Source organism: Rhea pennata, unplaced genomic scaffold, assembly GCF_028389875.1.
Source record: "Rhea pennata isolate bPtePen1 unplaced genomic scaffold, bPtePen1.pri scaffold_40, whole genome shotgun sequence".
NCBI classification, from domain to species: domain Eukaryota; kingdom Metazoa; phylum Chordata; class Aves; order Rheiformes; family Rheidae; genus Rhea; species Rhea pennata.
Window position 1 is genome coordinate 1314175 of NW_026907681.1, and position 138917 is coordinate 1453091.

The 138917-nt window shown below is 54.9% G+C and overlaps 4 protein-coding genes and 3 pseudogenes across 4 annotated transcripts; 5 read left to right on the top strand and 2 right to left on the bottom strand.

Annotated features, from left to right (window-relative positions):
• The first annotated feature begins 4096 nt into the window (after window positions 1-4096).
• On the top strand, window positions 4097-8019 carry LOC134154737 (adenylate cyclase type 10-like). The gene is made up of 6 exons (XM_062601413.1): window positions 4097-4257; window positions 5645-5867; window positions 6250-6357; window positions 6623-6801; window positions 7367-7523; window positions 7892-8019. The coding sequence occupies exons 1-6, from the start codon at window positions 4097-4099 to the stop codon at window positions 7988-7990; spliced, it is 927 nt and encodes a 308-aa protein (XP_062457397.1). The 3' UTR covers window positions 7991-8019.
• A 379-nt stretch (window positions 8020-8398) lies between these two features.
• On the top strand, window positions 8399-15609 carry LOC134154738 (kinetochore protein Nuf2-like; annotated as a pseudogene).
• Window positions 15610-17090: 1481 nt separating this feature from the next.
• LOC134154785 (leucine-rich repeat-containing protein 52-like) lies at window positions 17091-20804 on the bottom strand. The gene is made up of 2 exons (XM_062601442.1): window positions 20180-20804; window positions 17091-17395 (listed from the first exon to the last, which is right to left on the bottom strand). The coding sequence occupies exons 1-2, from the start codon at window positions 20802-20804 to the stop codon at window positions 17145-17147; spliced, it is 876 nt and encodes a 291-aa protein (XP_062457426.1). The 3' UTR covers window positions 17091-17144.
• Window positions 20805-23036: 2232 nt separating this feature from the next.
• On the top strand, window positions 23037-37568 carry LOC134154739 (adenylate cyclase type 10-like). The gene is made up of 27 exons (XM_062601414.1): window positions 23037-23469; window positions 24091-24195; window positions 24322-24360; window positions 24893-25036; window positions 25491-25699; window positions 25978-26074; window positions 26402-26490; window positions 26777-26968; window positions 27205-27326; window positions 27782-27858; window positions 28182-28371; window positions 28667-28719; window positions 29113-29266; window positions 29603-29795; window positions 30358-30444; window positions 30837-31120; window positions 31670-31806; window positions 32335-32460; window positions 32953-33207; window positions 33400-33750; window positions 34274-34325; window positions 34934-35156; window positions 35538-35645; window positions 35911-36058; window positions 36549-36811; window positions 37180-37257; window positions 37488-37568. The coding sequence occupies exons 1-27, from the start codon at window positions 23037-23039 to the stop codon at window positions 37566-37568; spliced, it is 4290 nt and encodes a 1429-aa protein (XP_062457398.1).
• A 555-nt stretch (window positions 37569-38123) lies between these two features.
• LOC134154740 (kinetochore protein Nuf2-like) lies at window positions 38124-44890 on the top strand (annotated as a pseudogene).
• A 1535-nt stretch (window positions 44891-46425) lies between these two features.
• LOC134154741 (leucine-rich repeat-containing protein 52-like) lies at window positions 46426-50633 on the bottom strand. The gene is made up of 2 exons (XM_062601416.1): window positions 50009-50633; window positions 46426-46676 (listed from the first exon to the last, which is right to left on the bottom strand). The coding sequence occupies exons 1-2, from the start codon at window positions 50631-50633 to the stop codon at window positions 46426-46428; spliced, it is 876 nt and encodes a 291-aa protein (XP_062457400.1).
• A 15956-nt stretch (window positions 50634-66589) lies between these two features.
• On the top strand, window positions 66590-70146 carry LOC134154784 (DNA polymerase epsilon catalytic subunit A-like; annotated as a pseudogene).
• The last annotated feature ends 68771 nt before the right edge of the window (window positions 70147-138917 follow it).

The following is a 138917-nucleotide window of genomic DNA, read 5'->3' on the forward strand; positions in this document are numbered from 1 at the left end:
GATGTAAACAGGTTCCCAAACTGGCTGGATAGTCTGCGTAGATAAGAACGCATGTGGCCGCTATGTGACCTCCAGAAAAAGGACATACAGGCTGGTACCCAATCTCACCTCATGGCCTAGACAACATTTCCTTTTAGAAACCAGGTTAGTTTTCATTCCTGATCTTACCAGTCAAAGAAGTCTCCATCGTATGTGACAATGATAGTAGCTTTGGTCTCCTGGACATGTTCAAACCGCCTCTGCATTAAATGAGCCTAGTATGCAACAGAGGATTAAAAAAAAAAAAACTCAAAACAAAAAACATCTCCCCCACAAACACAAACACTCAGCAAATTCACCTCCTGCAGGCAGGCACTGGATATAATACAATTGATGCAGTCCTTCCCCTCTGCTCTTGACCTAGCTAGAACCCGATCTGCCTCATCATCACACCATGAAATGAAAGCATCACCAGCACCGTGACTGTCCGCTGTGCTCCCCAAAGATACACTCTATTGGGTGATAAGCTCTCTTTGGCCTACAAGAGACCAAGGCAGATAAAAAGCAGCCTGATTTCCCAAGTAGAACCTACTTACCTCATCTGGTTCATTAGACACAGGATGGACGCTCATACTCCGGCTTGGGAGTAAATTCAAAGCCTTCAATATCCTCACAGACAATCTCCTTGTTTGTGATCAGATAGCCCTAGAGAGTTGACAAAGGAAGAGTTACTGAGGACTCAGATCCCTGCTACACCAGGGACAGGTTCCTGAACAACCGGAACACACTGCCTAAAGGATGAAATAGTCTTCCATCGATGCGATAATCCTTGCACAGCTTGATAGCTAGAGCTTTTGTCAAGTGGGAACGGCTCTTTGGAGGTCACCTTCTGAACAATTGCTTACAATCAACTAAGGGTGCCAAAAGGGAGACAACTTAAGGACTATACTCTCCAAATTACTACTGCCCCTCAAAGGGGCACCAGTAGCCTTAGCTGGGTTCTCCAACATACAAAACGAGGAAATCCTTATGCATCATTCAGACTAGACTTCAATTTTATTTCCACAGCCATTACATATAGACCAAGCAACTAGCAACAAAGCAAGCCAGGGACCAGACCGCCAAAGGTGACATGCTCGTTTGCTGTCTAGCATTTTGCTCCAAAGCATGAAGAAAAGAACTGTTGTTCCATTACCTGCCCATCAACCACGTAGGAGATCATCGTGATCCGGTCTGCCTCTGCATCAGGAAACTTCAAAGGGAGTTTGGTAGTTTCAATGTCAAAGGCGAGAACAACTGGATCCTGAATATGACCAAATACATTAAACTCAAATCAGCTTTAGAGTATGATTTAACGAGCAGTTCTCATTAGATTAACAACTAATTTACCTAAGTAGGTTTATGCACATCTCAGACCCAGCAGGCTTGACTGTAGGAGACAAGGTAGCAACAGTGGTACCCACTGATAACCAAACAGCAAAATTCATTAACAGGAGAAAACGGAATAACAAAAGCTTCTCTTTAATGCAACAACCCCCTTCGAGAAAGAGAGTCATCAGGATTGACAGCACGTGAGGAAACATTGCGCAGGCAAAAAATACTTATTACCTCTATGCCTTTATAATAAAGGTTTCTTATGGCATTGGGTTTATAAAGCATAACAACGAGTTTAAGAATAGTTGGGCACCCCAGGAATCACCTGGAACAAATGATGTACACCTCTCAGTTGGGCAGGAAGTGCTCACTTCACTAGATTCCTCTTCCTTTGAAATGGTTCAACTGAAATCAGACATCAGGTGTAGGAAACCAAAGAGAAGATTGGAATTCTCATTTGTACTTTTTAGTCTGTGTGACTAGGGGAATCCTAAGAAGCCCATGGGCCAACCGTCCTAAGGAGACCTCTTTCCTTGACAGCATAGACGTATAGACATCGCTCGCCTGGTCTCGCTCTCTGTTTTTCCTCACAGCAGGAGAGATCTCCTTCCGCACCTTCACCAAGTCCTCCACCACGTGGAAGGATAACTTAATGTAGTTCTGCTTAAGACCCACCAAGTGATTTGGCTACAAAGCAACAAGACAGTGCCAGCTAAGGGTGGAAAAGAGTAATGAGGGAAAGGGGAAGACTGCTAACAGTAAGAAAGCGTTGGGAAGGCAAATTATACTGGCACACATGGAAGAACTGGCCAAAGAAGAGGTAGTAATTGGATGGAAAGACTCGGAGTGAGAAGCGATGCTAGCAAGCACGTAAGACAGCGAAGAACATGTGAGCTATGCCAGTTCACACCAAGGGCCATCTTGTCTTGTTGTCTGTTTCCAAGCGCAATCACCAGTACACACCCAAGAAAGAGTAAATGTATAGTATCTCCCTCTGCCACAACACTCTTAATCTCCAACCATTTCTAGCTCAGGAAGTTTCTTGAGCATCCTGTGAAAAAGACTATGTGCTGGAGCAGAACATATATTTTATTTACTATTACTATAATAAGCAATTACTATCAATAAGCAATAATTAGCCTATTCATGACATGCCATGCAAACAGTGCTTGAAGATTAAAGGTAAGCATACTGCTTCCCTTTACTGCTTAGCCCCTTTCTACTCCACTTGAGCTCGAAAGAAAGAAAGAAAGAAAGAAAGAAAGAAAGATTAGTTATTCAATAGTACAGCAGGCAGAGGAATACTGACCAGATCCAAATCTTCTTTGGGGACAGTTTCCAGCTTTGAAATGTTCCCTTGAAACTTCTTGGAGAGGAAGGATGACACTTCTCGTTCACAGCCCTGCAAAGAAACTGGAGAATGAGCAACAAAGCCAGACACTTCTCCAGAGGAGAAGACAAGCTCACAAGAGGTTCTGGCACTAGTGTCCTCAATTGTGAGGGGAGGACACGAGGCTGTCCTGAAATCCTGGCCATCTGGAAATCTGTTCCTTCACACTGGGGCTCTCTTTGATCGTCAATTCACAGCACCGTCAGAACAAACCCAGTTTTGCAGCACGAGCAGGATCAAGACGAGATGAGAGGGGAAATTTACCCCTGTTTGGGCTTAGAAGAAGTGAAATAGGCTCCAGAGATCAATTTTAGGACAAAAAAAGAACAGGAAAAATATGACAGCTCCTTGAAGGGATAATTCATCACATAACAAACCAACCTCCCTCTAAGAAACCTTAGTGCAGCCACCATACTGATACAGCTGCTTCCCATCTCAGGTCTTCTCTATCAGCTCTGACAAAACCACCAACAGAAGCACTGGAGCTGTATTTTTCTCCTACCAACCCAAGAAGATGGTCGGTCACAAGGCCTCTCAGCTGACTGGGGGACCCTTCAAGTCAAACCTGCCCTTGTCTCTGGGACCTCGGCCACTAGTTTACTCAAGACCCCACTTGCCAGTGCGCAGCTTCCAAGTCCATACTCGCCTTCTGGGTAGCGATGTAGAAATATGGCTTATAGGGCAGGGCCACCCAGGAGAAATCAAAACCGGTGAACATTGCGCGACCCCGCAGCCAAGGTGAGAAACCAACCCAACGGTTCCCAACGGAAGCAACGGGCACCGCGCTGCACTTGCTGCGCGTTGCTGGCATTTGTGCACCACATACACATCCCTGCATCTCTGCAGCACCCACATTGGCCCCCAAGGGTCCCAGGTGGACCCAGCGTAGGGCAGACAGCGCTGCTGCCTTGTGGGTGATGCCTGGGGCCCAGAACAGCCAAACCGGCGCCCAGCCCGGGCACCAGCGCTGCGCTGGAGGAACGGGATGCACCTCGAAGCAGCTCCCATCCTCCGGGATGAAGTAGTCCACAGCGCTCACCAGCCGCCGGTCCTCACCCAGCACCTCCGTCTGCACATGCACATGGCCTGTTATGACACACAACCCCCCCCGCCCCCTCCCACCCCAGTCCTACCGGGTGCCTGTCGGTGACACCTCCCCCCCCTCCCGCCCAGGTCCTACCAGGTGCCTGTCGGTGACATCTCCCCCTCTCGTCAGTGACATTCGCCCCCCGTCCTACAAGGTGCATGTCGGTGACCCCCCCCATCGTTGTCCCCCCTAGTCCTACCAGGTGCCTGTGGGTGACACCCCCCGCCGGTGACATCCCCCCCCCCCGGCCCAGTCCTACCGGGTGCATGTTGATGAGCCAGCCCGTGCGCTCGCCAGGCTCCGTGGGCCGCTCGAAGCCGAACAGTGTGTCCAGCCGCTCCGTGCGCTGCGAGCGCTCCAGGCGCTTGAGGGAGGACAGCGAGAAGCCATCGTCCCTGCAGGACGCCGCGCTGCCAGCCGCTGCCCAGTCCCCGCCGCGACCCACCACTCCCCCCCCACCTCCCGCTGCCGCCTGGCCCCAGTGCTCACTGCCCCCCCAGCCGCCGCCGCCGCCCGGCTCCGCGCCGCCCCGCAGCACCATCCCGCCACGGCCGGAGCAGCCCCGCGCGCTGCCCCCACCTCCCGCGAGCGGGAAGCCTGCCAGCCCCGCCTCCCCAGGGAGAGCACCAATCAGAGAGCGGCACCGCAGCCAATGGTCGCTCTCTTCCTCGACCTCTGCCCCGCAGCAGGGCGGCTGCGCTGGCCACGCCCCTCGCGGCACCTTCCCGGGCAGGCCCCGCCCCCGCCCCAGCTGCCGCTGCTGCGCACGCGCATGCGCGGCGGCGCCGGGCGCGGCCCGACCCGACCCGGCCTGGCCCGGCGCGGCGCGGCCTGTCGTGGGGCGGCGGCGCTGCGCGGGAAGCGGCTGCTGCTCCTGAAGCGGCGCCGTCGCAGGGGCAGTTGCGTGTCATAAGTTACTCTCTTGAAGGTCAATTCATACAGAGAGTTTGTTAAATCATGTGAACAATTTATTTAATTAAGTAAGCAGCCACAAGCAAAACAGCGCTGGGCGGCCGGGGAGTCTCAGCTCCGCCAACGGCGCGCGCCTCCCTCACACACAGTCCCCCCTTATAGTCTGCGTTGTAATCTCCCGGTGCGTCCCGCGCATGTGTGAGTTGCTGGGGGGGTCGTCTGAAGCTCTGGTGGTCGTGGAGAGGAAGGCCGTGGTCTTCTTCTGTCTCTTTATTTTGGTTTGTCTCCTTGTGAGTGATCACAGGGGTTTGCTTATCTGTTGTGTTGACTCCCTTTTGGGATGCTGTTCTGTGAGAAAATTACAGGCGCCTGCTTATCTTTTCTTTATCCTTTTACCTTCAAAACCTCTGAGCAGCTTGTTACTTACTTCAGCTCTTTATAGTCCTGCAAGATAGCTAGGGCCCCGACACCGGTTCCACAAGGGGTCATATAAGCTTTTGTGCTTACCATAATTTATTTGTCTAACACCATGTCTCAACCCTGGTTTTTGTAAAACCTCCTCCTCCCCCTCCATCGGCTTATTCCTCCTTCTAAACAATGAACAAATAGTTACAATTTATTACACAGAGGAAGAAGAGGCGCCGTGCCCCAAAGCCCTGTGTTAGGAGTAGCACAGGCTTTGCTTGGAGCCGGGCGAGAGCGCGGCTGCTGCCGCGTGGGGCAGCGAGAATAACTGGGCAGCGCTCTCCACGCCTGGGGAGGCTGTGAAACGCAGCGCAGCCGCACGAGGCAGCCGTGCACGCGGCCGTGTGCCGCGCTGAAGCGCGGTGTTAGTGCGGGCGGCCAGGGCAGTGCGGGGGTGCTAGCGTCTCTTCTTTCTCCATGCCCTCGTCTCGGCGTAGGGAGGCAGAGCGGTTTCCAGCGCAGGCGGAGCAGGTGCCTGAGGTGCCCGGCCAGAGCAGAGGGCCGCCCGGGGCCGCGCGCTCCTGCGAGTGCAAGGCCGTCGTGGAGCTGGTGCTCGTGCCCCTGGCTCACCACCACACGGCAATGGGCAACGATGCCAGAGCCCTCTACTACCTGCTGGAGAGCGCGGCTGCCTGCTTGCACGTCTCCGACAACTACCTGGTGAGTTGTCCTGCGTGCCAGAGGCCGCTGCACGTGGAGGCCTCTCGGTGGCCTTGCCCAGGGCAAGCCCATTTCCCCCCTGCACTAGGACCGGCCTCTGTGGGTCCTTGGGGGCGAAGGGCTGGGGTCGGAGCCGGGGTTTTCCTCCCGCTTGCCTGTCCCGGGGCAAGAGCCGCGGGGCAGGGGAGCGGGACCTTCGCGCGAGGCGCCCCAGCAGGAAGGCGGTGCGGAGGAGCGCTCGTGCCCGCGGCGTGCGCTGGGGTGGCATCGGCAGGGGCAGGGGCACGGCCTCCGCGGGGAGCTGTGCAGGCGGGTGGGAGTGCTGGGGCTGGAGGCGGGCTCCGCAGCGCCGCTCACCCGCTCTCCGTGCGCTTGCTCCAAGGCCTTCACGAGCCTGCGCAAAGCAGAGGCCCTGAGGAGCTCGGCGGCTCAGAAAGCCCCGGTGCCGGCCTGCTTTGAAGAAGCCACCTTCCTGAGCCTGCAAGGGGAGGTAAAGCGGCAGGGCGGCCGCGAGGGCTCTCGGGGCGGGAGGAGCGGGATGCCGCGGTGGCGCGGGGCAGCCGGCGGGGGCGGCGGGGGGGACACCTCTGGCACTTTGAGGCCCGGCCGCAGTGAGCAGCCCTGCCTGCGACCGCCGCGTCCTCCGGCCCCAGCCGGTCGAGGCCCTCGGCCTCGCGTCGGGCAGGGGCGGGAAATGTGGTGGGAGCTCAGTCGGAGCCCTCGGGCACCGCCTGAAGAAGCCTTCTCCTGGGCAGGTGTGCTACAACGTGGGACGCGTGGAGCTGGCCAAGACGACCCTCAGGAAGGCGCTGAGCCTGCTGGGCCGGAAATTCCCGGGCACCTCGGCTGGCGCCTTCTTTCAGCTCCTGCTGGAGCAGTCGGCGCACGCCTCTCACCAGAAGAGCAGAGGCTCCTGCCCTCCCGCAGAGGCGGGGTAAGGAGCTCAGGGAGAAGAGAAGGGCAGAAAGAGCCCTTTCCTTGCTGGTGCTGAGCCCCTCGGCCGCCAGCTGCCTAGGCTTAGGGCTAGAGTCAGGTCCTGGCGAGGGCGACGCTGCGCAGGGCGCTGGGGGCTGCTGTCGGGGGAGGCGGGCTGTGTCGTCTCGAGGGGGACGGCGCGGGTGAGAGCAGAGGGGTGTTAGCGGGGAGCACAGGCTGCAGAGGGAAAGGGAGTGCGCAGGAGGGAGCAGGCGGTGGGCCCGGGGGGAAGCGGAGGCGAGGGGCGAGGAGGAGGGAGCTCAGGGCTCGCAGCTGGGTGCCAGCCTGCCGCACAGCACCCCTTCTGCTGCCGGTGCCCGGCTTTGCTGGGCGGCGCGCGCTATAGTGCCGTCGCGTCCTTGCGAGCAGTCACCTTTCCCCGTGGTGCTTCTCGGTGCTCCTGCGTCCGCCCCTGCAGCCCTGCCCGCCCCAGCCGCCTCGTGGGCCCCGCGCCTCCCCGGCCCTGCCGGACTCGGCCCCGCGCGTCTCATGGCTGCGGCTCAGCAGTTTCTCTTGCGTGGCAGGACGGAGAGGCTGCCCTGGCTGTTCCAGCAGAGCCGCTGCCTTTCCTTGCTGCGGCAGCTCTTCAGCCTGGAGAACACTTCCAGCGGCCGGAGGCTCTCGCTCCTCGCAGCGCTCATGAGGGTCAACGCGGCCGAGGAGTCCGAGGACGCGAGTCACGTGAGTGCCTTCTCCGCACCGCAGCAGCCGCAGCAGGCGGCCGCGCGTCCGACACGGCTCCTTTCCCCCGGCCCGGCAAGAGCAGCCGCAGGGTCTGCCCCGGCAAGGAGAGGCCAAACAGGATGGGGATGTCCCCGTCCCGGGACTTCTCTCTGCGAGCTCCCAGGAGACGGGGCTTGCTGTTCTTCTGGGCTGCTCCTCTCATTGGATTTGTGTCGTGACTGTCACCCTTGGGCAGGCTGTGGCTGTGGGAGGCGTGCGAGTGAAAGAGAAGGGCGAAAGTGGCAGTGGGGTTTGTGGCCCTCTAGGCCCAAGAGTCACCCTGGCGAGATCCAGTCTTGTGCATTCTGCTGTCTGGACCTTTCTAGATCCTCGCGTCCTACCTGGAATACGTGCAGTGCTGCCAGGAGCTGGGCCGCCAGGAAGAGCGGCTGGAGAGCGGGCGGGCGGGCGGCCGTCCAGCTTAGCTCCGGCGTCGAGCCCTTTGGAGGAGGAGGGGCGTTAACCGTGGCAGAACTGGCCCAGGCCCTGTCCTGTCTGCACCTCAGCCTGGGAAATCTGCCCCTCTCTGTCGACGTCGGTAGGTGCTGCCCCGGCTCCCTGGGAGAGGAGATCTCTGCGGAGAGAGCCTCTGCGAGTCGGCTTTATTCACTCATTCATTTATTTCCCTCTGCAGTGCACGGAGCTGGAGAAGCCCGACCTGGACCGGGAGCTTCCAGGCACGCTCTTCACGGCGCTCTTTCTCCAGATGAGGTAATGCTGCCGCTGGGCACGGTGCGGTGTCGGGGGGCCACCGGAGATCCTTTTGGCCAGGGTCACGGGAGCCTTTCCCCGGAGACTTGTTGCCAAAAGATGAGTGGGTGAAAAGAAGAGCGATGGGAACTCCCCTGGAGGTTCTCCAGGAGGAGCACAGAAGGGGGAGAGACGGGTGAGGAGAAGCGGGGTGGGACGCGTGCCAGGGTGCGGAGTTGAATCCCACCGCGCGGAGCTGCTCCCTGGGGCTCACTGCGTGCCTCCCCAGGTGCCCGGAGCGTGCAGGAGCGCTCTCCAGGCTGGAGAAGCAGCTGGCTGGAGAGCCCGGGATCGCCGGGCAGGCGTGCTGCTCCTCCTGCTGCCGGGACCTCGCAGCGCGTGGAGGGGGCCGGGGCCGGGGGGCGGTCCCGCCGCGCACAGCTGCCGCTGATTGGCTGCGGGGGCGGGGCGGAGCGCGGGGATTGGTCCGGGCGTGGAGGAAGTGACGACTGGGCGGGGCGGGGCCGGCGCCGGGTTCAAAGGGCGGCGGCGGTTGGCGGCGGCGGTTGGCGGTTCCGCTGTGGAGGTGCTGACGTTCCGGCGCTGCAGCCCCGCCGACATCGCTACCTGCCTCCGCGGCCACGTCCGGGCCGGCTCCGAAGCCGGCAGCCTGGCCAAGGGCGACCTGTTCCCCAGCCCGAAGGTGCGGCGCGGCGGGCGCTGAGGCGACGCGCGGGCTTTGGCCCCCCGCGGTGCGGGCGGGCGGGCGGGGGGGGGCCGGTGCCCCGCAGCTGTCAGAGCGCGCGGTGCCGCCGCTCGTGTTGCGGAGCGCGGCGGAGCGGTGCCGCGCGGCTCCCTCGCCTCAGGGCGGTAGCGGCGGGGCTGCTTTTCCGGGCGGCCCGGGAGCCCTGCGCGGTGCGGGTGACACGCTGGTTTGTGTCTTTGCTTTCGCAGCCTGAAGTCTTGCACGTGATTTTCATGAGAATCCTGCAGAAGGTGTACGGGATCTGCCTGGAGCATTTCTACATGGTTTGTGTGCAATGCGGTGGCTCACGTACAGTGGAACGTGTGGGGCAGATAATAAATGTTGGCTGTAGAGAAGAAATGTTGAAGCGTTGCTCTCCTTTGCGTGTCGTGAGGTCAGGAGGATGCCGCCAGGAAGGTACGGTTTTCCACGTGCTGACAGAGTGAGGAGGAGCTTGGAAATCCTGCCTGTGCTGCAGAAAGCCCAGAGCGTTGGAGGCACTGTGTAGCGTGGGGATTTGCTGTGTGCGTGTCCAGGGAAGCGGCTGCTGTGTGTGTGTAGGCAGGGATGCGAGTGCAGTATTGCGGCATAGTCCTTGCAGTAGGTCCTTTGCTAGAGACCTCTTTGAAGCAGGAGTATGATGTGTGTGCGGACTGTTGCTGTGGCACGGCTGACTGCACCTGAGAATCAAAGAAGATTCTGCCTGTTTTCTGGGAGTTTGGTTCAGGTCAAGGCGCTTCTCAAAAGAGTGGGGTTTGGGTGTGCTGCATCCGAGTTGCTCTTTTTTCTTAAATAAAAAAATCTTTGTTTTGATGGGTTTGTTTTTTGGGGCTGGTTTCTTCTAGGGGGTGGGGTGGGGTGGGGTGAGGGTTCCTCCTCGCTTCCTGCCCTGTCCGGGCCTCTGCCTTTGGCCCTGGTGGGAGGAGGGTGCCAGCTCCGAGGGGCCGTGGGCGCCGTGGAGAAGGGCAGTGAACGCTGCCTGCGGAGCTCGGCCCGCTGCAGCCGTGCGTTTGCCGCGCAGCGTCCGAGGGCGGCTGTGGCTGGTGGCCTCGGCAAACGGATGCCGTGCTGAGGTGAGGCCAAGCGCGTCTTGTGCCTCCGCCACGTGGGAAGTTATTCCTGGAAGCCCGTGGGAAATGGTAGTCTCGGGGCATTTGTGGATAGCACGTGCTCGTGGCAGCTCAACTGTTCGTGCGCTGTCACGTTGATTGTCGTCGTCCTCTTACGGCGCGACCAGCCCAGAGCGGTGCTCGAGGCAGTCTGCTGGCAGAAGCGAGGGCAGCCTTTGGCGTCCGTTGAGCAGAGCTGTGAGTCAGCTCGCGGGCCAAAACGTAGCAGAGGAAGAGCTGGGACTCGTGGTGTTGTGGGGGGAGCCGAGCAGCTCCTCTTGCCAAGGGGTTCGTGTTTGTGCGACTTGGGCCTGAGCTCCGCCGCGAGAGGGGGCCTGCGTGCGGGGCGCCTGACGTGGCCGCAGCGTGCTGTCTCCTTAGGGTCGGCTGCGTTTCCTTGCCCTGAGAGGGAGAGGTTTTTAAGCTGAAATGTGCAGGCTTAGGGAGCAGTTCTGGCTTCTGGGTGGCACTGTCTGGGGAGCATTTTTCCAACGGCCTTGTTTTGCAGCCTCTGGACAAATCCTAGGACGTGTCTCTCCAGGGTGAGTTTCTGTTACTTGGCAGTGACTATGTGGAGGTTTTCTTTCCTTCCTTCCTCCCTCTGTCCTCCTCCCTCGCTCCCTCCCTTTTTGTGTGTGTTTCTGGAGGGGAGGGTGTTTCATGCTTGGAGTTTACTAGAGAGAAGATGCATGTCCCACAGATGGAGCCTTAGCAGCTTGTGTTCCCCAGGGGTGCAGAGACCATCAGGTGTGTCTTCAGTCTGTCTGAGTGATGTTCTGTTGTGGAGAAAACTTGCCTGTTTTCCTGGAAGTCTGCTGTGCCTGCGTATTCACTCTGCTCTCTTTCCTCTTTAGATGCCCGTCAACATTGACATCCTGTATCCCCAAATATTTGAAGGCTTTCTCCCTGTTTGTAACTTGTTTATTCACATGTAAGTACACAAGTTTGTATCCGTTTGGTTGTTACTTCTTCCAAGGCTTCAGTTCAGAGGGAATGGGGGGTGGGGTTGGGGGCGGGTTTTTTTTTTTTTTTTTTTAGCACCTGTGAGCTGGTGGTGGCTGCAGCGCTCTCTGTGCTCTCTGGTTTGGAGCAAAATGAAATTTGCAGGCGAGCAAGAGGCAGCAAGGTTGTAATAGAAAAGAAAAACCTTGGCAGCTGTCTTTTGTCTAAATCGATGCGTTACCTTTACTGTGAGGACTAGGAGGCTGCGTTAGTGACTTGATTTAGAGGGTGGGGGAGTGAAAGGGCGGGTTGGAGCGCCTGGGGGTACCGCGAATGGCCAGAAGTTCATCATCATACCCAAAAGGGGGTTTGAAGCCCTTGTTAGGTGAACTTGCCCCCCGAATTCGAGATACCTTTGCTGCAGCGATGGGAGAGTTAAACACTAATCTGTGCAGGCGATCGTACTGTGTTAGTCTCCTGAGAAGACTTGTTGTTGTTGCGTGCTTACTGCACCTGGGCTCTGGGGTAAGAGGAGAAAATCTCTTTTGAGTGAGCGTCTATAGCACAAAAACTGCAATGGTCGCTGCAGATAGATCTATGTTTTGCTTCCTTGCAGGGAGCGCTTTCTCCCGGTGTGCCGTGTTAATGACTTTGAGATTGCTGATGTTCTAAGTCCAAGTAAGCAAGTGCTTGTGATGCTGTCTGTCCTGTGTGGGAGTGTAGGGGGATTGGGGTGGTGGCACTTGACAGGCAGGCTGCTTTCCTGCCCGCTTGGCACTCGACTGCTAGTAGTTTGTCCATCAAGCTGTGGCACTCTTGAAATGGTGTGGGAATACGTGGCCGTGGAAAGTAGCCTGAACTCTGTGGAGTTCTCTCTGGAGTCCTTAGGCAAATACCTCCGCAGGGAGCGGTTAGATGGTGAAAGCTGCTCTTCCGTCTCCGCGGTTCCCAGCTGCGGCGATTCTGCTGCGCCGCACAGCTTAGAACAGGCTGTTGTGAAGAACGCTTTCACTTCTGGGTCTGTCTTAGCTTGTGAGAGTGTTGCCCGTTACTGATGTTCCTGCTGGGGGGGCAGAGGAAGACAAGCCCTGTTTCTGCGATCCCTTGCCTCCTCTGTGAATTATGCTTGGCCCACCTTTTCCTAAGTGATTGCAATATGCATGGAGACCAAAACAGTGGTGACTTGCAATTCTAATTTCAGAAGCAAAGAGGACAGCTCGCTTCTTGAGTGGCATTCTCAACTTTATACATTTCCGAGAATCACGCCGTGGAGTCTACTTGGATTTACAGGCGAACTATGTAAGATTCGGGGCTGTGTTACTCCTGATGCTTGCTAAAACATAAGGAATGTTAACCTCAGTTTGAGAACATAGAGGTTGTACTTCTTAATTGCATGTTTTAGAAACACGCTGGGGTTTTCCTGTGGGTTTAGAGATGGTGCGTTTCAAGTGAAATACGTGATTAGTAGAGCTCAGAGAGAACCCAAAATGTAAACGGTGTTCCCCTAGAATAAAAACATCTCCACGTAATTAACTTGCAGAAATGAGCTATGGAGAAACTGCAACAGCTGGAGACAGCAAATCAAGAGGCAGCAGTGAAGCTGGAGAAGCTGAAGTGAGTATAAGGAGTAGGAGCTGAGTTGCACTAACCTTCTTGGCTAGCTCTCCTGTTCCCAGTGCATGTGTGGGGTGTGCAACTGGGAACTTACTAGTTGAGCTTTGTGGTTTGATAGAGCAGACCGAGAACAACAGGCTTCTCTGCACCTGGTGTAGATAGTGGACAGCCCAACCAGTGCTCAGAAGTTTGGCCCCTCTACCTCCCTTCTGCTTGTCTGTGACAGCTGAGGTGGTAGTTCCTCTTGGACTAGAAGAAAAGTACTTGCTTTGAGTAATGGGTGTGGGCTTTGGTGTGTGTGGGACTAGCTTGCTGTGAAGGGCAGACGGTGTAGAGGCAGTAAGCTGAGACAGTAGTTAGCTTTGTTTCCTGGCAGTGAAACATATCTTGCTTTCCTAGGAGAGTTTTCTTTCAAACTGTCCACCTTCTCTCCCTTACCCCATCACATGTTCTCAGCATGTGCACCTCCATGCTTTGTAGCTTGGTTCTCAAAGCGAAGTAATATTTTTGAGCTTTCCTCCATGCCTGTTTAGCTTAGTCTGGGCAGACTCAGCTTCTCCACTGGCACTTGACTTTGCTGTTTAGCCTCTTTGGGAAGCAAGCCCAGAAGCATAAAGCAGTTTCTGTTGGGTTGTGCCCTGTTAGAGGAGGGGCTTGTCTGGTGAGAGGCCAGAAGAGCTGTTGTGAGCAAAGAATAAGACTTTGGGAGTGCCTGGTTGCTGTGAGAGGAAAACTGTATTTTGTAGCTCAGGGACTGTGATGGATCTTTAATTTGAAACCATCATTTTGATCGTCTAAGCTCTTAAGGATGAATTCTTTCTGGAGTGGTTGTTCTAGCCTCACTAATCTATCGATTTCACTAATAATGCTGAAACTGTCAATATCTCAGTGTGTGGTTGTGTTATTTATTTATTTACATTTGCTTAGCACTGTTCCTGTAGAAGAGGAAGCAGAGTTCAGGCAGCTGTCTGATGACATTCAGGAATTGCAGCAACTGCTAAACCACGACTATCGTCGGAAAACGGTATGATCTCTCTACTCCTTTCTCTGGAATGCTGCTGTAGCTTCTGATCACAGGTGTTCCTTATTTTTGTGTTGGTTTTGTTTGTTTTGTCCCCTTCCCCTACTTTTGTGAAGGATAAAGAGGACTTTTCTGATTTAAAACAAAAAAGGTATTACAACACCACATTCTTTTTAATCCCTCCCCTTACCTCTTTGTTTACCCATAAGTGATGTGAAACATGCTTGGAATCAGAGCTAGGGTCTTTTCTTTTGAAATACATTGTTGTGGTGAATGGAGAGGCACCTCTTTTCTTGTTAAAAGGAACAGAATATGAAGGGTTTACTCAGAACTGAGGGTGAACTATGTTGGGAAATAGACTGAGGCCTAAGAAGGGTTACCTAAGGAAAGACTCTTAAAAAAAAAAAAAAAAAAAAAAAAAAAAAAAAAAAAGCCAAGGTGGTGTTGGTAGGGAAGAGTGCTACTTTCCAGCAAGGGCAGCTTTCTTCTAGGTCTCGCAGGTAACCTTTTCTGTCACTTCAGAGAAATGAAAATCTGGTTAGTATTTTTTTTTTTTTTTTTGGAGGTGCTACTGTAAGCCGTCTGTCTGCTTTTAATATTAACCATGTTTCACCTTCTTATTACTGGAGAGCTGGTGTATTAATGTAGGCCTTCTCAAAGTAAAAACATGACCTCTGGCAAGGAAGATTGGGTGTGTAACAAACCACAAGGGCTGATGAGAACAGAGGAAGTAAAATGGCACCAGTATTTGCTGGTTGGGATGGAGCTGGGATGGCGAGTGAGACATGCAAGCATGCCGAAAAGGCTTTGGCGTGGTAGTACAGAGAAGGGTGCTGATAGCACTGCGTAGTACAGAGGTAGCTGTTTTGGCTCTTGGGAGCTATGGGCTGTGTTCTTGTTTTCTGCGCTGTCTGCCCACTCTGATGGAGAGAACCTTCCGAAGTTAGTGCCATCTGTCACCCCTACTCCAAGTCACCTACGGCTGCCTGCCTCCTCGATGCTCCCAGTGGCTTTTCAACAATGTTTTCCTTCCCTATATTTTAAGTTTCTACAGACTGCTATTTTATCTGCTAGTTGTGGCATTCCAAAGAAACTATCAGTGAGATTTAAATAGCAGTGAGGTGTACGACCTTAACTGTGGCTTGCATCTGGGAGGTTAGCTTAGTATAAGGTAGCTCTTCCCCTGAAAGAGTCTTAACCCACACTAGGGCAATTGTCTGTTCTGTTGACAGGTCTAAGCTGGAAGAGTAAAGGAGGTAGCAGTTGAAAAGATGTTCCTGTTGTTTGTTGCTTTGTTTCTTTTTTTGTTAGACAGCTTTGCAAGAAGTGATCTCACAAAAAAAGTCAGATATTGCGGAGAGGACCCGAAAATTGGTGAGTGTACCTTGATATAGGCTATAGTTTAAATTCCAGTTCAGCTAATTGATCATCTTTCTGCCTTTAAGATCAGGTTAGTCTTGGAGCTCGGTAACGTGATAGTTCAGGAGATGATTTTTAGCTTTTTAAAAACTGTTTCAGCTTTGCTTTTCCCACAGAAACTTTACTGCAACTAACTGGTGATTTTTTTTTTTTTTTTTTTTTTTTTTAGCCTTTACAGACTTCTCTGGTATACGCGTGCACAAACACACATCTGTCGCCTGTTAGACTGCGCCTCTGCGTCCACTCTTGCCTATTTGGGGCCTATGGATTAGAGGCAAGATCACTTCTTGGTAATTTCACTTTTGATTCACACTCCACAGACAGGTCACACTGTAATGGTTATAAGATAGCCTGTTTAGCATGCTTAATGGAATTTTATCATGCTTTTCCCTTTTATTTCACCAGATCCAGCTGTTGTCGGACGAAGAAGCCAGCGTCTGGCACGTGGAGTTGCTGTGTGTTTTCATGCAAGCAGATACCTCCCTAGGCAAATGGCAGTGTTAGGCAAATGACAGGATTTTATTTGCACCTCCCTTTATTCTGGTCTGTATATACACTTTGGTATCAAAACACAAGTCATTTCCAAGAATACTTTGATAATGTGTAGGCAATACGTTTTATGTTAAAAGATTCCAGCTTCAGCGATATATGATACAAACCTTAAAATTCAGGAGGATTTTCTAGGTCTGTAAGGGGACAAACATGCAAAATGTTCCTAAACCAGTGGCGGTGTAGTGGGGTCCCACTGCAGGAGGACAGATGGAATCTTTTCACCGTTGCTGGTGTAAGAAAGGAAGAAAACAAGACCCGGTGGGATCCCAGGTTCCTGAAAGCCCTAAATGAGCAAAACGCTTCAGCCCGTGCTAATCCAGCGTGATTGAGGCCCGCTCCGCGCAGTCCTTAGGGTCGGGACCAAACCTACCTGCTGATGCCAGTTGTGGCGCATGAAGGATCCGGGTGCTCGTCTGCGAAGGGCAGGTGTTGGCATTGCCCCCCGCTGGCCTGCAAGGGGCTCGTGGGGCGCTCAGGAGAATCCGAGAAGTACCTGCTACAGGAATTAGACGCCTCTGGAATTTTAGCGACTGGTCAAAATCCTCATTTAGGCAATTAAATCGATTTTTGGATCCAACCGAGGGGCGTCTTTTTTTCAACAGTTACAAAAATGCCAGATTATTTTTCCCCCAAAGTGTCAGTCTCTGCATTTAACTGCGACATGTGGATGCTTCTTCTTTATAGTTTCTCTGGGGGGGAAATTTGTTTCTTTCTTATTGAGCTGCCCAGGTTTAAGGGTGGGGGGGGGGCACATGCAAGCTTTTCAGAAACTCAAAGCTTAAACTTGAACTCTTGTGCTTTCATTAAGGCTTGGAAACAGGTGACCTGGTTTCCAGCAGCCTTTGGCCCCCACTACTGCTCACCAACTGGAGCCCTGGGCTTCTGGTGACAGGAGCACCCTGCTTTAGAGCCTAGATGTAAATATAAGATCCTGACTTGACAACCCTGTTATTAATCTCTTTGCTCATATACCTGCCTTTGCACAGCAGAAGATTCTCAGATTCTTTGGGGCACCAGTGAGCTCTCGGGGCTGGTCCCAGCAAGCTCTGCTGGGTTTTGTGGCCCAAAGACCTTGGTAAAGGTAAACTCCCTGGCTACAGCACAGTTCTGGGGCCTTTCCTGTGCATGGGACATAATTGCTCAAGCCTGTTTGTGGGACGTGGTAGGCCCCATGCTGATCCTGCTTTTCAGCGGGTGTCATGTGGTACAGGAGGAGTGCTAATGCTCCTGGTTGGCAGATAGGCACTGTCCACAGTTCTAGTGGCCACTCGCTATTTTGCCAATGATGTCCTGTGCCCCGGTGGAAGAATAAATGTGGAGGCAGCAGAGTGAGCAAAACTGTAACACAGGGACTTTGTTCTCCTGTAGTTTTATTTTGGTTCACAAAAATCACTTCTGGAGTGGGACGCTCAATTTGCAAAATTGGACAGGAAGGACCTGGTTTCAGGTCTCGGGACAGGCATTCAGAAGCTTCTCTAGGGCCCGTTCTAAGTGGTTGTGTCTTCCTCTTCATCCTCCTCCCCTTTTGCAGTGTGGAGTTCATCTATCACTGCACAGATGCCAGCCAGCCAGGCTGCCACAGTGCCAGCTGAGAATATACAGAAGCCAACGAGACACAGAAAGATGTAGTCCTGCTTGTGCAGTTGGATCAGGCAGTCCAGCTGGAGCTGTGCCTCCACTGCGGGCATTTTCAAGACGCGTAGACCTTCTGGCATGTAGCAGGTGATGTTCTCGGCACCTGCAGAGGGAAAAGCAGAAGCAAGACTAACTTGTCCGTGCCCTGAGCAATAGTGGGTAGGAGTCCTGCTAGAAAAGCAGTGGAGGAGTTTCCTAAAGCCTTTGAAAAATGTCTCCGCACTTCACACTCTTTTCCCTGAACAACCTGGGTGAAAATACGTAGTCCGTCCCTTGCCAAACCAGGTTGCCAGAATGATCAGAACGATTTCTGTGTTATTGTCGCGATAGGAAAATACTGCCGGTTGGATTATACCGCAGTGGCAAGCTGCTGTACCTGCACTGTTGAGTTCTGCTAACTGAGCACCTTCATTTTAATATAAAAGCTCTTGTGATTTTTTTGAAAAAACCTTAAACATCTTCTGACATGCCATAGGCTAAGCTGAAAGAGGTTGTTTTATGCTGGCATAGTGAGGTCTGCATCCACAGAGTCAAGCTGTGAAACTTGGGTTGTTTGCAGTTAGGGGTCACCGAGCTTGTTGTGTGAAAGAAAAAGAGGAAAGTCCTCAGTAATTCAGTTCCGCCGAAATAATGACTGTGCTCTGCCGTATTGTAGTCTAGGCTGTAAGAAAACAGATGCTGGCTTTTCCCTCTGGAGCTAGTGAAGGCTGGGCGTAGTAGGAAGCAATGTCTCTTCCTGGTGTTTGTAGAAGGCCAGTGTGGCCTCCAGCACAGCCGCCTCCTTCCCCTGGGGGTTTTGAAATCAGTGCGACAGACTCGGTTACTGCGACAGAACCGTGTCGGTCGCTGCTGGAAGTGCTGGATGGGTGGTCCTTAGGGAAAGGGAGCAGGGGAGAGGGACGAGCAACAACTTATACTGTATTATGTTATGTTGTATTTTGTTATCCGTTGACGAGTGGATACAGCTGCAGAGACCGTTGGTGCTGTTATCGCTCGCTGTCAGGAGCGTAACTGCGGGGCTCGTTCACCCTTACCCCAAGCCGTCGAGCTGTGGGAACTTCCCGCCTGCGCCTCGACCGTGCGCAGCTCCAGCTGAGCGTAAAACACTGGCACAAAGTGGTCTGTGAAGCTGCAGTGGCTCTCTAAAGGCCGGGACAGGGCCAGTCCTTGCTGCCACTTGCTTTTCTGCTCGTAGCCTTCCAAACCGCCTGCAGTGAGCTTTACTCTCCTGTTCAGGGCTTCCACGTGTTATCTCCAAACTACCTGGCGGCTGCTAGGGGTAGGACTTCTCTACACTGTTCCATAACTGTCTGTAATCTGTATGAGGACAATAACTACCTTTACAGGCATTTACTACGCCTATTAAGACACTCAGACATCCCTAATTCTGTTCTGTCCTAACACCAGCTTCCTTTGCCCTTTCTTACTGTTCTTTTGTGCCTTTTTCTTACTTAATGTACAGGTTTTCTCAAATTTCTTTTTTTTTTCCCCAGCTCTCCTTCATTATTTTATTGTGAATTACTGAGGATCAAGCTTTTTTCATTGGTGCAGTGATGTGTTCCTTTTCAATTTGGAAAATCAAATACAAATTTCATAGCTGCATAACAATTTTTTACCCTCGGCACTAGTGTTTCTCTGGAAAAGGGAACAAGTGATTACTTTGCCTCATGAATATTCAGTATCTGTGGTCCAGCTGTAGACTCTCTCAATAAGATGGAAAAGAGCTGGATTTTGGTGAGCTAGATGATGTAAGGAAAGAAGGCTCCTGCCTTCAGTAAACTGCTCTTACTCGGGAGTAAGTGCCTTTCTGCTGCAGAAGTCAGGGGAACTCAAGCGAACGCTCATCTGCAATGCATGTACATTGATTATTTTGGATAACTTAAAACAAAAGTGAGCCAATTTGCTCTGGGATGCTGGCGGAAGAGTGGGAACATATGAAGCCTGTCAGTCATAAGGATACAGAGACACTTTTCTGACCACAGTCTTAACTTGCATTCTGTTTTACCCTGTCAATCGCATTTCACCGGTACCCAAACCAGAACCCGCCATGGGAACAGCAAAAGTCTTTTGCTGAGTTCGGAGCATTTGGATCACGGCGTGATCCTGAGAACCTGTCAAATGTACCTGCTTTGCCAGCTAGAAGCACTGTGATAGCTGGAGATTATAGGAACTGTCGTTTCGATCTGCTTTAGCACAACAGCTGCCATATTTTTTTCGGAAAAAGGCATTGCAGGAGGCGTTTGAGGTGAAGGGGGCACTGGCAGAACGGTGGGCAGCTCAGGGCTGGAGAGGCTGAGCAGAGCACTTCCCGCATCTCCACGGAGAGAGGGGTTTTTAACGGACTGTTATGGACGCAGCGATACTGCAGCAGCAACAAAAAGATACAGTCTATCGAGCAGCGGAAGAAAAGGCAGGAAAATCAGAGCAGTAGCCTTCTCTGCAGCTCTCCCCAGAGCCTCCTCGGGCTCCTCACTCTTGGCACTGCAGCTGTAAGGTGCTTGTGACTCGCAGTGACAAAAATGATAACAAGCTCGCAGTGATACCGCCTGCAGCTGGGGCAGGCACTTTATAGAAGTAGCAATAGCCTAGCTACTGGTTACGCTTCCTGATGCTTCCCTCTCTGTCCTGAGGGTGTGAGCAAGTGTGATTCTCTGTGGGACGGAGTGCACGGAGCTGCTCTGATCCGTGTTCAGTGGTAAAAGTAAAAGATTGGACTTGCAGTTGACATGCAGTGGCACAGCCCCATGAGCTAAAAGGAGCTTGTGCTGTCTGACCTCTCCAGTCCTTAATGTGCCAAACTTTTGGGGCAGAGACCAGAATACCCTCTCTCTTCCGCCCAGATCTGCAGGCGCAGGGAGGAGAGGGGTCCTGCTTACACAGCCCTCACCTGGAAAATGAACGTTGCTCTTTGTCATCCACGCAGTGAAGTCCAAGAAGGAGCAGTTGCAGTGCCAAAGGTTGTCACTGAGCCACAGAACCCTCAGGTTGGGCAGGTCACGGACAGTGCTGGTGTCCAGGAATAGTAAGCCAGTCTGGCTCACGTCCAGATACCTCAGCCAGGTGTTGTTGGCAAAGGCATCCTTCTCAATCTCCACAAGGTTGGGGTTGTCTGACATCTTCAGCACTACCAGGCTGATGAGCTGTGAGAAGGTGCTGAAGGTGACCTGTGTGAGGTTATTGAAGCTGAGGTCCAGGCAGACGAGCTTGGCCCCACCAGTGAAAGTGAAATCCAGACCATCTCCCAAGAGGTTCTCCCGGCAGTCCAGATAGACCAGGTCAGCGAGGAAGCTCAGTTCCACTGCAGGCAGGTATGAGATCTTGCTTGCTGCCAGAATCAGCTGCCTGGTATCCAGTGGGATGGTCACAGGGAGCTCTTGCAACTGTTGCCCTGTGCAGTTCACTTCCAGGTACTGACAACTGCACCTGCTTGGGCAGTTGATAGTTTCTGATGCCAGCCCCAGCCCCAAAAGAAACATGAGGCTCAGGGGCTGGTGTCCACCTGGAAGAGACATGATCTAACACCTCCCAGAGTGCACGGCCCCTTAGGGAGTACAGACAGACAGGCACGGAGGAGCTGCAAAGGAGGGGACCTAGGGAAGTGGTTTTGTCATTACAGCCATGCCGACAAGATGTCCAGCGGCAAGGCTGTTGGGAAGCGCTCTGCTTCTGTGGCTCACCTGGCTCCTTGGCAGCCTGCCTGGCTGGAAGCGGAGCCGCGTTTCACCCACTTTCTGGATCTGCAAGTGCAGGGCGGTGGCTAGAGTGTCTCCATGTCACGCTCATTGCCAGCTGACACCTCTGTGATGTCAGCAGCTTGCAAAAGCCACCTAGTTTGGGGGACACTGACATGACCGGCCTTGCTGAGCCCGTGCTGCTTTCGTCGGAGTGAAAGCGCACGCCTGTAGGCCTACGAGGCAGGTGCGCCCTGGATGAGGACACCAAGTGTGTGCAGGGCGGGTGTGAGCAAATGCAGTTGCTGTCACAAATAATGTCAAAAGCCGAGGCGTGGTCATCTGCACTGAATAAACTGAATAAGTGAGCTCTGCACAATGCTACACAGCGTGTATTGGCTTTATCTCCTTTGGGGAGAAGACAACTAAGGAAGTTCTTTCAGAGGTGGTTTTACCCAGGTGTTGGCTCTGTGCCAGGCAGAGCTTAGCATAATGAGCCAATCTGTTGATGGCCTTTAAAATACCTGGGGATGCAGGTGTAAAGCAACATTGGGGGCAGTTAAGTGAGGAATCTCAGGACTCCAAAACCAAGTGCTCACAAGGTAGCAAGCACTTGAGCTTAGGCAGATGGTGCAACCTCCTCTCCCCCTGGCTGTCCAGATCCTGCTGGAGCCCAGTGAGGAGCATGCATGCCTGGGGAGCTGCAGCACAGTGCTCTGAGCCCTCTTGCAGTGTGGGAAGGGACAGACTGTGCTGGGCTGAGCAATGACTTCCTGGGGGGCAGGAGCTTGGAAAGATCACTGCTGTGATCCTGACTTGGTTCTTTTGCAGTGTCTTTTCCCAGTTTTCTGTCCCTGCCCTGGATCTGTGATGCTTTGCAATAGCTAAATGACAACCCACAACTCTGAGATCAGGACTTTCCACAGCAAACCCCCTCTGAAACCAGATTTCTTGAAGGTATGAAGATACTTTTACTGGGAGAGGAAGCTGCTTTTAGGGCCTTGAGGGCCTAATGGCCCTGACAAGGCTCACCTGAAGGCACAGATCCACCCAGCTGCCCCCCCTGCCCATTGCAGCCCCATTTCAGCCCAGGCCTGGGTTTTCAGTCCCTGTCTGAGCTACACTGCAGATGTACCTGGCGCTTTTTCTGCCTCCTGAACGAACCTCAGGCTGACAGCGTAAGTAATTGATTTCCTGGACAGACCTGCTGTAAGTACGTTGCAGCTTGTCTCCAGTTCTGTCTCTGGCCCCGTTTTGGTTTGGTCCTGAGGGGCCCATCCAAGTCTCCCTGGAGGGACCCTGGTGCTGGCTTACGACTTGCCTTGTCTGGACTGTTGCTGGGCCCTGTTACCAGCACCCGGCTGCAGGTGCCGCGTTCGGCCCCCGCAGGACCGTGCCGTGTGGGCAAGAGCACTGCCTGCGCAGAGGTTGCCCTCGGCTCCTAGTTCACCTTCCCTTGGGGAACAGGCAGCTGCAGACTGTGTGTGCGCCGGGGTGCCTAGTGTGGATACGGTTCCCTACAGCACGAAAGCTTAACACGGCCCTGGCAACTACAGCAGGGAACTGGGGCTGCCTCCTGCCAAGGCTTCCAACTTTTCCTGACTCTCTCTGATGTGCCTGGGATGGACCCAGTGGTTTCCTTTGCTGCCCTGCAGTGCTGCGAAAGCCCCCCGCCTTCTCCTGTATTTGCACGAAGGCTCTGTCCTGTTTGAGCCGTGCTGTCTGGGCGCAGCATGCGTGCACAAATTAGGAAGCGGCCTTGCAGCTCCGTCGGGTGTATTGCTGCGGAGCTGCGTGTTCGCTGTTTGCTGTGCCCTGCGGCTGTCGTGAGGCTGCCTGCGCAGTGTGCCCCGAGCGCCCTTCTCACGACGAAGCCCGCGCGGCTGCTAGGCCGCTTGTGCCGGGCAGCGTGGGAGGCAGCTGCTGCTTCGGGCCCCGGGGGAGCGCAGTCCCCGCGCGCGCCTCCCCGCAGCCCTGCCCGGGAGGGAGCTGCGCCGCGCTGGCCCCGTCTGGGCAGCAGGCGCGGGGCAAGGAGGGAGCTTGGGCAGCTCCCCGGCGCGCGCTGGGGCAGCGATGCCTCGCAGAGGCCGTCGGCCGGGCCTGGAGCTGGGTGGCAGCGTGCGGGTCACCGCCGACGGGCGGGTGACGGCGCTGGGAGCCGCCTGTCACAGCCGACGGGCGGGTGACGGCGCTGGAGCCGGTTGTGACGCCCCGCTGGCGGCAGAAGGTCACCCGTGCCTCACAAAGGCTGGGGCTCAGTGCGCGAGTCTGCGCGGTGCTGGCTTGTCCTCCTCCCTGCTGGGCATGGGCGTCTTCTGCCGGGGCACCATGGGGAGCCCAGGGCGCGTGACGACGCCTCGTGCTTGGGAGCCGAGGTCGAAGCAGTGCTCGGAGCTGGGGGAATTAGCGGCTTACGTCCCCGACCTGCTTTTGTCTGAGGACTTGAAGCAGGAGAGCCGCTGCGTGGAGAACTTCCACGGCGTGCTCCTCTTCGCGGATGTGTCCGGTGGGTCAGCGAGCCAAGCCGCGGGGACGTGGCGGGCCTCCCGGGGTGCTGCTCATCCCGCCTGTGCTGGAGAAGGGCTCGGGGGAGACCTCCTGGCTGCTGAGGGCTTCCGCCTCGGGCGAGCGGCGCTGAGACGGAGCGGCGGCCGCGGCACGGGCATCTCGCCCGCCGGCAGCGGCACCGTGGCGTGCTTGCGGCCGCCCGCCCGCCGAGAGCGGTGCGCGTAGGACGCCGTGAGGCCCCGGGGCAGCAGCCTGGGGCTGAGCCGCTGCGCGCAGAGCTCTCCCTGGAGCTTTGGTGCCGTGCGAGCGGGGCCGGGCCTCCTCCCGCCTCCCTGGCCCCGCGGGCGGCCTGGCCGCGGGCAGGAGGCGAGGCGGCGGCGGGATGTGCCGGAGGGCCCCAGCCGGCTGCAGCCGCCGGGCGTAACGTGCCGGCGTGGGAAGGGGCGAGCGGGCGCTGCGCGAGCGCGAGGAGGCGCGGGAGGGTTCAGGCGGCCGCGCTCGCTGCCGGAGGCCGTCCTGCGTCCTCCCGGCCGCGCGTCTCTCGGCCGGGGAAGCTGCCGGGGCCGCCGGCCGTGTCGACGCTGCCTGATGCCTTTGCGCCCGCGTGTCCCCGTCGCAGGTTTCACTGCTCTGACGGAGAAGTTCAGTCAGAGCATCAACCTGGACCAGGGCGCGGATGAGGTGGCGCAGACCCTCAACCGGTACATGGGGGACATCCTGGAGGGTAAGTGCCGCCCCGCAGGGGCGCGTGGCGCCGGGCCGCGAGAGCGGAGCGCGGCCGGGCAGCCTGCCGCTGCCTCCTTGCGCCAGGCCCAGGTGCAGCGCTGCTTCTGCTTTCTTTTGTGCGCAGAGCTGCTGGCTTTTGGAGGGGACGTCCTCAAGTTCGCAGGTCTGTCCGCGAGGGAGAGCCGCGGCCTGGGGCGCTGCAGCTGCCGGGGAGCGCTGGAGACAGGGGAGATGGAGGCGGGAGGCGGCCGAGCGCGGAGGGGGGGCGGCGTGCTCAGCCCGGTGCTCGGGGGAGCCGCCGTGCGGGGCGCCAAGCCGGGAGCTGCAGCGGGGCGGCGATGTGGCGCGGGGGTCGGGCAGCGCGGGAGCTCGGGGCGTGGGGCAGCACGGGGGGAAGGAAGGGGCTTGAGAGAGGCCACGCGTCCGTGTGCCGGGTGGGACGGGCGGGGGGTGTCCGGGTTCCTGCAGCCCCCTGAGCCCCTTCTGCGCTGCCAGCGTGGCCGCTGTGGCGGCCGGCCCGCGCGCGGGGAAGGTGGCCCTGTACCCAGGGTGTGGCAGGCGGGGAGGGGAGGGCGCCTCCGCGCCGAGGCGTTTCCCGCGGCACGCCTGCCGGTTCCCGCCGCCCCCGCGGGCGGGCGCGGGTCCGGGGGCGCCCGGTCTCACGGGAGCCGTCCTCACGCCCCCGCTTTCCCCAGGGGACGCCGTGCTGGTGCTGTGGCGCGTTCGGCAGACGCAGCTGCGGGACACCGTCGGCCTGGTGCTGCAGTGCAGCCAGCAAATCCAGGCCAAGCACGGCACCCGCGACACGGACGTGGGCCTGAAGCTCCGCCTGAAGATAGGTACGGGCCGTGCCGCGCTCGCCGCGCCGCGGGCGGCCGCAGCTGCAGCCGCGGGGCCCCGGGCAGGGCCGGGGGGCTCTGCAGCCCCGGGCGGAGGGCGCGATCCGCGCGGGGCCCCGCGAGGCTCTTCTGCGCGGAAGGTGGCTGCGCGGTCGCACGCAGGCGGTTGCGCGCGGGGGAGGCGGCCGCCGGAGGGGGCTGCCCTGCGAGCACGCGGGCAGCAGCAGCCCTGCCGGCCCCTCAGCAGACAGCCCGGGCAGGGCCCTGTGTCCGCAGGGCCCCGCTTAGGCCCCGCGGCCCGTCCCTGGTCGGTCTCGAACGCCTCGAGACAGAGGCCTCCGCTCGCCGCGGTCGGACGAGGAGCCCGTGCGCAGGGCCGAGCTCCGGGCTCGGAGCTGCGGGGGCTGCGCGGGCAGCAGCGCGCTCTGCCGCAGCCGTGCTTGTGTCTCGCCAGGCATCTCTGCAGGGCACATGTCCTTTCTGATGGTCGGAGACAAACAGGAGCAGCGCTTCCTGATCGTCGGCCAGGCCGTGGGGGACGTTTGGCAGGCCCAAAACCTCGCCAGCGCCGGCGACGTCATCCTGTCCGCCGGCTGCTGGGAGCTCTGCAACCAGAGCAGGGTCAAGGCCAAGTGCCTCAAAGGCCAGAAGGCTGCTGTGAAGGTGAGCAGGACGGCGTCTGGAGCGCCGCTGAGGAGCCGGCCGTGGGCGTGAGGGGGAAGGAGGGAGAGGGCTGCGGAGGTGAACGTGGAGGGAGCTGCAGGGGTTGGCGCAGGTGGGGAGCTGCAGCTGCGGGCCTGCCGTGCGAGGGCTGGCTCTGGAGTCCGCTTGCTGGCTTGGAGGAGGGGGCGGTGGGCCGTGGGAGGGTTTGGCTCGGCGGGCGACGGCTTCCGTGGGCCGTGGAGCTGTTGCGGAGCCCCGTTTGTTCGGGGGGCCTCTAGGTTACAGGCGTGGAACAGATGTCTCTCTCCGAGCGGGAAGACATCTCCTCCAAGGTCGCCCGAGCCCGGCTGAGCTCCTGCTCCCCTCAGCAGCCAGGTGAGCCCCACGCTCCTGCCGCTCTGCGGCTGCCCAGGCGGGTCGGGGCTTCGGCAGGGCGCAGCGGGGAGCAACGCCCTGCGCCCTCTCCCGCTCGCGCTGCAGCGTCCGTGGCCGCGCTGAGCTCCGGCGCGGGGGCTCGCTGCCTCCTCCTCCCCCTTCGAGGGGGCTGCTCTGGCCGAGCGCGTGCAAGAGGAACCGGCGTGCGGGTGGAGGAGCGCCCTTCTCGCGGAGCGCCAGCGGCAGCCCCTGCCGTGCGGTGCCCCCGGGGCAGCTCGGCCGTGCCCTGCCGTGCCGCCAGCGAGCGCCTGGCTCTTCCTTCCTTAGGCGTCCTGAGGACTGCCGTTACCCTGGCCCCTCGTCGTGCCCTGGGGAAGCTGCTGCGCAAGTACCTGCCAGCAACGGTGCTGAGGAAGGTATGGCCACGGCTGCCGGCGGCCGCGTCCTTGGCGGGCGGGAGGAGCCGCGCGCGGCCGAGCGGGAGCTCGCGAGAGAGCGGACGTGCCGAGACGGGGCAGCCTCGGGCGAGGAGCTGGGGCAGCCGGCAAGGCGCGCTGCCCGCGTCAGGAGCCTGCCCGCCGTGTGCTCGTGCGGGGAGAGGGGCGGGCGGTGGGGGGCGGGTTTCCCTCTGCCCTTTGCAGGGGGTTGTTCGGGCGTGGGGGATGAGAGAGCCCCCCGCAGAGTCGTGCTCCTGTCTGCCAGCTCGACGACGGACAGCCCCTGGAGTACTTGTCTGAGCTGCGGCCGGTCACCTGCCTCTTCGTCAAGCTGCAGTTTGCTGCCCGCGTCAACCTGACGCACATCTTCAAGGCCATCCAGGACAGCAGCGTGCTGATGTCGGAGATCCTCCGTCCGCACAAGGGCGAGATCAACAAAATCTCCATGTTCGACAAAGTGAGCGTGGGGGCGCGGGGCACCGCGCAACGGGTGGGCAGCAAGGGAGAGGGGAGCGTGTCCGTGCGCTGGGCAGTGGGGAAAGGAGACGCAGCCCTGGCTCGGCGGAGGGACGAGCGGCCTGCGGCCTGGGGCTGCCGCGCAGCTCTGCCGGCCTCGCGGGAGGCCGGGGTGTCCCGGCGCGAGCCGTGTGCCGCCGGCGTTGTAACGGGGCATGCTGCCTGTGTCCTCTGCAGGGCTGCACGTTCCTGTGTGTGTTCGGACTGCCCGGACAGAAGGTGCCCTGCGAAAGCGTTCACGCCTTGGAAAGCGCCGTTAAAATCTCCAGGGCGTGCTTGTCGAGGCCGCGGAAAATCGAGTGAGTGGGGAGGCATGCTGCGCGGGCCGTCGCCGGGGTGGCGGGGGTGGTTTGCCAGAGAGAGGTGCCCTCTCGCTCGGCCCGCTCGGTGGCGGGGAGGAAGGAGGCAGAGCCCTGAGCGGCGGCAGCTGCCCGCGGGGCTTCACCGGCCACGGCCGGGGCGGTTTCTCCAGCGCGCCCAGGCCAGCGGGGGCCCCGGCAGGAGCCCTCGGAGGGCGGCATCAGGAGGGCACGAGGCCCGGGAGCTGCCGGGCCCGAGGGGGAGGGTTGGGCCCTGCCTGGCTGCTCCGCGCAGCCCGTTCCCGCTGCGGGCTCACGCTCGCGAGCTCCGCACGCCCGCAGGGTTTGGGCTGCCGGGGGGCTGGCGGGGCGAGGGGCGAGGGGGTGGCGGCGGGCGGGCAGGCGGGGCTGCGCGCGGGCGCTGCTGACCGCCCGCCGCTCTCCGTGCGCGGCAGGGCGGTCTCCGTCGGGGTCACCAGTGGCACCGTGTTCTGCGGAGTCGTCGGCCATCGCATGAGGCACGAATACACAGGTACGGCACGGGTGTGCGAGGAGCGGGCGTCTGGGCCGGGTCTCTCTGACCAGAGCCGTGCGCCGAGGGCAGAGGCGGGGCGGCGGGGAACAGGCCGCTGCCCGTGCGCGCCGGGCTCGGCCGAGGGCTCGGCCCGCGGCCCGCGGGGAACGGCCGGGGCGGAGCGGGTGCCGCCGCGGGGCAGGGCCAGGGGCTCCGAGCCGTGTTGGCTCGCGAGGGTCTGGGGCTCGCCCGAGCTGCAGGCGACGCAGCCGTCGGCCTCGGAGGGTGCGGCGGGCCGCTCGCAGAGGCGCGTGAGCGTGTGCTCTCTCTGTCTGCGGCAGTCATGGGCCAGAAGGTGAATTTGGCAGCTCGGCTGATGGAGCACTACCCCGGGGTAGTGTCGTGTGACGCCGCAACCTACGCCGCCTCCCGGCTGCCCCGCTCCTACTTCAGGGAGCTGCCGGAGGCCAAGATGAAAGGGGTTGTCGATCCTGGCACCGTCTACCAGTACCTGGGGATCTCGGAGAAGCCGTGAGTGTGCTCGTTGAGCAGGGTTGCTTGGCTGGGGCCCTGCGGCCTGGTGGCCGCACTCGGGGTCCGGTCAGGGTCGGCAGAGAGCAGCCGCTGCCCTGGCCGGGCTTTGGCGGTCTCCCGGGACGGCCTTTGCAAGGCCGACTTTGCCGTCCCCCGGGAACTTCGGGAGAGGTTCCGTTGCAGGGCTCAGCCTCCGCAAACTGCTCCCCGGGAGCAAAGCCCGGGAGCGCGACTCTGCGTCCTCCAGCTTCTGCCTCCCTGCCTGACTCTCGTGTTTCTCTCCCCCTGCTAGGGTACTTGGCATGGGTGTCCCGAAGGCGAGGTCCGAGTATTCCCCGTTGCTCGGTAGGTGGAGACCGCCTTGGTCTCCTGGAAGCCCGTTTCTTGCCCTCGGTACCTGTTAGCGCTGCGCCGGGAACGGAGCAGCTTCGTGCTCTGGGGCGGCGCTGCCTGCAGTGGCCGTAAGGGGTTGGTGCAGAGCTCGGCTCCTGGCTGGTGCCGGCATTTGGGGCTGGGCCACAGCTGGGGCCGGGAATCGGGATGAAGCGGCGGCTGCTTGCTGCCGTGCTCTGTGGGTTGCACGGAGGGAGCTTCCAAGTGGGAGGGAGGAGCGCTGGGTGGGGGCGGGCTTGTCGATGGGGTGGAGGGAAGGCGACTTGGCGGCGAGAGGGAAGGGTGCGCAGGGTTCTTTGCTTTTCGGCTCGCTGCAAGAGCTTGCTTTCTGGTTTGCCTTCCCAGGTCGGGAGAAGGAGCTCGCCCTCTTTGAAAGCCACCTGAACGCCTATGTGGCTAGGAAAGAAAGCCACATCCTGGCGTTTGAGGGCGCGATAGGCTCCGGGAAGAGCCACCTCCTTAGCGAGCTGGCCTGCTTAGGGCAGGCCGCTGGGCACAGGTGAGCGTTGCGGAGCAGTACCCGTGGGTGCCTTCCCCCGGCCAGCCCCTGATGTTCGTGGGGTGCTGGAGCCCCTCTGCCAGCGCGCCCGGCCCTCGCGCTGCAGCAGCCCCGAAAAGCCTTGTGGAGACGCTGCTCAGGGGCAGCAGCGCGCTGTTGTCCGAGGTGCCGAGGGCGGGAGAGCCGTCTTTGGGGCCGGGCACAAAGCAAAGTAGAGCCCATGCTGAGGGCTCGTTGTGCCGCTCCAGAGCAAAGAGAGAAAGCCAGGTGGCCTGCCGGGCAAATGGTGTTTGGGCGGCTCTCTGGATCTCACTGCCTTTTGCTTTTGCCTGGCAGGGTAGTGGCTGTGGAGCTGACGGAGCTAAACCAGCGGCAGGTCTTCTCGGCCGTGCACATGGTGCTGGCCATGGCCATGGGCCTCCAGGCCTGTAAATCCTGCAGTGCCAGACAGCTCGTCCTGCAGGAAAAGCTCCGAGGGCTCATGGAAGAGAGCAGCTACTGCCTGCTCAATGTGCCCTTCCTGGTTAAGGTGAGAGGGGGAGCCGTGCCTGGCGCCGGCGAAGACTCACTTGTGCGCTGCCCTGTGGCCGCTCTGGTGGGGAGTGGGCTTAGCTGGCTGGTGGGGAGAGCAGGGGGGCAGCACAGGCTTCTGTTTGTGGGCACAGCGGGGGGCTGCCTGTTGGGGGTGAGTCCCGGTGGCAGGCTGCTGCAGGCAGCTCCTGGGGTCTTGCACAGTGGCCTGGAAAGGGCATCGCGGAGAGGCTTTGAGCACCAGCTCGTGGGCCCCGTCTGAGCTTGCTGCTGCGTGAGCGGTCTGCTCCGTGGCGAGGGAACAAGCTCTTCCCCCTCCCCACCCCAAACGCCTCCCTCCCATACCCCAACAGCTCTGCCGCAGACCCCCAGCAGAGGAGCCCTGTTCGAGGCTCAGGGTGACATCCACGCTGTCTCCCCCGCCCGCGGCACTGTGTGGGGGAGAGGCGTAAGGTGCTGAGGGCAGCTGAGGCGTTTGGCTCAGTTGGACTTGTGTGGTGGGCAGGTGTGCTGAAACGCCCTAAAACGCTCTTTCTCTGTGCCTGTGCTTTTCTGGCCAGTTCCCACTGTCGGAGCAGGTGTCCAAGATGAGCGGTGCTCAGAGGACAGTGGAGTTGGAGTCGATCTTCAAGAAAGTGCTGCAGAAGGTGAGCAGTTCTCTGCGTCCTGGGTCGGAGGAGGAAAGCAGGCTGAGGGCTGTGCAGGAGAGCGGTGGGAGGTGTCGAGAGGACAGCGTACCGGAGCCCTTGCCCTTCAGAGGCTGGACTGCCCGTGCCGTGCCCCCTGGTTGCCGTCCCCCTGCCAAGTTGGAGGGCACGTGCGCCGGAGGAGGCGGAGGGATTGGTGTCTTTGTGCACCAGCTTGCGCGAGAGACCTTGAAGTCTCGGAGACAGGAAGAGCCGGGGAGATTCTGAGCGGGGGAGAGGAGAGGGACTTTGGAGCGCGCCGTGTCTGGAGAGAGGCCGGCCAAAGCTGCTGCCGCGCAAGGTGCTAGAGAACGGCTCCGACTCCCCCAGCCCAAACAAGCTGTTTGTTTCAGACCGTTGAAGAAGACGTTGCCCTGTTCATCATCGACAACGCGCAGTACATCGATCCTACCTCCTGGGCTGCGATGTCGCACGTGCTCAGGGACGTCCCGATCTTCCTGGTCGTGGGCTTTGCTCCCGGGCGCTGTGGAAGGGAGAGGCTTTGCAAAGCAGCTGCTGACATTGTGAAGCTGCAGCAAACGACTAATGTCCAGCTGGAAGAGCTGCAGCCTGCAGCTGTCGTGCAGAAAGCCTGCCACGACCTGGGAGTGGTCAGTGTGCCCCGGGACCTGGAGATGTAAGTGCCGGGCAGGGCCTCTGAGCTCTCCCCGACGGGTGGAGCCTCTGCCGAGGGCGGAAGGGAGCGGACGCCCAGGAAAGGATGCGGGCGGCTGCTCGGAGCACCGCCGCGTCTGTGACCATTGGCTAGCGGTTGTGAGCCGGGAGCGGGCAGCCGCCTGTGCTGGCGGACACGGAGCGTAGGTGGTGTCGGCCCGTCCGCGTCGCGCTGCCAGGCAGGGAGGCGGTGGTGCTGGGCCCTGGGGTGGCTGAGGTGTGGCAAGGCGCGGGGGGTGATTTGGAGGGGCCCAGGTTCTCGCTGGTGCCGGCGAGGACGGAGGCTGCTGGGGACAGGAAAGGAGGAGGCGGCTTGCTGCCGTGTGCCTTGGGCACTGTCCGCGAGCGCTTTCCTGCAGGTTGCAGCAACTGCTGCGTCTTCAGGGCAGCTCGGCTGGCAAAGGCCGTGGGAGTCGCGGCCCCTCGAAAAGGGAGGTGCAGCTGTGGCGAAGACGCTGGCCTCCGGCGCGTCCGTCCTGCGCCAGTCCCTGCTGGATCTGCTCCTTTGCAGGTTCCTGATGCAGAGAAGCTATGGGATCCCGTATTACTGCGAGGAGCTGCTGAGCTACCTTCGTCGGCACGACCTGCTCCTCTTCCAGCAGCAGCGGAAGCAGGAGAAAGCTGAAGCCAAGTGGGAGAATCTCTTCAGTAAGCACCTTTGTGGCTGGCTGCCTCGGTGCTGTGGTGCCTCTCCCACGGCCCTTTCTTGCCCTGGAGTTGCCCCGCGCCTTTGGCACGGTCGTGTGTTGCAGCAGCGCAGAGCGAGGTCTGGCCCGGGCGTGGGTTCCCGTGCCGCTGGCCGCTGGGACGGGCGGAGCAGAGGCTGGGGGTTTTGTTGGCTTTGAGAGGAGCAGCGGTGCTGCTGTGGCGGGAAGTGGTGGTCGAGGAGAAGAGGCGCTCCCTGGCGCTGAGCTAAGCCCCGGTGCGGCTGGGAAGGAGCATGGAGTGGGGGGTTACTGCGGAGCTGTGCCGGGAGTCGCATGGCCGCAGCGTTCCTCGTCCGCGGCTGGATTTGTGCTGCCGCCAGGTCCAGGAGCCGCCGGACGTGCTGGGGGGTGACTGCTCGAGGGTGGAGGACGGAGGGAGGGGAGGAGCAGCGACGTTTGCGAGTGGGAATTCGGGGCTCGCACGGTCTCTGCGGCTAATCGCTTCCTGCTGCTCTCTTGCTGCGCTCAGCTTCTGGGACGGAGGCTTCAGCAGCGGCCGCGTGCTGGCGTGCCGGGGCGGGGAAGGAGCGCAGGGTCTGCGCCGTGAGACCTGGCGTGGACCTGCAGAACACTGTGCTTCCCCCGACCCTGAAAGGTGAGGGGCCGAGCCCCGCCTGGGCGGCTGCTGGCCGCACCGGCCGTCTTTCCGGGGCCTCGCCTAGAGGGAGGCGGCGTGTCCGGCTGCTGCAGCTTCCCCTGCCAGCTCTGGGGCTCCGCTGGGAAGGGGGCCGTGGTCCCGCTGGAGCTCTCTGTTTCCAGGGGTGCTGCCTGGGAGGGTGTGAACGAGCGTCCCTGCCCTCTAGCCGTGTCCTTGCAGAGTGAAGCTGGTGATGCAGCCCTGCCCACGCCTTGGAGGAAGGGGGGTGGTGGGTCGTTCCCTGGAGCGTTTCTGCTTTTCCCGCTCCTTGCTTCCCGTGATTGCCGGAGGAGCAGGGCCACCTTGGAGACGTGTGCCCTGCCCAGCAGCTTTGGTGCCTGGGAAGCAAGGCTAAGGCCTGCCGCCTTGAGCGTTGCAGCTAACGCAGCCTCTGCAGCCTCGGCCTTGGCCGGGGCCGAGAGAGAGACCTGTGCCTTGTTTTTTCGGCAGGGATTGCGCTGGCTGAGCTGGACAGCATGAAGCCCTCCGAGCGGATGGTGTTGAAGTGCGCAGCCATCATCGGGCGGACGTTCACCCCCGAGCTGCTCTTCCACATCCTTCCCAGGTGGACCAGGACCAAGATGTACAAGACCTTGGATGTCCTGGTGAAGGGCAACTGCCTGAAGTGGCTGAGTGCTGACGAGGTGGCAGAGGACGGCAGCGTTGCCACCAAGGGATCCTCCAGCTCTCTGCAGGAAGCGAGCGGTAAGTGTTGCTAAGGCGTCCCCGGGAGCGTGGTGGGAGGCTGGGCGCGTCTCGCCGAGCGGGAGGAAGGAGCTGCCCGTGGCTTGCTCCTGCTGCCGGCAGCACGGGCGGCTTCTTCGCGTGCGGGCTGTGGCGGCCCTGAGGTGCGCCCGGCGCCAGCTCCGGCTGCTGCAAAGCCCCGTTGCCTTTCAGATGCCCCGAAGGGGTCCGCGGGCGAGAGCGAGACCGCGAGGCTGCGGCGCGGCATCCTGGCCTTCTGCGCCCCGCTGCTGCGGGAGGCTGCCTACGAGCTGTGGCCCAAGGCGCAGAGGGTGGCCATGCACGGCCAGTGCGCGGCCTTCCTGGAGAGGCGGGCGCACAAGTGCCGGTGCTGCGGCGGGGGGGACTTTGTGCCCTTCCACCGCTTGGCCGTCAGCAGCAGCAGCAGCAGCCAGGAGGGAGAGAGCTGCGACGGCACCGCCAGCGAGCGCTGCTCGCCCCGCCGGGAGGCCTCCTTGGCGGCAGAGGAGGAGCTGAAGAGGGCCGCGCTCCGCACCGCTCCAGGTATGCTCTGTGCTGTGCTCCGGGGCCCGGGCCCTGCCCGCCGCGGTGGCCCAGCGAGCAGACGCGCTCCTCCGTGCGAAGCCCCGTCCGCAGAAGCGTTTCCCCGAAGCCTCGGGATGCTTCTGGCGCAGGGCGGACGCTTCCCCAAGACTAGCTTAGCCCTGCGCCGAGCGCAGCGGCCCACCCAGAGCCGCGCTGCAGACACAGCGTGGAGCCTCTGTCCCCTCGAGCGCCCTCCTGCCTCTGCCTGGAGCTCCGGGAGCCGGGGGCGCAGCTCCCAGCCCCGCAGGCCGAGGGGCGTCTCCGCGTGGGTCTGCTCCACCTGCCCAAACCTAGCAGCCCTGCAGTGAGGGCAGGTCTCAGGGGAAGGGGCCAGCAAGAGAGCTGCTGCCAGTGCCTTGACCCCCCTCCCCTCCCCTCCTCATCCCTCCGCTCCCGTGCTCTTACTGATGCAGCCTGCCCGCAAGGTGCAGCTCTTCCCCCTGGTGAGGTGAGCGGGGGTTAACTTGTGCTTTGTTTGCAGATGCCGCAAAAGGTGCGGAGGAAGAGGAGAGCTGCACGGAGGAGACCTCTGGGTGAGGAGAGGGGGTTTTGAGTATTGTGGGGAGTCTGCGGGCTGAGGGTGCGCAGAGGGGGCGAGCGGAGTTGCCAGCATGGCCTGGCGGCTGTGAGCGTACCCGGGGAAGAGCCGGCCTGTTGGGTGGGAGGTGGTCTGCGCTGGCCCCGGAGAGGAGCATCCTTGCGGAAGCCAGAGGGATCACCGTGGTGATGGTGGCGCTCGGGTGGAGCCGTTGTGGTCGTGTAGCTGTGAGAGAGCAGTGCTGCGAGCTGGGCAGGGGCAGAGCAGCTGCTGGGAGCAGGGTGGCTGGTGGAAGGTGCGCGGTGCAGGGCCGGACGTTGCTGCAGAGGAAGAAGAGGCGCCGTGCCCCAAAGCCCTGTGTTAGGAGTAGCACAGGCTTTGCTTGGAGCCGGGCGAGAGCGCGGCTGCTGCCGCGTGGGGCAGCGAGAATAACTGGGCAGCGCTCTCCACGCCTGGGGAGGCTGTGAAACGCAGCGCAGCCGCACGAGGCAGCCGTGCACGCGGCCGTGTGCCGCGCTGGAGCGCGGTGTTAGTGCGGGCGGCCAGGGCAGTGCGGGGGTGCTAGCGTGTCTCTTCTTTCTCCGTGCCCTCGTCTCGGCGTAGGGAGGCAGAGCGGTTTCTGGCGCAGGCGGAACGGGTGCCTGCGGTGCCCGGCCAGAGCAGAGGGCCGCCCGGGGCCGCGCGCTCCTGCGAGTGCAAGGCCGTCGTGGAGCTGGTGCTCGTGCCCCTGGCTCACCACCACACGGCAATGGGCAACGATGCCAGAGCCCTCTACTACCTGCTGGAGAGCGCGGCTGCCTGCTTGCACGTCTCCGACAACTACCTGGTGAGTTGTCCTGCGTGCCAGAGGCCACTGCACGTGGAGGCCTCTCGGTGGCCTTGCCCAGGGCAAGCCCATTTCCCCCCTGCACTAGGACCGGCCTCTGTGGGCCCTTGGGGGCAAAGGGCTGGGGTCGGAGCCGGGGTTTTCCTCCTGCTTGCCTGTCCCGGGGCAAGAGCCGCGGGGCAGGGGAGTGGGACCTTCGCGCGAGGTGCCCAGCAGGGAGGCGGTGCGGAGGAGCGCTCGTGCCCGCGGCGTGCGCTGGGGTGGCATCGGCAGGGGCAGGGGCACGGCCTCCGCGGGGAGCTGTGCAGGCGGGTGGGAGTGCTGGGGCTGGAGGCGGGCTCCGCAGCGCCGCTCACCCGCTCTCCGTGCGCTTGCTCCAAGGCCTTCACGAGCCTGCGCAAAGCAGAGGCCCTGAGGAGCTCGGCGGCTCAGAAAGCCTCAGTGCCGGCCTGCTTTGAAGAAGCCACCTTCCTGAGCCTGCAAGGGGAGGTAAAGCGGCAGGGCGGCCGCGAGGGCTCTCGAGGCGGGAGGAGCGGGATGCCGCGGTGGCGCGGGGCAGCCGGCGGGGGTGGCAGGGGGGACACCTCTGGCACTTTGAGGCCCGGCCGCAGTGAGCAGCCCTGCCTGCGACCGCCGTGTCCTCCGGCCCCAGCCGGTCGAGGCCCTCGGCCTCGCGTCGGGCAGGGGTGGGAAATGTGGTGGGAGCTCAGTCGGAGCCCTCGGGCACCGCCTGAAGAAGCCTTCTCCTGGGCAGGTGTGCTACAACGTGGGATGCGTGGAGCTGGCCAAGACGACCCTCAGGAAGGCGCTGAGCCTGCTGGGCCGGAAATTCCCGGGCATTTCAGCTGGAGCCTTCTTTCAGCTCCTGCTGGAGCAGTCGGCGCACGCCTCTCACCAGAAGAGCAGAGGCTCCTGCCCTCCCGCAGAGGCAGGGTAAGGAGCTGAGGGGGAAGAGAAGGGCAGAAAGAGCCCTTTCCTTGCTGGTGCTGAGCCCCTCGGCCACCAGCTGCCTAGGCTTAGGGCTAGAGTCAGGTCCTGGCGAGGGCGACGCTGCGCAGGGCGCTGGGGGCTGCTGTCGGGGGAGGCGGGCTGTGTCATCTCGAGGGGGACGGCGTGGGTGAGAGCAGAGGGGTGTTAGCGGGGAGCACAGGCTGCAGAGGGAAAGGGAGTGTGCAGGAGGGAGCAGGCGGTGGGCCCGGGGGGAAGCGGAGGCGAGGGGCGGGGAGGAGGGAGCTCAGGGCTCACAGCTGGGTGCCAGCCTGCCGCACAGCACCCCTTCTGCTGCCGGTGCCCGGCTTTGCTGGGCGGCGCGGGCTGTAGTGCCGTCGCGTCCTTGTGAGCAGTCACCTTTCCCCGTGGTGCTTCTCGGTGCTCCTGCATCCGCCCCTGCAGCCCTGCCCGCCCCAGCCGCCTCGTGGGCCCCGCGCCTCCCCGGCCCTGCTGGACTCGGCCCCGCGCGGCTCGCGGCTGCGGCTCAGCAGTTTCTCTTGCGTGGCAGGACGGAGAGGCTGCCCTGGCTGTTCCAGCAGAGCCGCTGCCTTTCCTTGCTGCGGCAGCTCTTCAGCCTGGAGAACACTTCCAGCGGCCGGAGGCTCTCGCTCCTCGCAGCGCTCATGAGGGTCAACGCGGCCGAGGAGTCCGAGGACGCGAGTCACGTGAGTGCCTTCTCCGCGCCGCAGCAGCCGCAGCAGGCGGCCGCGCGTCCGACACGGCTCCTTTCCCCCGGCCCGGCAAGAGCAGCCGCAGGGTCTGCCCCGGCAAGGAGAGGCCAAACAGGATGGGGATGTCCCCGTCCCGGGACTTCTCTCTGCGAGCTCCCAGGAGACGGGGCTTGCTGTTCTTCTGGGCTGCTCCTCTCATTGGATTTGTGTCGTGACTGTCACCCTTGGGCAGGCTGTGGCTGTGGGAGGCGTGCGAGTGAAAGAGAAGAGCGAAAGTGGCGGTGGGGTTTGTGGCCCTCTAGGCCCGAGAGTCACCCTGGCGAGATCCAGTCTTGTGCATTCTGCTGTCTGGACCTTTCTAGATCCTCGCGTCCTACCTGGAATATGTGCAGTGCTGCCAGGAGCTGGGCCGCCAGGAGGAGCGGCTGGAGAGCGGGCGGGCGGGCGGCCGTCCAGCTTAGCTCCGGCGTCGAGCCCTTTGGAGGAGGAGGGGCGTTAACCGCAGCAGAACTGGCCCAGGCCCTGTCCCGTCTGCACCTCAGCCTGGGAAATCTGCCCCTCTCTGTCGACGTTGGTAGGTGCTGCCCCGGCTCCCTGGGAGAGGAGATCTCTGCGGAGAGAGCCTCTGCGAGTCGGCTTTATTCACTCATTCATTTATTTCCCTCTGCAGTGCACGGAGCTGGAGAAGCCTGACCTGGACCGGGAGCTTCCAGGCACGCTCTTCACGGCGCTCTTTCTCCAGATGAGGTAATGCTGCCGCTGGGCACGGTGCGGTGTCGGGGGGCCACCGGAGATCCTTTGGGCCAGGGTCACGGGAGCCTTTCCCCGGAGACTTGTTGCCAAAAGATGAGTGGGTGAAAAGAAGAGCGATGGGAACTCCCCTGGAGGTTCTCCAGGAGGAGCACAGAAGGGGGAGAGACGGGTGAGGAGAAGCGGGGTGGGACGCGTGCCAGGGTGCGGAGTTGAATCCCACCGCGCGGAGCTGCTCCCTGGGGCTCACTGCGTGCCTCCCCAGGTGCCCGGAGCGTGCAGGAGCGCTCTCCAGGCTGGAGAAGCAGCTGGCTGGAGAGCCCGGGATCGCCGGGCAGGCGTGCTGCTCCTCCTGCTGCCGGGACCTCGCAGCGCGTGGAGGGGGCCGGGGCCGGGGGGCGGTCCCGCCGCGCACAGCTGCCGCTGATTGGCTGCGGGGGCGGGGCGGAGCGCGGGGATTGGTCCGGGCGTGGAGGAAGTGACGACTGGGCGGGGCGGGGCCGGCGCCGGGTTCAAAGGGCGGCGGCGGTTGGCGGCGGCGGTTTGCGGCGCCGCCATGGAGGTGCTGACGTTCCGGCGCTGCAGCCCCGCCGACATCGCTACCTGCCTCCGCGGCCACGTCCGGGCCGGCTCCGAAGCCCGCAGCCTGGCCAAGGGCGACCTGTTCCCCAGCCCGAAGGTGCGGCGGGGCGCGGCGGGCGCTGAGGCGACGCGCGGGCTTTGGCCCCCCGCGGCGCGGGCGGGCGGGGGGGGCCGGTGCCCCGCAGCTGTCAGAGCGCGCGGTGCCGCCGCTCATGTTGCGGAGCGCGGCGGAGCGGTGCCGCGCGGCTCCCTCGCCTCGGGGCGGTAGCGGCGGGGCTGCTTTTCCAGGCGGCCCGGGAGCCCTGCGCGGTGCGGGTGACACGCTGGTTTGTGTCTTTGCTTTCGCAGCCTGAAGTCTTGCACGTGATTTTCATGAGAATCCTGCAGAAGGTGTACGGGATCTGCCTGGAGCATTTCTACATGGTTTGCGTGCAATGTGGTGGCTCACGTACAGTGGAACGTGTGGGGCAGATAATAAATGTTGGCTGTAGAGTTGAAATGTTGAAGCGTTGCTCTCCTTTGCGTGTCGTGAGGTCAGGAGGATGCCGCCAGGAAGGTACGGTTTTCCACGTGCTGACAGAGTGAGGAGGAGCTTGGAAATCCTGCCTGTGCTGCAGAAAGCCCGGAGTGTTGGAGGCACTGTGTAGCGTGGGGATTTGCTGTGTGCGTGTCCAGGGAAGTGGCTGCTGTGTGTGCGTAGGCAGGGATGCGAGTGCAGTATTGCGGCATAGTCCTTGCAGTAGGTCCTTTGCTAGAGACCTCTTTGAAGCAGGAGTATGATGTGTGTGCGGACTGTTGCTGTGGCACGGCTGACTGCACCTGAGAATCAAAGAAGATTCTGCCTGTTTTCTGGGAGTTTGGTTCAGGTCAAGGCGCCTCTCAAAAGAGTGGGGTTTGGGTGTGCTGCATCCGAGTTGCTCTTTTTTCTTAAATAAAAAAATCTTTGTTTTGATGGGTTTGTTCTTTGGGGCTGGTTTCTTCTAGGGGGTGGGGTGGGGTGAGGGTTCCTCCTCGCTTCCTGCCCTGTCCGGGCCTCTGCCTTTGGCCCCGGTGGGAGGAGGGTGCCAGCTCCGAGGGGCCGTGGGCGCCGTGGAGAAGGGCAGTGAACGCTGCCTGCGGAGCTCGGCCCGCTGCAGCCGTGCGTTTGCCGCGCAGCGTCCGAGGGCGGCTGTGGCTGGTGGCCTCGGCAAACGGATGCCGTGCTGAGGTGAGGCCAAGCGCATCTTGTAGCTCCGCCACGCGGGAAGTTATTCCTGGAAGCCCGTGGGAAATGGTAGTCTCGGGGCATTTGTGGATAGCACGTGCTCGTGGCAGCTCAGCTGTTCGTGCGCTGTCACGTTGATTGTCGTCGTCCTCTTACGGCGCGACCAGCCCAGAGCGGTGCTCGAGGCAGTCTGCTGGCAGAAGCGAGGGCAGCCTTTGGCGTCCGTTGAGCAGAGCTGTGAGTCAGCTCGCGGGCCAAAACGTAGCAGAGGAAGAGCTGGGACTCGTGGTGTTGTGGGGGGAGCCGAGCAGCTCCTCTTGCCAAGGGGTTCGTGTTTGTGCGACTCGGGCCTGAGCTCCGCCGCGAGAGGCGGCCTGCGTGCGGGGCGCCTGACGTGGCCGCAGCGCGCTGTCTCCTTAGGGTCGGCTGCGTTTCCTTGCCCTGAGAGGGAGAGGTTTTTAAGCTGAAATGTGCAGGCTTAGGGAGCAGTTCTGGCTTCTGGGTGGCACTGTCCGGGGAGCATTTTTCCAGCGGCCTTGTTTTGCAGCCTCTGGACAAATCCTAGGACGTGTCTCTCCAGGGTGAGTTTCTGTTACTTGGCAGTGACTATGTGGAGGTTTTCTTTCCTTCCTCCCTCCCTCTGTCTTCCTCCCTCCCTCCCTCCCTCCCTTTTTGTGTGTGTTTCTGGAGGGGAGGGTGTTTCATGCTTGGAATTTACTAGAGAGAAGATGCATGTCCCGCAGATGGAGCCTTAGCAGCTTGTGTTCCCCAGGGGTGCAAGACCATCAGGTGTGTCTTCAGTCTGTCTGAGTGATGTTCTGTTGTGGAGAAAACCTGCCTGTTTTCCTGGAAGTCTGCTGTGCCTGCGTATTCACTCTGCTCTCTTTCCTCTTTAGATGCCCGTCAACATTGACATCCTGTATCCCCAAATATTTGAAGGCTTTCTCCCTGTTTGTAACTTGTTTATTCACATGTAAGTACACAAGTTTGTATCTGTTCGGTTGTTACTTCTTCCAAGGCTTCAGTTCAGAGGGAATGGGGGGGGGGGGGGGATGAGGGCGGGTTGTTTTTTATTTTTTTTTTTTTTTGAGCACCTGTGAGCTGGTGGTGGCTGCAGCGCTCTCTGTGCTCTCTGGTTTGGAGCAAAATGAAATTTGCAGGCGAGCAAGAGGCAGCAAGGTTGTAATAGAAAAGAAAAACCTTGGCAGCTGTCTTTTGTCTAAATCGATGCGTTACCTTTACTGTGAGGACTAGGAGGCTGCGTTAGTGACTTGATTTAGAGGGTGGGGGAGTGAAAGGGCGGGTTGGAGCGCCTGGGGGTACCGCGAATGGCCAGAAGTTCATCATCATACCCAAAAAGGGGTTTGAAGCCCTTGTTAGGTGAACTTGCCCCCCGAATTCGAGATACCTTTGCTGCAGCGATGGGAGAGTTAAACACTAATCTGTGCAGGCGATCGTACTGTGTTAGTCTCCTGAGAGGACTTGTTGTTGTTGCGTGCTTACTGCACCTGGGCTCTGGGGTAAGAGGAGAAAATCTCTTTTGAGTGAGCGTCTATAGCACAAAAACTGCAATGGTCGCTACAGATAGATCTATGTTTTGCTTCCTTGCAGGGAGCGCTTTCTCCCGGTGTGCCGTGTTAATGACTTTGAGATTGCTGATGTTCTAAGTCCAAGTAAGCAAGTGCTTGTGATGCTGTCTGTCCTGTGTGGGAGTGTAGGGGGATTGGGGTGGTGGCACTTGACAGGCAGGCTGCTTTCCTGCCCGCTTGGCACTCGACTGCTAGTAGTTTGTCCATCAAGCTGTGGCACTCTTGAAACGGTGTGGGAATACGTGGCCGTGGAAAGTAGCCTGAACTCTGGAGTTCTCTCTGGATTCCTTAGGCAAATACCTCCGCAGGGAGCGGTTAGATGGTGAAAGCTGCTCTTCCGTCTCCGCGGTTCCCAGCTGCGGCGATTCTGCTGCGCCGCACAGCTTAGGACAGGCTGTTGTGAAGAACGCTTTCACTTCTGGGTCTGTCTTAGCTTGTGAGAGTGTTGCCCGTTACTGATGTTCCTGCTGGGGGGGCAGAGGAAGACAAGCCCTGTTTCTGCGATCCCTTGCCTCCTCTGTGAACTATGCTTGGCCCACCTTTTCCTAAGTGATTGCAATATGCATGGAGACCAAAACAGTGGTGACTTGCAATTCTAATTTCAGAAGCAAAGAGGACAGCTCGCTTCTTGAGTGGCATTCTCAACTTTATACATTTCCGAGAATCACGCCGTGGAGTCTACTTGGATTTACAGGCGAACTATGTAAGATTCGGGGCTGTGTTACTCCTGATGCTTGCTAAAACATAAGGAATGTTAACCTCAGTTTGAGAACATAGAGGTTGTACTTCTTAATTGCATGTTTTAGAAACACGCTGGGGTTTTCCTGTGGGTTTAGAGATGGTGTGTTTCAAGTGAAATACGTGATTAGCAGAGCTCAGAGAGAACCCAAAATGTAAACGGTGTTCCCCTAGAATAAAAACATCTCCACGTAATTAACTTGCAGAAATGAGCTGTGGAGAAACTGCAACAGCTGGAGACAGCAAATCAAGAGGCAGCAGTGAAGCTGGAGAAGCTGAAGTGAGTATAAGGAGTAGGAGCTGAGTTGCACTAACCTTCTTGGCTAGCTCTCCTGTTCCCAGTGCATGTGTGGGGTGTGCAACTGCGAACTTACTAGTTGAGCTTTGTGGTTTGATAGAGCAGACCGAGAACAACAGGCTTCTCTGCACCTGGTGTAGATAGTGGACAGCCCAACCGGTGCTCAGAAGTTTGGCCCCTCTACCTCCCTTCTGCTTGTCTGTGACAGCCGAGGTGGTAGTTCCTCTTGGACTAGTACTTGCTTTGAGTAATGGGTGTGGGCTTTGGTGTGTGTGTGACTAGCTTGCTGTGAAGGGCAGACGGTGTAGAGGCAGTAAGCTGAGACAGTAGTTAGCTTTGTTTCTCGACAGTGAAACATATCTTGCTTTCCTAGGAGAGTTTTCTTTCAAACTGTCCACCTTCTCTCCCTTACCCCATCACACGTTCTCAGCATGTGCACCTCCATGCTTTGTAGCTTGGTTCTCAAAGCGAAGTAATATTTTTGAGCTTTCCTCCAAGCCTGTTTAGCTTAGTCTGGGCAGACTCAGCTTCTCCACTGGCACTTGACTTTGCTGTTTAGCCTCTTTGGGAAGCAAGCCCGGAAGCATAAAGCAGTTTCTGTTGGGTTGTGCCCTGTTAGAGGAGGGGCTTGTCTGGTGAGAGGCCAGAAGAGCTGTTGTGAGCAAAGAATAAGACTTTGGGAGTGCCTGGTTGCTGTGAGAGGAAAACTGTATTTTGTAGCTCAGGGACTGTGATGGATCTTTAATTTGAAACCATCATTTTGATCGTCTAAGCTCTTAAGGATGAATTTTTTCTGGAGTGGTTGTTCTAGCCTCACTAATCTATCGATTTCACTAATAATGCTGAAACTGTCAATATCTCAGTGTGTGGTTGTGTTATTTATTTATTTACGTTTGCTTAGCACTGTTCCTGTAGAAGAGGAAGCAGAGTTCAGGCAGCTGTCTGATGACATTCAGGAATTGCAGCAACTGCTAAACCACGACTATCGTCGGAAAACGGTATGATCTCTTTACCCCTTTCTCTGGAATGCTGCTGTAGCTTCTGATCACAGGTGTTCCTTATTTTTGTGTTGGTTTTGTTTGTTTTGTCCCCTTCCCCTACTTTTGTGAAGGATAAAGAGGACTTTTCTGATTTAAAACAAAAAAGGTATTACAACACCACATTCTTTTTAATCCCTCCCCTTACCTCTTTGTTTACCCATAAGTGATGTGAAACATGCTTGGAATCAGAGCTAGGGTCTTTTCTTTTGAAATACATTGTTGTGGTGAATGGAGAGGCACCTCTTTTCTTGTTAAAAGGAACAGAATATGAAGGGTTTACTCAGAACTGAGGGTGAACTATGTTGGGAAATAGACTGAGGCCTAAGAAGGGTTACCCAAGGAAAGGCTCTTAAAAAAAAAAAAAAAAAAAAAAAAAGAAAAAAAAGCCAGGGTGGTGTTGGTAGGGAAGAGTGCTACTTTCCAGCAAGGGCAGCTTTCTTCTAGGTCTCGCAGGTAACCTCTTCTGTCACTTCAGAGAAATAAAAATCTGGTTAGTATTTTTTTTTTTTTTTTTTTGGAGGTGCTACTGTAAGCCGTCTGTCTGCTTTTAATATTAACCATGTTTCACCTTCTTATTACTGGAGAGCTGGTGTATTAATGTAGGCCTTCTCAAAGTAAAAACATGACCTCTGGCAAGGAAGATTGGGTGTGTAACAAACCACAAGGGCTGATGAGAACAGAGGAAGTAAAATGGCACCAGTATTTGCTGGTTGGGATGGAGCTGGGATGGCAAGTGAGACATGCAAGCATGCCGAAAAGGCTTTGGCGTGGTAGTACAGAGAAGGGTGCTGATAGCACTGCGTAGTACAGAGGTAGCTGTTTTGGCTCTTGGGAGCTATGGGCTGTGTTCTTGTTTTCTGCGCTGTCTGCCCACTCTGATGGAGAGAACCTTCCGAAGTTAGTGCCATCTGTCACCCCTACTCCAAGTCACCTACGGCTGCCTGCCTCCTCGATGCTCCCAGTGGCTTTTCAACAATGTTTTCCTTCCCTATATTTTAAGTTTCTACAGACTGCTATTTTATCTGCTAGTTGTGGCATTCCAAAGAAACTATCAGTGAGATTTAAATAGCAGTGAGGTGTACGACCTTAACTGTGGCTTGCATCTGGGAGGTTAGCTTAGTATAAGGTAGCTCTTCCCCTGAAAGAGTCTTAACCCACACTAGGGCAATTGTCTGTTCTGTTGACAGGTCTAAGCTGGAAGAGTAAAGGAGGTAGCAGTTGAAAAGATGTTCCTGTTGTAAGTTTGTTGCTTTGTTTCTTTTTTTGTTAGACAGCTTTGCAAGAAGTGATCTCACAAAAAAAGTCAGATATTGCAGAGAGGACCCGAAAATTGGTGAGTGTACCTTGATATAGGCTATAGTTTAAATTCCAGTTCAGCTAATTGATCATCTTTCTGCCTTTAAGATCAGGTTAGTCTTGGAGCTCGGTAACGTGATCGTTCAGGAGATGATTTTTAGCTTTTTAAAAACTGTTTCAGCTTTGCTTTTCCCACAGAAACTTTACTGCAACTAACTGGTGATTTTTTTTTTTTTTTTAGCCTTTACAGACTTCTCTGGTATACGCGTGCACAAACACACGTCTGTCGCCCGTTAGACTGCGCCTCTGCGTCCACTCTTGCCTATTTGGGGCCTATGGATTAGAGGCAAGATCACTTCTTGGTAATTTCACTTTTGATTCACACTCCACAGACAGGTCACACTGTAATGGTTATAAGATAGCCTGTTTAGCATGCTTAATGGAATTTTATCATGCTTTTCCCTTTTATTTCACCAGATCCAGCTGGTGTCGGATGAAGAAGCCAGCGTCTGGCACGTGGAGTTGCTGTGTGTTTTCATGCAAGCAGATACCTCCCTAGGCAAATGGCAGTGTTAGGCAAATGACAGGATTTTATTTGCACCTCCCTTTATTCTGGTCTGTATATACACTTTGGTATCAAAACACAAGTCATTTCCAAGAATACTTTGATAATGTGTAGGCAATACGTTTTATGTTAAAAGATTCCAGCTTCAGCGATATATGATACAAACCTTAAAATTCAGGAGGATTTTCTAGGTCTGTAAGGGGACAAACATGCAAAATGTTCCTAAACCAGTGGCGGTGTAGTGGGGTCCCACTGCAGGAGGACAGATGGCATCTTTTCACCGTTGCTGGTGTAAGAAAGGAAGAAAACAGGACCCGGTGGGATCCCAGGTTCCTGAAAGCCCTAAATGAGCAAAACGCTTCAGCCCGTGCTAATCCAGCGTGATTGAGGCCCGCTCCGCGCAGTCCTTAGGGTCGGGACCAAACCTACCTGCTGATGCCAGTTGTGGCGCATGAAGGATCTGGGTGCTCGTCTGCGCAGGGCAGGTGTTGGCATTGCCCCTCGCTGGCCTGCAAGGGGCTCGTGGGGCGCTCAGGAGAATCCGAGAAGTACCTGCTACAGGAATTAGACGCCTCTGGAATTTTAGCGACTGGTCAAAATCCTCATTTAGGCAATTAAATCGATTTTTGGATCCAACCGAGGGGCGTCTTTTTTTTCAACAGTTACAAAAATGCCAGATTATTTTTCCCCCAAAGTGTCAGTCTCTGCATTTAACTGCGACATGTGGATGCTTCTTCTTTATAGTTTCTCTGGGGAGAAAATTTGTTTCTTTCTTATTGAGCTGCCCAGGTTTAAGGGTGGGGGGGGGCACATGCAAGCTTTTCAGAAACTCAAAGCTTAAACTTGAACTCTTGTGCTTGCATTAAGGCTTGGAAACAGGTGACCTGGTTTCCAGCAGCCTTTGGCCCCCACTACTGCTCACCAACTGGAGCCCTGGGCTTCTGGTGACAGGAGCACCCTGCTTTAGAGCCTAGATGTAAATATAAGATCCTGACTTGACAACCCTGTTATTAATCTCTTTGCTCATATACCTGCCTTTGCACAGCAGAAGATTCTCAGATTCTTTGGGGCACCAGTGAGCTCTCGGGGCTGGTCCCAGCAAGCTCTGCTGGGTTTTGTGGCCCAAAGACCTTGGTAAAGGTAAACTCCCTGGCTACAGCACAGTTCTGGGGCCTTTCCTGTGCATGCGACATAATTGCTCAAGCCTGTTTGTGGGACGTGGTAGGCCCCATGCTGATCCTGCTTTTCAGCGGGTGTCATGTGGTACAGGAGGAGTGCTAATGCTCCTGGTTGGCAGATAGGCACTGTCCACAGTTCTAGTGGCCACTCGCTATTTTGCCAATGATGTCCTGCGCCCCGGTGGAAGAATAAATGTGGAGGCAGCAGAGTGAGCAAAACTGTAACACAGGGACTTTGTTCTCCTGTAGTTTTATTTTGGTTCACAAAAATCACTTCTGGAGTGGGACGCTCAATTTGCAAAATTGGACAGGAAGGACCTGGTTTCAGGTCTCGGGACAGGCATTCAGAAGCTTCTCTAGGGCCCGTTCTAAGTGGTTGTGTCTTCCTCTTCATCCTCCTCCCCTTTTGCAGTGTGGAGTTCGTCTATCACTGCACAGATGCCAGCCAGCCAGGCTGCCACAGTGCCAGCTGAGAATATACAGAAGCCAACGAGACACAGAAAGATGTAGTCCTGCTTGTGCAGTTGGATCAGGCAGTCCAGCTGGAGCTGTGCCTCCACTGCGGGCATTTTCAAGCCGCGTAGACCTTCTGGCATGTAGCAGGTGATGTTCTCGGCACCTGCAGAGGGAAAAGCAGATGCAAGACTAACTTGTCCGTGCCCTGAGCAATAGTGGGTAGGAGTCCTGCTAGAAAAGCAGTGGAGGAGTTTTGTAAAGCCTTTGAAAAATGTCTCCGCACTTCACACTCCTTTCCCTGAAGAGCCTGGGTGAAAATACGTAGTCCGTCCCTTGCCAAACCAGGTAGCCAGAATGATCAGAACGATTTCTGTGTTTTTGTCGCGATAGGAAAATACTGCCGGTTGGATTATACCGCAGTGGCAAGCTGCTGTACCTGCGCTGTTGAGTTCTGCTAACTGAGCACCTTCATTTTAATATAAAAGCTCTTGTGATTTTTTTGAAAAAACCTTAAACATCTTCTGACATGCCATAGGCTAAGCTGAAAGAGGTTGTTTTATGCTGGCATAGTGAGGTCTGCATCCACAGAGTCAAGCTGTGAAACTTGGGTTGTTTGCAGTTAGGGGTCACCGAGCTTGTTGTGTGAAAGAAAAAGAGGAAAGTCCTCAGTAATTCAGTTCCGCCGAAATAATGACTGTGCTCTGCCGTATTGTAGTCTAGGCTGTAAGAAAACAGATGCTGGCTTTTCCCTCTGGAGCTAGTGAAGGCTGGGCGTAATAGGAAGCAATGTCTCTTCCTGGTGTTTGTAGAAGGCCAGTGTGGCCTCCAGCACAGCCGCCTCCTTCCCCTGGGGGTTTTGAAATCAGTGCGACAGACTCGGTTACTGCGACAGAACCGTGTCGGTCGCTGCTGGAAGTGCTGGATGGGTGGTCCTTAGGGAAAGGGAGCAGGGGAGAAGGATGAGCAACAACTTATACTGTATTATGTTATGTTGTATTTTGTTATACCTTGACGAGTGGATACAGCTGCAGAGACTGTTGGTGCTGTTATCGCTCGCTGTCAGGAGCATAACTGCGGGGCTCGTTCACCCTTACCCCAAGCCGTCGAGCTGTGGGAACTTCCCGCCTGCGCCTCGACCGTGCGCAGCTCCAGCTGAGCGTAAAACACTGGCACAAAGTGGTCTGTGAAGCTGCAGTGGCTCTCTAAAGGCCGGGACAGGGATCTGCTTGCAGCAGATTTCAGTGCTCTGCGTTGCCCCTCAGTTCCGTCTGTCCCACCGTCCCTCTGCTAGAGCTGTCAGCTCCTGGGACAACCCTCGTTTTAGGGCCGCCTAGGCCTGACAAACAGGGAGTTGCTTTTCCCTGCCTGGATGCAGATAGGCGCACGTGATCCGGGGTTCTCAGCATGGATACACTTACCTGCAGCATTAAAGTTTACCCAGTTCTCACACCAGTTCCAGGAAATACAACACCTCATGCTGACTCACCCGCAGCACCTGGCTGGGACATAGCAGCAAAGTCTGACAGAGGAGGAAACTGGAGCTGCCTCCGCTGGCTGCTGCTGAGTCTTTCTGCTCTTTCTCCCCTGCCCTGACACGTGGAAGCAGGGAGACGGGTTGTTTCTTCCCAGCCCTGGCGCAGTCTATTCCATCTCCTCCCAGCCTCATCAGAAAGGTTTCAGTAGGTGCCTTGGTCTCTTTCCCATCCTTCCCGGGATTGTGCAGGGACCCACATGAATACGTCCAGTCCTTGCTGCCACTTGCTTTTCTGCTCGTAGCCTTCCAAACTGCCTGCAGTGAGCTTTACTCTCCTGTTCAGGGCTTCCACGTGTTATCTCCAAACTACCTGGCGGCTGCTAGGGGTAGGACTTCGCTACACTGTTCCATAACTGTCTGTAACCTGTATGAGGACAATAAGTACCTTTACAGGCATTTACTACGCCTATTAAGATACTCAGACATCCCTAATTCTGTTCTGTCCTAACACCAGCTTCCCTTGCCCTTCCTTATGGTTCTTTTCTGCCTTTTTCTTACTTGATGGACAGGTTTTCTCAAATTTCTTTTTTTTCCCCCCAGCTCTCCTTCATTATTTTATTGTGAATTACTGAGGATCAAGCTTTTTTCATTGGTGCAGTGATGTGTTCCTTTTCAATTTGGAAAATCAAATACAAATTTCATAGCTGCATAACAATTTTTTACCCTCGGCACTAGTGTTTCTCTGGAAAAGGGAACCAGTGATTACTTTGCCTCATGAATATTCAATATCTGTGGTCCAGCTGTAGACTCTCTCAATAAGATGGAAAAGAGCTGGATTTTGGTGAGCCAGATGGCGTAAGGAAAGAAGGCTCCTGCCGTCAATAAACTGCTCTTACTCGGGAGTAAGTGCCTTTCTGCTGCAGAAGTCAGAGGAACTCAAGCGGACGCTCATCTGCAATGCATGTACATTGATTATTTTGGATAACTTAAAACAAAAGCGAGCCAATTTGCTCTGGGATGCTGGCGGAAGAGTGGGAACATATGAAGCCCGTCAGTCATCAGGATACAGAGACACTTTTCTGACCACAGTCTTAACTTGCATTCTGTTTCACCCTGTCAATCGCATTTCACCGGTACCCAAACCAGAACCCCCCATGGGAACAGCAAAAGTCTTTTGCCGAGTTCAGAGCATTTGGATCACGGCTTGATCCTGAGAACCTGTCAAATGTACCTGCTTTGCCAGCTAGAAGCACTGTGATAGCTGGAGGTTATAGGAACTGTCGTTTCGATCTGCTTTAGCACAACAGCTGCCATATTTTTTACGGAAAAAGGCATTGCAGGAGGCGTTTGAGGTGAAGGGGACACTGGCAGAACGGTGGGCAGCTCAGGGCTGGAGAGGCTGAGCAGAGCAGGACAGAACAGAGGCAGGAGCAGAGTACTTCACGCATCTCCACGGAGAGAGGGGTTTTTAACGGACTGTTATGGACGCAGCGATACTGCAGCAGCAACAAAAAGATACAGTCTATCGAGCAGCTGAAGAAAAGGCAGGAAAATCAGAGCAGTAGCCTTCTCTGCAGCTCTCCCCAGAGCCTCCTCGGGCTCCTCACTCTTGGCACTGCAGCTGTAAGGTGCTTGTGACTCGCAGTGACAAAAATGATAACAAGCTCACAGTGATACCGCCTGCAGCTGGGGCAGGCACTTTATAGAAGTAGCAATAGCCTAGCTACTGGTTACGCTTCCCGATGCTTCCCTCTCTGTCCTGAGGGTGTGAGCAAGTGTGATTCTCTGTGGGACGGAGTGCACGGAGCTGCTCTGATCCGTGTTCAGTGGTAAAACTAGAAGATTGGACTTGCAGTTGACATGCAGTGGCACAGCCCCATGAGCTAAAAGGAGCTTGTGCTGTCTGACCTCTCCAGTCCTTAATGTGCCAAACTTTTGGGGCAGAGACCAGAATACCCTCTCTCTTCCGCCCAGATCTGCAGGCGCAGGGAGGAGAGGGGTCCTGCTTACACAGCCCTCACCTGGAAAATGAACGTTGCTCTTTGTCATCCACGCAGTGAAGTCCAAGAAGGAGCAGTTGCAGTGCCAAAGGTTGTCACTGAGCCACAGAACCCTCAGCTTGGGCAGGTCACGAACAGTGCTGGTGTCCAGGAATAGTAAGCCAGTCTGGCTCACGTCCAGATACCTCAGCCAGGTGTTGTTGGCAAAGGCATCCTTCTCAATCTCCACAAGGTTGGGGTTGTCTGACATCTTCAGCACTATCAGGCTGATGAGCTGTGAGAAGGTGCTGAAGGTGACCTGTGTGAGGTTATTGAAGCTGAGGTCCAGGTAGACGAGCTTGGCCCCACCAACGAAAGCGAAATCCAGACCATCCCCCAAGAGGTTCTCCCGGCAGTCCAGATAGACCAGGTCAGCGAGGAAGCTCAGTTCCACTGCAGGCAGGTATGAGATCTTGCTTGCTGCCAGAATCAGCTGCCTGGTATCCAGTGGGATGGTCACAGGGAGCTCTTGCAACTGTTGCCCTGTGCAGTTCACTTCCAGGTACTGACAGCTGCACCTGCTTGGGCAGTTGATAGTTTCTGATGCCAGCCCCAGCCCCAAAAGAAACATGAGGCTCAGGGGCTGGTGTCCACCTGGAAGAGACATGATCTAACACCTCCCAGAGTGCACGGCCCCTTAGGGAGTACAGACAGACAGGCACGGAGGAGCTGCAAAGGAGGGGACCTAGGGAAGTGGTTTTGTCATTACAGCCATGCCGACGAGATGTCCAGCGGCAAGGCTGTTGGGAAGCGCTCTGCTTCTGTGGCTCACCTGGCTCCTTGGCAGCCTGCCTGGCTGGAAGCGGAGCCGTGTTTCACCCACTTTCTGGATCTGCAAGTGCAGAGCGGTGGCTAGAGTGTCTCCATGCCACGCTCATTGCCAGCTGACACCTCCGTGATGTCAGCAGCTTGCAAAAGCCACCTAGTTTGGGGACACTGACATGACCGGCCTTGCTGAGCCCGTGCTGCTTTCGTCGGAGTGAAAGCGCACGCCTGTAGGCCTACGAGGCAGGTGCGCCCTGGATGAGGACACCAAGTGTGTGCAGGGCGGGTGTGAGCAAATGCAGTTGCTGTCACAAATAATGTCAAAAGCCGAGGCGTGGTCATTTGTGTAATAAATTGTAACTCTTTGTTAATTGTTTAGAAGGAGGAATAAGCCGAGGGAGGGGGAGGAGGAGGTTTTACAACATTCAGGGTTGAGACATGGTGTCAGACAAATAAATTATGGTAAGCACAAAAGCTTATATGACCCCTTGTGGAACCAGTGTCGGGGCCCTAGCTATCTTGCAGGACTATGAAGAGCTGAAGTAAGCAACAAGCTGCTCAGAGGTTTTGAAGGTAAAAGGATAAAGAAAAGATAAGCAGGCGCCTGTAATTTTCTCACAGAACAGCATCCCAAAAGGGAGTCAACACAACAGATAAGCAAACCCCTGTGATCACTCACAAGGAGACAAACCAAAATAAAGAGACAGAAGAAGACCACGGCCTTCCTCTCCACGACCACCAGAGAGCTTCAGACGACCCCCCCAGCAACTCACACATGCGCGGGACGCACCGGGAGATTACAACGCAGACTATAAGGGGGGACTGTGTGTGAGGGAGGCGCGCGCCGTTGGCGGAGCTGAGACTCCCCGGCCGCTCAGCGCTATTTTGCTTGTGGCTGCTTACTTAATTAAATAAATTGTTCACATAATTTAACAAACTCTCTGTATGAATTGACCTTCAAGAGAGTAACTTATGACAAATTTGGTGCCGTGACTCGGATGAAGGCAATGGACTGAAAAGCTCTTCGGAAGGGGAGGCGCCCCGCCGAGTTCGCCTCTGTCGAGAGCGATTTTCACTCAAGCCCTTCACCGACGAACCCTAAATTAGCCACAAGCAAAAAGGAGCCGGCAACCCCAAGTAATCTTTGTGCACGAAGACCGAATGAAGACTCCGGATAGCCCACTAGGATTGATGGGATGATTCCCCTTCTAGGCGGGGAAAAAGTAAAGTTAAGATGATATATTATTGTATTGAAGTCTGGGGCAACAAACCTATAAAAGGAGAAAGTGTTTTCTGGCCCCCTTTTGGTTCATCTGAGGACTGGATATGCCAGGCCCCAAATAGTTACGTAAATTCAAAGGAGCCCTTCAGCTTAGAAGAGAGCGAGTATGCACACCTCTGGATAAATCCAGAGGCGAGAACCCTTTTATACCCATTAAAAGAAAAAGGAGGGCGGGGGAAAAAAGAAGCGAGAATTAGAGATCCCATTATCGCCACCCCCTTATATACTCCCTCCTATACCTACGGCCCCTTCTCTTCCCGGGCCGACTGAACTTCCGTCCTCGGGGGAGTCGGATGGCGAGGCTAACCCTAGTCCCCAGAGACCAGTAACTAGGAGTCAGACTAGAGCACAGGGGTTAAGTCTCGAAGGAGGATTATATCTACTGCGGGAAACAGCTATGGGAGGACCCCAACCGGGGACGGGATATGTAGCCGTCCCCATTAATTCCGGGGACGTGAGAGATTTTAAGAAGGAAATGGGAAACCTACTAGAAGACCCACTGGGAGTGGCAGAGCAGGTGGACCAGTTTCCAGGACCAAATATTTACACTTGGGAGGAGCTACAGTCCATCCTGGGAATCCTGTTCACATCTGAGGAAAGAGGGATGATTAGGCGAGCTGGCATGCGAACCTGGGACCAACAACACCAGCAAGGTCCGGCAGCAGATGTTAAGTGGCCGATGCAGTCGCCTAATTGGAATAACCAGGACCCAATCCATCGCGGTCACATGCAAGACTTAAGAACCATTATCATTCAGGGGATAAGGGAATCAGTCCCAAGGGGACAGAATACTAATAAGGCTTTTAATGAACAGCAAAGGCGGGATGAGACCCCGACAGAGTGGTTAGAAAGGCTGCAAAAAAGCTTGCAGTTGTATAGTGGCTTAGATCCAGGGACTCCTGTGGGAGGGGCCTTACTTAAAACTCAGTTTGTGGCCAAATCCTGGACGGACATTAGGAAAAAGTTAGAGAAAATAGAGGACTGGCAAGATAAGGGTTTAGATGAACTCCTGAGAGAGGCACAGAAGGTGTATGTTAGGAGAGAGGACGAAAAAGAGAAGAAACAAGTACGAATGATGGTGGCAGCAGTACAGGAAGGTCAAAGAGGAAGGCCTAGGATGGTGCGTGGGAAGCTTGAGAGAAAAGAAGGGAGAAATGGTCAGGGACAAAGAAATGTGATCTGTTTTTATTGTAATAGAAAGGGTCATATTAAGAGAGAATGTCGACAGAGAAAAGAGGATGAGCAGATGTTCAAGGATGAGTAGGGGTGCCAGGGGCTCTATTTGCTGGGGACCCGAGAAAAAACGAGCCCTTGATAAAATTAAAAGTGGGTCCCCAGCGTGAGGAAATGGAATTCCTCATAGACACAGGGGCTGAAAGATCTACGGTCCAAACCTTACCTCGGCAGAAAGGGTACAAGTAATTGGGGCAAAAGGAGAACCATTTGGGGTTCCCGTTATAAAAGAAGTATTAATCGAATCAGGTTCCAAGATAGGTGTGGGACCTTTACTTTTGGTACCCGAAGCTGAGTATAACCTGTTAGGTAGAGATTTGATAATAGAATTAGGCATAAGTTTAGAAGTGATAGATAATAGACTACAAATTAAATTGTGTCCTCTCCGAATAGAGGATGAACAAAGCATAAACCCGGAAGTTTGGTACACTCCAGATAGTGTGGGCAAATTGAATATTAAACCTTTTAAGGTAACTATAACTAACCCGGGTGTACCAACGAGAATTAAGCAATATCCCCTGTCCGAAGAGGGCAGGCGGGGATTAAAACCTGAAATTCAGAGGTTACTACAACAGGGGCTATTGGAACCTTGTATGTCCCCTTTTAATACCCCAATATGACCAGTAAGGAAAAAGGATGGCAAATATAGATTGGTGCATGATTTGAGGGAAATCAATAAGAGAACTGTGACTAGGTTCCCAGTAGTAGCAAATCCACATACTCTGTTAAATCAGTTACACCCGGATGATCAATGGTACAGTGTGATAGATTTAAAGGATGCGTTTTGGGCATGTCCTTTGGATGAGAGCAGCAGGGATTATTTTGCCTTTGAATGGGAGGACCCGGATACCCATAGAAAACAGCAACTAAGATGGACTGTCCTCCCTCAAGGATTTACTGCATCCCCAAATTTATTCGGACAGGCCCTGGAACAGATTCTGCAGGACTATAATAAAGTGCCGGGAGTGACGTTAGTACAGTATGTGGCTGATCTGTTGATAGCAGGAAAGGATGAAGAAGTGGTAAGGCAGGCTAGCATCCAGTTAGCCTGGAAAGCTCTGGAAAGCTCAAAGCTCTGGAAAGGTAGAACGAATGAATGGTGAAATTAAAAAACAGTTAACAAAACTTATGCTAGAAACTAAGGCATCCTGGGTAAAATGCTTACCGCTTGCTTTATTAAACATACGAACGCAGCCCCGAACTGGCGTGGGGCTTTCGCCTTTCGAAATGCTTTATGGTATGCCATATGATTTAGAGATGCCTCTTGACCACCCCAATTCACAAGATACTCAATCACACAGTTAATGAGCCGACGTAGAGAGTTACAGAAAAGAGGCCTAGTGGTGCAGCGACCCCCATTAGATATAGCCATACACCGAGTACAGCCCGGAGATAAAGTTCTAATCAAAACATGGAAAGAGACTTCATTAGCACCTCGGTGGGAAGGCCCCTGCGTTGTTTTGCTTACTACAGAAACAGCTGTTCGGACTGCAGAAAAAGGGTGGACTCATGCCAGCCGTGTGAAAGGACCGATCCTGGGAGAAGAGTGGAGGGCGGTTCCAGGCTCCGCCGACTTAAAATTAACGCTTAAAGGGACTCGATAAGTGTTATTTCCCCTGTCCATGTACCATAAGGAGAGAAGGGGCCCCACTCCTAGACAAAGGCTCTCTAACAGATTCCCCTAAAGAACACTACTGCTGCCGAGAAGAACCAATACCTTGTAGTTCGCTGCAACCGAACTGACAAGCGAGGCAGAGGAGTGCAGACGGTGGGGAGGTTAAGAGGCCAGGTAAAACATAACATTAGGAGAAATGGGCCCCGACTATCTCTTGCGGTACACGGGAATTAGCGTTATTATCATGGTCAGCTGCAGTATCTTACAACCACACCACCCCCATCGACCTTTTCGGTGGAGTTTAATTAGATATGAAGATCAACAGATTATACAGCAAGTAACGACAGCAGGTGCCCCTAGTTTCCGCACTACACCGTGTAACCTAACTACAGGAACAATGTGTTTCAACCGATCAGGACTTTACTTCTGTCCGAGCTCAAACCCGGGAAGGGGGTATTGTAATTATCCAAATGAATACTATTGTGCATATTGGGGCTGTGAAACCATTGCTACAGACTGGAATCCTGGGGCAGGTCGCGACAAGTTCTTAGAAGTGGGCTATGGACCGCTAGGATGTAGTCGTCGAGCAGATCCCCGCCAAGGATGGCGAGGACAAAATTTGGGATACACAGGACATTATAGGAACGAGGAGATTTGCAAGGTTCTGTATCTAACTGTAACCAAGCCGGAAGATATCAGCTGGTTACTAGGGAAAATGTGGAGCGTTAGATTCTATTCACACGGACCTGATAGGGGAGGCCTCATACTGATAAAAAAAGAGGAGGCCAGGATTTCCCAACCAGTCGGACCAAATAGCGTACTGTCAAAGGGAATCCTAGAGGCCCGACCTACAAAAACCCTTGGGCCAGACCTATCTACAACACCTCCCAATAGTGCAATAGAATCATTCCCTACAGATGTAGTCCCCACCATTGCAGGGGAACATAGAATCACATCTGGGAACAGCATATGGAAAGTCATAGATGCTAGTTATCGAGTGTTGAATCAAACAAATCCAAATATAACCAGACGCTGCTGGTTATGTATTAACATAAGACCCCCATATTATGAGGCCATCGGAGATTTAGGCGATCCCGTCTACTCGAACAAAAGTAACCCCTCACAATGCCACTGGGGACAAGAAATCGGGGTAACACTAACCCAGGTATCTGGAAGCGGTAGGTGTGTGGGTACCGTCCCCAGAGGAAAGGGCAGTCTTTGTAACATCTTAGAGGATAGCGACCAGTCACACCAATGGTTAATTCCGGCCAACAACACAAGGTGGGCATGCTCATCATTAGGAGTCACTCCATGCTTATCATTAAAACTCTTAAATTCATCTCATGATTTTTGTGTACAGGTAATAATTATACCAAGGATTCTATACCACTCTGAGGAATATATATACAGTCACCACACTGTAGCAGATTACCATCTCGAAAAGAGGGAACCAATCACAACTGTAACCCTGGCCACATTAATGGTTTTAGGGGTTGCAGGAGCTGGTACTGGAGTTGCCTCGCTAGTAAAACAAAGCCAAGAGTTCACCTCTCTGCATATCGCAGTTGACGAAGATTTGGCCAGGATCGAGCAATCCATTTCGGTGTTAAAAAAATCAGTTAGATCCCTCTCAGAGGTAGTACTACAAAATTGTAGGGGATTAGATTTGGTCTTTCTACAACAAGGAGGGCTTTGTGCCACCCTGCGAGAGGAATGTTGTGTATATGCTGATCACACTGGAGTGGTAAGAGATACCATGATGAAACTCCGAGAGGGTCTAGAAAAACGAAAAAGAGAAAATGAGGCTCAACAGAACTGGTATGAATCCTGGTTTAATCATTCACCTTGGCTCACCACCTTGTTGTCAACCATAGCAGGGCCTTTACTACTGTTAATAACAACATTAACTTTTGGACCATGTATTTTTAATAAAATAATGGCAATTGTAAAAAGCCGCCTAGAAGCTGTACACCTAATGCTGGTACGTGCTAAGTATGGATCACTTGAATTAGACGATGATGCGGACGCATTAGCGTTGAGTCGCCGGGCGCTCCAGGAATTCAATGGACAAAATAAGTAACCAAAAAGAAAAAGGAGGGATTGTAATAAATTGTAACTATTTGTTCATTGTTTAGAAGGAGGAATAAGCTGATGGAGGGGGAGGAGGAGGTTTTACAACAATCAGGGTTGAGACATGGTGTCAGACAAATAAATTATGGTAAGCACAAAAGCTTATATGACCCCTTGTGGAACCAGTGTCGGGGCCCTAGCTATCTTGCAGGACTATGAAGAGCTGAAGTAAGCAACAAGCTGCTCAGAGGTTTTGAAGGTAAAAGGATAAAGAAAAGATAAGCAGGCACCTGTAATTTTCTCACAGAACAGCATCCCAAAAGGGAGTCAACACAACAGATAAGCAAACCCCTGTGATCACTCACAAGGAGACAAACCAAAATAAAGAGACGGAAGAAGACCACGGCCTTCCTCTCCACGACCACCAGAGAGCTTCAGACGACCCCCCCAGCAACTCACACATGCGCGGGACGCACCGGGAGATTACAACGCAGACTATAAGGGGGGACTGTGTGTGAGGGAGGCGCGCGCCGTTGGCGGAGCTGAGACTCCCCGGCCGCCCAGCGCTATTTTGCTTGTGGCTGCTTACTTAATTAAATAAATTGTTCACATGATTTAACAAACTCTCTGTATGAATTGACCTTCAAGAGAGTAACTTATGACACGCAACTGCCCCTGCGACGGCGCCGCTTCGGGAGCAGCAGCCGCTTCCCGCGCAGCGCCGCCGCCCCACGACAGGCCGCGCCGGGCCGGGCCGGGCCGGGCCGGGCCGGGTCGGGCCAAACCGGGCGCCGCCGCGCAGGCGCGTGCGCGGCAGCGGCAGCCGGGGCGGGGGCGGGGCCTGCCCGGGAAGGTGCCGCGAGGGGCGTGGCCAGCGCAGCCGCCCTGCTGCGGGGCAGAGGTCGAGGAAGAGAGCGACCATTGGCTGCGGTGCCGCTCTCTGATTGGTGCTCTCCCTGGGGAGGCGGGGCTGGCAGGCTTCCCGCTCGCGGGAGGTGGGGGCAGCGCGCGAGGCAGCTCCGGCCGCGGCGGGATGGTGCTGCGGGGCGGCGCGGAGCCGGGCGGCGGCGGCGGCGGCTGGGGGGGCAGTGAGCACTGGGGCCAGGCGGCAGCGGGAGGTGTGTGTGAGTGGGCGGTGGTGGGTCGCGGCGGGGACTGGGCGGCGGCTGGCGGCGCGGCGTCCTGCAGGGAGGATGGCTCCTCGCTGTCCTCCCTCAAGCGCCTGGAGCGCTCGCAGCGCACGGAGCGGCTGGACACACTGTTCGGCTTCGAGCGGCCCACGGAGCCTGGCGAGCGCACGGGCTGGCTCATCAACATGCACCCGGTAGGACTGGGCCGGGGGGGGGGGGATGTCACCGGCGGGGGGTGTCACCCACAGGCACCTGGTAGGACTAGGGGGGACAACAATGGGGGGGGTCACCGACATGCACCTTGTAGGACAGGGGGTGAATGTCACCGACGAGAGGGGGAGATGTCTCCGACAGGCACCTGGTAGGACCTGGGCGGGAGGGGGGGGAGATGTCACCGACAGGCACCCGGTAGGACCTGGGTGTGAGGGGAGGTGTCACCAATAGACACCCAGTAGGACTGGGGCAGGGGAGGTGTCACTGACAGGCACCCGGTAGGACTGGGGTGGGAGGGGGCGGGGGGGGTCGTGTGTCGTAACAGGCCATGTGCATGTGCAGACGGAGGTGCTGGGCGAGGACCGGCGGCTGGTGAGCGCTGTGGACTACTTCATCCCGGAGGATGGGAGCTGCTTCGAGGTGCATCCCGTTCCTCCAGCGCAGCGCTGGTGCCCGGGCTGGGCGTCCTGCCTGCCCCCACCGGTTTGGCTGTTCTGGGCCCCAGGCATCACCCACAAGGCAGCAGCGCTGTCTGCCCTATGCTGGGTCCACCTGGGACCCTTGGGGGCCAAGGTGGGTGCTGCAGAGATGCAGGGATGTGTGTGTGGCGCACAAATGCCAGCAACGCGCAGCAAGGGCAGCGCGGTGCCCGTTGCTTCCGTTGGGAACCGTTGGGTTGGTTTCTCACCTTGGCCGCGGGGTCCCGCAATGTTCACCGGTTTTGATTTCTCCTGGGTGGCCCTGCCCTATAAGCCGTATTTCTACATGGCTACCCAGAAGGCGAGTATGGACTTGGAAGCTGCGCACTGGCAAGTGGGGTCTTGAGTAAACTAGTGGCCGAGGTCCCAGAGACAAGGGCAGGTTTGACTTGAAGGGTCCCCCAGTCAGCTGAGAGGCCTTGTGACCGACCATCTTCTTGGGTTGGTAGGAGAAAAATACAGCTCCAGTGCTTCTGTTGGTGGTTTTGTCAGAGCTGTTAGAGAAGACTTGAGATGGGAAGCAGCTGTATCAGTATGGTGGCTGCACTAAGGTTTCTTAGAGGGAGGTTGGTTTGTTATGTGATGAATTATCCCTTCAAGGAGCTGTCATATTTTTCCTGTTCTTTTTTTGTCCTAAAATTGATCTCTGGAGCCTATTTCACTTCTTCTAAGCCCAAACAGGGGTAAATTTCCCCTCTCATCTCATCTTGATCCTGCTCGTGCTGCAAAACTGGGTTTGTTCTGACAGTGCTGTGAATTGACGATCAAAGAGAGCCCCAGTGTGAAGGAACAGATTTCCAGACGGCCAGGATTTCAGGACAGCCTCGTGTCCTCCCCTCACAATTGAGGACACTAGTGCCAGAACCTCTTGTGAGCTTGTCTTCTCCTCTGGAGAAGTGTCTGGCTTTGTTGCTCATTCTCCAGTTTCTTTGCAGGGCTGTGAACGAGAAGTGTCATCCTTCCTCTCCAAGAAGATTCAAGGGAACATTTCAAAGCTGGAAACTGTCCCCAAAGAAGATTTGGATCTGGTCAGTATTCCTCTGCCTGCTGTACTATTGAATAACTAATCTTTCTTTCTTTCTTTCTTTCGAGCTCAAGTGGAGTAGAAAGGGGCTAAGCAGTAAAGGGAAGCAGTATGCTTACCTTTAATCTTCAAGCACTGTTTGCATTGCATATCATGAATAGGCTAATTATTGCTTATTGATAGTAATTGCTTGTTATAGTTATAGTAAATAAAATATATGTTCTGCTCCAGCACATAGTCTTTTTCACAGGATGCTCAAGAAACTTCCTGAGCTAGAAATGGTTGGAGATTAAGAGTGTTGTGGCAGAGGGGGATACTATACATTTACTCTTTCTTGGGTGTGTACTGGTGATTGCGCTTGGAAACAGACAACAAGACAAGATGGCCCTTGGTGTGAACTGGCATAGCTCACATGTTCTTCACAGTGTGTCTTACGTGCTTGCTAGCATCTCTTCTCACTCCGAGTCTTTCCATCCAATTACTACCTCTTCTTTGGCCAGTTCTTCCACGTGTGCCAGTATAATTTGCCTTCCCAACGCTTTCTTACTGTTAGCAGTCTTCCCCTTTCCCTCATTACTCTTTTCCACCCTTAGCTGGCACTGTCTTGTTGCTTTGTAGCCAAATCACTTGGTGGGTCTTAAGCAGAACTACATTAAGTTATCCTTCCACGTGGTGGAGGACTTGGTGAAGGTGCGGAAGGAGATCTCTCCTGCTGTGAGGAAAAACAGTGAGCGAGACCAGGCGAGCGATGTCTATACGTCTATGCTGTCAAGGAAAGAGGTCTCCTTAGGACGGTTGGCCCATGGGCTTCTTAGGATTCCCCTAGTCACACAGACTAAAAAGTACAAATGAGAATTCCAATCTTCTCTTTGGTTTCCTACACCTGATGTCTGATTTCAGTTGAACCATTTCAAAGGAAGAGGAATCTAGTGAAGTGAGCACTTCCTGCCCAACTGAGAGGTGTACATCATTTGTTCCAGGTGATTCCTGGGGTGCCCAACTATTCTTAAACTCGTTGTTATGCTTTATAAATCCAATGCCATAAGAAACCTTTATTATAAAGGCATAGAGGTAATAAGTGTTTTTTGCCTGCGCAATGTTTCCTCACGTGCTGTCAATCCTGATGACTCTCTTTCTCGAAGGGGGTTGTTGCATTAAAGAGAAGCTTTTGTTATTCCGTTCTCTCCTGTTAATGAATTTTGCTGTTTGGTTATCAGTGGGTACCACTGTTGCTACCTTGTCTCCTACAGTCAAGCCTGCTGGGTCTGAGATGTGCATAAACCTACTTAGGTAAATTAGTTGTTAATCTAATGAGAACTGCTCGTTAAATTATACTCTAAAGCTGATTTGAGTTTAATGTATTTGGTCATATTCAGGATCCGGTTGTTCTCGCCTTTGACATTGAAACTACCAAACTCCCTTTGAAGTTTCCTGATGCAGAGGCAGACCGGATCATGATGATCTTCTATGTGGTTGATGGGCAGGTAATGGAACAACAGTTCTTTTCTTCATGCTTTGGAGCAAAATGCTAGACAGCAAACGAGCATGTCACCTTTGGCGGTCTGGTCCCTGGCTTGCTTTGTTGCTAGTTGCTTGGTTTATATGTAATGTCTGTGGAAATAAAATTGAAGTCTAGTCTGAATGATGCATAAGGATTTCCTCGTTTTGTATGTTGGAGAACCCAGCTAAGGCTACTGGTGCCCCTTTGAGGGGCAATAGTAATTTGGAGAGTATAGTCCTTAAGTTGTCTCCCTTTTGGCATCCTTAGTTGATTGTAAGCAATTGTTCAGAAGGTGACCTCCAAAGAGCCGTTCCCGCTTGACAAAAGCTCTACCTATCAAGCTGTGCAAGGATTATCGCATCGATGGAAGACTATTTCATCCTTTAGGCAGTGTGTTCCGGTTGTTCAGGAACCTGTCCCTGGTGTAGCAGGGATCTGAGTCCTCAGTAACTCTTCCTTTGTCAACTCTCTAGGGCTATCTGATCACAAACAAGGAGATTGTCTGTGAGGATATTGAGGACTTTGAATTTACTCCGAAGCCGGAGTGTGAGGGTCCATCCTGTGTCTAATGAACCAGATGAGGTAAGTAGGTTCTACTTGGGAAATCAGGCTGCTTTTTATCTGCCTTGGTCTCTTGTAGGCCAAAGAGAGCTTATCACCCAATAGAGTGTATCTTTGGGGAGCACAGCGGACAGTCACGGTGCTGGTGATGCTTTCATTTCATGGTGTGATGATGAGGCAGATCGGGTTCTAGCTAGGTCAAGAGCAGAGGGGAAGGACTGCATCAATAGTATTATATCCAGTGCCTGCCTGCAGGAGGTGAATTTGCTGAGTGTTTGTGTTTGTGGGGGAGATGTTTTTTGTTTTGAGTTTTTTTTTTTTTTTTTTTTAATCCTCTGTTGCATACTAGGCTCATTTAATGCAGAGGCGGTTTGAACATGTCCAGGAGACCAAACCTACTATCATTGTCACATACGATGGAGACTTCTTTGACTGGTAAGATCAGGAATGAAAACTAACCTGGTTTCTAAAAGGAAATGTTGTCTAGGCCATGAGGTGAGATTGGGTACCAGCCTGTATGTCCTTTGTCTGGAGGTCACATAGCGGCCACATGCGTTCTTATCTACGCAGACTATCCAGCCAGTTTGGGAACCTGTTTACATCCTGATTATGTGCTCTTTATCTGGAGTGCTGGGCTGAGTCTTGGATTGCCAGCCTGCAGAGGACTGTCGAAGAGGGGGAGGTGGAATTCAGAACTTTTTTTTCTTTTTTTTTTTTTCCCTGAGCAGAGCTATGTTTATTGGCTTTGAAATATGAACTTCTATAGAGTCCCATCAATTGGTCCTGGGATTGCTGAGCTGCTTCTAGATTGTTGTTGATTTGGCAATGTTTGTACACTGATGACCTCAGTAACTGGAGAACAGGCAAAGTGTCAAAAGAGAACTGCAGAACAATAGGGAGACCAGAGCAGCCAAGCCTTTGGGGAGCGAGGGAAACTCGATCATAATGTTCTGCCTCCTGGTATAGGATGTAAGCAAGCAGCTTCCTTCTTGCAGTAGCTCTGCCCTACAGGGAGTTTTCCCTGTGGCCAGCTCTCACGGGTAAGGTCTGGAGCAAAGGAGAATTCACAAGAAAAATTCCTCATTAAGTAGCTTACAAGAAAGCAATCCTGAAACCCTTGGGGTGGGGATGGGGTGGAGGAAAGGGACTGCTTTGTTTCTTCTCTTCTGCATTGTCTCTCTCCTCAGGCCTTTTGTGGAAGCAAGAGCAGCAGCTCATGGAATTAATATGTATCAGGAGATTGGATTTCAGAAGGGCAGCCAGGGAGAGTACAAAGCCCCGCAGTGCATCCACATGGATTGTCTGAGGTACCGAATGCTGCGTCTGTACCGTATAACTGCATCTTTATCTGTTAAATTTGTATAAAATGCCTACAGTTGATGTATTTGAATACTGTCCCTTTTCCATCTCTGTGCACTGCTATCATGAGTTACATCTTATTAGGAAAGGACTAGCACCCCCATCTTTGGTTGTGCTGCTTCTACTCGGTACTCCGTTGTGTGCCATTATGTACAGAAGTTACGTCTTGCCCACACTAGCCTGAACGACTAACTCTGTTTATAGAGTCTGCTGGTGGCTGTCATTGGGAGTTTGAGAACTGTCCTGGATAGCAGGTAAAAGGACAGGATAAGACCAAACCGTTGTAGTGGGCACAGGGCCATATTCTAACCCAACAGCCTGCCTAGCACAGAGAGGAAAAGAAAGGGTGCGTGTGTGTGTGTGTGTGTGTGTGTGTGTGTTTACAGGAGAGGGCTGTCTGTCTTGGCAGTTGTGACTTGAATGTTTTTTCACATTGGACCAGTGTCCAGACTCTGGAAAACAACTGCCTCTCTTTGCAGTCCTGCTGATACCTCCTCCTGTGTTTAAACGTTTATCTTTGAAGTCTCTGAAGTATGAGGGTTGAGAAAAATCTGAGCAATAGAAATGATTTGAATAGCAGAATTTGTACAAGTCAGGATTTAAGAGCATGGGTAGATATGCAGACTGTCTAAAGCTGTGCAGCTTCTTATTCCACTGCACTTGGATGTTCTGCTCTCACCTTTCCCTGTTAGAGTAATGCAGATCTTTTTGTACGTAGCAGTCCTTTCTGAAGTGCAGGGCTGTCTCTTCGTCGACTGGCATTTTCATTATTCTGTCTAGGTGGGTGAAGAGAGAGAGTTACCTGCCAGTGGGAAGTCACAACCTGAAAGCAGCAGCGAAAGCAAAACTGGGTTGATTCGTTAAGCAGCTCAAAACTTGGTGGCTTGAGGATTATCTGAGTGTCCCTGTCACTACAGGTGCCGTTACTATTCTGAGCCCTGATCCAGCTGGGTTGCGTGTGCATGGTCAGCAGGCAGCTTGTCAGACACCTCACAGGGCGAGAGGCTGACACTTTTGACACTGAACACCTGGAAATGCGCTCTCTGGCTCAGTTTACTTAGCTGGAGCCAGGTAAGGCACCCTATGAGAAGGATTGTCTGTGTACCCAGGACCAAATAGCTTGAAGATACTATTGATGCTGCATGTTTGCTCTGTGTCTCTAGGAAGTATTCGCCACATCTACCTCTACCAGAGCTCCCAGGGCAACAAAGCTCTCTTTGGTCTTTTCATCCCCTCTCAGCGCAAAGCTGCAGTGTTCGTGCTGGACACGGTAAGAGTAGGGCTTAAAGGCTTGGGAGGGAACGCAAGGGGATCAGGCAGCGGTTTGGAGCTGAGCGGTTTCTTTGCACAGACACAGATGTCTACTGCTGTGCAGCAGGGATTCTCATATTTTGAAGTGTACCAAGCAGGTCTGTTCCTCAACTGTCACGTGAAGCATTATGATGTGTAGAGGAAAGAGCTTCCTTGAAATTTGGAGCCTGGAGCCTGTCTCTTTTGAACCCTGTTCCCTCTGATCACGTTTGCATTTGGTACAGGTACGCAGCAACCAGATGCCAAACCTCACCAACATGTACTCATCGGAGCGCAGTCTGTGCTGGAAAAAGTGGGCGAAGAACTACTGCTTCCAGACAAGCACACCTTTGAAGTGCGTGCTGAGACCGACCTCAAGACAGTCTACAGAGCCATTCAGCGGCTCCTGCAGGGTTGCAAGGTATGAGCTGAGGGCATGAGGAAGGTCCCCACTGAGACCTTGTCAGCGCAGGTACCTGGGAGGAGGAAAACATTGCATGGAAGGCATTGGTCCAGCAGTTCAAACAGCCTCTAAGTGTAGCTCTCTGCACACAGCTAGTGCTCCAAAGTTGAAGGGTAAAAATGGATGTTGCCTGCGGGCTCTGGCTTGCCTGGGGTGAGCTTACATAGCGCAATGCAAGCAGTGAGGCTAGATCATACCCCCAAACCCCAGCTCTCAGTTGTGGAGCTGGTTATTCAGTGGGAGGTGCTTCAAGAGACTCTGAGTACACTGTCTCTACTGTGTGGAGGACCAGGGACCACTACAGGAATGGGGCATGTGAGCACTCATTCACACAGCTGGTTTCCTGCTGAGCAGAGGTGCCGGCTGAAGGGATGTACCAGGGCATGTCCTCTCCTCCTTTGTGTAGGATGAGCGCCGGGGCCCCACACTTCTTGCTGTGCAGTCTAACTGGGACCTGAAACGACTGGCAAGTGGGATTCCCATCATCGAGGAGTTTCCTTTGGTCCCTGTCCGAGTAACAGATGCCGTCAGCTATTCAGTCCTAGAAGAAAATGCAGGTAGGCATTTAAATACAGATTATTTCCTAGTTTGTGGCCTCTCATAGCAGCATTCAGAAGATCACTTCTGGTGGTCGCTAGGATGAATCTTTCTGTGATGCAAAACAAGCTGACTGATAGTTCTTCTGAGCACCTCTGCTGCAGTTTCCAGAAAAAGCTGGTGGCCCCTGGAGCGGAAGTAGATCCAAGTTTTGTTGGAAGGTGCTATGCTGTTTAGCTGTGCAGTGAATGGGGCCATCCATACATAGCATCACAGCCAGAGAGGGGAGAGGTCTGGCCATGTGCCAAAAGTGTCCTTTAAAGCCTGTAATACAAGGTGTGTGGCAGTCTGGAGAGCAGCACGGTTTCCCATGCTGCTGCAGTACCATATAGGCTTTCACCATTTCCTGATATGAATATCTTGATGTTGCACTCGGTAGATGCAGCAAGACCTGTAAAGAGCTCTTACAACTTGTGGAAAGTCCTGGCAAGTGGGTGCATTCATCATACCTGGAGAGGGGATTGTGTCCTAGCTGGTTCTCTGCCCTGCTTGCCCGTTGACAGGTTGTGTTTGTTCACAGTGTGTCTGGAGCCGGATATTCAGAGCTTGGCTGTAAACACAGTGTTACAGTCCCATCACATCAATGACATGGAAGAAGGTTCCAGCGTGAGTATCAGTTTTGATGTGATCCAGCAGGCGTCTCTAGAATACTATGATGTGTAGGCTCCTAAGACAGGCATCTTGACACAAGGGGCAGTTGAAGCGTGGGTATGATTCCTCTGCAGCCCTTAGTTCTGCTAATGACTGCTCTGCAGCCTTCTGTACTGAGTCCATTTGCTGAAGCATGGTTGGATGTGAGAAGTGAACTGCTCTCTTGCAAACATCGCCTGCTCCTCATTGCCTCCCATGGAGAAGATTATTAGCTAGGGAAGATGCCAACATTGTGTGTGACTGCAGTCTCTTGCCTCCAGCATCCACTCAAAGGAGATCTTTCACTCTCTGACTATTTCCTTCTGCCGCTGCTGGGAATTCCTGCTCTGGATGGATCCAGCAAATTACGAAGGTATCAAGGGAAGAGTGCGTTCTAGTGTCCACTCTGGGGAGGTAAGAGATGGGAAGTGCTCAGTCCTGCAGAGACAGGGGTGCAGTGGGTTGAGTTGAGCAGGGAACTATTGGTTTGGATATAGGGAACTGCTACGACATCACCAACCGAAAGCCTGGACATGGCTTGTGCTCCATTCCAGCAGGACTCTAGCAAGAGTCAAGTATTGGATGAGGACAGTGAGGAAGAGGAGGACAAGGAAGAAGAGGAGGAGGATGGAGAAGCAAATGTGGAGGACTTGCTGGAGAATAGTTGGAACATCGTGCAGTTTCTCCGCCAGGCTGCCTCCTGTCAGAACTGCTTCCTCAGGATTGTGTTGGGTGAGTGCAGTCTGCTGCTCGCCTGGTCCTACTTTGAATGTTACCTCTGGTGATTAGAGCTATCCGCACCCTACTGCTGCCCAAGCCATATCCACAGCATTCCCCACAGCTTCTTGAAGCTCTCTGTGCTACTGAGAAGGTTCTGATGGTGATCCAAAGAACCCCTTACAGTCAAAGATTGCACTGTGCTGGATGTGATGCAGAAGGAACCACCTCCATGTCTGTAAATATCATTGTTTGGGTGGTTTCAGCGCCAGTGTGAACTCTCTCAGAGAGGGGAAGAAGGTCACTAGTTCCTGATTAGTCATTGGTGCCCCAGGAGAGTCAACAAGCACAGTCGCGCTTGTGCCACTCTCCCATCGTGGACTGCATCTGGAGCTTTTCTTACGTGTCTCTGCAGCCTACATTGTGGCTGTGTACCACAGCATGAAGGAGGAGCGAGGAGCTGCAGCACAATGCCCCTGGGAGCGCTCCCATCAAGAGGAGGGCCACGAGCCAGGTGTCCCAGGAGGCATTGGGAGAGACGGGAGCCATGCCTGGTGAGTACGGTTAGCCACAGTTAGCCATGGGAGAGCTGTGTGCAGCACTGCTGGGCCAGTCCTGCAGCAGGAAGAGAGCTGCCCACCTTGCTGTCCCCATATGCTTCCGTATGGCTCAAGAGCTCTCTCTGCTCCTCCTCTCCAGGCATGATCACTTTCTCACAGGATTATGTGACCAACGAGCTCACGCAGAGCTTCTTCACCGTCACTCAGAAGATCCAGAAGAAGATGGCTGGTTCCCATAATGCCACTGAGCCCTCAGACATGTTCTCAGTGCTACCTGGCTCCTACTTGCCACTCAACAACCCAGCTCTAGAGTTCATCAAATACATCTACAAGGTTAGTGGGGTGGGCTGTGCTTTCTTCTTTTTTTTTTTTTTTTTTTTTTTTTTTTTTTTAAGAATCTGTTGCAATTCTACAATCAGTTTGTTTTGCCCAGCTAGCACTCGCATCAGAGTGAGTCCCCGTGAGGACCGTCTTCTCTGCTGGTGGCCTTACCTAACACTGTCTCCTGTAGGTGTTGTCCCTGGATGCCAGTATAACTAACCAAGTAAACAAACTGCGCTGGGACCTGCTGCGCCTCATTGAGGTGGGTGAGTTCTCAGAAGAAGCCCAGTTTCAGGACCCTTGCTGCTCCTACATGCTCCCTGAAGTCATCTGCAGGAAGTGCAATTTTTGCAGGGACTTGGACCTGTGCAAGGACCCTGCCCTCTTGCAGGTACAGCCTTCCTTTCCCAGGAAATCCCCTTTGCCCTGGCTGCATGCATGAAGTCCCTCTTGGGGACACCAGAGGCCCTAGCATGGTTGTGCTCTCGGCCTGTCATTCACTCACATGTTGTCCGTCTTTCTCTCTCTCTCAGTCCTTTTGCTTTGAAGGTCTGCTTGGTTCCATGACAGCGATAAACCTCCCTTCAAGGTTATTTTCTGCTCATCCCCTTTCCGAGCTGCCTGTGACAGTTTGAGGTGTGCTGGTGCTTTGGCTGATGCTTTATCCCCTCCCGAAATTGGTTATGGCTTCCTGGCACTCGGGGCTATCTGAATGCTCTTGTTAGGCTGCGAGGGCTGAGGCTGCACCGTGCTTTCTCTTGGGAAGAGTCACACTTGTGTTCATCTCCCTTCTCTCTGCCCCTCAGATGGGTCAGTGCTGCCCAGTTGGGTATGCTCCAACTGCCAGGCCCAGTATGACTCGGATTCCATTGAAATGGCACTGGTGGAAGCGCTGCAGAAGAAGCTAATGGCCTACCTGCTGCAGGACTTGATGAGTGCTGGGCGGCCGTGCTGCGGGAGCCTGCCCTTGATGTGGCAGGCTGCAGTAGGAGGGCTGAAGCTGCTCTCTGCTCCTTGAAACCGAGCAGCCCAACCTTACTTCTCTGACTGATGTGATGCAGTGGAGATATGATGAGGAGAGTTTGGCTCGAGCGCTCTCCACTTCTTCTCAGCACATAGCTGCAGCCTTTTGCTGGCTGGCTGAGGCTTGACCCATTGACCTGATGTCAGTGGTGTCTCCCCAGAGAGCCCTGTCAAAGGACTGAGCTGCTCAGCCTTGTCTGCTATCCCAGCTAAAACTCCTTTGCCTCTAGGTGTGCAAGAAGTGTCATGGTGTGAAGGAGACACCTATGCCTGTGTACTGCAGTTGTGCTGGAGATTTTGCCCTCACCATTTCTTCCCAGGTATGTGTGCATCCTGCCACCAGATGCAGCCTCCTGCCAGCAGCTCCTCTGTAACAGCCAGTGAAAAACCCAGTGATAACTTGTCCCTTTCAGCCCATCTGGCACAAGTTCATCTCTCTGTGCTTTCTGGCTGTTTATTCGTTGCTTTGTGCTCAACCCAGGCAGTCCTGCCTGACCAGCTTGCAGAACTTCTCCTGGCCTGGTCTTCTCCCCCCTGTCCCCTCCAGCTTCCATCTTCCCTGGCTCATGCATGAGGTGTGCTGGGCAGCCCTCCCTCACTGGTATCTTCCCCCTCAGATCTTCATGGAGCACATCAACATCTTCCAGAGCATTGCTTGGCACTAGAGCGTGGCCTATCTGCTGGAAACTATTGAGTGGCTGCTCCGTACAAACCACCAGCTCCAGCAGTGATGTGATGAACTTGTCCTGCTGTCTTTTTTTGTTGCTGTGTCAGCTCTGGGTACTTGCTCTCACCTCTGCTGAAGAGCATTTGTGCTCTGTGATAGATCTCGGAGAAGCCACATATCCATCTTGCACTGTGTGGGGGCGCTAAGCGGTGTTGGGGCAGTCCTGGTCACAGCCTGGTGCTGTGCTGGGGGAATTAAGAAGGTGCCTAGGGCTGGAACTGCTCTCTATGGGGGAGGGGGGACTGCATTTGCCAGAGCCCTGCAGAAGCCCAGTTTGGGATGGGAGTTTGTGTTGTAGGCAGCACCCTGTGTGCATGAATCTCTGTGGTTTTAATGTGGAGTTTTAGACAATTAAATGTGTCACAGACAATGCATCTGGTTCTTTGGGTAGAGGAGCACGTGCTATGGCCCACAGCAGGGAGCTGTAGGCACCCTGGAAACGAGCATTCTCTGAGCCATGGGGCAGGATTCCTAGAGGGAGGAGAAAGCCAGACTCTTCTTGTTGGGCTGGAAGGGGAGCAAGGGAGCTGTCCCACTTGGGTGCTAAAGCTTCAAGTTGACAGCAGTGAGTCATAGGTTGGGGGCCTGCTCACTGAAATCCCAGCACAGGTGTGATGAAACCCAGGAGGCCAGTGCTTAGCTGAAGCCTGGCCTCCTGGTCCTTTCCATCTACTCCTGCTTGCAGAAGCCTGAAAAAGCATGAGGGGAGCCAAGATTACTAGATTCCAGTTAATTTTCTGGGCATTTTGAAACACTGTGTGTTCAGCTACTTCTGACACTTCCTTTTATATATGTGTGTGTGTGTGTGTGTGTGTGTGTGTGTGTGTGTGTGTGTATATATATATGTATATATACACATACATATAAATTTTTATTCAATGCCCTCCACACATACCTGTATTGAAAATATTTTTCTGAGCTTTGTTTTTTCACTTCTATAGTATACCTGTTTCTATTAGCATTGGGTTATGGGGCAAGTGGTCCTGTCCTTCGCTATGCCCTCCCTCCATCTAGTACTGCTGAAAGGGGGGTTGAGGGGGCTGTACCTATGTGTTTGTTTTCTTGATATTAAAGTTGGAGGAAATGAGCTGGCCTGGACGGGCAGAGAAACCTGGCCCTAATGCAATCACTGCGTTGTGCAATTGAGTTAAGGTTTGGTCCAGCGGAGCCTCCAGTGGCTTCATCCTGCGCCAGGCAGCTCCTCTCAGCCCTGCATCATTGCTCCTGCTCTCCTCAGGGCAATGAGCTGCTGGAGGTGGGGGCAGGCACTTGCCTTCATCCTGCTGCTCTACAGTGAGAGGCTGGCTCCTTCCCCCAAGCCCTTCCCATAGATTTGCCTGCTCAGAGTTGCTCTTTGGTCCTAGAGAAGCCAGGTCCTCTTCTTGGAATGAGGACAAGGTAGACTCTTCTTGCAATGGTATTACCTTGTTCCTGTGAGCAATTGCACCCCAAGTCAAAGGGGGAAGATGCTCCCCAGCCCAGAAGGGGAGCAAGAGGAGGTTTTGGTGCACCAGAAGTCCCCTGCCTGTCCCCCTGGCATGTCCTCCATCTGCATCCCCACCCTCCAGCCTGTGGGAGAGCCTTCAAGACATGGCTTGGGGTCTTCCCTTGCCCGGTGTGACAAGACCCCTTTCCCCCAAACTTCTGCCTGGGCTGAGCTATGCTGGGGGAGGATGTGCTGAGCTGAGCTGCTGTAACCTGAGAGCCAGAAAATAATCAGGTTATGCCTGGGTGAGTTACTGCCAGGTACCTGCTGTGAATTGCTTTTGGGCATAGGCTCAGAGAGCTGCAGCCTCAGGGCAGGGTTGGTGTTGGCAGAGGTCCATGCACCAGGCTGGCAAGGGTTGGGGGGGACTTGTCCTCCTCCCCTACTGCTGCAGTGCAGGGCAAGCAGGTGCTTGTGCTCATGTTCCCTACCACCCGGGCTCCGGGGCAAGAGCATCCGTGCCCTGGCACTGCAGCAGGGTGCAGCTTTTAGGGTGGAGGGTAGAACGATGCACATGTCCATCTCTCACCCCGCTAGCCATGACGCTGCACTGTCACCCTCCCCCTCCCCCCAGCACATGCTGCAGCAATCAGGCCCCAGGCAGCAAGGCTGGGTGGTTGCAGTTTATTGGGTACTGGCTGCTTGGCTAGTGCAGGACTTGCTCTAGTCCTCAGTACGGCTCCAGGGCCACCACCACTGCTGCAGCTCCATCTGTGGCAGCTTTGCAGGGGCACAGGGGATGAGCAGGGCAGGCCTACTCGAGATGTGCCCACCCCTGCCCCCAGGGCCCTGGGTGCCCGCAGCCAGGAGCTGCTCCAGGATGGGGCTGCCAGCGCTCCAAGCCAGCCAGAAAATGGTAATGCCCATTCCCGGTGTGCTGAAGCAGAGCCAGTAGTCAGGCACTGCCTTCTGCTCCAGAGCAAAAGCTCCTGAAAGCCCCCACAGGAGCCAGCCAGGGCACCACGGGTCTGCCCTGCCACTGGGGCTTTTCTTGACCCCCAGCCTCTCACAGCAGCTGGCAGCCATGGGGCAGGACCTGCCTGGAGCTGCTTGAAGCATGGCTGAGGGAAGGGAGGGGGCCGTGGCTCTTGGTGGCCAGCAGCAGCAGCCGGCAAGGTGCCCGGTGCATCCTGGCCAGGCACAGGGATCATCGCGTGGGAAAAGCAGGTAGCTCAGAGTCGAGCAGGGCCCGGACGGAGGAAGTGTTATTGCTGCCTGGCACAGTGGCTCCTTCCAGCTGTGGTTGTACGTGGTGGGGGAGGGACAAGCGGTCGGTCCCTGCGGGACAGACTCTCTGGAGGCTGGAGAGCCCTGAGGTGCTGTATGTCGTGGAGCAGCCTCTGAGGCACCTTCAGCCTGCCGCGGGGGTGAGAGATGGCTGGAGGGGCCAGATGCCCTGGCAGCCCCAGCCACATGCTGCTGCCCAGCCTGCAGCCGTGCCCAGGCACCCTGCCCTGCCTTGCTGGCAGCGTGGCCACTGCTCTGTCCCAGAGGACCAAACCTCCAGGGCCAGGATCTAGGGTGGTGCCTGCTCAAATTTCCTGCTGCTGTACACCTGGTCCTTGTTCATGCAGCTCAGCAGGATCCAGTCCCAGAGGAAGGAGCCCTGGAAGGTGAGAGAGGGAGGTCAGTGCTGGGAGTGCGCAGCTGGGCCGAGCCCCCGGCACCAATACTCACCATTCCCAGCGAGGTCAGAGCCATGGCCAGGTTGATGACAGTGGGGATCAGGCTAAACTTCCCTGCCTGGCAGAAAGGATGGGATCAGTAATCGCTGCCCAGCCCAGGTTGCCTCCTGCCTGGGCCTGCATTCACTCTGGGTTGGGCACAAGGAATGAGACTGAGCAGAGACCTCCCTCTGCCCAAGCCACAGTGTGGACAACCTACCCAAGCAGCAGCACACACTATGAGGTCTTGCATTTCCTTCCAGCACACTTTGCACACTTTGCCAAAGGTTCTAATTTGAGGCACCTGGGATTCCCCCATTCCTCTGCAAGGCTGAGCAGAAGAGGCCTGGCTGTGTTCATCCCAGCTCTGAGGCAGCAGTGGAGAAGAGCTGCTTTTCCAGGACGGTCCTAGCACCACGGCAGCATATTATGCACATATGCACCCCAGTAGCACATGGACCATGCAAAATCCTACCTGGCCCTGCACGATGACATCAATATGGATCCCACAGGCCTTGATCAACACTCGTGTGTGGGTCCCGTTCCATTTGTAATACTTCGCAGACCTCCTGGGGAGACAGGTAGAAGGGCCCAGTGATGGGGACCAGCCACAGCAGGACCAGGGAGGGCAGGAGGAGGATGCAGGACTGCAAGTGCCACTGCCTGGGACAGTGGTCTTGGGATCGGGGCGGTGGAAGGAGTAGTGGGGGTTGTAGTCGGTTTCAGGCAGGCCCAGGTTACAGTTCCAGCTGATGACCACCCCACCCTGCAGCAGAAACCAGCAGGCCTAGCACAGCACCAGCACACCATGGACACAGTGACCCCAGGGCACAGCACTACTGTGCACACAGCTTGGCCATGGGCATGATAAGCCAGCAAGCAAGCAGGGCATTTCCCCCCACTCAGGCATTAGCACAGCTGTCATCCTCATCACCAGCTGGGAAAGGCCGGGAATGCCACCATACTGGGGCACACGGCCCTGCCAGGGAAGCCAGCAGCACTGCTTGCAAGGCTGCTTACCCAGCGGAGCTCTGCCCCAGCAGTGGGCTTTCCAGCTGAGTTGGGAGCATGGCTGGGCATCAGGGAGCATTCCGAGATGTAGAGTGGGGGGCCTCTAGGGTCTGGAGGGTGCTGGGGCTGAGCAGGGGATGCAGAACCTGGAGGGAGGATGGAACAGTGCTGAGTTCCTTCCCTGGATGGGAATTATCTACTCCCAAGAGGGCAGCAGAGGCAGCAGGGCTGGATGGGGCTGGAGACCAAATGCTGGGTGCACTGCCCTCCCCTGGCAATGTCATGGTATTTGCCAAGGTGTGTGGATGAGTCCCCACCACTGGGCGAGCAAACCTGCCAGTCCTGGCAGTGATACAGGCACACCTGCAATCTATGCTTTGCTGCCAGCTGGCCTCCTGCTCTCCAGCCTCTGCACAGGGGCCTTGTAAGAGAGACCCTGGGCCTGGGAGCCTTGCAGGACTCTGCATGCGCAAGGTGGGCAGAAAGGACTGCTCAGGGGCTGCAGTGGATGTGCTGTGCTCCGAGCTGTTGAGGCTGGCTAAGCTGCCACTGCCCTCAGCCCATCCCAGCTAGCCCCTGCAGCATACTGGCAGGGCAGCAGGGCCAGGGACCTGCCTCCAGCTGCCTCTGAGTCTCAACAGTGTCAGTGTGTGAGTGATGATCCCGTGGAGCCAAGCACTAGAGCAGGTGCTGAAGGAACGCCCTGTGCCCAGCCAGCAAGACCTTGGGCCCTCTGGGAGGACCATCCTCCCAGGACATGACACCTTCTCTGCCAGCTCCCTTAAGTTCTCTCCCGCCTGCTCCATGAAGATGGGGCAGCAAAGGGCAGAGGTGGTGTTGAAGGTGCAGCTTTTCAAGTAACTGCTCTCAGCAGCTTGAATGTTGCCCCTGGGGAGACAAAGCCAGAGCCATGGCATAGAGCAGCACACCAATACTCCTCAATTTTCTTCCTAATATCGTGAAGCACCCAAACGAAACATTAAACCCCAGCTCTGCTCATTGGTATCCATGCCATCACTGACGGTCCCAGCTGATGAACGGTGAAGGGATTTCCTAGGAGAACTACATACCAGACGTGGATGTATGCAGGCACTCAGAAATGCACATGACTGACTAGGGGATGGCCTGCACAGCAGGAGGGTGGAGAGCAGGAAGAGGAGGAACCCTGGGGTAGTTACCTGGCGAGATGCTGGCATTATCAAAGGGATTCTTGTTCCCAAAGACTTTAACCGCTCCCTTTGCAAGGCCACATGCCCCATATCTACCCACCAGTGTGAGCATTCCTGCTCCTTCTTGCTCAATAATTACCATCCTCATCATCACCACCTTCCTCAGTGGAGGCAGGGGCAAGCAAGAGTGAAGGATAGATGGATGGAGTAAGGGTTGGGAACTCCGTATCACAGAGACAGCAGCTGAGCACCAAAAAAACATCCTGTCCCAGCAGGTTGAGGGAGGTGATTACTGCCCTCTCCTCAGCACTGGTGAGGCCACAGCTGGAGTGCTGTGTGTGGGTGTGGTCTCACCAGTACAAGAAAGACATGGACCTACTGGAGCAAGTCCAGCAATAATGATGAAGGAACTAGAAGCATCTCTCATGTAAGGAGAGGCTGAGAGAAATGGGACTGTTAAGTCTGGAGAAGAGAAGGCTCAGGGGCATCTTATCAATGTGTACAAATACCTGATGGGTAAGAGTAAAGAAGATGGAGCCAGGCTCTTCTCAGTGGTGCCCCGTGATCATATGAGAGGCAATGGGCATAAACTGAAATACAGTAATTGTGTCTGAACTTAAGAACAAACATTTTTTTTACAGTGAGGGTGATCAAACACTGCACCAGGTTGCCCAGAGAGGTTAGAGAGTCTCTATCCTCGGAGATACCAAAAACCCGAGTTGGCTTGGCCTAGAGCAACCTGTTGTAGGTGACCCCGCTTTAAGCAGCTGTTGAACTAGGCAATCTCCAGAGGTGCTTCCAACCTCCGTCATTCTGGGAGCAACTTAGGAACAGGGATCCCCTGTGAAAAGCCGGCATCTCCTCCAGCTGCCAAATGGCACTGCTCCTGCACAGCTCCACTCCTGCCTCTCCATCCTTCAGGCTTGTCCACGTATTTCAACCACATCTCCCTGCTGTCAGTGAACACTCATTCCTCTGGTACCTAATTGTTACGGGAAATGGCTGTGCTATCCACCATTGCACTTTCAGGAAGGCATCTGGCTGCACTCCACACACACACTCAGACAACACACATGCAAGTGCAGGGCCAGGGTGGCCCCCTTCTCCCCACTATGCCAAAGACCTGACTACAAAGCACTGCTGCTGCAGCAAGGCTGTCCTGGTCCCAGCAGCAGGGCCTGACCTGCACTCAGCTGCTTAGCATCACCTATATTGCTCTCCACTTTGTTCTATACCCTGTACACACATGGCAGCCTGGGTACCCACTGGTCTACTTGCTCCATCCCTAGGCCCCACATTGATCTCTTCCACATGGACATCCTTGGAGAAGCCGAAGCAGGGGAAGTGGATGTTCCTCTTGATAAGGATGGGGAACTGTGGTGCCATCTTCGCCAGGGACTCACTGTGGAGAGACCTAAGTACTATGGCTTCGGGAGCAAAATGGTCCCTGTTGGCATGGCCTGTGCAAGGCCATCCCTGTGCCATGGCACCGCCTCCCTAGGCCATGGCCTGTTGCTGAAGGGGCCAAACCTCTCAAGAGCACCCTCAGAGGTGTCCCGCCCAGAGCATCCCCTGGTGTCCAACGGGACCTCGAAGATGGGCCAGCCTTTTGGTGCCTGTTCCATCCTAGCAGAGGACTCTCCTCCCCAGTGCCACGACCCATCTTTGGGGCCCATACCCGACACTCGCTTCCTCTGCTGGACACCAAGCCAGCATTTCAGAGCTCTTCTCGGTGCCGCCAGCATTGGGCACGCAGCGCCCTGTCTTCTGCCCTGTGAGGACAAACACACAACGCTGAACTTCCTGGCAAATGGGATCCTGCCCAGTGTGCAGTGCTGCACAGATCACTTGTCCCTGCACATGCCCAGCTCTCTGTGGCCCAACATGTCCATGTCGCCAGGGGTGCAGTCATGGTCGCAGCTGCATACAGCACTGCAAACTGTTAGCCCCTGCAGGGTCATGGGAGACATGGTGAGAACAGGACATGCACCTGGTAGTCCTACGCTGTGGCTGCAGAGGGGACGGGGCACCCCATGTGCTTCCCCATCTCTGCATAGGTGCCAGCCCTTGCAAGCTGCCTGGGGTAAGCAGCCATTAAGCGTGCCTGCGGTGGCCCTACTCTAGCATGGCTTTCCTTGGTGTGTCCTCCGGAGTAGACAGTCAACCCTCTTCTCCATTTCCTGGCATGGGAACTGAGCCAGGGGCAGCTGTGCTCACTAGGATTCCCCACGTCTCTGCATCCGCCAGCAAGCTCCGCTCAGTCTCCACACATCTCCCCTCCCGTGATCCCTCACTCAGCAGCCCGCAAACAGTGCCCAAGCCAAGGCAGGCAGGGGGATCCCTGCCACAAACTGGTAGCAGCAGAGGAGAGCTACAGGCACCAACATCACGTGAATGTCAGAGCCTCCCCTGACCTGATCTGAGAGTGCCCTCTCCCGCCCTGAACATCCAAAACCACAGAGGCCTGACGCTGCTTGTCAAGGCAGGCAGAGCATGGCGCACCTGCCTGGCTAAGACCACAGGGCCCTGCCCGGTGCTACGTGCCAAGCTCCCCAAGCTCCGCTGAGCCTGCCGCACAGCACTGCAAATGTGACCTAACATGCAGTCCCAATGTGTCTGGGACGCAGCTATGGTGGCCTCATCGGGAGCCAAGGACAGTGCTGGGCCTGGAGGAGGGAACACGGGAGTCCCCATGCAGGCAGCGGGGACCACCACACACGACAGCTTCCTTTGCTGGGTCCATCTGGATGAAGGAGCAGTTGGGAAGCCCTTGCAGAAAGTCTGCTGCTCATCTACTGCTCCAAGAGGCCACCCAAAGCAAGCAAGACAAGAGAAGAGAAGGGAGAAAGGCGGGTCAGAGCCTCACCTCGGCTGTGTGGGTTGGGGGGGTGTAGAGCGGAGGCGGGGGTGGTGGTGGTTGTGGGCTATGTACACTGCAACATCGCACACCTTGCTTGGTGACTGTGTCACGCCCTTGACTTTGGTGAGGACAGAGCTCTGCGGGCTTGTCTCCCATTCCTGGTAGCCCTTCTGAAGGATGACAGGAAAAGGCGCTATCAGTGATCTCCTCGCCTCTGGGACCCAGAGTGCTGCATCCGTACTACGGGATACGTGGTGGGAACGGTCTGTGTTGCAACTTTTGTATCCATACTACATGATACTTGGTGGGAACGGTCCCTGCTGTAACTTTTGGGTGTCTAGAACACTACCGCTGTGTTAAACAGAATACGAATAAGTAACTGGAAATCTGTGAGAAAGAGCAGCGGTTGGTTACATAGATTTGGTGGCTTCCAGCCACAGAATAACCGTGAGAAACAGTCAACAAGAAGGTCTGAAGTTGAAGAGTAATGAAATAGCGAACCCCAAAGTCAATGTGGCCCCCAAAATAAATCTGCACATGCGCGCAGTGTCATAGCCCAGTTATGCAACCGGGGCGGAGTTGGGCTAAACTCCCTGCGGTGCAGAGCAACCCTGCAAGCCCCACAACAGACCCTGCAGGCAGCAGGGTACCTGCGCTTCCTGACAGCACAGCTGCACGACAAAGCTCTCAGGCCACAGCCACAACTCGCACGACACACACAGCAGAGCGAGCAGAGGTTACAAGCATTGCACTTTTATTACATGCAGAGAGAGCTGACAAGCGGCAGCTGCTTCCTGATGCAGCATCAAGCCCGGAGCCTTTGCAAACGCACATTGTTTTGCACAAGGCAGAACAGCCCAAGCATATGGAATGCATGGAAGTGCCTGAGCTTGCCCCAGGGCAGAGAGCGAGAGAGCTGCAGGGCACAGCTGGTGTCTTGGTGCTGCAAGAGCAGGCAATCAGTGGCCTGAAAGGGCTCCGAGGAGCCCTGGGAGTGGGCCGTGCTCAGTGCTGCAGAGGAAGGCGAAAAACCCCCAGGCACTGCTGCCAATCTGTGCTGGGGGAAAATTCCTTCCTGACCCCAAAGCTGGCGATCGGCTGTTCCCTGCGCATGTGAGCAAGGCCTGCCTCCCGGCCAGCCCTGGGACGCTTCTCACGCCCACCGGGGCACACCAGCGCTGCCCAGCTCCTTTCCTCTCTCTCTCAAACTGAAGCCACTTTAGGGGCTCCAGAGCATGGCAAAATTTAAGGAAAAAAAAGAGAGAGAGAGAGAGAGAAAAAAAAAGAAGGAAAAAGATGGAAAGTAAAAAGCAAAAACCAGACCTGATAGAGCCTGGGGGGGGGGGACTCTTTCCTGGGCACTGCAGGAGACCAGCTGGCCGGGTGCTCCAGAGTGTTGCCTGAGACCTATGACACTGATGATGAGCACTTGGGGCATCTTCGCGTTGCATGGCCTGCATTTCCTGGGTGCTGCATGTGGCGCCAAAGCAGATAGGCATGGGGATCTTTGGAAGGGTCTCTGGCTCCGAGAATGGATGCCCTTGCTCTTTGCGGGCCATCGAGTTAACTTTCTCCACTGATCTCCAGCTGAAAAGGCCTGGAGCCTTTGCGGAGCTTGAGGTGCGTGTGAGGGGTCTTCTCCCACTCCCAAGGGCTTGCTCCGGTCTCTGAAAGACCAAAGTTACATCCGGCTTTGAATCCGAGCCTGCTCGGAGCACAGATTGGATCGGAGGGCCTCCAGCGAGCTCTTCCAACAGAAAACCTTCCACGATCGGATGGTGCACAAGGGCTGAATCAGCTGTGAGCTTCAGCGCGCTGCCTGCCCGTGAGCAAATGCCTGGGCACAGTGTGCGCTCGCACAAGAATGGCTGCTGACAGTGGTGGCAGGGGTCACTTCCATTTCCCACAGGAGGCATGCACAGGCCAGCTGTGCCCAGCAGCGCCACACGAGTACAGCAATAAAAGCAGAAAGCCTGCTTGCCTTGGCCCCTTTGCGTCAGCTCAGCTGAGGCAGCTTAGAAGAGACCTGGAGCTGGCAGATGCTGACCTCCCTCTGCTCTCCTGAGAGTGAAAACACTGTGAAAACCTTGCTGTCACTTGGTATTGCTCTGTGCGTCTTTGGAGGAGTGCCAGGCGGAAGAGGAAGAGGATCCACAGTCTTTCTGAGGCTGAGGCAAGTCAAAGAGCCAGTCTTAGAGCCGGTGCTGGAAGGGGTCAAGGGCTGCAGGAGGAAGGGTTTGGTCGTGCCTATTTGTGTTGGGGAAGAGGCCGCCGGCACAGGAGGCAGCGTTAGGCAGTGTTAGGGAGTGAAGCAGCAGACACAGGCACTTTCCAAGCCTGCGAGGCACGGGGCACGGCCACGGCAGGGAGTGCTCTGAGCACCAAAGCAGGGCAGAGAAGGTGCAAAGCAAGAGCTGGCAGTGAGGTCAGAGGAAGGCCACAAAGAGGTCTCCATACCAAAGGGAGGTGCAGCTGCTGAGCACGTCCATCGTTTGGCGGCCTGAGGTGCAGGCAGCCGTGCCCCCGCACGTCCTGCAACAACGTCGCGCTGGGTGGCCGTCGAGAGCCCTGCTGCCCTCGTGGCGGTGGGTGCGCCTGCGCCCAAGGACAGCGTGCAGAGAGCCTCGGCCCTGGGCGGCAGCCAGTTGCGAGCCGGCTGCGGAGCCTGGCAGAGCGGCAGGGGCGCGGGCGCCTTCTAGCCCTGCTCGTGCCACGAGCACTGTGACTGCGCTGCCGGGTCACAGTGCTGCGACATGGGGGCCCCGGGGCCGCGCTGCAGCCTCCCTGCCAGCCGTCTGCCGGCCCGGCGTCGGCGTGGCACAAGGCCCCGGGGCTGCCAGCCCTGCTGCAGCCCCTGTGCCCAGCACCCCAGGGCAGCTGCGCCTCCTGCTGCGGGGCCGTGTGCGGGCCATGGCCCAGGACGCCTGCGGGCCCCTTGCTCTGTGTTAATGTGCCCCACGCTGCCCCAGGCTTGTCCCAGGTCACTGCAGAAAGGGCAAGAGTCCGCTCCCATGCTGCCATTGGGAAGTGGCATCAAGGGCCATGGCACCGCCTCCCTAGGCCATGGCCTGTTGCTGAAGGGGCCAAACCTCTCAAGAGCACCCTCAGTGGTGTCCCGCCCAGAGCATCCCCTGGTGTCCAACGGGACCTCGAAGATGGGCCAGCCTTTTGGTGCCTGTTCCATCCTAGCAGAGGACTCTCCTCCCCAGTGCCACGACCCATCTTTGGGGCCCGTAGCCTGTTGGAGGCGGGCTTGTGGAATCATAAGACGACCCAATATGAGCTAGCAATATGATCCGTTTATTTCAGCAACTTAGCCTGCTTATATACTGTCATAGCTGTCCGCGTGCTCAAGCACCCTGCTGGCTGTATCTAATTAGCTTACTACTATAGCTCACGCGCCGCAAAGCCCTCTGCTATTGGCTGTCCACATATTCGCTGTCCCGTCTCGCTAATCTCTTCATCCTGTTTTTACATAGCATTCATACTTACTCCCTCATTACTTGTCCTTCAAGGTGTCTCCAAGGTTACTCCACATAACAAGTCAGGGTTGCACATTTGCATGTTCTGATGTCCATGCTCGTCCAGCCAATTCTCTAGAATTCCCTTGTTTTTCTTTTGAGCAACCCAAACTTGTTTAAGAGGCCTGGAGAACATCCGCGTAACACAACTAAAAGCAATACAGAGGAATACACCCAGTAAGCACAGCACAACTGCTATCCGCAATAGTTCTTGGATCAAACCTAACAGCCATCGAGGCAAAGGGCCAAACAAACCCTGCAGCCATCCGTCCAAAAGTCTATGCTCTTGTATTTTCTTCGTATGTACTTGTACTTGTAGCCACCGAATCTTCTTGCGGATAGATTCACTGTGATCTGACAGGTTCAAGCAACACATTCCCTCAAAGTCCTCACATCCATGTCTTTGTGCCAATAATGAAAAATCAATTGCTGCACGATTCTGTAATATTGCATGGCGTAAGCTTTGCTGATCTTCCAACAGTTGTTGGAGTACATCTGTAGTAACATTTGCCTGTTTCTCTGCCCAGCAAGCGAGCTTACCAATTTGGTTTAAAGCTAAAGCAGCAGCGCCTCCTGGCACAAATAAGGATAGGAAAACCCGCTCTGTTGGTGACGTTAGAGTCAAATTATCGTTACAGTCTGGTGAATCCCCGGTTACACTTCGTTTCTTGCGTGTCGTGTGCGTAACATTTTTCCACCACCGCGTGTCTGGAGCTAACAAGGTTAGCTGACCCAGGTAGCATGGCCCACCCATGATGTTTGCAGGAACGCCTTGCCAAGCGCGATTCCCACAGATTAAGAACGTGTCTGGTGGCAAAGCCTTGGCCGTCCCATTGTTCCAAAGAGGAACGGGGTGTTTGAATTCAGCGCTGTAGGCACCTAGGCCCCGGGGGCTGCCAGTATCGTTAGTACCACAGAAGTCATCCGCATTGTGGTAATCATACCCTCTATCTGAGGGAGTGACATTTGTCCAACCAGTCCAATTTGAAGGTCAATATTGCACGAGACCCTGCGTGCCGGGGCCTCCAAAAAATATGCATGTCTGTGTCCAATTTAGCGACGTGTTACCAATGCGCATGGCACCCAAAAGGTCAAGCTCTTGAGGGTCCCATGGCAATGTCACGTTCAACCCTTTTATCAATTGTGCTGCACAATGGCTGACGTTAGGGGATTGACTACAATTGTGAATGCTAAATGTCCCAAAATACTCGATCCTAAAAGTGGGAACTCCTACCAGACACGTTCTAAAGGGGTCTGTAGCAGACGCCATGGAAAGGCAAAAGGCAGACTGTCAGGTACGATTAGCCCAAGTAACCCATAGATTCTGTCTCACATCAATGCTTGTTAGTGCCTCAACACGCAGCGTCTGGGCCTCCAAGCAGATGAGCCAGAGTATCAACGAATTGACCCAGCCCATCTTGGTTGGAGATGTCCACTTGATTTCCTTCAGTGGTGGATGCCTTAGTCCATTTGCTGGGCACCCAGAGTGGACCTGAGGGGGTAGAAACACACGCGTAACCTCTTCCAACATACACAACCTCTGCAGGTCCTTCCCAAACTCCAGTTCATGGATTTCGATACAACACCTTGGGCACCCGTGGTGTCACCGCTTGTTGTACATGTTGATTGTGAACCACCACAGGAGGGACCTCAGAATCCCCAAAAACGCACAAGTGATTCAACACAAACAAGGTCTTATCCAACCTCTCTTTAGCATCTGTTATGTCAGAATACTTTTGCAGATAGGTTTTCAAGGTTCTATTAGCCCGTTCAATGATGGCTTGGCCTGTTGGTGAATTTGGTAGCCCTGTCGTATGCCTAATTCCCCAGTGCATCATAAATTGACGCATGCTATTACTAGTGTAGGCAGGGCCATTATCAGTCTTTATATGTTGTGGAACCCCCATGGTCGCCATGCACTGTGTCAGGTGTTTACGGACATGTAAGGTTTTTTCTCCGGGCTGTGCTGTGGCCCAAATGAATCTTGAGAACGTGTCTACTGTAACATGCACATATTTTAACCTCCCAAAGCTAACAATATGGGTAATATCCATTTGCCAAAGCTCCAGTGCTTTCAAACCTCTCGGATTGACTCCTACCCCTAACCCCGGTCCATGATGGCTACATTGTGGGCAGGTACGCACAATGCCTTGTGCCTCCGTAATCGTGAGAGAGAATTGCCTACTAAGGCCTTTGGCATTCTGATGAAACTGATTGTGTGAGGCCCGCGCCGCCTCAAACTGATTTAGGGGTTGAGCAGCCACGCTAACCAATCGATCTGCCAGGTGATTACCTAACTCTAATCCTTCCTTCGTCTGATGACTCCGTACATGAATATTACAATATGGTTGCGATCTTTGCCGTAAGGCTTGTTGCAACTGCATAAATAGGGCAAGCAACCTAGTGTTATGTACCTGCTTGAGCACAGCATCTTCAATCTGCTGAACAACACCAGCTACGTACAATGAATCCGTAACCACATTCAGTGGTACATGCATCCAGTGAGTCACTGTCCAACAAACTGCTGCTAACTCCAATGTCTGCAAACTGTCTCCCGCCACTGCCGGGAGGACCTGATGCTGCCAACGCCCCTTGTCCTGCCACACAACGGCAGCTTTTTTGCTAGCTTTTCCTGCATCTGTGAAGGCAGTAACGGCATTTTGAAGCGGCCGCTCCAAATAGAGCAGCTTGCCCGCCCATGTTTGTGACTGCAAAAATCCGCTGTCCTTCCCATTAGGCACATGGGTAGACAGTAATCCTGGCCAGCCTAGGAGTGACAGTTGCAGCGCCGTGGAGTGGCACAGCGCCCATTCCAAATCTGCTTGTGCCATTGGTATGTGAATTGCATCGGGCTCCTGGCCAGTGATGGCCACCAGCCTATCCCATCCTTTTCTAATCCCTTCCCCTACTTGCTCCAGGCGCGTAACAATACTACGCTTTGGTTGGAGAGGGAGAAATATCCATTCCAAAACCGCTATCACATCTCCCCTTTTTTCTTTTGCCACTGCATGATGACTGCACACACTGAGGTCGCAGATAACAATACAACAAGCCTATACGGCTCATCTTCAAACCAACGAGATGCCCATCGTGATGTAACTAAATCCGTTAAGCGCTGTAAACAAGCCTGTTGTGCCGTAGACAAACGGACAGGAGTAGCTGGATCCAAACCCTTTAATAGGGGGCGAAGAGGCTCCAGCTCCTCGTTTCGAACGCCTGCTATGGCCCTGACCCATTGTAAATCTCCCATAAGTTTCTGTGCATCCCGTAGGGTGTGGACGGCGGTCATCAATGTAACCTTTTGTGGTCTGACCATAGTGTCACTGATGTGCCATCCCAAATATTTCCATGGGCTGGTAACCTGTATCTTTTCTGGAGCAACCTGTAATCCTCTGGCCAGTAACGTATCATGCAAATATTTGCTTTGATCGTGTGAAAAGGGAGCAGCCTGGGCTACTAAAATGTCATCCACATAATGATAAATGATTGCTTGCGGCCATGCTTGACGGATGGGCTGCAAGGCGGCCGCTACGAATAACTGACACATGGTGGGGCTGATACGCATCCCTTGAGGGAGCACGACCCATTCAAATCTCTGACTCGGGGCGGCCTTATTGAGCGCTGGAAGCGAAAAGGCAAATCGAGGTGTATCATCCGGGTGAAGTGGAATTGTGAAAAAAAAATCCTTAAGGTCTACAATCAGAATGTGCCATTCACGTGGAATCATCGTAGGTGTTGGCAGCCCTGGCTGCAGCGCCCCCATTGGTAACATTTGCTCGTTTACCTTTCTTAGGTCATGTAACAAGCACCACTTCCCTGATTTTTTCGGAATAACAAATATCGGTGTGTTCCAAGGACTTGTTGAAGGTTGAATATGCCCGACGCGTAACTGTTCAGCAACTAATTCATGGCCCGTTGCAACCGTTCCTGTGTCAGCGGCCACTACTCCACCCACACTGGTTCATTAGTGAGCCAAGTGAGCTTCAGGGGTGTCGACAGCTTCACAGCGGCCGCTGAGAAAAAAACGAGTCAGGGGTTGCTAAAACAACTCCCCATTGTGTGAGGCACTCCCGTCCCACCAACCCATTGACCCCTTCAGGTAGTGGCAGGATAGTAAGGAGTACCCAGGCCCTGCGTTGCTCAAGGACTAGCTCCGCAGGCTGCAAAGTCACCATGGCTTGAGCTGATCCCCCCACACCTGCAATTGCATCCGGAGACGGATGAACCGGCCAGAGTCTGGGCCAAACCGTGGCCGACATGATCGTAACATCAGCTCCTGTGTACAACAGCAGGCGAAAGTGCCGTTGCTCACCGGCATAATTCACCTGCACCGAGACCATCGGTCTACGGTTCATATTAAGAGTTAGACAAGCCAGCGGGTTGGTGCTTCCAAACCCAGCATTCCCCCGCTGGGGCAACTCTCAAAGTTGAGCAGGATTGGTCAATTCTGCTAATAACTGTGGAAATGGGACTATCTGGGCAATTTTACTTCCCTTTGGTATAAAAATGGGAGGAGTTAGAGTATATGCTACTATCCAAACTTGACCCGTATAATCAGCATCAAGAACCCCAGGGCATACAATGATGCCCTTCAAACCTGCTGAGGAGCGGCCTAACAAAAGGCCCCCCACTCGATCAGGCGGTTGGTGCCACCCTGTTGGAATTTTCTGTGGCATGGTATCAATCAGAGTGATTTCTACTGCTGTTGCCAGGTCGCACCCCAAGCTCCCGGCAGTGGCTGGAGTCCCCCAACCACCGGAGCCGGAGGAGGGGTTATTGTTGTCTGCGCGCGACCCCCCTTCGCGCTCCGCAAGCCGTTTCCCGGCCGCCGACATGCAGCAGAGGCGTGAGTGTCGCTTTGACAGTTCTCACACCACACTTGTGCCTCCCTGCACTGTTTCCGGGTGTGGCCCGGTTTCCCACAGCGGAAGCAAGTCCCAAAGCTACGAGGCCTCTGCTGCTGGGTCGGACCCTGTAAGGCGGCGGCAAGCGCCCGTGTCTGCTGGGCCACTGCTCCCGCAAGCGATTTGCTTTGCTGTTTAACAGCAGCGGCGACCGCCTCAGACACAGACGCAGCTTGCTGCTGGAGGCCAGAATTAGCTACTCTCTCCAGCATCTCAGAGAGCGTGGCACTCCTAGGCAAGGGGCTTAGCAACATTTTCGTTTTCGTATTCGCATTCTCAAACGCAAAAGCACGCAACAGCTGATCCTTGACCCCCTCTCCGATCTCGTGAGGTGCCTCAATAGACGCCACGAGCTTATTGACAAAGGAGTCAAAGGGCTCCTGGACTCCTTGACGCAATGTAGCCCAACTAGGTGGCCTCTTTTCCATCGGCACCCTCCACAGCGCGTTTTCAGCTGCTTCGGCAGAGGCGTTGTGGAAATCCGCCGGAAACTGCAGTTGTTGAGCAGCGGCAGCGTAAATTCCTTTGCCCATCAGCATGTCCAAGGTGACATCTCGCAGGGGATCAGTTTGTGGCCTCGGCGTGTTGACCACCTTGCGACAGCCCTCCTCCCAATATCGTTCCCACAGGAGAAACTGCGCCGGGGTCAACACCAGTTTTGCCACCGAAACACAGTCATCCGGTGTCATGACATTTGATGCAAACAAATACGTAATCATTTGTCATGACGTCTCTCCATGTAATCCATAGGTAGCAACTGTATTGAGAATTTGTTGCATCAACTTCCACTCGAAAGGGTGGTACCTAGCAGTGGCCTGACCACCTGCATTCGTAATAGTCACAGGGAAGGCGGAGGGAGGACAGGCAGCGGCGGCCTGCCACTCACCCTCCAAAAGGGCATCGCGGATCACCCCGACCACCGATGTTGTGTATTCAAGGGCTTTAATTGCACTCCGCCAGAGGAGATAACAAGCACATCATCCACTTCTCCGGCTTGCAAATTGCTCATGCGCCGAGTAACTTCCTACAACAGATGGTCTGAAGGTCGAGGCCCCGAGAGGCGCGACCGCGGCGGAGGAGGAGGATCAAAGAAGCGGTCCTTCTCCTCAGTTTCCGCATGCGCACTCCGTGACCCAGCTGTTTCCCCTTCATTATCACTATTCTCGTTCTCTGGCAGAGGTGGTGCAGAGGGACGGCAACAGGGGCCCCCTTGGCCTTCGTCCAAACGGGAAGTCCACCCTTCCTGCTCTGCCTGTCTTTGAGCCGACTTTGTCCTAATCTCCACTGCGCTCACAGCCACAGGAACCTCCATTCCTCCTGCGGAGGACGGACTCGCAAAAAGCCGTGAGGGAGTAACTGCGGAGGAGGTTTCCGAGGGGCGATCCCCCAGCATTGCCGATGCGGCACATGCGACCCTTTCTTTCTGCCTGATATTTCTGCAGGGCATTAATCGCTTCCCACCAGGTTGCACCCAATTCCTTCGCAATTTTGCTACCATCCAGAGTCTTGTCCCATAGGGTGCTGCCAACCTCCCGCCATTCGTCAACACTAAATACCAAGGTGGGGTCGCTTAAATGTCCATGCTCCCTAGTCCACTGACAGAGGGCAAGTAACTTCTTAGTAGAGACAGGAGCCTCTCGCTTAGCGAGGAATTCCGTCAATAATTGTATCGCCGCTTCTCGTTCCATCTCTATGGCAAGGATCAGCGGTCTTACGGACACTCGGAGGGCAGCTGCACGGACTCCTCTTTAGTGCGCACACGGCCTTTCGTCCAGCTCTCCTGGAAAGCAGGTTCACGTATGTCTTCGGGGACCCTGTTCGGGCGCCACTTGTTGGAGGCGGGCTTGTGGAATCATAAGACGACCCAATATGAGCTAGCAATATGATCCGTTTATTTCAGCAACTGCTTATATACTGTCATAGCTGTCCGCGCGCTCAAGCACCCTGCTGGCTGTATCTAATTAGCTTACTACTATAGTTCACGTGCCGCAAAGCCCTCTGCTATTGGCTGTCCACATATTCGCTGTTCCGTCTCGCTAATCTCTTCATCCTGATTTTACATAGCATTCATACTTACTTCCTCATTACTTGTCCTTCAAGGTGTCTCCAAGGTTACTCCACATAACAAGGCAGGGTTGCACATTTGCATGGTTTGATGTCCATGCTCGTCCAGCAAATTCTCTACAGTACCTGAAACTCACTTCTTCTGCTGCACACCAAGCCAGCATTTCACAGCTCTTCTCGGTGCCGCCAGCATTGGGCACGCAGCGCCCTGTCTTCTGCCCTGTGAGGACAAACACACAACGCTGAACTTCCTGGTAAATGGGGTCCTGCCCAGTGTGCAGTGCTGCACAGATCACTTGTCCCTGCACATGCCCAGCTCTCTGTGGCCCAACATGTCCATGTCGCCAGGGGTGCAGTCATGGTCGCAGCTGCATACAGCACTGCAAACTGTTAGCCCCTGCAGGGTCATGGGGGACATGATGAGAACAGGACATGCACCTGGTAGTCCTACGCTGTGGCTGCAGAGGGGACGGGGCACCCCATGTGCTTCCCCATCTCTGCATAGGTGCCAGCCCTTGCAAGCTGCCTGGGGTAAGCAGCCGTTAAGCGTGCCTGCGGTGGCCCTACTCTAGCATGGCTTTCCTTGGTGTGTCCTCCAGAGTAGACAGTCAACCCTCTTCTCCATTTCCTGGCATGGGAACTGAGCCAGGGGCAGCTGTGCTCACTAGGATTCCCCACGTCTCTGCATCCGCCAGCAAGCTCCGCTCAGTCTCCACACATCTCCCCTCCCGTGATCCCTCACTCAGCAGCCCGCAAACAGTGCCCAAGCCAAGGCAGGCAGGGGGATCCCTGCCACAAACTGGTAGCAGCAGAGGAGAGCTACAGGCACCAACATCACGTGAATGTCAGAGCCTCCCCTGACCTGATCTGAGAGTGCCCTCTCCCGCCCTGAACATCCAAAACCACAGAGGCCTGACGCTGCTTGTCAAGGCAGGCAGAGCATGGCGCACCTGCCTGGCTAAGACCACAGGGCCCTGCCCGGTGCTACGTGCCAAGCTCCCCAAGCTCCGCTGAGCCTGCCGCACAGCACTGCAAATGTGACCTAACATGCAGTCCCAATGTGTCTGGGACGCAGCTATGGTGGCCTCATCGGGAGCCAAGGACAGTGCTGGGCCTGGAGGAGGGAACACGGGAGTCCCCATGCAGGCAGCGGGGACCACCACACACGACAGCTTCCTTTGCTGGGTCCATCTGGATGAAGGAGCAGTTGGGAAGCCCTTGCAGAAAGTCTGCTGCTCATCTACTGCTCCAAGAGGCCACCCAAAGCAAGCAAGACAAGAGAAGAGAAGGGAGAAAGGCGGGTCAGAGCCTCACCTCGGCTGTGTGGGTTGGGGGGGTGTAGAGCAGAGGCGGGGGTGGTGGTGGTTGTGGGCTATGTACACTGCAACATCGCACACCTTGCTTGGTGACTGTGTCACGCCCTTGACTTTGGTGAGGACAGAGCTCTGCGGGCTTGTCTCCCATTCCTGGTAGCCCTTCTGAAGGATGACAGGAAAAGGCGCTATCAGTGATCTCCTCGCCTCTGGGACCCAGAGTGCTGCATCCGTACTACGGGATACGTGGTGGGAACGGTCTGTTTTGCAACTTTTGTATCCATACTACATGATACTTGGTGGGAACGGTCCCTGCTGTAACTTTTGGGTGTCTAGAACACTACCGCTGTGTTAAACAGAATACGAATAAGTAACTGGAAATCTGTGAGAAAGAGCAGCGGTTGGTTACATAGATTTGGTGGCTTCCAGCCACAGAATAACCGTGAGAAACAGTCAACAAGAAGGTCTGAAGTTGAAGAGTAATGAAATAGCGAACCCCAAAGTCAATGTGGCCCCCAAAATAAATCTGCACATGCGCGCAGTGTCATAGCCCAGTTATGCAACCGGGGCGGAGTTGGGCTAAACTCCCTGCGGTGCAGAGCAACCCTGCAAGCCCCACAACAGACCCTGCAAGCAGCAGGGTACCTGCGCTTCCTGACAGCACAGCTGCACGACAAAGCTCTCAGGCCACAGCCACAACTCGCACGACACACACAGCAGAGCCAGCAGAGGTTACAAGCATTGCACTTTTATTACATGCAGAGAGAGCTGACAAGCGGCAGCTGCTTCCTGATGCAGCATCAAGCCCGGAGCCTTTGCAAACGCACATTGTTTTGCACAAGGCAGAACAGCCCAAGCATATGGAATGCATGGAAGTGCCTGAGCTTGCCCCAGGGCAGAGAGCGAGAGAGCTGCAGGGCACAGCTGGTGTCTTGGTGCTGCAAGAGCAGGCAATCAGTGGCCTGAAAGGGCTCCGAGGAGCCCTGGGAGTGGGCCGTGCTCAGTGCTGCAGAGGAAGGCGAAAAACCCCCAGGCACTGCTGCCAATCTGTGCTGGGGGAAAATTCCTTCCTGACCCCAAAGCTGGCGATCGGCTGTTCCCTGCGCATGTGAGCAAGGCCTGCCTCCCGGCCAGCCCTGGGACACTTCTCACGCCCACCGGGGCACACCAGCGCTGCCCAGCTCCTTTCCTCTCTCTCTCAAACTGAAGCCACTTTAGGGGTTCCAGAGCATGGCAAAATTTAAGGAAAAAAAAGAGAGAGAGAGAGAGAGAAAAAGAAGGAAAAAGATGGAAAGTAAAAAGCAAAAACCAGACCTGATAGAGCCTGGGGGGGGGGGACTCTTTCCTGGGCACTGCAGGAGACCAGCTGGCCGGGTGCTCCAGAGTGTTGCCTGAGACCTATGACACTGATGATGAGCACTTGGAGCATCTTCGTGTCGCATGGCCTGCATTTCCTGGGTGCTGCATGTGGCGCCAAAGCAGATAGGCATGGGGATCTTTGGAAGGGTCTCTGGCTCCGAGAATGGATGCCCTTGCTCTTTGCGGGCCATCGAGTTAACTTTCTCCACTGATCTCCAGCTGAAAAGGCCTGGAGCCTTTGCGGAGCTTGAGGTGCGTGTGAGGGGTCTTCTCCCACTCCCAAGGGCTTGCTCCGGTCTCTGAAAGACCAAAGTTACATCCGGCTTTGAATCCGAGCCTGCTCGGAGCACAGATTGGATCGGAGGGCCTCCAGCGAGCTCTTCCAACAGAAAACCTTCCACGATCGGATGGTGCACAAGGGCTGAATCAGCTGTGAGCTTCAGCGCGCTGCCTGCCCCTGAGCAAATGCCTGGGCACAGTGTGCGCTCGCACAAGAATGGCTGCTGACAGTGGTGGCAGGGGTCACTTCCATTTCCCACAGGAGGCATGCACAGGCCAGCTGTGCCCAGCAGCGCCACACGAGTACAGCAACAAAAGCAGAAAGCCTGCTTGCCTTGGCCCCTTTGCGTCAGCTCAGCTGAGGCAGCTTAGAAGAGACCTGGAGCTGGCAGATGCTGACCTCCCTCTGCTCTCCTGAGAGTGAAAACACTGTGAAAACCTTGCTGTCACTTGGTATTGCTCTGTGTGTCTTTGGAGGAGTGCCAGGCGGAAGAGGAAGAGGATCCACAGTCTTTCTGAGGCTGAGGCAAGCCAAAGAGCCAGTCTTAGAGCCGGTGCTGGAAGGGGTCAAGGGCTGCAGGAGGAAGGGGTTGGTCGTGCCTATTTGTGTTGGGGAAGAGGCAGCCGGCACAGGAGGCAGCGTTAGGCAGTGTTAGGGAGTGAAGCAGCAGACACAGGCACTTTCCAAGCCTGCGAGGCATGGGGCACGGCCATGGCAGGGAGTGCTCTGAGCACCAAAGCAGGGCAGAGAAGGTGCAAAGCAAGAGCTGGCAGTGAGGTCAGAGGAAGGCCACAAAGAGGTCTCCATACCAAAGGGAGGTGCAGCTGCTGAGCACGTCCATCGTTTGGCGGCCTGAGGTGCAGGCAGCCGTGCCCCCGCATGTCCTGCGACAACGTCGCGCTGGGTGGCCGTCGAGAGCCCTGCTGCCCTCGTGGCGGTGGGTGCGCCTGCGCCCAAGGACAGCCTGCAGAGAGCCTCGGCCCTGGGCGGCAGCCAGCTGCGAGCCGGCTGCGGAGCCTGGCAGAGCGGCAGGGGCGCGGGCGCCTTATAGCCCTGCTCGTGCCGCGAGCACTGTGACTGTGCTGCCGGGTCACAGTGCTGCGACATGGGGGCCCCGGGGCCGCGCTGCAGCCTCCCTGCCAGCCGTCTGCCGGCCCGGCATCGGCGTGGCACAAGGCCCCGGGGCTGCCAGCCCTGCTGCAGCCCCTGTGCCCAGCACCCCAGGGCAGCTGCGCCTCCTGCTGCGGGGCCGTGCGCGGGCCATGGCCCAGGACGCCTGCGGGCCCCTTGCTCTGTGTTAATGTGCCCCACGCTGCCCCAGGCTTGTCCCAGGTCACTGCAGAAAGGGCAAGAGTCCGCTCCCATGCTGCCATTGGGAAGTGGCATCAAGGGCCATGGCACCGCCTCCCTAGGCCATGGCCTGTTGCTGAAGGGGCCAAACCTCTCAAGAGCACCCTCAGTGGTGTCCCGCCCAGAGCATCCCCTGGTGTCCAACGGGACCTCGAAGATGGGCCAGCCTTTTGGTGCCTGTTCCATCCTAGCAGAGGACTCTCCTCCCCAGTGCCACGACCCATCTTTGGGGCCCGTAGCCTGTTGGAGGCGGGCTTGTGGAATCATAAGACGACCCAATATGAGCTAGCAATATGATCCGTTTATTTCAGCAACTTAGCCTGCTTATATACTGTCATAGCTGTCCGCGTGCTCAAGCACCCTGCTGGCTGTATCTAATTAGCTTACTACTATAGCTCACGCGCCGCAAAGCCCTCTGCTATTGGCTGTCCACATATTCGCTGTCCCGTCTCGCTAATCTCTTCATCCTGTTTTTACATAGCATTCATACTTACTCCCTCATTACTTGTCCTTCAAGGTGTCTCCAAGGTTACTCCACATAACAAGTCAGGGTTGCACATTTGCATGTTCTGATGTCCATGCTCGTCCAGCCAATTCTCTAGAATTCCCTTGTTTTTCTTTTGAGCAACCCAAACTTGTTTAAGAGGCCTGGAGAACATCCGCGTAACACAACTAAAAGCAATACAGAGGAATACACCCAGTAAGCACAGCACAACTGCTATCCGCAATAGTTCTTGGATCAAACCTAACAGCCATCGAGGCAAAGGGCCAAACAAACCCTGCAGCCATCCGTCCAAAAGTCTATGCTCTTGTATTTTCTTCGTATGTACTTGTACTTGTAGCCACCGAATCTTCTTGCGGATAGATTCACTGTGATCTGACAGGTTCAAGCAACACATTCCCTCAAAGTCCTCACATCCATGTCTTTGTGCCAATAATGAAAAATCAATTGCTGCACGATTCTGTAATATTGCATGGCGTAAGCTTTGCTGATCTTCCAACAGTTGTTGGAGTACATCTGTAGTAACATTTGCCTGTTTCTCTGCCCAGCAAGCGAGCTTACCAATTTGGTTTAAAGCTAAAGCAGCAGCGCCTCCTGGCACAAATAAGGATAGGAAAACCCGCTCTGTTGGTGACGTTAGAGTCAAATTATCGTTACAGTCTGGTGAATCCCCGGTTACACTTCGTTTCTTGCGTGTCGTGTGCGTAACATTTTTCCACCACCGCGTGTCTGGAGCTAACAAGGTTAGCTGACCCAGGTAGCATGGCCCACCCATGATGTTTGCAGGAACGCCTTGCCAAGCGCGATTCCCACAGATTAAGAACGTGTCTGGTGGCAAAGCCTTGGCCGTCCCATTGTTCCAAAGAGGAACGGGGTGTTTGAATTCAGCGCTGTAGGCACCTAGGCCCCGGGGGCTGCCAGTATCGTTAGTACCACAGAAGTCATCCGCATTGTGGTAATCATACCCTCTATCTGAGGGAGTGACATTTGTCCAACCAGTCCAATTTGAAGGTCAATATTGCACGAGACCCTGCGTGCCGGGGCCTCCAAAAAATATGCATGTCTGTGTCCAATTTAGCGACGTGTTACCAATGCGCATGGCACCCAAAAGGTCAAGCTCTTGAGGGTCCCATGGCAATGTCACGTTCAACCCTTTTATCAATTGTGCTGCACAATGGCTGACGTTAGGGGATTGACTACAATTGTGAATGCTAAATGTCCCAAAATACTCGATCCTAAAAGTGGGAACTCCTACCAGACACGTTCTAAAGGGGTCTGTAGCAGACGCCATGGAAAGGCAAAAGGCAGACTGTCAGGTACGATTAGCCCAAGTAACCCATAGATTCTGTCTCACATCAATGCTTGTTAGTGCCTCAACACGCAGCGTCTGGGCCTCCAAGCAGATGAGCCAGAGTATCAACGAATTGACCCAGCCCATCTTGGTTGGAGATGTCCACTTGATTTCCTTCAGTGGTGGATGCCTTAGTCCATTTGCTGGGCACCCAGAGTGGACCTGAGGGGGTAGAAACACACGCGTAACCTCTTCCAACATACACAACCTCTGCAGGTCCTTCCCAAACTCCAGTTCATGGATTTCGATACAACACCTTGGGCACCCGTGGTGTCACCGCTTGTTGTACATGTTGATTGTGAACCACCACAGGAGGGACCTCAGAATCCCCAAAAACGCACAAGTGATTCAACACAAACAAGGTCTTATCCAACCTCTCTTTAGCATCTGTTATGTCAGAATACTTTTGCAGATAGGTTTTCAAGGTTCTATTAGCCCGTTCAATGATGGCTTGGCCTGTTGGTGAATTTGGTAGCCCTGTCGTATGCCTAATTCCCCAGTGCATCATAAATTGACGCATGCTATTACTAGTGTAGGCAGGGCCATTATCAGTCTTTATATGTTGTGGAACCCCCATGGTCGCCATGCACTGTGTCAGGTGTTTACGGACATGTAAGGTTTTTTCTCCGGGCTGTGCTGTGGCCCAAATGAATCTTGAGAACGTGTCTACTGTAACATGCACATATTTTAACCTCCCAAAGCTAACAATATGGGTAATATCCATTTGCCAAAGCTCCAGTGCTTTCAAACCTCTCGGATTGACTCCTACCCCTAACCCCGGTCCATGATGGCTACATTGTGGGCAGGTACGCACAATGCCTTGTGCCTCCGTAATCGTGAGAGAGAATTGCCTACTAAGGCCTTTGGCATTCTGATGAAACTGATTGTGTGAGGCCCGCGCCGCCTCAAACTGATTTAGGGGTTGAGCAGCCACGCTAACCAATCGATCTGCCAGGTGATTACCTAACTCTAATCCTTCCTTCGTCTGATGACTCCGTACATGAATATTACAATATGGTTGCGATCTTTGCCGTAAGGCTTGTTGCAACTGCATAAATAGGGCAAGCAACCTAGTGTTATGTACCTGCTTGAGCACAGCATCTTCAATCTGCTGAACAACACCAGCTACGTACAATGAATCCGTAACCACATTCAGTGGTACATGCATCCAGTGAGTCACTGTCCAACAAACTGCTGCTAACTCCAATGTCTGCAAACTGTCTCCCGCCACTGCCGGGAGGACCTGATGCTGCCAACGCCCCTTGTCCTGCCACACAACGGCAGCTTTTTTGCTAGCTTTTCCTGCATCTGTGAAGGCAGTAACGGCATTTTGAAGCGGCCGCTCCAAATAGAGCAGCTTGCCCGCCCATGTTTGTGACTGCAAAAATCCGCTGTCCTTCCCATTAGGCACATGGGTAGACAGTAATCCTGGCCAGCCTAGGAGTGACAGTTGCAGCGCCGTGGAGTGGCACAGCGCCCATTCCAAATCTGCTTGTGCCATTGGTATGTGAATTGCATCGGGCTCCTGGCCAGTGATGGCCACCAGCCTATCCCATCCTTTTCTAATCCCTTCCCCTACTTGCTCCAGGCGCGTAACAATACTACGCTTTGGTTGGAGAGGGAGAAATATCCATTCCAAAACCGCTATCACATCTCCCCTTTTTTCTTTTGCCACTGCATGATGACTGCACACACTGAGGTCGCAGATAACAATACAACAAGCCTATACGGCTCATCTTCAAACCAACGAGATGCCCATCGTGATGTAACTAAATCCGTTAAGCGCTGTAAACAAGCCTGTTGTGCCGTAGACAAACGGACAGGAGTAGCTGGATCCAAACCCTTTAATAGGGGGCGAAGAGGCTCCAGCTCCTCGTTTCGAACGCCTGCTATGGCCCTGACCCATTGTAAATCTCCCATAAGTTTCTGTGCATCCCGTAGGGTGTGGACGGCGGTCATCAATGTAACCTTTTGTGGTCTGACCATAGTGTCACTGATGTGCCATCCCAAATATTTCCATGGGCTGGTAACCTGTATCTTTTCTGGAGCAACCTGTAATCCTCTGGCCAGTAACGTATCATGCAAATATTTGCTTTGATCGTGTGAAAAGGGAGCAGCCTGGGCTACTAAAATGTCATCCACATAATGATAAATGATTGCTTGCGGCCATGCTTGACGGATGGGCTGCAAGGCGGCCGCTACGAATAACTGACACATGGTGGGGCTGATACGCATCCCTTGAGGGAGCACGACCCATTCAAATCTCTGACTCGGGGCGGCCTTATTGAGCGCTGGAAGCGAAAAGGCAAATCGAGGTGTATCATCCGGGTGAAGTGGAATTGTGAAAAAAAAATCCTTAAGGTCTACAATCAGAATGTGCCATTCACGTGGAATCATCGTAGGTGTTGGCAGCCCTGGCTGCAGCGCCCCCATTGGTAACATTTGCTCGTTTACCTTTCTTAGGTCATGTAACAAGCACCACTTCCCTGATTTTTTCGGAATAACAAATATCGGTGTGTTCCAAGGACTTGTTGAAGGTTGAATATGCCCGACGCGTAACTGTTCAGCAACTAATTCATGGCCCGTTGCAACCGTTCCTGTGTCAGCGGCCACTACTCCACCCACACTGGTTCATTAGTGAGCCAAGTGAGCTTCAGGGGTGTCGACAGCTTCACAGCGGCCGCTGAGAAAAAAACGAGTCAGGGGTTGCTAAAACAACTCCCCATTGTGTGAGGCACTCCCGTCCCACCAACCCATTGACCCCTTCAGGTAGTGGCAGGATAGTAAGGAGTACCCAGGCCCTGCGTTGCTCAAGGACTAGCTCCGCAGGCTGCAAAGTCACCATGGCTTGAGCTGATCCCCCCACACCTGCAATTGCATCCGGAGACGGATGAACCGGCCAGAGTCTGGGCCAAACCGTGGCCGACATGATCGTAACATCAGCTCCTGTGTACAACAGCAGGCGAAAGTGCCGTTGCTCACCGGCATAATTCACCTGCACCGAGACCATCGGTCTACGGTTCATATTAAGAGTTAGACAAGCCAGCGGGTTGGTGCTTCCAAACCCAGCATTCCCCCGCTGGGGCAACTCTCAAAGTTGAGCAGGATTGGTCAATTCTGCTAATAACTGTGGAAATGGGACTATCTGGGCAATTTTACTTCCCTTTGGTATAAAAATGGGAGGAGTTAGAGTATATGCTACTATCCAAACTTGACCCGTATAATCAGCATCAAGAACCCCAGGGCATACAATGATGCCCTTCAAACCTGCTGAGGAGCGGCCTAACAAAAGGCCCCCCACTCGATCAGGCGGTTGGTGCCACCCTGTTGGAATTTTCTGTGGCATGGTATCAATCAGAGTGATTTCTACTGCTGTTGCCAGGTCGCACCCCAAGCTCCCGGCAGTGGCTGGAGTCCCCCAACCACCGGAGCCGGAGGAGGGGTTATTGTTGTCTGCGCGCGACCCCCCTTCGCGCTCCGCAAGCCGTTTCCCGGCCGCCGACATGCAGCAGAGGCGTGAGTGTCGCTTTGACAGTTCTCACACCACACTTGTGCCTCCCTGCACTGTTTCCGGGTGTGGCCCGGTTTCCCACAGCGGAAGCAAGTCCCAAAGCTACGAGGCCTCTGCTGCTGGGTCGGACCCTGTAAGGCGGCGGCAAGCGCCCGTGTCTGCTGGGCCACTGCTCCCGCAAGCGATTTGCTTTGCTGTTTAACAGCAGCGGCGACCGCCTCAGACACAGACGCAGCTTGCTGCTGGAGGCCAGAATTAGCTACTCTCTCCAGCATCTCAGAGAGCGTGGCACTCCTAGGCAAGGGGCTTAGCAACATTTTCGTTTTCGTATTCGCATTCTCAAACGCAAAAGCACGCAACAGCTGATCCTTGACCCCCTCTCCGATCTCGTGAGGTGCCTCAATAGACGCCACGAGCTTATTGACAAAGGAGTCAAAGGGCTCCTGGACTCCTTGACGCAATGTAGCCCAACTAGGTGGCCTCTTTTCCATCGGCACCCTCCACAGCGCGTTTTCAGCTGCTTCGGCAGAGGCGTTGTGGAAATCCGCCGGAAACTGCAGTTGTTGAGCAGCGGCAGCGTAAATTCCTTTGCCCATCAGCATGTCCAAGGTGACATCTCGCAGGGGATCAGTTTGTGGCCTCGGCGTGTTGACCACCTTGCGACAGCCCTCCTCCCAATATCGTTCCCACAGGAGAAACTGCGCCGGGGTCAACACCAGTTTTGCCACCGAAACACAGTCATCCGGTGTCATGACATTTGATGCAAACAAATACGTAATCATTTGTCATGACGTCTCTCCATGTAATCCATAGGTAGCAACTGTATTGAGAATTTGTTGCATCAACTTCCACTCGAAAGGGTGGTACCTAGCAGTGGCCTGACCACCTGCATTCGTAATAGTCACAGGGAAGGCGGAGGGAGGACAGGCAGCGGCGGCCTGCCACTCACCCTCCAAAAGGGCATCGCGGATCACCCCGACCACCGATGTTGTGTATTCAAGGGCTTTAATTGCACTCCGCCAGAGGAGATAACAAGCACATCATCCACTTCTCCGGCTTGCAAATTGCTCATGCGCCGAGTAACTTCCTACAACAGATGGTCTGAAGGTCGAGGCCCCGAGAGGCGCGACCGCGGCGGAGGAGGAGGATCAAAGAAGCGGTCCTTCTCCTCAGTTTCCGCATGCGCACTCCGTGACCCAGCTGTTTCCCCTTCATTATCACTATTCTCGTTCTCTGGCAGAGGTGGTGCAGAGGGACGGCAACAGGGGCCCCCTTGGCCTTCGTCCAAACGGGAAGTCCACCCTTCCTGCTCTGCCTGTCTTTGAGCCGACTTTGTCCTAATCTCCACTGCGCTCACAGCCACAGGAACCTCCATTCCTCCTGCGGAGGACGGACTCGCAAAAAGCCGTGAGGGAGTAACTGCGGAGGAGGTTTCCGAGGGGCGATCCCCCAGCATTGCCGATGCGGCACATGCGACCCTTTCTTTCTGCCTGATATTTCTGCAGGGCATTAATCGCTTCCCACCAGGTTGCACCCAATTCCTTCGCAATTTTGCTACCATCCAGAGTCTTGTCCCATAGGGTGCTGCCAACCTCCCGCCATTCGTCAACACTAAATACCAAGGTGGGGTCGCTTAAATGTCCATGCTCCCTAGTCCACTGACAGAGGGCAAGTAACTTCTTAGTAGAGACAGGAGCCTCTCGCTTAGCGAGGAATTCCGTCAATAATTGTATCGCCGCTTCTCGTTCCATCTCTATGGCAAGGATCAGCGGTCTTACGGACACTCGGAGGGCAGCTGCACGGACTCCTCTTTAGTGCGCACACGGCCTTTCGTCCAGCTCTCCTGGAAAGCAGGTTCACGTATGTCTTCGGGGACCCTGTTCGGGCGCCACTTGTTGGAGGCGGGCTTGTGGAATCATAAGACGACCCAATATGAGCTAGCAATATGATCCGTTTATTTCAGCAACTGCTTATATACTGTCATAGCTGTCCGCGCGCTCAAGCACCCTGCTGGCTGTATCTAATTAGCTTACTACTATAGTTCACGTGCCGCAAAGCCCTCTGCTATTGGCTGTCCACATATTCGCTGTTCCGTCTCGCTAATCTCTTCATCCTGATTTTACATAGCATTCATACTTACTTCCTCATTACTTGTCCTTCAAGGTGTCTCCAAGGTTACTCCACATAACAAGGCAGGGTTGCACATTTGCATGGTTTGATGTCCATGCTCGTCCAGCAAATTCTCTACAGTACCTGAAACTCACTTCTTCTGCTGCACACCAAGCCAGCATTTCACAGCTCTTCTCGGTGCCGCCAGCATTGGGCACGCAGCGCCCTGTCTTCTGCCCTGTGAGGACAAACACACAACGCTGAACTTCCTGGTAAATGGGGTCCTGCCCAGTGTGCAGTGCTGCACAGATCACTTGTCCCTGCACATGCCCAGCTCTCTGTGGCCCAACATGTCCATGTCGCCAGGGGTGCAGTCATGGTCGCAGCTGCATACAGCACTGCAAACTGTTAGCCCCTGCAGGGTCATGGGGGACATGATGAGAACAGGACATGCACCTGGTAGTCCTACGCTGTGGCTGCAGAGGGGACGGGGCACCCCATGTGCTTCCCCATCTCTGCATAGGTGCCAGCCCTTGCAAGCTGCCTGGGGTAAGCAGCCGTTAAGCGTGCCTGCGGTGGCCCTACTCTAGCATGGCTTTCCTTGGTGTGTCCTCCAGAGTAGACAGTCAACCCTCTTCTCCATTTCCTGGCATGGGAACTGAGCCAGGGGCAGCTGTGCTCACTAGGATTCCCCACGTCTCTGCATCCGCCAGCAAGCTCCGCTCAGTCTCCACACATCTCCCCTCCCGTGATCCCTCACTCAGCAGCCCGCAAACAGTGCCCAAGCCAAGGCAGGCAGGGGGATCCCTGCCACAAACTGGTAGCAGCAGAGGAGAGCTACAGGCACCAACATCACGTGAATGTCAGAGCCTCCCCTGACCTGATCTGAGAGTGCCCTCTCCCGCCCTGAACATCCAAAACCACAGAGGCCTGACGCTGCTTGTCAAGGCAGGCAGAGCATGGCGCACCTGCCTGGCTAAGACCACAGGGCCCTGCCCGGTGCTACGTGCCAAGCTCCCCAAGCTCCGCTGAGCCTGCCGCACAGCACTGCAAATGTGACCTAACATGCAGTCCCAATGTGTCTGGGACGCAGCTATGGTGGCCTCATCGGGAGCCAAGGACAGTGCTGGGCCTGGAGGAGGGAACACGGGAGTCCCCATGCAGGCAGCGGGGACCACCACACACGACAGCTTCCTTTGCTGGGTCCATCTGGATGAAGGAGCAGTTGGGAAGCCCTTGCAGAAAGTCTGCTGCTCATCTACTGCTCCAAGAGGCCACCCAAAGCAAGCAAGACAAGAGAAGAGAAGGGAGAAAGGCGGGTCAGAGCCTCACCTCGGCTGTGTGGGTTGGGGGGGTGTAGAGCAGAGGCGGGGGTGGTGGTGGTTGTGGGCTATGTACACTGCAACATCGCACACCTTGCTTGGTGACTGTGTCACGCCCTTGACTTTGGTGAGGACAGAGCTCTGCGGGCTTGTCTCCCATTCCTGGTAGCCCTTCTGAAGGATGACAGGAAAAGGCGCTATCAGTGATCTCCTCGCCTCTGGGACCCAGAGTGCTGCATCCGTACTACGGGATACGTGGTGGGAACGGTCTGTTTTGCAACTTTTGTATCCATACTACATGATACTTGGTGGGAACGGTCCCTGCTGTAACTTTTGGGTGTCTAGAACACTACCGCTGTGTTAAACAGAATACGAATAAGTAACTGGAAATCTGTGAGAAAGAGCAGCGGTTGGTTACATAGATTTGGTGGCTTCCAGCCACAGAATAACCGTGAGAAACAGTCAACAAGAAGGTCTGAAGTTGAAGAGTAATGAAATAGCGAACCCCAAAGTCAATGTGGCCCCCAAAATAAATCTGCACATGCGCGCAGTGTCATAGCCCAGTTATGCAACCGGGGCGGAGTTGGGCTAAACTCCCTGCGGTGCAGAGCAACCCTGCAAGCCCCACAACAGACCCTGCAAGCAGCAGGGTACCTGCGCTTCCTGACAGCACAGCTGCACGACAAAGCTCTCAGGCCACAGCCACAACTCGCACGACACACACAGCAGAGCCAGCAGAGGTTACAAGCATTGCACTTTTATTACATGCAGAGAGAGCTGACAAGCGGCAGCTGCTTCCTGATGCAGCATCAAGCCCGGAGCCTTTGCAAACGCACATTGTTTTGCACAAGGCAGAACAGCCCAAGCATATGGAATGCATGGAAGTGCCTGAGCTTGCCCCAGGGCAGAGAGCGAGAGAGCTGCAGGGCACAGCTGGTGTCTTGGTGCTGCAAGAGCAGGCAATCAGTGGCCTGAAAGGGCTCCGAGGAGCCCTGGGAGTGGGCCGTGCTCAGTGCTGCAGAGGAAGGCGAAAAACCCCCAGGCACTGCTGCCAATCTGTGCTGGGGGAAAATTCCTTCCTGACCCCAAAGCTGGCGATCGGCTGTTCCCTGCGCATGTGAGCAAGGCCTGCCTCCCGGCCAGCCCTGGGACACTTCTCACGCCCACCGGGGCACACCAGCGCTGCCCAGCTCCTTTCCTCTCTCTCTCAAACTGAAGCCACTTTAGGGGTTCCAGAGCATGGCAAAATTTAAGGAAAAAAAAGAGAGAGAGAGAGAGAGAAAAAGAAGGAAAAAGATGGAAAGTAAAAAGCAAAAACCAGACCTGATAGAGCCTGGGGGGGGGGGACTCTTTCCTGGGCACTGCAGGAGACCAGCTGGCCGGGTGCTCCAGAGTGTTGCCTGAGACCTATGACACTGATGATGAGCACTTGGAGCATCTTCGTGTCGCATGGCCTGCATTTCCTGGGTGCTGCATGTGGCGCCAAAGCAGATAGGCATGGGGATCTTTGGAAGGGTCTCTGGCTCCGAGAATGGATGCCCTTGCTCTTTGCGGGCCATCGAGTTAACTTTCTCCACTGATCTCCAGCTGAAAAGGCCTGGAGCCTTTGCGGAGCTTGAGGTGCGTGTGAGGGGTCTTCTCCCACTCCCAAGGGCTTGCTCCGGTCTCTGAAAGACCAAAGTTACATCCGGCTTTGAATCCGAGCCTGCTCGGAGCACAGATTGGATCGGAGGGCCTCCAGCGAGCTCTTCCAACAGAAAACCTTCCACGATCGGATGGTGCACAAGGGCTGAATCAGCTGTGAGCTTCAGCGCGCTGCCTGCCCCTGAGCAAATGCCTGGGCACAGTGTGCGCTCGCACAAGAATGGCTGCTGACAGTGGTGGCAGGGGTCACTTCCATTTCCCACAGGAGGCATGCACAGGCCAGCTGTGCCCAGCAGCGCCACACGAGTACAGCAACAAAAGCAGAAAGCCTGCTTGCCTTGGCCCCTTTGCGTCAGCTCAGCTGAGGCAGCTTAGAAGAGACCTGGAGCTGGCAGATGCTGACCTCCCTCTGCTCTCCTGAGAGTGAAAACACTGTGAAAACCTTGCTGTCACTTGGTATTGCTCTGTGTGTCTTTGGAGGAGTGCCAGGCGGAAGAGGAAGAGGATCCACAGTCTTTCTGAGGCTGAGGCAAGCCAAAGAGCCAGTCTTAGAGCCGGTGCTGGAAGGGGTCAAGGGCTGCAGGAGGAAGGGTTTGGTCGTGCCTATTTGTGTTGGGGAAGAGGCAGCTGGCACAGGAGGCAGCGTTAGGCAGTGTTAGGGAGTGAAGCAGCAGACACAGGCACTTTCCAAGCCTGCGAGGCATGGGGCACGGCCACGGCAGGGAGTGCTCTGAGCACCAAAGCAGGGCAGAGAAGGTGCAAAGCAAGAGCTGGCAGTGAGGTCAGAGGAAGGCCACAAAGAGGTCTCCATACCAAAGGGAGGTGCAGCTGCTGAGCACGTCCATCGTTTGGCGGCCTGAGGTGCAGGCAGCCGTGCCCCCGCATGTCCTGCGACAACGTCGCGCTGGGTGGCCGTCGAGAGCCCTGCTGCCCTCGTGGCGGTGGGTGCGCCTGCGCCCAAGGACAGCCTGCAGAGAGCCTCGGCCCTGGGCGGCAGCCAGCTGCGAGCCGGCTGCGGAGCCTGGCAGAGCGGCAGGGGCGCGGGCGCCTTATAGCCCTGCTCGTGCCGCGAGCACTGTGACTGTGCTGCCGGGTCACAGTGCTGCGACATGGGGGCCCCGGGGCCGCGCTGCAGCCTCCCTGCCAGCCGTCTGCCGGCCCGGCGTCGGCGTGGCACAAGGCCCCGGGGCTGCCAGCCCTGCTGCAGCCCCTGTGCCCAGCACCCCAGGGCAGCTGCGCCTCCTGCTGCGGGGCCGTGTGCGGGCCATGGCCCAGGACGCCTGCGGGCCCCTTGCTCTGTGTTAATGTGCCCCACGCTGCCCCAGGCTTGTCCCAGGTCACTGCAGAAAGGGCAAGAGTCCGCTCCCATGCTGCCATTGGGAAGTGGCATCAAGGGCCATGGCACCGCCTCCCTAGGCCATGGCCTGTTGCTGAAGGGGCCAAACCTCTCAAGAGCACCCTCAGTGGTGTCCCGCCCAGAGCATCCCCTGGTGTCCAACGGGACCTCGAAGATGGGCCAGCCTTTTGGTGCCTGTTCCATCCTAGCAGAGGACTCTCCTCCCCAGTGCCACGACCCATCTTTGGGGCCTGTAGCCTGTTGGAGGCGGGCTTGTGGAATCATAAGACGACCCAATATGAGCTAGCAATATGATCCGTTTATTTCAGCAACTTAGCCTGCTTATATACTGTCATAGCTGTCCGCGTGCTCAAGCACCCTGCTGGCTGTATCTAATTAGCTTACTACTATAGCTCACGCGCCGCAAAGCCCTCTGCTATTGGCTGTCCACATATTCGCTGTCCCGTCTCGCTAATCTCTTCATCCTGTTTTTACATAGCATTCATACTTACTCCCTCATTACTTGTCCTTCAAGGTGTCTCCAAGGTTACTCCACATAACAAGTCAGGGTTGCACATTTGCATGTTCTGATGTCCATGCTCGTCCAGCCAATTCTCTAGAATTCCCTTGTTTTTCTTTTGAGCAACCCAAACTTGTTTAAGAGGCCTGGAGAACATCCGCTTAACACAACTAAAAGCAATACAGAGGAATACACCCAGTAAGCACAGCACAACTGCTATCCGCAATAGTTCTTGGATCAAACCTAACAGCCATCGAGGCAAAGGGCCAAACAAACCCTGCAGCCATCCGTCCAAAAGTCTATGCTCTTGTTGTATTTTCTTCGTATGTACTTGTACTTGTAGCCACCGAATCTTCTTGCGGATAGATTCACTGTGATCTGACAGGTTCAAGCAACACATTCCCTCAAAGTCCTCACATCCATGTCTTTGTGCCAATAATGAAAAATCAATTGCTGCACGATTCTGTAATATTGCATGGCGTAAGCTTTGCTGATCTTCCAACAGTTGTTGGAGTACATCTGTAGTAACATTTGCCTGTTTCTCTGCCCAGCAAGCGAGCTTACCAATTTGGTTTAAAGCTAAAGCAGCAGCGCCTCCTGGCACAAATAAGGATAGGAAAACCCGCTCTGTTGGTGACGTTAGAGTCAAATTATCGTTACAGTCTGGTGAATCCCCGGTTACACTTCGTTTCTTGCGTGTCGTGTGCGTAACATTTTTCCACCACCGCGTGTCTGGAGCTAACAAGGTTAGCTGACCCAGGTAGCATGGCCCACCCATGATGTTTGCAGGAACGCCTTGCCAAGCGCGATTCCCACAGATTAAGAACGTGTCTGGTGGCAAAGCCTTGGCCGTCCCATTGTTCCAAAGAGGAACGGGGTGTTTGAATTCAGCGCCGTAGGCACCTAGGCCCCGGGGGCTGCCAGTATCGTTAGTACCACAGAAGTCATCCGCATTGTGGTAATCATACCCTCTATCTGAGGGAGTGACATTTGTCCAACCAGTCCAATTTGAAGGTCAATATTGCACGAGACCCTGCGTGCCGGGGCCTCCAAAAAATATGCATGTCTGTGTCCAATTTAGCGACGTGTTACCAATGCGCATGGCACCCAAAAGGTCAAGCTCTTGAGGGTCCCATGGCAATGTCACGTTCAACCCTTTTATCAATTGTGCTGCACAATGGCTGACGTTAGGGGATTGACTACAATTGTGAATGCTAAATGTCCCAAAATACTCGATCCTAAAAGTGGGAACTCCTACCAGACACGTTCTAAAGGGGTCTGTAGCAGACGCCATGGAAAGGCAAAAGGCAGACTGTCAGGTACGATTAGCCCAAGTAACCCATAGATTCTGTCTCACATCAATGCTTGTTAGTGCCTCAACACGCAGCGTCTGGGCCTCCAAGCAGATGAGCCAGAGTATCAACGAATTGACCCAGCCCATCTTGGTTGGAGATGTCCACTTGATTTCCTTCAGTGGTGGATGCCTTAGTCCATTTGCTGGGCACCCAGAGTGGACCTGAGGGGGTAGAAACACACGCGTAACCTCTTCCAACATACACAACCTCTGCAGGTCCTTCCCAAACTCCAGTTCATGGATTTCGATACAACACCTTGGGCACCCGTGGTGTCACCGCTTGTTGTACATGTTGATTGTGAACCACCACAGGAGGGACCTCAGAATCCCCAAAAACGCACAAGTGATTCAACACAAACAAGGTCTTATCCAACCTCTCTTTAGCATCTGTTATGTCAGAATACTTTTGCAGATAGGTTTTCAAGGTTCTATTAGCCCGTTCAATGATGGCTTGGCCTGTTGGTGAATTTGGTAGCCCTGTCGTATGCCTAATTCCCCAGTGCATCATAAATTGACGCATGCTATTACTAGTGTAGGCAGGGCCATTATCAGTCTTTATATGTTGTGGAACCCCCATGGTCGCCATGCACTGTGTCAGGTGTTTACGGACATGTAAGGTTTTTTCTCCGGGCTGTGCTGTGGCCCAAATGAATCTTGAGAACGTGTCTACTGTAACATGCACATATTTTAACCTCCCAAAGCTAACAATATGGGTAATATCCATTTGCCAAAGCTCCAGTGCTTTCAAACCTCTCGGATTGACTCCTACCCCTAACCCCGGTCCATGATGGCTACATTGTGGGCAGGTACGCACAATGCCTTGTGCCTCCGTAATCGTGAGAGAGAATTGCCTACTAAGGCCTTTGGCATTCTGATGAGACTGATTGTGTGAGGCCCGCGCCGCCTCAAACTGATTTAGGGGTTGAGCAGCCACGCTAACCAATCGATCTGCCAGGTGATTACCTAACTCTAATCCTTCCTTCGTCTGATGACTCCGTACATGAATATTACAATATGGTTGCGATCTTTGCCGTAAGGCTTGTTGCAACTGCATAAATAGGGCAAGCAACCTAGTGTTATGTACCTGCTTGAGCACAGCATCTTCAATCTGCTGAACAACACCAGCTACGTACAATGAATCCGTAACCACATTCAGTGGTACATGCATCCAGTGAGTCACTGTCCAACAAACTGCTGCTAACTCCAATGTCTGCAAACTGTCTCCCGCCACTGCCGGGAGGACCTGATGCTGCCAACGCCCCTTGTCCTGCCACACAACGGCAGCTTTTTTGCTAGCTTTTCCTGCATCTGTGAAGGCAGTAACGGCATTTTGAAGCGGCCGCTCCAAATAGAGCAGCTTGCCCGCCCATGTTTGTGACTGCAAAAATCCGCTGTCCTTCCCATTAGGCACATGGGTAGACAGTAATCCTGGCCAGCCTAGGAGTGACAGTTGCAGCGCCGTGGAGTGGCACAGCGCCCATTCCAAATCTGCTTGTGCCATTGGTATGTGAATTGCATCGGGCTCCTGGCCAGTGATGGCCACCAGCCTATCCCATCCTTTTCTAATCCCTTCCCCTACTTGCTCCAGGCGCGTAACAATACTACGCTTTGGTTGGAGAGGGAGAAATATCCATTCCAAAACCGCTATCACATCTCCCCTTTTTTCTTTTGCCACTGCATGATGACTGCACACACTGAGGTCGCAGATAACAATACAACAAGCCTATACGGCTCATCTTCAAACCAACGAGATGCCCATCGTGATGTAACTAAATCCATTAAGCGCTGTAAACAAGCCTGTTGTGCCGTAGACAAACGGACAGGAGTAGCTGGATCCAAACCCTTTAATAGGGGGCGAAAGGGTCCAGCTCCTCGTTTCGAACGCCTGCTATGGCCCTGACCCATTGTAAATCTCCCATAAGTTTCTGTGCATCCCGTAGGGTGTGGACGGCGGTCATCAATGTAACCTTTTGTGGTCTGACCATAGTGTCACTGATGTGCCATCCCAAATATTTCCATGGGCTGGTAACCTGTATCTTTTCTGGAGCAACCTGTAATCCTCTGGCCAGTAACGTATCATGCAAATATTTGCTTTGATCGTGTGAAAAGGGAGCAGCCTGGGCTACTAAAATGTCATCCACATAATGATAAATGATTGCTTGCGGCCATGCTTGACAGATGGGCTGCAAGGCGGCCGCTACGAATAACTGACACATGGTGGGGCTGATACGCATCCCTTGAGGGAGCACGACCCATTCAAATCTCTGACTCGGGGCGGCCTTATTGAGCGCTGGAAGCGAAAAGGCAAATCGAGGTGTATCATCCGGGTGAAGTGGAATTGTGAAAAAAAAATCCTTAAGGTCTACAATCAGAATGTGCCATTCACGTGGAATCATCGTAGGTGTTGGCAGCCCTGGCTGCAGCGCCCCCATTGGTAACATTTGCTCGTTTACCTTTCTTAGGTCATGTAACAAGCACCACTTCCCTGATTTTTTCGGAATAACAAATATCGGTGTGTTCCAAGGACTTGTTGAAGGTTGAATATGCCCGACGCGTAACTGTTCAGCAACTAATTCATGGCCCGTTGCAACCGTTCCTGTGTCAGCGGCCACTACTCCACCCACACTGGTTCATTAGTGAGCCAAGTGAGCTTCAGGGGTGTCGACAGCTTCACAGCGGCCGCTGAGAAAAAAACGAGTCAGGGGTTGCTAAAACAACTCCCCATTGTGTGAGGCACTCCCGTCCCACCAACCCATTGACCCCTTCAGGTAGTGGCAGGATAGTAAGGAGTACCCAGGCCCTGCGTTGCTCAAGGACTAGCTCCGCAGGCTGCAAAGTCACCATGGCTTGAGCTGATCCCCCCACACCTGCAATTGCATCCGGAGACGGATGAACCGGCCAGAGTCTGGGCCAAACCGTGGCCGACATGATCGTAACATCAGCTCCTGTGTACAACAGCAGGCGAAAGTGCCGTTGCTCACCGGCATAATTCACCTGCACCGAGACCATCGGTCTACGGTTCATATTAAGAGTTAGACAAGCCAGCGGGTTGGTGCTTCCAAACCCAGCATTCCCCCGCTGGGGCAACTCTCAAAGTTGAGCAGGATTGGTCAATTCTGCTAATAACTGTGGAAATGGGACTATCTGGGCAATTTTACTTCCCTTTGGTATAAAAATGGGAGGAGTTAGAGTATATGCTACTATCCAAACTTGACCCGTATAATCAGCATCAAGAACCCCAGGGCATACAATGATGCCCTTCAAACCTGCTGAGGAGCGGCCTAACAAAAGGCCCCCCACTCGATCAGGCGGTTGGTGCCACCCTGTTGGAATTTTCTGTGGCATGGTATCAATCAGAGTGATTTCTACTGCTGTTGCCAGGTCGCACCCCAAGCTCCCGGCAGTGGCTGGAGTCCCCCAACCACCGGAGCCGGAGGAGGGGTTATTGTTGTCTGCGCGCGACCCCCCTTCGCGCTCCGCAAGCCGTTTCCCGGCCGCCGACACGCAGCAGAGGCGTGAGTGTCGCTTTGACAGTTCTCACACCACACTTGTGCCTCCCTGCACTGTTTCCGGGTGTGGCCCGGTTTCCCACAGCGGAAGCAAGCCCCAAAGCTACGAGGCCTCTGCTGCTGGGTCGGGCCCTGTAAGGCGGCGGCAAGCGCCCGTGTCTGCTGGGCCACTGCTCCCGCAAGCGATTTGCTTTGCTGTTTAACAGCAGCGGCGACCGCCTCAGACACAGACGCAGCTTGCTGCTGGAGGCCAGAATTAGCTACTCTCTCCAGCATCTCAGAGAGCGTGGCACTCCTAGGCAAGGGGCTTAGCAACATTTTCGTTTTCGTATTCGCATTCTCAAACGCAAAAGCACGCAACAGCTGATCCTTGACCCCCTCTCCGATCTCGTGAGGTGCCTCAATAGACGCCACGAGCTTATTGACAAAGGAGTCAAAGGGCTCCTGGACTCCTTGACGCAATGTAGCCCAACTAGGTGGCCTCTTTTCCATCGGCACCCTCCACAGCGCGTTTTCAGCTGCTTCGGCAGAGGCGTTGTGGAAATCCGCCGGAAACTGCAGTTGTTGAGCAGCGGCAGCGTAAATTCCTTTGCCCATCAGCATGTCCAAGGTGACATCTCGCAGGGGATCAGTTTGTGGCCTCGGCGTGTTGACCACCTTGCGACAGCCCTCCTCCCAATATCGTTCCCACAGGAGAAACTGCGCCGGGGTCAACACCAGTTTTGCCACCGAAACACAGTCATCCGGTGTCATGACATTTGATGCAAACAAATACGTAATCATTTGTCATGACGTCTCTCCATGTAATCCATAGGTAGCAACTGTATTGAGAATTTGTTGCATCAACTTCCACTCGAAAGGGTGGTACCTAGCAGTGGCCTGACCACCTGCATTCGTAATAGTCACAGGGAAGGCGGAGGGAGGACAGGCAGCGGCGGCCTGCCACTCACCCTCCAAAAGGGCATCGCGGATCACCCCGACCACCGATGTTGTGTATTCAAGGGCTTTAATTGCACTCCGCCAGAGGAGATAACAAGCACATCATCCACTTCTCCGGCTTGCAAATTGCTCATGCGCCGAGTAACTTCCTACAACAGATGGTCTGAAGGTCGAGGCCCCGAGAGGCGCGACCGCGGCGGAGGAGGAGGATCAAAGAAGCGGTCCTTCTCCTCAGTTTCCGCATGCGCACTCCGTGACCCAGCTGTTTCCCCTTCATTATCACTATTCTCGTTCTCTGGCAGAGGTGGTGCAGAGGGACGGCAACAGGGGCCCCCTTGGCCTTCGTCCAAACGGGAAGTCCACCCTTCCTGCTCTGCCTGTCTTTGAGCCGACTTTGTCCTAATCTCCACTGCGCTCACAGCCACAGGAACCTCCATTCCTCCTGCGGAGGACGGACTCGCAAAAAGCCGTGAGGGAGTAACTGCGGAGGAGGTTTCCGAGGGGCGATCCCCCAGCATTGCCGATGCGGCACATGCGACCCTTTCTTTCTGCCTGATATTTCTGCAGGGCATTAATCGCTTCCCACCAGGTTGCACCCAATTCCTTCGCAATTTTGCTACCATCCAGAGTCTTGTCCCATAGGGTGCTGCCAACCTCCCGCCATTCGTCAACACTAAATACCAAGGTGGGGTCGCTTAAATGTCCATGCTCCCTAGTCCACTGACAGAGGGCAAGTAACTTCTTAGTAGAGACAGGAGCCTCTCGCTTAGCGAGGAATTCCGTCAATAATTGTATCGCCGCTTCTCGTTCCATCTCTATGGCAAGGATCAGCGGTCTTACGGACACTCGGAGGGCAGCTGCACGGACTCCTCTTTAGTGCGCACACGGCCTTTCGTCCAGCTCTCCTGGAAAGCAGGTTCACGTATGTCTTCGGGGACCCTGTTCGGGCGCCACTTGTTGGAGGCGGGCTTGTGGAATCATAAGACGACCCAATATGAGCTAGCAATATGATCCGTTATTTCAGCAACTGCTTATATACTGTCATAGCTGTCCGCGCGCTCAAGCACCCTGCTGGCTGTATCTAATTAGCTTACTACTATAGTTCACGTGCCGCAAAGCCCTCTGCTATTGGCTGTCCACATATTCGCTGTTCCGTCTCGCTAATCTCTTCATCCTGATTTTACATAGCATTCATACTTACTCCCTCATTACTTGTCCTTCAAGGTGTCTCCAAGGTTACTCCACATAACAAGGCAGGGTTGTACATTTGCATGGTTTGATGTCCATGCTCGTCCAGCAAATTCTCTACAGTACCTGAAACTCACTTCTTCTGCTGCACACCAAGCCAGCATTTCACAGCTCTTCTCGGTGCCGCCAGCATTGGGCACGCAGCGCCCTGTCTTCTGCCCTGTGAGGACAAACACACAACGCTGAACTTCCTGGTAAATGGGGTCCTGCCCAGTGTGCAGTGCTGCACAGATCACTTGTCCCTGCACATGCCCAGCTCTCTGTGGCCCAACATGTCCATGTCGCCAGGGGTGCAGTCATGGTCGCAGCTGCATACAGCACTGCAAACTGTTAGCCCCTGCAGGGTCATGGGGGACATGATGAGAACAGGACATGCACCTGGTAGTCCTACGCTGTGGCTGCAGAGGGGACGGGGCACCCCATGTGCTTCCCCATCTCTGCATAGGTGCCAGCCCTTGCAAGCTGCCTGGGGTAAGCAGCCGTTAAGCGTGCCTGCGGTGGCCCTACTCTAGCATGGCTTTCCTTGGTGTGTCCTCCAGAGTAGACAGTCAACCCTCTTCTCCATTTCCTGGCATGGGAACTGAGCCAGGGGCAGCTGTGCTCACTAGGATTCCCCACGTCTCTGCATCCGCCAGCAAGCTCCGCTCAGTCTCCACACATCTCCCCTCCCGTGATCCCTCACTCAGCAGCCCGCAAACAGTGCCCAAGCCAAGGCAGGCAGGGGGATCCCTGCCACAAACTGGTAGCAGCAGAGGAGAGCTACAGGCACCAACATCACGTGAATGTCAGAGCCTCCCCTGACCTGATCTGAGAGTGCCCTCTCCCGCCCTGAACATCCAAAACCACAGAGGCCTGACGCTGCTTGTCAAGGCAGGCAGAGCATGGCGCACCTGCCTGGCTAAGACCACAGGGCCCTGCCCGGTGCTACGTGCCAAGCTCCCCAAGCTCCGCTGAGCCTGCCGCACAGCACTGCAAATGTGACCTAACATGCAGTCCCAATGTGTCTGGGACGCAGCTATGGTGGCCTCATCGGGAGCCAAGGACAGTGCTGGGCCTGGAGGAGGGAACACGGGAGTCCCCATGCAGGCAGCGGGGACCACCACACACGACAGCTTCCTTTGCTGGGTCCATCTGGATGAAGGAGCAGTTGGGAAGCCCTTGCAGAAAGTCTGCTGCTCATCTACTGCTCCAAGAGGCCACCCAAAGCAAGCAAGACAAGAGAAGAGAAGGGAGAAAGGCGGGTCAGAGCCTCACCTCGGCTGTGTGGGTTGGGGGGGTGTAGAGCAGAGGCGGGGGTGGTGGTGGTTGTGGGCTATGTACACTGCAACATCGCACACCTTGCTTGGTGACTGTGTCACGCCCTTGACTTTGGTGAGGACAGAGCTCTGCGGGCTTGTCTCCCATTCCTGGTAGCCCTTCTGAAGGATGACAGGAAAAGGCGCTATCAGTGATCTCCTCGCCTCTGGGACCCAGAGTGCTGCATCCGTACTACGGGATACGTGGTGGGAACGGTCTGTTTTGCAACTTTTGTATCCATACTACATGATACTTGGTGGGAACGGTCCCTGCTGTAACTTTTGGGTGTCTAGAACACTACCGCTGTGTTAAACAGAATACGAATAAGTAACTGGAAATCTGTGAGAAAGAGCAGCGGTTGGTTACATAGATTTGGTGGCTTCCAGCCACAGAATAACCGTGAGAAACAGTCAACAAGAAGGTCTGAAGTTGAAGAGTAATGAAATAGCGAACCCCAAAGTCAATGTGGCCCCCAAAATAAATCTGCACATGCGCGCAGTGTCATAGCCCAGTTATGCAACCGGGGCGGAGTTGGGCTAAACTCCCTGCGGTGCAGAGCAACCCTGCAAGCCCCACAACAGACCCTGCAAGCAGCAGGGTACCTGCGCTTCCTGACAGCACAGCTGCACGACAAAGCTCTCAGGCCACAGCCACAACTCGCACGACACACACAGCAGAGCCAGCAGAGGTTACAAGCATTGCACTTTTATTACATGCAGAGAGAGCTGACAAGCGGCAGCTGCTTCCTGATGCAGCATCAAGCCCGGAGCCTTTGCAAACGCACATTGTTTTGCACAAGGCAGAACAGCCCAAGCATATGGAATGCATGGAAGTGCCTGAGCTTGCCCCAGGGCAGAGAGCGAGAGAGCTGCAGGGCACAGCTGGTGTCTTGGTGCTGCAAGAGCAGGCAATCAGTGGCCTGAAAGGGCTCCGAGGAGCCCTGGGAGTGGGCCGTGCTCAGTGCTGCAGAGGAAGGCGAAAAACCCCCAGGCACTGCTGCCAATCTGTGCTGGGGGAAAATTCCTTCCTGACCCCAAAGCTGGCGATCGGCTGTTCCCTGCGCATGTGAGCAAGGCCTGCCTCCCGGCCAGCCCTGGGACGCTTCTCACGCCCACCGGGGCACACCAGCGCTGCCCAGCTCCTTTCCTCTCTCTCTCAAACTGAAGCCACTTTAGGGGTTCCAGAGCATGGCAAAATTTAAGGAAAAAAAAGAGAGAGAGAGAGAGAGAAAAAGAAGGAAAAAGATGGAAAGTAAAAAGCAAAAACCAGACCTGATAGAGCCTGGGGGGGGGGGACTCTTTCCTGGGCACTGCAGGAGACCAGCTGGCCGGGTGCTCCAGAGTGTTGCCTGAGACCTATGACACTGATGATGAGCACTTGGAGCATCTTCGCGTCGCATGGCCTGCATTTCCTGGGTGCTGCATGTGGCGCCAAAGCAGATAGGCATGGGGATCTTTGGAAGGGTCTCTGGCTCCGAGAATGGATGCCCTTGCTCTTTGCGGGCCATCGAGTTAACTTTCTCCACTGATCTCCAGCTGAAAAGGCCTGGAGCCTTTGCGGAGCTTGAGGTGCGTGTGAGGGGTCTTCTCCCACTCCCAAGGGCTTGCTCCGGTCTCTGAAAGACCAAAGTTACATCCGGCTTTGAATCCGAGCCTGCTCGGAGCACAGATTGGATCGGAGGGCCTCCAGCGAGCTCTTCCAACAGAAAACCTTCCACGATCGGATGGTGCACAAGGGCTGAATCAGCTGTGAGCTTCAGCGCGCTGCCTGCCCCTGAGCAAATGCCTGGGCACAGTGTGCGCTCGCACAAGAATGGCTGCTGACAGTGGTGGCAGGGGTCACTTCCATTTCCCACAGGAGGCATGCACAGGCCAGCTGTGCCCAGCAGCGCCACACGAGTACAGCAACAAAAGCAGAAAGCCTGCTTGCCTTGGCCCCTTTGCGTCAGCTCAGCTGAGGCAGCTTAGAAGAGACCTGGAGCTGGCAGATGCTGACCTCCCTCTGCTCTCCTGAGAGTGAAAACACTGTGAAAACCTTGCTGTCACTTGGTATTGCTCTGTGTGTCTTTGGAGGAGTGCCAGGCGGAAGAGGAAGAGGATCCACAGTCTTTCTGAGGCTGAGGCAAGCCAAAGAGCCAGTCTTAGAGCCGGTGCTGGAAGGGGTCAAGGGCTGCAGGAGGAAGGGGTTGGTCGTGCCTATTTGTGTTGGGGAAGAGGCAGCCGGCACAGGAGGCAGCGTTAGGCAGTGTTAGGGAGTGAAGCAGCAGACACAGGCACTTTCCAAGCCTGCGAGGCATGGGGCACGGCCATGGCAGGGAGTGCTCTGAGCACCAAAGCAGGGCAGAGAAGGTGCAAAGCAAGAGCTGGCAGTGAGGTCAGAGGAAGGCCACAAAGAGGTCTCCATACCAAAGGGAGGTGCAGCTGCTGAGCACGTCCATCGTTTGGCGGCCTGAGGTGCAGGCAGCCGTGCCCCCGCATGTCCTGCGACAACGTCGCGCTGGGTGGCCGTCGAGAGCCCTGCTGCCCTCGTGGCGGTGGGTGCGCGTGCGCCCAAGGACAGCCTGCAGAGAGCCTCGGCCCTGGGCGGCAGCCAGCTGCGAGCCGGCTGCGGAGCCTGGCAGAGCGGCAGGGGCGCGGGCGCCTTATAGCCCTGCTCGTGCCGCGAGCACTGTGACTGTGCTGCCGGGTCACAGTGCTGCGACATGGGGGCCCCGGGGCCGTGCTGCAGCCTCCCTGCCAGCCGTCTGCCGGCCCGGCGTCGGCGTGGCACAAGGCCCCGGGGCTGCCAGCCCTGCTGCAGCCCCTGTGCCCAGCACCCCAGGGCAGCTGCGCCTCCTGCTGCGGGGCCGTGCGCGGGCCATGGCCCAGGACGCCTGCGGGCCCCTTGCTCTGTGTTAATGTGCCCCACGCTGCCCCAGGCTTGTCCCAGGTCACTGCAGAAAGGGCAAGAGTCCGCTCCCATGCTGCCATTGGGAAGTGGCATCAAGGGCCATGGCACCGCCTCCCTAGGCCATGGCCTGTTGCTGAAGGGGCCAAACCTCTCAAGAGCACCCTCAGTGGTGTCCCGCCCAGAGCATCCCCTGGTGTCCAACGGGACCTCGAAGATGGGCCAGCCTTTTGGTGCCTGTTCCATCCTAGCAGAGGACTCTCCTCCCCAGTGCCACGACCCATCTTTGGGGCCCGTAGCCTGTTGGAGGCGGGCTTGTGGAATCATAAGACGACCCAATATGAGCTAGCAATATGATCCGTTTATTTCAGCAACTTAGCCTGCTTATATACTGTCATAGCTGTCCGCGTGCTCAAGCACCCTGCTGGCTGTATCTAATTAGCTTACTACTATAGCTCACGCGCCGCAAAGCCCTCTGCTATTGGCTGTCCACATATTCGCTGTCCCGTCTCGCTAATCTCTTCATCCTGTTTTTACATAGCATTCATACTTACTCCCTCATTACTTGTCCTTCAAGGTGTCTCCAAGGTTACTCCACATAACAAGTCAGGGTTGCACATTTGCATGTTCTGATGTCCATGCTCGTCCAGCCAATTCTCTAGAATTCCCTTGTTTTTCTTTTGAGCAACCCAAACTTGTTTAAGAGGCCTGGAGAACATCCGCGTAACACAACTAAAAGCAATACAGAGGAATACACCCAGTAAGCACAGCACAACTGCTATCCGCAATAGTTCTTGGATCAAACCTAACAGCCATCGAGGCAAAGGGCCAAACAAACCCTGCAGCCATCCGTCCAAAAGTCTATGCTCTTGTATTTTCTTCGTATGTACTTGTACTTGTAGCCACCGAATCTTCTTGCGGATAGATTCACTGTGATCTGACAGGTTCAAGCAACACATTCCCTCAAAGTCCTCACATCCATGTCTTTGTGCCAATAATGAAAAATCAATTGCTGCACGATTCTGTAATATTGCATGGCGTAAGCTTTGCTGATCTTCCAACAGTTGTTGGAGTACATCTGTAGTAACATTTGCCTGTTTCTCTGCCCAGCAAGCGAGCTTACCAATTTGGTTTAAAGCTAAAGCAGCAGCGCCTCCTGGCACAAATAAGGATAGGAAAACCCGCTCTGTTGGTGACGTTAGAGTCAAATTATCGTTACAGTCTGGTGAATCCCCGGTTACACTTCGTTTCTTGCGTGTCGTGTGCGTAACATTTTTCCACCACCGCGTGTCTGGAGCTAACAAGGTTAGCTGACCCAGGTAGCATGGCCCACCCATGATGTTTGCAGGAACGCCTTGCCAAGCGCGATTCCCACAGATTAAGAACGTGTCTGGTGGCAAAGCCTTGGCCGTCCCATTGTTCCAAAGAGGAACGGGGTGTTTGAATTCAGCGCTGTAGGCACCTAGGCCCCGGGGGCTGCCAGTATCGTTAGTACCACAGAAGTCATCCGCATTGTGGTAATCATACCCTCTATCTGAGGGAGTGACATTTGTCCAACCAGTCCAATTTGAAGGTCAATATTGCACGAGACCCTGCGTGCCGGGGCCTCCAAAAAATATGCATGTCTGTGTCCAATTTAGCGACGTGTTACCAATGCGCATGGCACCCAAAAGGTCAAGCTCTTGAGGGTCCCATGGCAATGTCACGTTCAACCCTTTTATCAATTGTGCTGCACAATGGCTGACGTTAGGGGATTGACTACAATTGTGAATGCTAAATGTCCCAAAATACTCGATCCTAAAAGTGGGAACTCCTACCAGACACGTTCTAAAGGGGTCTGTAGCAGACGCCATGGAAAGGCAAAAGGCAGACTGTCAGGTACGATTAGCCCAAGTAACCCATAGATTCTGTCTCACATCAATGCTTGTTAGTGCCTCAACACGCAGCGTCTGGGCCTCCAAGCAGATGAGCCAGAGTATCAACGAATTGACCCAGCCCATCTTGGTTGGAGATGTCCACTTGATTTCCTTCAGTGGTGGATGCCTTAGTCCATTTGCTGGGCACCCAGAGTGGACCTGAGGGGGTAGAAACACACGCGTAACCTCTTCCAACATACACAACCTCTGCAGGTCCTTCCCAAACTCCAGTTCATGGATTTCGATACAACACCTTGGGCACCCGTGGTGTCACCGCTTGTTGTACATGTTGATTGTGAACCACCACAGGAGGGACCTCAGAATCCCCAAAAACGCACAAGTGATTCAACACAAACAAGGTCTTATCCAACCTCTCTTTAGCATCTGTTATGTCAGAATACTTTTGCAGATAGGTTTTCAAGGTTCTATTAGCCCGTTCAATGATGGCTTGGCCTGTTGGTGAATTTGGTAGCCCTGTCGTATGCCTAATTCCCCAGTGCATCATAAATTGACGCATGCTATTACTAGTGTAGGCAGGGCCATTATCAGTCTTTATATGTTGTGGAACCCCCATGGTCGCCATGCACTGTGTCAGGTGTTTACGGACATGTAAGGTTTTTTCTCCGGGCTGTGCTGTGGCCCAAATGAATCTTGAGAACGTGTCTACTGTAACATGCACATATTTTAACCTCCCAAAGCTAACAATATGGGTAATATCCATTTGCCAAAGCTCCAGTGCTTTCAAACCTCTCGGATTGACTCCTACCCCTAACCCCGGTCCATGATGGCTACATTGTGGGCAGGTACGCACAATGCCTTGTGCCTCCGTAATCGTGAGAGAGAATTGCCTACTAAGGCCTTTGGCATTCTGATGAGACTGATTGTGTGAGGCCCGCGCCGCCTCAAACTGATTTAGGGGTTGAGCAGCCACGCTAACCAATCGATCTGCCAGGTGATTACCTAACTCTAATCCTTCCTTCGTCTGATGACTCCGTACATGAATATTACAATATGGTTGCGATCTTTGCCGTAAGGCTTGTTGCAACTGCATAAATAGGGCAAGCAACCTAGTGTTATGTACCTGCTTGAGCACAGCATCTTCAATCTGCTGAACAACACCAGCTACGTACAATGAATCCGTAACCACATTCAGTGGTACATGCATCCAGTGAGTCACTGTCCAACAAACTGCTGCTAACTCCAATGTCTGCAAACTGTCTCCCGCCACTGCCGGGAGGACCTGATGCTGCCAACGCCCCTTGTCCTGCCACACAACGGCAGCTTTTTTGCTAGCTTTTCCTGCATCTGTGAAGGCAGTAACGGCATTTTGAAGCGGCCGCTCCAAATAGAGCAGCTTGCCCGCCCATGTTTGTGACTGCAAAAATCCGCTGTCCTTCCCATTAGGCACATGGGTAGACAGTAATCCTGGCCAGCCTAGGAGTGACAGTTGCAGCGCCGTGGAGTGGCACAGCGCCCATTCCAAATCTGCTTGTGCCATTGGTATGTGAATTGCATCGGGCTCCTGGCCAGTGATGGCCACCAGCCTATCCCATCCTTTTCTAATCCCTTCCCCTACTTGCTCCAGGCGCGTAACAATACTACGCTTTGGTTGGAGAGGGAGAAATATCCATTCCAAAACCGCTATCACATCTCCCCTTTTTTCTTTTGCCACTGCATGATGACTGCACACACTGAGGTCGCAGATAACAATACAACAAGCCTATACGGCTCATCTTCAAACCAACGAGATGCCCATCGTGATGTAACTAAATCCATTAAGCGCTGTAAACAAGCCTGTTGTGCCGTAGACAAACGGACAGGAGTAGCTGGATCCAAACCCTTTAATAGGGGGCGAAAGGGTCCAGCTCCTCGTTTCGAACGCCTGCTATGGCCCTGACCCATTGTAAATCTCCCATAAGTTTCTGTGCATCCCGTAGGGTGTGGACGGCGGTCATCAATGTAACCTTTTGTGGTCTGACCATAGTGTCACTGATGTGCCATCCCAAATATTTCCATGGGCTGGTAACCTGTATCTTTTCTGGAGCAACCTGTAATCCTCTGGCCAGTAACGTATCATGCAAATATTTGCTTTGATCGTGTGAAAAGGGAGCAGCCTGGGCTACTAAAATGTCATCCACATAATGATAAATGATTGCTTGCGGCCATGCTTGACGGATGGGCTGCAAGGCGGCCGCTACGAATAACTGACACATGGTGGGGCTGATACGCATCCCTTGAGGGAGCACGACCCATTCAAATCTCTGACTCGGGGCGGCCTTATTGAGCGCTGGAAGCGAAAAGGCAAATCGAGGTGTATCATCCGGGTGAAGTGGAATTGTGAAAAAAAAATCCTTAAGGTCTACAATCAGAATGTGCCATTCACGTGGAATCATCGTAGGTGTTGGCAGCCCTGGCTGCAGCGCCCCCATTGGTAACATTTGCTCGTTTACCTTTCTTAGGTCATGTAACAAGCACCACTTCCCTGATTTTTTCGGAATAACAAATATCGGTGTGTTCCAAGGACTTGTTGAAGGTTGAATATGCCCGACGCGTAACTGTTCAGCAACTAATTCATGGCCCGTTGCAACCGTTCCTGTGTCAGCGGCCACTACTCCACCCACACTGGTTCATTAGTGAGCCAAGTGAGCTTCAGGGGTGTCGACAGCTTCACAGCGGCCGCTGAGAAAAAAACGAGTCAGGGGTTGCTAAAACAACTCCCCATTGTGTGAGGCACTCCCGTCCCACCAACCCATTGACCCCTTCAGGTAGTGGCAGGATAGTAAGGAGTACCCAGGCCCTGCGTTGCTCAAGGACTAGCTCCGCAGGCTGCAAAGTCACCATGGCTTGAGCTGATCCCCCCACACCTGCAATTGCATCCGGAGACGGATGAACCGGCCAGAGTCTGGGCCAAACCGTGGCCGACATGATCGTAACATCAGCTCCTGTGTACAACAGCAGGCGAAAGTGCCGTTGCTCACCGGCATAATTCACCTGCACCGAGACCATCGGTCTACGGTTCATATTAAGAGTTAGACAAGCCAGCGGGTTGGTGCTTCCAAACCCAGCATTCCCCCGCTGGGGCAACTCTCAAAGTTGAGCAGGATTGGTCAATTCTGCTAATAACTGTGGAAATGGGACTATCTGGGCAATTTTACTTCCCTTTGGTATAAAAATGGGAGGAGTTAGAGTATATGCTACTATCCAAACTTGACCCGTATAATCAGCATCAAGAACCCCAGGGCATACAATGATGCCCTTCAAACCTGCTGAGGAGCGGCCTAACAAAAGGCCCCCCACTCGATCAGGCGGTTGGTGCCACCCTGTTGGAATTTTCTGTGGCATGGTATCAATCAGAGTGATTTCTACTGCTGTTGCCAGGTCGCACCCCAAGCTCCCGGCAGTGGCTGGAGTCCCCCAACCACCGGAGCCGGAGGAGGGGTTATTGTTGTCTGCGCGCGACCCCCCTTCGCGCTCCGCAAGCCGTTTCCCGGCCGCCGACATGCAGCAGAGGCGTGAGTGTCGCTTTGACAGTTCTCACACCACACTTGTGCCTCCCTGCACTGTTTCCGGGTGTGGCCCGGTTTCCCACAGCGGAAGCAAGCCCCAAAGCTACGAGGCCTCTGCTGCTGGGTCGGGCCCTGTAAGGCGGCGGCAAGCGCCCGTGTCTGCTGGGCCACTGCTCCCGCAAGCGATTTGCTTTGCTGTTTAACAGCAGCGGCGACCGCCTCAGACACAGACGCAGCTTGCTGCTGGAGGCCAGAATTAGCTACTCTCTCCAGCATCTCAGAGAGCGTGGCACTCCTAGGCAAGGGGCTTAGCAACATTTTCGTTTTCGTATTCGCATTCTCAAACGCAAAAGCACGCAACAGCTGATCCTTGACCCCCTCTCCGATCTCGTGAGGTGCCTCAATAGACGCCACGAGCTTATTGACAAAGGAGTCAAAGGGCTCCTGGACTCCTTGACGCAATGTAGCCCAACTAGGTGGCCTCTTTTCCATCGGCACCCTCCACAGCGCGTTTTCAGCTGCTTCGGCAGAGGCGTTGTGGAAATCCGCCGGAAACTGCAGTTGTTGAGCAGCGGCAGCGTAAATTCCTTTGCCCATCAGCATGTCCAAGGTGACATCTCGCAGGGGATCAGTTTGTGGCCTCGGCGTGTTGACCACCTTGCGACAGCCCTCCTCCCAATATCGTTCCCACAGGAGAAACTGCGCCGGGGTCAACACCAGTTTTGCCACCGAAACACAGTCATCCGGTGTCATGACATTTGATGCAAACAAATACGTAATCATTTGTCATGACGTCTCTCCATGTAATCCATAGGTAGCAACTGTATTGAGAATTTGTTGCATCAACTTCCACTCGAAAGGGTGGTACCTAGCAGTGGCCTGACCACCTGCATTCGTAATAGTCACAGGGAAGGCGGAGGGAGGACAGGCAGCGGCGGCCTGCCACTCACCCTCCAAAAGGGCATCGCGGATCACCCCGACCACCGATGTTGTGTATTCAAGGGCTTTAATTGCACTCCGCCAGAGGAGATAACAAGCACATCATCCACTTCTCCGGCTTGCAAATTGCTCATGCGCCGAGTAACTTCCTACAACAGATGGTCTGAAGGTCGAGGCCCCGAGAGGCGCGACCGCGGCGGAGGAGGAGGATCAAAGAAGCGGTCCTTCTCCTCAGTTTCCGCATGCGCACTCCGTGACCCAGCTGTTTCCCCTTCATTATCACTATTCTCGTTCTCTGGCAGAGGTGGTGCAGAGGGACGGCAACAGGGGCCCCCTTGGCCTTCGTCCAAACGGGAAGTCCACCCTTCCTGCTCTGCCTGTCTTTGAGCCGACTTTGTCCTAATCTCCACTGCGCTCACAGCCACAGGAACCTCCATTCCTCCTGCGGAGGACGGACTCGCAAAAAGCCGTGAGGGAGTAACTGCGGAGGAGGTTTCCGAGGGGCGATCCCCCAGCATTGCCGATGCGGCACATGCGACCCTTTCTTTCTGCCTGATATTTCTGCAGGGCATTAATCGCTTCCCACCAGGTTGCACCCAATTCCTTCGCAATTTTGCTACCATCCAGAGTCTTGTCCCATAGGGTGCTGCCAACCTCCCGCCATTCGTCAACACTAAATACCAAGGTGGGGTCGCTTAAATGTCCATGCTCCCTAGTCCACTGACAGAGGGCAAGTAACTTCTTAGTAGAGACAGGAGCCTCTCGCTTAGCGAGGAATTCCGTCAATAATTGTATCGCCGCTTCTCGTTCCATCTCTATGGCAAGGATCAGCGGTCTTACGGACACTCGGAGGGCAGCTGCACGGACTCCTCTTTAGTGCGCACACGGCCTTTCGTCCAGCTCTCCTGGAAAGCAGGTTCACGTATGTCTTCGGGGACCCTGTTCGGGCGCCACTTGTTGGAGGCGGGCTTGTGGAATCATAAGACGACCCAATATGAGCTAGCAATATGATCCGTTATTTCAGCAACTGCTTATATACTGTCATAGCTGTCCGCGCGCTCAAGCACCCTGCTGGCTGTATCTAATTAGCTTACTACTATAGTTCACGTGCCGCAAAGCCCTCTGCTATTGGCTGTCCACATATTCGCTGTTCCGTCTCGCTAATCTCTTCATCCTGATTTTACATAGCATTCATACTTACTCCCTCATTACTTGTCCTTCAAGGTGTCTCCAAGGTTACTCCACATAACAAGGCAGGGTTGTACATTTGCATGGTTTGATGTCCATGCTCGTCCAGCAAATTCTCTACAGTACCTGAAACTCACTTCTTCTGCTGCACACCAAGCCAGCATTTCACAGCTCTTCTCGGTGCCGCCAGCATTGGGCACGCAGCGCCCTGTCTTCTGCCCTGTGAGGACAAACACACAACGCTGAACTTCCTGGTAAATGGGGACCTGCCCAGTGTGCAGTGCTGCACAGATCACTTGTCCCTGCACATGCCCAGCTCTCTGTGGCCCAACATGTCCATGTCGCCAGGGGTGCAGTCATGGTCGCAGCTGCATACAGCACTGCAAACTGTTAGCCCCTGCAGGGTCATGGGGGACATGATGAGAACAGGACATGCACCTGGTAGTCCTACGCTGTGGCTGCAGAGGGGACGGGGCACCCCATGTGCTTCCCCATCTCTGCATAGGTGCCAGCCCTTGCAAGCTGCCTGGGGTAAGCAGCCGTTAAGCGTGCCTGCGGTGGCCCTACTCTAGCATGGCTTTCCTTGGTGTGTCCTCCAGAGTAGACAGTCAACCCTCTTCTCCATTTCCTGGCATGGGAACTGAGCCAGGGGCAGCTGTGCTCACTAGGATTCCCCACGTCTCTGCATCCGCCAGCAAGCTCCGCTCAGTCTCCACACATCTCCCCTCCCGTGATCCCTCACTCAGCAGCCCGCAAACAGTGCCCAAGCCAAGGCAGGCAGGGGGATCCCTGCCACAAACTGGTAGCAGCAGAGGAGAGCTACAGGCACCAACATCACGTGAATGTCAGAGCCTCCCCTGACCTGATCTGAGAGTGCCCTCTCCCGCCCTGAACATCCAAAACCACAGAGGCCTGACGCTGCTTGTCAAGGCAGGCAGAGCATGGCGCACCTGCCTGGCTAAGACCACAGGGCCCTGCCCGGTGCTACGTGCCAAGCTCCCCAAGCTCCGCTGAGCCTGCCGCACAGCACTGCAAATGTGACCTAACATGCAGTCCCAATGTGTCTGGGACGCAGCTATGGTGGCCTCATCGGGAGCCAAGGACAGTGCTGGGCCTGGAGGAGGGAACACGGGAGTCCCCATGCAGGCAGCGGGGACCACCACACACGACAGCTTCCTTTGCTGGGTCCATCTGGATGAAGGAGCAGTTGGGAAGCCCTTGCAGAAAGTCTGCTGCTCATCTACTGCTCCAAGAGGCCACCCAAAGCAAGCAAGACAAGAGAAGAGAAGGGAGAAAGGCGGGTCAGAGCCTCACCTCGGCTGTGTGGGTTGGGGGGGTGTAGAGCGGAGGCGGGGGTGGTGGTGGTTGTGGGCTATGTACACTGCAACATCGCACACCTTGCTTGGTGACTGTGTCACGCCCTTGACTTTGGTGAGGACAGAGCTCTGCGGGCTTGTCTCCCATTCCTGGTAGCCCTTCTGAAGGATGACAGGAAAAGGCGCTATCAGTGATCTCCTCGCCTCTGGGACCCAGAGTGCTGCATCCGTACTACGGGATACGTGGTGGGAACGGTCTGTGTTGCAACTTTTGTATCCATACTACATGATACTTGGTGGGAACGGTCCCTGCTGTAACTTTTGGGTGTCTAGAACACTACCGCTGTGTTAAACAGAATACGAATAAGTAACTGGAAATCTGTGAGAAAGAGCAGTGGTTGGTTACATAGATTTGGTGGCTTCCAGCCACAGAATAACCGTGAGAAACAGTCAACAAGAAGGTCTGAAGTTGAAGAGTAATGAAATAGCGAACCCCAAAGTCAATGTGGCCCCCAAAATAAATCTGCACATGCGCGCAGTGTCATAGCCCAGTTATGCAACCGGGGCGGAGTTGGGCTAAACTCCCTGCGGTGCAGAGCAACCCTGCAAGCCCCACAACAGACCCTGCAAGCAGCAGGGTACCTGCGCTTCCTGACAGCACAGCTGCACGACAAAGCTCTCAGGCCACAGCCACAACTCGCACGACACACACAGCAGAGCCAGCAGAGGTTACAAGCATTGCACTTTTATTACATGCAGAGAGAGCTGACAAGCGGCAGCTGCTTCCTGATGCAGCATCAAGCCCGGAGCCTTTGCAAACGCACATTGTTTTGCACAAGGCAGAACAGCCCAAGCATATGGAATGCATGGAAGTGCATGAGCTTGCCCCAGGGCAGAGGGCGAGAGAGCTGCAGGGCACAGCTGGTGTCTTGGTGCTGCAAGAGCAGGCAATCAGTGGCCTGAAAGGGCTCCGAGGAGCCCTGGGAGTGGGCCGTGCTCAGTGCTGCAGAGGAAGGCGAAAAACCCCCAGGCACTGCTGCCAATCTGTGCTGGGGGAAAATTCCTTCCTGACCCCAAAGCTGGCGATCGGCTGTTCCCTGCGCATGTGAGCAAGGCCTGCCTCCCGGCCAGCCCTGGGACGCTTCTCACGCCCACCGGGGCACACCAGCGCTGCCCAGCTCCTTCCCTCTCTCTCTCAAACTGAAGCCACTTTAGGGGCTCCAGAGCATGGCAAAATTTAAGGAAAAAAAAGAGAGAGAGAGAGAGAAAAAAAGAAGGAAAAAGATGGAAAGTAAAAAGCAAAAACCAGACCTGATAGAGCCTGGGGGGGGGGGACTCTTTCCTGGGCACTGCAGGAGACCAGCTGGCCGGGTGCTCCAGAGTGTTGCCTGAGACCTATGACACTGATGATGAGCACTTGGAGCATCTTCGCGTCGCATGGCCTGCATTTCCTGGGTGCTGCATGTGGCGCCAAAGCAGATAGGCATGGGGATCTTTGGAAGGGTCTCTGGCTCCGAGAATGGATGCCCTTGCTCTTTGCGGGCCATCGAGTTAACTTTCTCCACTGATCTCCAGCTGAAAAGGCCTGGAGCCTTTGCGGAGCTTGAGGTGCGTGTGAGGGGTCTTCTCCCACTCCCAAGGGCTTGCTCCGGTCTCTGAAAGACCAAAGTTACATCCGGCTTTGAATCCGAGCCTGCTCGGAGCACAGATTGGATCGGAGGGCCTCCAGCGAGCTCTTCCAACAGAAAACCTTCCACGATCGGATGGTGCACAAGGGCTGAATCAGCTGTGAGCTTCAGCGCGCTGCCTGCCCCTGAGCAAATGCCTGGGCACAGTGTGCGCTCGCACAAGAATGGCTGCTGACAGTGGTGGCAGGGGTCACTTCCATTTCCCACAGGAGGCATGCACAGGCCAGCTGTGCCCAGCAGCGCCACACGAGTACAGCAACAAAAGCAGAAAGCCTGCTTGCCTTGGCCCCTTTGCGTCAGCTCAGCTGAGGCAGCTTAGAAGAGACCTGGAGCTGGCAGATGCTGACCTCCCTCTGCTCTCCTGAGAGTGAAAACACTGTGAAAACCTTGCTGTCACTTGGTATTGCTCTGTGTGTCTTTGGAGGAGTGCCAGGCGGAAGAGGAAGAGGATCCACAGTCTTTCTGAGGCTGAGGCAAGCCAAAGAGCCAGTCTTAGAGCCGGTGCTGGAAGGGGTCAAGGGCTGCAGGAGGAAGGGGTTGGTCGTGCCTATTTGTGTTGGGGAAGAGGCAGCCGGCACAGGAGGCAGCGTTAGGCAGTGTTAGGGAGTGAAGCAGCAGACACAGGCACTTTCCAAGCCTGCGAGGCACGGGGCACGGCCACGGCAGGGAGTGCTCTGAGCACCAAAGCAGGGCAGAGAAGGTGCAAAGCAAGAGCTGGCAGTGAAGTCAGAGGAAGGCCACAAAGAGGTCTCCATACCAAAGGGAGGTGCAGCTGCTGAGCACGTCCATCGTTTGGCGGCCTGAGGTGCAGGCAGCCGTGCCCCCGCATGTCCTGCGACAACGTCGCGCTGGGTGGCCGTCGAGAGCCCTGCTGCCCTCGTGGCGGTGGGTGCGCGTGCGCCCAAGGACAGCCTGCAGAGAGCCTCGGCCCTGGGCGGCAGCCAGCTGCGAGCCGGCTGCGGAGCCTGGCAGAGCGGCAGGGGCGCGGGCGCCTTATAGCCCTGCTCGTGCCGCGAGCACTGTGACTGTGCTGCCGGGTCACAGTGCTGCAACATGGGGGCCCCGGGGCCGCGCTGCAGCCTCCCTGCCAGCCGTCTGCCGGCCCGGCGTCGGCGTGGCACAAGGCCCCGGGGCTGCCAGCCCTGCTGCAGCCCCTGTGCCCAGCACCCCAGGGCAGCTGCGCCTCCTGCTGCGGGGCCGTGCGCGGGCCATGGCCCAGGACGCCTGCGGGCCCCTTGCTCTGTGTTAATGTGCCCCACGCTGCCCCAGGCTTGTCCCAGGTCACTGCAGAAAGGGCAAGAGTCCGCTCCCATGCTGCCATTGGGAAGTGGCATCAAGGGCCATGGCACCGCCTCCCTAGGCCATGGCCTGTTGCTGAAGGGGCCAAACCTCTCAAGAGCACCCTCAGTGGTGTCCCGCCCAGAGCATCCCCTGGTGTCCAACGGGACCTCGAAGATGGGCCAGCCTTTTGGTGCCTGTTCCATCCTAGCAGAGGACTCTCCTCCCCAGTGCCACGACCCATCTTTGGGGCCCGTAGCCTGTTGGAGGCGGGCTTGTGGAATCATAAGACGACCCAATATGAGCTAGCAATATGATCCGTTTATTTCAGCAACTTAGCCTGCTTATATACTGTCATAGCTGTCCGCGTGCTCAAGCACCCTGCTGGCTGTATCTAATTAGCTTACTACTATAGCTCACGCGCCGCAAAGCCCTCTGCTATTGGCTGTCCACATATTCGCTGTCCCGTCTCGCTAATCTCTTCATCCTGTTTTTACATAGCATTCATACTTACTCCCTCATTACTTGTCCTTCAAGGTGTCTCCAAGGTTACTCCACATAACAAGTCAGGGTTGCACATTTGCATGTTCTGATGTCCATGCTCGTCCAGCCAATTCTCTAGAATTCCCTTGTTTTTCTTTTGAGCAACCCAAACTTGTTTAAGAGGCCTGGAGAACATCCGCTTAACACAACTAAAAGCAATACAGAGGAATACACCCAGTAAGCACAGCACAACTGCTATCCGCAATAGTTCTTGGATCAAACCTAACAGCCATCGAGGCAAAGGGCCAAACAAACCCTGCAGCCATCCGTCCAAAAGTCTATGCTCTTGTTGTATTTTCTTCGTATGTACTTGTACTTGTAGCCACCGAATCTTCTTGCGGATAGATTCACTGTGATCTGACAGGTTCAAGCAACACATTCCCTCAAAGTCCTCACATCCATGTCTTTGTGCCAATAATGAAAAATCAATTGCTGCACGATTCTGTAATATTGCATGGCGTAAGCTTTGCTGATCTTCCAACAGTTGTTGGAGTACATCTGTAGTAACATTTGCCTGTTTCTCTGCCCAGCAAGCGAGCTTACCAATTTGGTTTAAAGCTAAAGCAGCAGCGCCTCCTGGCACAAATAAGGATAGGAAAACCCGCTCTGTTGGTGACGTTAGAGTCAAATTATCGTTACAGTCTGGTGAATCCCCGGTTACACTTCGTTTCTTGCGTGTCGTGTGCGTAACATTTTTCCACCACCGCGTGTCTGGAGCTAACAAGGTTAGCTGACCCAGGTAGCATGGCCCACCCATGATGTTTGCAGGAACGCCTTGCCAAGCGCGATTCCCACAGATTAAGAACGTGTCTGGTGGCAAAGCCTTGGCCGTCCCATTGTTCCAAAGAGGAACGGGGTGTTTGAATTCAGCGCTGTAGGCACCTAGGCCCCGGGGGCTGCCAGTATCGTTAGTACCACAGAAGTCATCCGCATTGTGGTAATCATACCCTCTATCTGAGGGAGTGACATTTGTCCAACCAGTCCAATTTGAAGGTCAATATTGCACGAGACCCTGCGTGCCGGGGCCTCCAAAAAATATGCATGTCTGTGTCCAATTTAGCGACGTGTTACCAATGCGCATGGCACCCAAAAGGTCAAGCTCTTGAGGGTCCCATGGCAATGTCACGTTCAACCCTTTTATCAATTGTGCTGCACAATGGCTGACGTTAGGGGATTGACTACAATTGTGAATGCTAAATGTCCCAAAATACTCGATCCTAAAAGTGGGAACTCCTACCAGACACGTTCTAAAGGGGTCTGTAGCAGACGCCATGGAAAGGCAAAAGGCAGACTGTCAGGTACGATTAGCCCAAGTAACCCATAGATTCTGTCTCACATCAATGCTTGTTAGTGCCTCAACACGCAGCGTCTGGGCCTCCAAGCAGATGAGCCAGAGTATCAACGAATTGACCCAGCCCATCTTGGTTGGAGATGTCCACTTGATTTCCTTCAGTGGTGGATGCCTTAGTCCATTTGCTGGGCACCCAGAGTGGACCTGAGGGGGTAGAAACACACGCGTAACCTCTTCCAACATACACAACCTCTGCAGGTCCTTCCCAAACTCCAGTTCATGGATTTCGATACAACACCTTGGGCACCCGTGGTGTCACCGCTTGTTGTACATGTTGATTGTGAACCACCACAGGAGGGACCTCAGAATCCCCAAAAACGCACAAGTGATTCAACACAAACAAGGTCTTATCCAACCTCTCTTTAGCATCTGTTATGTCAGAATACTTTTGCAGATAGGTTTTCAAGGTTCTATTAGCCCGTTCAATGATGGCTTGGCCTGTTGGTGAATTTGGTAGCCCTGTCGTATGCCTAATTCCCCAGTGCATCATAAATTGACGCATGCTATTACTAGTGTAGGCAGGGCCATTATCAGTCTTTATATGTTGTGGAACCCCCATGGTCGCCATGCACTGTGTCAGGTGTTTACGGACATGTAAGGTTTTTTCTCCGGGCTGTGCTGTGGCCCAAATGAATCTTGAGAACGTGTCTACTGTAACATGCACATATTTTAACCTCCCAAAGCTAACAATATGGGTAATATCCATTTGCCAAAGCTCCAGTGCTTTCAAACCTCTCGGATTGACTCCTACCCCTAACCCCGGTCCATGATGGCTACATTGTGGGCAGGTACGCACAATGCCTTGTGCCTCCGTAATCGTGAGAGAGAATTGCCTACTAAGGCCTTTGGCATTCTGATGAAACTGATTGTGTGAGGCCCGCGCCGCCTCAAACTGATTTAGGGGTTGAGCAGCCACGCTAACCAATCGATCTGCCAGGTGATTACCTAACTCTAATCCTTCCTTCGTCTGATGACTCCGTACATGAATATTACAATATGGTTGCGATCTTTGCCGTAAGGCTTGTTGCAACTGCATAAATAGGGCAAGCAACCTAGTGTTATGTACCTGCTTGAGCACAGCATCTTCAATCTGCTGAACAACACCAGCTACGTACAATGAATCCGTAACCACATTCAGTGGTACATGCATCCAGTGAGTCACTGTCCAACAAACTGCTGCTAATTCCAATGTCTGCAAACTGTCTCCCGCCACTGCCGGGAGGACCTGATGCTGCCAACGCCCCTTGTCCTGCCACACAACGGCAGCTTTTTTGCTAGCTTTTCCTGCATCTGTGAAGGCAGTAACGGCATTTTGAAGCGGCCGCTCCAAATAGAGCAGCTTGCCCGCCCATGTTTGTGACTGCAAAAATCCGCTGTCCTTCCCATTAGGCACATGGGTAGACAGTAATCCTGGCCAGCCTAGGAGTGACAGTTGCAGCGCCGTGGAGTGGCACAGCGCCCATTCCAAATCTGCTTGTGCCATTGGTATGTGAATTGCATCGGGCTCCTGGCCAGTGATGGCCACCAGCCTATCCCATCCTTTTCTAATCACTTCCCCTACTTGCTCCAGGCGCGTAACAATACTACGCTTTGGTTGGAGAGGGAGAAATATCCATTCCAAAACCGCTATCACATCTCCCCTTTTTTCTTTTGCCACTGCATGATGACTGCACACACTGAGGTCGCAGATAACAATACAACAAGCCTATACGGCTCATCTTCAAACCAACGAGATGCCCATCGTGATGTAACTAAATCCGTTAAGCGCTGTAAACAAGCCTGTTGTGCCGTAGACAAACGGACAGGAGTAGCTGGATCCAAACCCTTTAATAGGGGGCGAAGAGGCTCCAGCTCCTCGTTTCGAACGCCTGCTATGGCCCTGACCCATTGTAAATCTCCCATAAGTTTCTGTGCATCCCGTAGGGTGTGGACGGCGGTCATCAATGTAACCTTTTGTGGTCTGACCATAGTGTCACTGATGTGCCATCCCAAATATTTCCATGGGCTGGTAACCTGTATCTTTTCTGGAGCAACCTGTAATCCTCTGGCCAGTAACGTATCATGCAAATATTTGCTTTGATCGTGTGAAAAGGGAGCAGCCTGGGCTACTAAAATGTCATCCACATAATGATAAATGATTGCTTGCGGCCATGCTTGACGGATGGGCTGCAAGGCGGCCGCTACGAATAACTGACACATGGTGGGGCTGATACGCATCCCTTGAGGGAGCACGACCCATTCAAATCTCTGACTCGGGGCGGCCTTATTGAGCGCTGGAAGCGAAAAGGCAAATCGAGGTGTATCATCCGGGTGAAGTGGAATTGTGAAAAAAAAATCCTTAAGGTCTACAATCAGAATGTGCCATTCACGTGGAATCATCGTAGGTGTTGGCAGCCCTGGCTGCAGCGCCCCCATTGGTAACATTTGCTCGTTTACCTTTCTTAGGTCATGTAACAAGCACCACTTCCCTGATTTTTTCGGAATAACAAATATCGGTGTGTTCCAAGGACTTGTTGAAGGTTGAATATGCCCGACGCGTAACTGTTCAGCAACTAATTCATGGCCCGTTGCAACCGTTCCTGTGTCAGCGGCCACTACTCCACCCACACTGGTTCATTAGTGAGCCAAGTGAGCTTCAGGGGTGTCGACAGCTTCACAGCGGCCGCTGAGAAAAAAACGAGTCAGGGGTTGCTAAAACAACTCCCCATTGTGTGAGGCACTCCCGTCCCACCAACCCATTGACCCCTTCAGGTAGTGGCAGGATAGTAAGGAGTACCCAGGCCCTGCGTTGCTCAAGGACTAGCTCCGCAGGCTGCAAAGTCACCATGGCTTGAGCTGATCCCCCCACACCTGCAATTGCATCCGGAGACGGATGAACCGGCCAGAGTCTGGGCCAAACCGTGGCCGACATGATCGTAACATCAGCTCCTGTGTACAACAGCAGGCGAAAGTGCCGTTGCTCACCGGCATAATTCACCTGCACCGAGACCATCGGTCTACGGTTCATATTAAGAGTTAGACAAGCCAGCGGGTTGGTGCTTCCAAACCCAGCATTCCCCCGCTGGGGCAACTCTCAAAGTTGAGCAGGATTGGTCAATTCTGCTAATAACTGTGGAAATGGGACTATCTGGGCAATTTTACTTCCCTTTGGTATAAAAATGGGAGGAGTTAGAGTATATGCTACTATCCAAACTTGACCCGTATAATCAGCATCAAGAACCCCAGGGCATACAATGATGCCCTTCAAACCTGCTGAGGAGCGGCCTAACAAAAGGCCCCCCACTCGATCAGGCGGTTGGTGCCACCCTGTTGGAATTTTCTGTGGCATGGTATCAATCAGAGTGATTTCTACTGCTGTTGCCAGGTCGCACCCCAAGCTCCTGGCAGTGGCTGGAGTCCCCCAACCACCGGAGCCGGAGGAGGGGTTATTGTTGTCTGCGCGCGACCCCCCTTCGCGCTCCGCAAGCCGTTTCCCGGCCGCCGACATGCAGCAGAGGCGTGAGTGTCGCTTTGACAGTTCTCACACCACACTTGTGCCTCCCTGCACTGTTTCCGGGTGTGGCCCGGTTTCCCACAGCGGAAGCAAGCCCCAAAGCTACGAGGCCTCTGCTGCTGGGTCGGGCCCTGTAAGGCGGCGGCAAGCGCCCGTGTCTGCTGGGCCACTGCTCCCGCAAGCGATTTGCTTTGCTGTTTAACAGCAGCGGCGACCGCCTCAGACACAGACGCAGCTTGCTGCTGGAGGCCAGAATTAGCTACTCTCTCCAGCATCTCAGAGAGCGTGGCACTCCTAGGCAAGGGGCTTAGCAACATTTTCGTTTTCGTATTCGCATTCTCAAACGCAAAAGCACGCAACAGCTGATCCTTGACCCCCTCTCCGATCTCGTGAGGTGCCTCAATAGACGCCACGAGCTTATTGACAAAGGAGTCAAAGGGCTCCTGGACTCCTTGACGCAATGTAGCCCAACTAGGTGGCCTCTTTTCCATCGGCACCCTCCACAGCGCGTTTTCAGCTGCTTCGGCAGAGGCGTTGTGGAAATCCGCCGGAAACTGCAGTTGTTGAGCAGCGGCAGCGTAAATTCCTTTGCCCATCAGCATGTCCAAGGTGACATCTCGCAGGGGATCAGTTTGTGGCCTCGGCGTGTTGACCACCTTGCGACAGCCCTCCTCCCAATATCGTTCCCACAGGAGAAACTGCGCCGGGGTCAACACCAGTTTTGCCACCGAAACACAGTCATCCGGTGTCATGACATTTGATGCAAACAAATACGTAATCATTTGTCATGACGTCTCTCCATGTAATCCATAGGTAGCAACTGTATTGAGAATTTGTTGCATCAACTTCCACTCGAAAGGGTGGTACCTAGCAGTGGCCTGACCACCTGCATTCGTAATAGTCACAGGGAAGGCGGAGGGAGGACAGGCAGCGGCGGCCTGCCACTCACCCTCCAAAAGGGCATCGCGGATCACCCCGACCACCGATGTTGTGTATTCAAGGGCTTTAATTGCACTCCGCCAGAGGAGATAACAAGCACATCATCCACTTCTCCGGCTTGCAAATTGCTCATGCGCCGAGTAACTTCCTACAACAGATGGTCTGAAGGTCGAGGCCCCGAGAGGCGCGACCGCGGCGGAGGAGGAGGATCAAAGAAGCGGTCCTTCTCCTCAGTTTCCGCATGCGCACTCCGTGACCCAGCTGTTTCCCCTTCATTATCACTATTCTCGTTCTCTGGCAGAGGTGGTGCAGAGGGACGGCAACAGGGGCCCCCTTGGCCTTCGTCCAAACGGGAAGTCCACCCTTCCTGCTCTGCCTGTCTTTGAGCCGACTTTGTCCTAATCTCCACTGCGCTCACAGCCACAGGAACCTCCATTCCTCCTGCGGAGGACGGACTCGCAAAAAGCCGTGAGGGAGTAACTGCGGAGGAGGTTTCCGAGGGGCGATCCCCCAGCATTGCCGATGCGGCACATGCGACCCTTTCTTTCTGCCTGATATTTCTGCAGGGCATTAATCGCTTCCCACCAGGTTGCACCCAATTCCTTCGCAATTTTGCTACCATCCAGAGTCTTGTCCCATAGGGTGCTGCCAACCTCCCGCCATTCGTCAACACTAAATACCAAGGTGGGGTCGCTTAAATGTCCATGCTCCCTAGTCCACTGACAGAGGGCAAGTAACTTCTTAGTAGAGACAGGAGCCTCTCGCTTAGCGAGGAATTCCGTCAATAATTGTATCGCCGCTTCTCGTTCCATCTCTATGGCAAGGATCAGCGGTCTTACGGACACTCGGAGGGCAGCTGCACGGACTCCTCTTTAGTGCGCACACGGCCTTTCGTCCAGCTCTCCTGGAAAGCAGGTTCACGTATGTCTTCGGGGACCCTGTTCGGGCGCCACTTGTTGGAGGCGGGCTTGTGGAATCATAAGACGACCCAATATGAGCTAGCAATATGATCCGTTATTTCAGCAACTGCTTATATACTGTCATAGCTGTCCGCGCGCTCAAGCACCCTGCTGGCTGTATCTAATTAGCTTACTACTATAGTTCACGTGCCGCAAAGCCCTCTGCTATTGGCTGTCCACATATTCGCTGTTCCGTCTCGCTAATCTCTTCATCCTGATTTTACATAGCATTCATACTTACTTCCTCATTACTTGTCCTTCAAGGTGTCTCCAAGGTTACTCCACATAACAAGGCAGGGTTGCACATTTGCATGGTTTGATGTCCATGCTCGTCCAGCAAATTCTCTACAGTACCTGAAACTCACTTCTTCTGCTGCACACCAAGCCAGCATTTCACAGCTCTTCTCGGTGCCGCCAGCATTGGGCACGCAGCGCCCTGTCTTCTGCCCTGTGAGGACAAACACACAACGCTGAACTTCCTGGTAAATGGGGTCCTGCCCAGTGTGCAGTGCTGCACAGATCACTTGTCCCTGCACATGCCCAGCTCTCTGTGGCCCAACATGTCCATGTCGCCAGGGGTGCAGTCATGGTCGCAGCTGCATACAGCACTGCAAACTGTTAGCCCCTGCAGGGTCATGGGGGACATGATGAGAACAGGACATGCACCTGGTAGTCCTACGCTGTGGCTGCAGAGGGGACGGGGCACCCCATGTGCTTCCCCATCTCTGCATAGGTGCCAGCCCTTGCAAGCTGCCTGGGGTAAGCAGCCGTTAAGCGTGCCTGCGGTGGCCCTACTCTAGCATGGCTTTCCTTGGTGTGTCCTCCAGAGTAGACAGTCAACCCTCTTCTCCATTTCCTGGCATGGGAACTGAGCCAGGGGCAGCTGTGCTCACTAGGATTCCCCACGTCTCTGCATCCGCCAGCAAGCTCCGCTCAGTCTCCACACATCTCCCCTCCCGTGATCCCTCACTCAGCAGCCCGCAAACAGTGCCCAAGCCAAGGCAGGCAGGGGGATCCCTGCCACAAACTGGTAGCAGCAGAGGAGAGCTACAGGCACCAACATCACGTCCACGTGCAGCTCCGCACTGACTGTCCTGGGGTCTCTGCTGGCAGCTCCACACATCTCTGTAACCCGCCATCCTCTCCATTCCTCTTCCCAATGCCCACCTCACCTCAGGGCAGGGCTCTATCGTCTGGGCAGGGCTGACCTCCACCCACGCAAGGACGCGGAAGCTGCTCCCGCCCTACGAATCAACCAGCAGAGATGATGCTATTTGTAGGAAGGCAGAGCTATGCTTTGACACAGGGACACGCAAGCGTACGCACATGGAGATGAGACCACATGCATTCTCATGGAGAGTCACGTGTAGCTGTGCACACATACATTTGCACACGCACGCACACAGGGGGCACACACACACTGGGACAGTGCACACAGGTTCACACCTGTGCTCGTACCACCACGTACACATGCCTATTCACACAGGGACATGCAAGCCATGACTTTGCACTGCTGTGGAAAGCACCCCCTGGCAGCACTTTGCTGAATCTGGAGCTGGTTCTGCAGGCAGCACACAGGGCAGAGCTGCTGTCCCACGTACCCAACAGGCTTGAGCCAACCTTTGCTCTTTGGAAACGACCAAATCCTGTCGAGAATGGCAGTGGCAGGGAAAAACTCCAGCGCTGAGTCCTCACACCAGGGTCACCACTATCCCCAAATCACCTGCCTCCTGAAAGCTCCGATCTGCTTCAGTGCAACAGCAAGAAGCATTTTGCCTTCAAAGTCATTTCTCCACGGGTTCTTGCTGCTTTTAATCACAGATTGCTGAAAGCCTGAGGTGGGCAGGAGGTTTGCAGGCCTCTAGTCCACCCCTCTGCTCTAGGCAGGGCTAACTCCACGTAAAGCAGGCTGCTCAGGACCTTGTCCAGCTATGTTTTGAACCTCTCCAAGGACACAGGGCTCCCGCCTCTCTGCTGCCTCTCCCAGGGCTGCACCACTCTCAGGCACAAGAATAGTTTCGTTTCTACCAGTCCTAATTGCCCCAGGGGCACCTCAGGCCAGCTGCCTCTCGTGCCTTCACTGAGCACCTCTAAGAAGAGTCTGCCTCCATAGCCTCCTCCGGGTGCTGGATCACTGTCTTAGATCCCCCTTCATTATCCTTTCCCGAGACAGAACAAACGCAGCTCCTTCAGCCTTTCCTCCTAGGTTGTGTTCTCCAGCCCTGACCATCTTCATGGGCTCTGCTGCACTTGCTCCAGCTTACTGGCAGCTCTCATGGTCCCTGCACAGGGCACTGCATTCCAGATGTGGCCTCACTGTTGCCACCTAGGGGGGATTCATTTGGCTCAACATCTCTGTGAGAAGACTTCTGGGGATAGTGGAAGGCTCCGAGACTCTCTGTGCGAGAGAGGCCATCAAGCAGGTCTGACACACTGGCCAGGTGATGCTGGGTGGTGGCTGCAAGCCATGTCCACACTGGCAATGCTCGAGGCCAGCCCAAGCTCTTCCACAGACCAGCTTGGTAATTTCAAAAGCACTTGGCCAAAACCACTGCAAACTCATCCTCTCTCTCATGGCACCCCTTGAAAAAGCTAAGATCCTGCCCCAGTGCACCAGGCCATCTCCACTCTGGCCACGCAACAGGCCTGGGGCAGCTGCCACATCTGAAAGTGCCCCACCAAAGTCATGCGGTTGCCTCGAAAGACGAAAAGCTGAGAGAGTGCCTCTCCTCCGCCACGGAGCCCAGCATCAAAGGCACGTTCTTCTTCCCGCTTCTCACTTGCAGAGTCTGGCAAGGTTCAATCTGTTTCCCGCAAGCTTCGGGGCAATACAAAGCTGATCTGCCCTCTGCTACAAAAAGCTGCAGCTGGCAATAATAGCCCTGGCAAACAAGGAGGTGAATGTCAGAGCCTCCCCTGACCTGATCTGAGAGTGCCCTCTCCCGCCCTGAACATCCAAAACCACAGAGGCCTGACGCTGCTTGTCAGGGCAGGCAGAGCATGGCGCACCTGCCTGGCTAAGGCCACAGGGCCCTGCCCGGTGCTACGTGCCAAGCTCCCCAAGCTCCGCTGAGCCTGCCGCACAGCACTGCAAATGTGACCTAACATGCAGTCCCAATGTGTCTGGGACGCAGCTATGGTGGCCTCATCGGGAGCCAAGGACAGTGCTGGGCCTGGAGGAGGGAACACGGGAGTCCCCATGCAGGCAGCGGGGACCACCACACACGACAGCTTCCTTTGCTGGGTCCATCTGGATGAAGGAGCAGTTGGGAAGCCCTTGCAGAAAGTCTGCTGCTCATCTACTGCTCCAAGAGGCCACCCAAAGCAAGCAAGACAAGAGAAGAGAAGGGAGAAAGGCGGGTCAGAGCCTCACCTCGGCTGTGTGGGTTGGGGGGGTGTAGAGCGGAGGCGGGGGGGGTGGTTGTGGGCTATGTACACCCCGACATCGCACACCTTGCTTGGTGACTGTGTCACGCCCTTGACTTTGGTGAGGACAGAGCTCTGCGGGCTTGTCTCCCATTCCTGGTAGCCCTTCTGAAGGATGACAGGAAAAGGCGCTATCAGTGATCTCCTCGCCTCTGGGACCCAGAGTGCTGCATCTGTACTACGGGATACTTGGTGGGAACGGTCTGTGTTGCACCTTTTGTATCCATACTACATGATACTTGGTGGGAACGGTCCCTGCTGTAACTTTTGGGTGTCTAGAA

Excerpts from the sequence above, each read along its gene's own strand:
- LOC134154737 (XM_062601413.1), top strand. The coding sequence starts at position 4,097 with ATGTTGATGAGCCAGCCCGTGCGCTCGCCAGGCTCCGTGGGCCGCTCG. Across the intron at positions 4,258-5,644 it reads GCGCTGCCAGCCGCTGCCCA|GGAGGCAGAGCGGTTTCCAG; the intron begins GTCCCCGCCGCG and ends GTCTCGGCGTAG. Across the intron at positions 6,802-7,366 it reads TGCCCTCCCGCAGAGGCGGG|GACGGAGAGGCTGCCCTGGC; the intron begins GTAAGGAGCTCA and ends CTTGCGTGGCAG.
- LOC134154785 (XM_062601442.1), bottom strand. The coding sequence starts at position 20,804 with ATGTCTCTTCCAGGTGGACACCAGCCCCTGAGCCTCATGTTTCTTTTG. Across the intron at positions 17,396-20,179 it reads GAGCAACGTTCATTTTCCAG|GTGCCGAGAACATCACCTGC; the intron begins GTGAGGGCTGTG and ends TTCCCTCTGCAG.
- LOC134154739 (XM_062601414.1), top strand. The coding sequence starts at position 23,037 with ATGCCTCGCAGAGGCCGTCGGCCGGGCCTGGAGCTGGGTGGCAGCGTG. Across the intron at positions 29,796-30,357 it reads ATGTGCCCTTCCTGGTTAAG|TTCCCACTGTCGGAGCAGGT; the intron begins GTGAGAGGGGGA and ends TTTTCTGGCCAG. Across the intron at positions 36,812-37,179 it reads AGTCCGAGGACGCGAGTCAC|ATCCTCGCGTCCTACCTGGA; the intron begins GTGAGTGCCTTC and ends GGACCTTTCTAG.
- LOC134154741 (XM_062601416.1), bottom strand. The coding sequence starts at position 50,633 with ATGTCTCTTCCAGGTGGACACCAGCCCCTGAGCCTCATGTTTCTTTTG. Across the intron at positions 46,677-50,008 it reads GAGCAACGTTCATTTTCCAG|GTGCCGAGAACATCACCTGC; the intron begins GTGAGGGCTGTG and ends TTCCCTCTGCAG.